Here is a 144,179-nt window from a genome sequence, read left to right as displayed (position 1 = left end):
ATTCAGAATACTCCGACTAATACAGGGACTTCGACTGAGTAGCCAAAATGATGGAAAAACACGATCCAGATCAGTCAGACGACATCAAAAAGAGGGCAGAGCCGCCGTATATAACAGAATGATGATCCATGAAAGAGGCATAAGTAGGTATGTCCAGCAGTGGACGTAAATATGCTGAGAAGAAGAAGATTTCGACTGAACATTCTTGTTTGATGTCTTGGTAAAATTCTACAACGCGATTGGTCGCACAATCATCAGGCGCGCGATTGGTCCCGTAGACAGGAATACCTAACCAACGTCAAAATCGATTACGTTAAGGGTATCGTAGCTAGCTCTCTCTTTCGCTTTCCTGTAGCGGCACGGCAGAGCCAGACTGCCAGCGTCCTCCGTTATAGCCACGGTGGCAAAGGTTACATTTTCTTGTATATGACACAATTACCGAAGGCCTATGGTGTGAAGAATGTGGTGGATTAAAATATTTTCTTTGAAGATAATTTAATTTGTTCTAAGAGAAGTGCGTCTAGTATCCTTTGAAATAGACCCTAAGGACCATGAGGCCCGTCCTTAAGAATTAATATATAAATGAATGGTGTTGAGAATGCAGGGTTTGCCTTTTAGGGGTAGTGGTCGAAGGGACGATAGGTTAACGCCTTTCGGGAATTCGCAGACGGATCTGTGACGGGCTATTGTGGAGACGAGACCTTTTGGTGAGTCAGTTTGGGTTGCTCATATGCAATAGGGATATATAGGCAATAACAAATTTCTGACGTGACTTGAGTCATCGTTTATTGTATGGGAAGCTTGATATCTCCGTCTACTCAGGGAATGAGAAAATCATTAAGTTCCATGATAGGCCAAAATATTTCGTACTTTTTTACGTGTGAATGAGCTTTAATTAATTGTCCAGGTTTTGTTAGTACCATAAAAAAACGGTGCGCCATCTTAGTCAGCGTTAAATCATATTCCTGTCAAGTCCTTACTGGGATTTGAATCCGGAACCTCCTGCTGAAGCAAACACCGCACCAAACCAAAAAGGCCACTTAAAACAATAACAATATTCGGTCGACCGCGGGGCTCTGTTAGCAGAACTTAAAACAAAATTGCCTTAAAACAATTACTTAATTATTACTCCCAGATTAATTATCAAATCCTAAAATCAGAAGCCGGTCGCACAAAGGCATGACTCCAAAAACATCTTCCAGGGTTTCCCTTTCATCTCCGTACAAGGAAGTCATGAAATTTACGTTGCATACCGTAGTACGAACCCACCAGAATCCTAAGACTTCCCAGTGTACCTTAATTTAGGTAATATGACCCTATTTGCCCTGACTTAAAGTTGAGATTTAAGTCGGTTTTGGAGGATGGGGGTCTATTGGTTTTGGTCATCGAAAGTACAAAGTTTTTAATCGGTTTTCTGTATTTATGAAGGACACAGGAGCCAGTGGCACTGAGTTTAGAATAAGTTAATTATTGATGTCCCGTGTGGTGACGGGTTAAGAATTTCACCACCCCCTTTCTTCCCGTGGGTGTCGTAGAAGTCGACTGTGGGATATGGGTTAAATTGTGGCGTAGGCGAGAGGCTGGCAACCTGTCACTGCAATGTCACAATTTGGATTTCTTTCAACCCCTTTTTGCCAAGAGTGGCACTGAATGAAACTTAGTAGTTCATGTGCTCTGCCTCCCCCTTTATGGGATACAGGCGTGATTATATGTATGTATGTATGTATGTATGTAATTATTGATATTTTTATTAAAATAATGAGAATAACCGTCACTCGCATTTTTAACCCTAGGCATACCCGGTGGGAAATAGTATTGTGAAAGAATTTATTATTGTAGAGAAATGGGTCGTTATTTTATAATTTTATATAAGAATCCCTGTTTTTGAAGATATCCCTTGTATAAAAACTATTTCTGATTTTATAAATAAATATTTTAAAAAATCATTGCCAGGGGACTGTTTGTTGAACATCCTTACAGAGAATCACCCATATGAATCCCTGTTTTTGAAGATATCCTTTGTATAAAGAAAACATTTTTTTTCTACGAGTACATATAGTAACATAAAAACATTTTTAAAACAGTGATCAAAATAGAGCCTGGGGTCTGTAACATTTTTTTTTTTAGTACAGACGGTGTTTTTTTACGCACTAGTGCGATAAATGGTTCATTTCTCAAAATGGTCAGGTCGAAACTTCGGAGGGTCATCTGTCGTACGATACACGTGCGAAAAGGAAATTCGTAACTCGTGACGATTTAAAACACTCCCTTCGGTCGTGTTTTAATTTATTACCACTATCGTTTCGAACTTCCTTTTTTACGCACTTGTATCGTGTACTATTTCAGTTGAAGTGATCACCGATCGCCCATCATAGAAAATTAAAACGAGGCTCGGTTTCGTCATTCAAATATCTGTGAAAAACGAAGAACTGCTGTGGAAGTCTAGTGACACCAACTGCCGACTCGTTTTAAATTCTATTAGTGGATTTCAAATGCTTATCACAAAATCCAGCACCCGAATTTCAAAAATTGATCCGTAGGCCATTCTGGGATAAAGAAATACTTAAACGATTGACTATCAACATCCAGACCGGTCAAGTCACACCCAAAACAATAATTTTTCCACCTTTGAGTCGTATATGAATTTGAACATTAAACGTTTATAAGCAGGTCAACGAAATAACTTTGTCACTTTTATTTTCCGACGTTTCGACACTTACAACAGATTTCACTAGTCATCAAGACGAACCTGACGCACAGTATAATAAAGAGTACTATCGTAACAGTATGGCCACTCCCGCTCCCCGCTGAAAGTGCCGCCCACCCCCTCTCGGTTACCTCACAGTTACCGCCTGTCAAAACGCGAACAGTCGACCTGTCATATCTCACTCATGCAAGCATAGTACGCGTTCACCTACACGAGCATAGACTGTGTGTTAGGAACGCGCCTCTTTCATATATTTGATCGCCAGTGTCCGAGGTGTGCCTGACGTCACAGCAAAATGTCAAAACAAAGAAACCAACACCAAACAAAAGCTAGGTAATATGTAAAATAGACCCTTGCATTGTACTAAAGATGCTGGCGACATTTCCTCGCTGTAGCAATGTTAGTACATTGGGCGAGGAAGTCGCCAGCTCTTCTTAAAGATTTGTAGCGAGAGGGTAGCTACCCAACAAATTGACTAAATGGAGCCCATAATTTTTCACCACACCCAAAATGTGCAACCAGCCCGTTTAGATCTAAAATGTTAATTAAATCAAGTTGGGAGCCCGATGACGCCGCGCATCGTAATAGGGCTCCGGAGACAGTCCTTTTAGGGAGCACCCTCCGCGGAGCCGACAAAGGCAGTGATTAGCACGTAAGACGCTCGTGTGGGACTGCCCGAATCTGGATAACAATTAAAAAGATACGATAGCCCAAGCCCCGGTAGACCAATTTGTCGGGAGAAAAAGTCGGATGAGAAATTAGTAGAATATAATATAAATAAGTAGATAATTAATACTTACTCTGACATCGGTTTAAAAAAATCATATTAGAGTCAAAGGTAGTAAAGGGCGGGATTCTAAGTTGTGTGTGAAGTTTTCGGAATATCCTAAAATCTTCTGTTAAACTGTCACTTTTTCTTTATAATGATTACAAATTATGTAATCCACCAGTTTGAAGACATCTGTTCGTAATCTAACGCTGCTTTAGATAAACGGTCTGATAAAATTGCAATTTTCCAACACAGCAACCACCGTGTATCCTCTTCCGTTATTAATTTATATCTCGTAATTAAGAAAAAAACTCAACAGATACCAGAACCTCCGAAAAAAAAACAATAAAATCTATTTTACCGCTCAAAATTAATGATACCGTTAAACAACTCTTTGGCCAACAAGCGAAATTTGACAGTCGATGCATAACCTATTGTTTACACATGTGTTTTTAACAAAACCCTTTTGGACATCTGCCGAAATTAAATTGCTAAAAAACGGGCGCAAAAAGGCTCGATGCGTTCCGATAGTTTTTGCAATGCAACCCTTTGAGTAAATATCGTGTAATCAGATTTCGGCATGTGCTATCTTGGCAAAAACGGAACCCTTTGGTTTCGTCATGTCCGTCTGTCCGTCTGTCCGTCTGTCCGTCTGTCAGAAAAACCCGATCGCTTCTTGAGTGGAGTGTGCCTATTCTGACAAAATGTATTTGCTTTCGCTTGTCTTCCGTAAGAAAAAATGGCACGAGCCCTCGACTATTGTGTTTGAAGATCGATCTCCGATTCCGATGTAAAGGGGTGACGATAAAAGCTGGAAGGAGCTATGATTGCAGAAATTCACTTTTTACTGGTGTCAAAACGTTTGCACCTTTATTTTTTAGAAGCACAGATGCTGAATAGATTGATAGAGAAATTGATTCGTTTTTGCTTTCTAGTGTAGCTTTTAGTAGTATTTTTTGGGCATGCATACTTCATCCTAAAATGTTTTACCTTTATCCAATTAAGTAAAAGAAAATGAGAAGAATAGTCCCTGAATTTTACTGTGCCAGATGAGATTTAAATATTTTTATTTTTTCGTTTATTTGTTAGAAACAAACAGATTTTTCGAAAAATCTGTGCTGTTGACAATTTAATAAGTGCGTAATAATTAAAGCCCCATGTTTTACTTCTCATTGAAACTCAAATCTTTAGAAGTGATGTGTAAAAGTTAACTTTGCGATATCTACAAGAACGACTGACTTATTCACGCAATAAAAAAAATTGTTATTTATATACTTATTGCATTCATGATGTTGATATAAACCTCTGTTGATGTAGTCAACGGCCACAATCGTTTTATCCGCTAAAGGGGTTTTCAGACCCTTGCTATTATTTGGCACGATGGATCAATACCACAATGCATTCGCTGCCAGTGCAAATATTTCACTAAACCCTTTCGCAAATAAACACTAAATTAACAAAACTACAATGGGTATACTTATTTATACTACTAAAAAGGAACAATGAAAAATGAAAGAGGTAATAGGGAACTACGTCTTAAAAAATTTATATGTACTTAGTTTAAAAACCCTAGAAAAACACGCTTTTATAAATGCTATAAAAGCCAAAAATAAATTATGGATCGTTCAAGTTGTCTCTATTTCTGGGATGAAGAGTAAACTATGTGCTTTTAATTATAATATTTGATTATAAAAGCGTGAGGCGCTGTAACAGGAATAACTTTTTGTATAACTTGCTGAGAAATTAAGTTAAGCTATGTTACGAGAAGCATTTTACACAGATTGGCGCGCTAACTGGACTTGCAGCACGACTACAGCGCCCCACGCTTTTACAATCAAATATTATAATTAAAAGCACATAGTTTACTCTTCATCCCAGAAATAGAGACAACTTGCACGATCCATAATTTATTTTTGGTTTTTACGTGCATTTATAAAAGCGTGTTTTTCTAGGGTTTTTTAAACTATAAATTTATTTCATTAATTTATTTAATTTTTATTTTTATTTCAATTTATATTTTATTGAGCCCACATTCTCACCATCTCCGCCAGTGTGTCTGTGTTGCATTGTGTTTTATTTGTCAGCTTAGAACAATCTAGCTCTTCTATCTGGAGAGCACTAAGTGATTTTACTCTACTCAGGGCCACATGCGCCTGTCCAACCGCAAAAGTACGGGACCCTAAGTACACCACTGCGTAGTGCCTTGCATCTTGTGCACGGTAGATGCCCAACTTGAAATCACTAGGAGCCAGTGCCGACTTGTGCAATCGATTAGGGTTGCGTGGGTTGGTTGAGCGAATTTAAGTTTCGGCAGGTTTGGGAAGAAAGTGCATGTAGGGAAAAAATCGCGAGCGTAGCGAGCGCGAAATTTTTTTCATAGTGGTGCGCTAATTTGAAGATTAATGCAATACAGAACTAAAGGATTTCATCTTACAGGGTAGGAAAGAGACAAAAGGTTGAATTTTCTCAGTCGCACTCTAGTATATTTACGTGGGGTTATTTGTTGGGAGACCTTGTGGAGAAGACAAGCTCTAGACAGAGAAACATGGAGAAATATGGGAGAGGCCTATGCCAAAGGCAACCAGACTAAACGTCTGCGGAGAAAGGCTAGCAGTAAGCAGTAAGTAATATTTACGTGGGGTTGAACCTGGAAATGGAACGTGGACGCGACATTTTGCTAAGCAACTAAAAGACTGATGGTGGCTCTAGGATTTGTAGACCTTCGCGACATGCTTAGCAGTGGAGTGGCGTGAAAACTTACAAATAGTGCGATAGGGACGGCCTGCTATTTTATCGTCTATCGCGCGACCATGCTTCCCGTGCAGGTCGCTTTATAATTAATAAGTATATTGCGAATATTGTTCAGCTCTTTAGACTTTTTAAAATATTTTCTTACCCCCTTATTCATAAACGTACTCTAAAGTTATCAAGCCGATAAAGTTCGTTTGTCCTTTTCTATCACACCAATACGTCAGAAAGGAACAAACGAATTTTGTGTTCTAACCCCTTAATGTTTATTTTGATCTGTCCTAAAAGTGGCTGCATATGTATTTTAGTGGTTTCTTTCCCTATTCTGAAAAAAAAACCAGTTCACTGTTATATTCTTGTCCTCGTTTTGCTTTCGAAAACTTATAGTTTTTTTTTTTTTTGTATTGCAATAGAAAACTGCATAGGTACCAATCAAGGTTATTTCGGGAAAATTTTTGATTGCATATTCATTCCGCATAATTTGTCCTCCAAACCAGCGAAACTATATGAAACACCTAACAGAGAAAGTCCATGTCCAAAACATAAATCTTCACATTAAATCTGATAATAATACATAATATACATATAAAGGACGAGTTAAGTGCCAAAAGCCTCATAATCTCAACAGCAAATATCCAACCCCGCTTTTTTTATTCAGCTGGCTAAATCCCCCTGTTCAAACAAGTTGACCACTGCCTTGACAATACTTCACCTGTCAAAACAAGTCCTCACAGGTGCCGGCGCACCTGAACACAGCGAAATAATTAACAATTATCCTGGCTAGTCAAAAATAAAAGATGGCCGCTCGCGTGCGAGCCGCGTGTTAAATGGTAGTTTTGATAAGTTGCATGGTTTAAGTTTTAGTTCGTCTATTTGGGAATCTTGAATGTGAAATTTTGTTTTGTTTGACATGAGGTGTTTGGTTGTTATGCTACTCGGTTTTCTTTCTAGGTACTACATGCAACCTTCTTAGCAATTTAACTTATGTGACTTCAAAATTATGCGACATGTTAGAAAATTCTTTAACTGTCGGCCCGATTCAGATGTCAAACTGTCATTTTTATTTAGAGAAACGTAATTCAAACTGACTTATCTCATCCATATCGTATCTAGATCTAATTATTTAGGTTCGAATCTCACAGTCAATATGTCACTGAAATCAGTGAAATCGTAATTGGGCATTTTCGCGAGAACAATCACCAAAAATATTTATTTTTTTTATGTTTTTCGAACTAGGACAAAAAACAAGAGACGAAAATATGGTCCCAAAATTTTCTATTATTTTGCATACTTTGTAACGGCTGTAGAAAATGTTTGAAAAATGATAACGAAGTGGAATAATTAAAGGGACGCATTTTTTACCTAGTAGGATCGAAAGGGCTCGTGATTCTAAGTACTGTGCGTGATACGTGATACTTAATATATACAACTCGTTTTGAACTTTGAGACGTGTGAAATAAGCCCTTCTTGAACCAATACGTCACGTTTTCCACTGGCATATTCGATACATATCTAATGCTTAAATTTAAATAATATCTTACCTATGTGTGAAGAGTACAGTCAGTACTAAAAGTGGCAGATCAAAATCAAATAACGCTTCAGAAATAACTACCGTAACTGTAACTACTAAACAAAAAGAGATGTGGGTCTAAACATAGAAAAAATAATTTAACTTTGCCATTTCTGGAGGGCGATTTTTGAATCTCGCACACGGAATTTTGTCACAAAAAAACCGGTTGAAAACGGTGACTTGCTTATTATTTTCAGTGACAATTTTCTGAATCCGAACGCGTGAGACTCAAAAATCGGCCCGCTGATCACGAACTTTACAGATTTATCTATATTTTTGAAAAGTTATTCAGGATGTCAGATTGATGCTGTCTGACTGACTGTACATACATACATACAATCACGCCTGTATCCCATAAAGGGGTAGGCAGAACACATGAAACTACTAAAGCTTCAGTGCCACTCTTACTTACTCTTTCTTACTTACTCTTTCTTACTTACTTTTTCTTTTTTTTTTACTGACTGTACCTATAGATGATACGATGATGTTATTTTTAGAAATGTAGAAAATTTAAAAATATAATGATCTTACTTTTTTTTAGTATTTAAAATTTGAGAACAATATTTATATTCAGTACTAAATAGTGTAAGTATTACATAATATTCAACTAAATAAATCTAAAGTTATACTAAAATTAAACTTAAAATAAAAATTAAACTAAATAAATCTAAAATTAAACTAAAATAAATTCGGTACGTATAGTCGTTTTAGCTCGCTGTATACGGCGCATACCTACAAAAATACGTCCCTTCGCCCTCCGCGGAATTCCTTCAAAATCTGGAGCTCTCATCAATATCCCGAAAAAAACGCTCGCAAAAAGGGTTCCACCGATTTTTATTTGATGGAATCCATCGGCAAGTATGAGAGCTGGCAAAGGGCCGCAAAGGCAAAAATGTGCATAATTGGCGGCGCAAGAAAAAACTGTTCAAAAAGTCGACCTCTAAAATGGTACGAAAAAGTGCGATACAGGATGAGCGGGGAATTTATATCAGTAATACCAACGAGGATCAAGTATTATAGAGAGTTATTGTCAAAGTAAAATATGTAATCACAGTGCATCTCTCGACACAAGACCATATTCTTAGATTGGTATGTGTTAAAATGTCAATCTAATAATATTAGCGGCATCTAGCGGAGCGCCTCCCAAAGGTGTAACGCCATCTAGGCGACCGTACCTATTTCTATGTGGTTCTGAGGTACGTTTTTTTCTTAGACTGGAGCTGTTTATACGGAGTTACATGTATGTAATGATTAAGATCCAGATTTCTTTAATTAATGATAAAAAATTACACTATGACAATATGCTACATACAAATAATGTTTATCTTCTCATCATGATCGTCTGAAATTAGGCGCATCATAAATTCTAAAATATTAAATGAATTGTCTCCCAATAAGGATCGTCATTTGGGTGAATCAACTTTTCTTTGTCAGCAAAATTTCGCATATGTACTTCGACTACATGTGGTCAGAAAATTTAATTGGGATTTAGTTTAATTAATGTATACTTATTATTTTAAAGACAAATATACTAGCTACGCAATACAACATGTAATTATAGGATTTCCTATTTTATAACTTTGTTTCGAGCAGTGACCCAGTGGACATAGCTGTCCCTCACTTTTGTATGAAAAAAGTGTCTCTTCCACTGGGTCACATATTATTTTAATTAAAAATAAATCGTTTTTAAATTTTTCCCTAATTGGTATACGTGAAATAAGGATCTTTATTCACGAAGGTAAGGTTAAAAATCACAAAAGTAGACCTAATAATAAGTAAGGGTAATTCTTGCAAAAAGCAAGAAAAAGTTGATTCACCCATTTACAAAGAAAAATAAATAGGTAAGTCAAGCAAAATATAATAAATAAATAAAAATATAGACGATGTCACTGTAACACGTCGAACAATATGTAGATAAAGATTTGTGTTTTGACTCATCCATACATAAATTTAACCGGTTGAGGTAACTGGTGACCGAAGAGCTGGCGACTTCCTCGCACAACGTATACATTGCGATACAGCAAGGAAATGTCGCCAGTATCCTTGGTACAATGCCTCAAGGGCCTATTTTAGACATTAGCTAGCTTTTAAGTTAGTTAGTTTCTTATATAATTATGTAAATAAAAATTTAACCCCTTTTTTTAATTAAATGTGTAATATTCAGTAAGATTGAAAAAAGGCCTGATTCGATAGTAGTCAAAAACCGTAGTATGTTAAACATATTCCGTCACTAGACAAAATAAAAAAAATTGGCGCGGATGTTTATCGTCCCATAGACAATTTAAATTTCGCGTCTTTTTGTAGTGAAAAACTTGTTTGAACGTCTATAAATGGCTATAAAAGGAATTTAAAAAATCGAGCGTTCGAAATTCGAAAATCGGTCTAAAAAGTCAGCGTGAAACTGACAGCTCCAAGACAGCCTGTATAAGGATGCATTTCTATAACGATTGATTTATTCAAATCGAAAAGCTTTTGATAGTGCCCTACGCCGCGGGGCCACGAATTATTTGTTTTTGAATGGCAATTATATTTTATTTTATTAAACGCATGAAGACTAAGTTTCCGAGAATGTCTGATTGGCTGGGATGATCGGGTTGCTAAATATCGTTTAGATGTGCGGGTGGTACGTTGGAGATAATTGACTATTAAGTAAAACGCGTGCCAAAGACTTTTGGTTTGATATGTTGAGCTACTAACAACTCTCAAACTTAAATACATTGAAATATACATATTTAACACAGTGAAATACATTAGCCCTTTCAGATGCTCAGCTTTTATAGACATCGCCGTTACGGACATAATTTTAGTAATTTACTTAAGTTTAAGAACTAACTTAAGAATAGGTTTTGGTAATTAGTTAAACCGTCATCAAGGGTAGGCAGACCAATTTAATTTATACTCAAATCCTAGTATGTAGTAGTAGTAGTAGTAGTAGTAAACTCTTTATTGTACAATTAATAATTTAACAAAAGCACAGTAATTACAGTAAAGAACAGTACAAAGGCGAACTTATCCCTTTGAGGGATTTCTTCCAGTTAACCTTTGAATGAATGAGAGGATAAAAAGAGATGAAGGTGACAAATGCAGCAACATGTACAACAAGGTACCAGAAAGACAAATAATTAAATAAATACACACATAATTTATGGGAATAAACAAATATTACCGCGACCGGTCTGGCGCAGTCGGTAGTGACCCTGTCTGCTACGCCGCGGTCCCGGGTTCGAATCCCGGTAAGGGCATTCATTTGTGTGATGAGCACAGATATATGTTCCTGAGTCATGGATGTTCTTCTATGTATATAAGTATATAAATACTTATATACATAGAAATATGTATATAAATATTATATATATCGTTGTCTGAGTACCCACAACACAAGCCTTCTTGAGCTTACCGTGGGCCTCAGTCAATCTGTGTAAGAAGAATGTCCTTATAATATTTATTTATTTATTTATTTATTTATTACATAAAAAAAGGAATGGAGAAATTACACTAAAAATTATATGAACTTAAATCGATGTGTCTAAAGCATAATAAAACTAAAGCTAAGTAATATGCTCTTAATATCATATGCAAAACATCTGTCACCAAAAAACTACAGATAAACTACTAAAAATCGCACTCGACAAAAAAAATGTCATATGCATACGCCATCTGGTCAGTATAAAAAGGTATATGCAGATCGCACAAAAAATCGCTAAAAAGCGCACAGACAAAAAATGTTTGAATAAAACTATGGTTTGCCATCGACAATTTTGATGGTTTTTTATTCGCGGCATGTGCCATGTTTCCGTCTGCCGCGCTCTTTCGGCATTAGTCAGTTTTTTTTTTAATTTTGCGAGTTTAATGTTTGGTTTTGTTTTAGACTGTTAGATTATGGTTTTGCCTATCTATCAGTCACCCGTTGACCACGAACGCTCTAAAGAGTTCGAAACGTCGGGATGAATTTTAAATTCGTTATACGCGATCCGTTTCCATAGTTTTATTTCATGAGTAACTATCGCGGTAATCGAAGACAATACTATCTATCACAATGCTGATGGGACAGACTGAAAATAAGCGATGAGAGATTATTTTGAAATTAAATGGCTGAAGCATCGCAGCGCATCCTCAGCCCGTTCGTGTTGTTATGATATATTTATAACTATGCAGATGATGTATTTTTTTATACTTTTATTCTAAACTTTAAAAGAATCATATATAAACAGGGCAACGTAACGTCAAACACTTCTGTAAAATCCTTAAATTAATAAGTTTCAGCCAAATGAGAACTCGGTCTAGTTTTAAGTACAAAAGTGAGAGCAAACTGCAGCGGAATAATGTAATACACGTATAGACATGTAGTTATGTTGTAGTTTGAAATTTTTTAGATAGGTTATGTAGTAAGTAATATTCTTTGCATGTGATATTAATTGTACGCTTTATTATTCGCCTGCTGCGCGCTTTGAGACTACTTACCATAAAGTTCCGGTGTTTTTTTTTTTTGCTTAGGCACTTTCGCTATGAGGCAAACATTCATCTGCCAGCACACCACTATTAACCACATGCTGCGAATCGCAAAATTAATTACACATCTAAAAAATAAACCTTTCTAATGGTTCGTTTCCGTAAAAAACGAGAGTTTGAGCACGTGTCGTGTTTTTTGAATTTTCCCTTTTGTGAGAGTAAGGCGTGGTCCCAACATCCAAACAATTGCTGATCAAATTAAGAAAAAAGTGCTTCGCCCTATGCCATTTCGAGAATATCATGGACATGTCATAGAATTACAAGCATTTTTTTTAAATATTGCATTTGATTTTTTAACTTATTATTTTATTCACAAATACATAGCCATTGCTCCAGTAAAAAGGGGCTGATGGTACCTTGGTACAAAATTTCGACGACAGCTACTTAACCTAAAAAAAGAAACAAATAGTATGGACAATAGACCTTTCTCAATAGAATCACAATATCTGCACTTTTGAAATTTAATTTCTATGCATACCTAAGAAAGAAGAAGGACACACTTATTTTTTATTTTATTTTATATAAATACTTACTTATCTTAGATTTTAAAAAACCTTACCTACTACTTAATTCGACGGAATAAATACTGATGCAATATAATGTAAATAATAATAACCTTGTGAGCATTTTGGGATCACGTGTAAGCCCGCAAGAGTTGATATTAAAATAATAAATCAATAATGATATTCAAACAACGCAAAAATAATGTTAATCTATAAAACGATATTTTGTTATAAGTACACAAATAAGTCTTCAAAAAGGCATGAGCTTCTTATTTAAAAGGCAACATCCACACTAAACTGCCGTCACAGAAACCGCGGAAGTGGCCACAGCTCTTCCTGTCTTTTTACCTTCCTTGCCAAATTCACTTTTTATCCCGCTTTTTTATTCTCTTTTTTCCGACATGCAACAATTAAGACGGATGCGTATGGCTCGTGCGCGCGCTCGTGCCAGTCAGCTGCGATGACGATTTTACTTTTTATTTAAAAAAAGCTGCAATTGCTTATGGGTTGCATGTTTTCTTGGTGGCCAGTAATCCGCTCGATTCGAACACGATAGCGACAGTAAATGTTTTTTTTAATGTTATATAACATTTATAACAGCCAGTGTGGGTGCTCTAAAAAAAACTTCACGTTTGACACTGACATTTTCGATGCACATCGTATTAAAAGCATATAATTGACCTAACAATAACTTAGAATCGGGCCAATAAAGATTACGCTCAGGGGGCCGATTTTTGAGTCTCACTGTCACTAAAATACCGGTTGAAAACGGTGAATTGCCTATTATTTTCAGTGACAATTTTCTGAATTCGAACGCGTGAGACTCAAAAATCGGCCCCCAGTTCATACATTTCTTATGACAAGTCTGTCAACCGTGTCGAAAGTATGGACTGGTGTTGCTTTTCACAAGAATTGTCTTGGGGCCGTAGACTCAGATATAAAAAGAAGAAAATGGAGATATGTCTTTTAGTTATTCCGGCATTACAACCTTAACGATGATGTTATTTTTAGAAATGTAGAAAATTTAAAAATATAATGATCTTTCTTTTTTTTTAGTATTTAAAATTTGAGAACAATATTTATATTCAGTACTAAATAGTGTAAGTATTACATAATATTCAACTAAATAAATCTAAAGTTATACTAAAATTAAACTTAAAATAAAAATTAAACTAAATAAATCTAAAATTAAACTAAAATAAATCTAAAAACGGCCCCTGTGGCATGGTACCGAAGACGCTGGCAGCATTTCCTCGCTGGATTGTCAAGCTAATGCGCTGAGCGAGGAAGCTGCCAGCTCTTCGGTCTCCGGTGGCGTCTCTCAGTCTCTTCGACAGGTCCTTGAAGAGACTTAGAGCGCCAGAGCCCTACGGGCCAAGGGTCTCGACGCCGAATGATCTTACTTAAATAAAATAAAATTTAATAAAATAACTGTTTAATACAATTTCTAGCCTATTTCTACTTGAAAGGCAAGATGTAATCAGTAACACGCAGTACCTATTTCTGTTGTCGTACTTGTAAAAACTCTATGAGTTACGGATACCATTTTTTTTGCGTGGCATTTTATAGATATTGGCCGGGGTCATCATCTTTAGCTAGCTCAATTTGTATTGTATCCTCTGTCCATCCAAATTAGAAAACAACCAATAAACTAGCCTTTTAATCCATTTCTTTAAAGATATTACATTATTTATAGTCAAAAGAAAACAGCCAAATGGCGCGGAAGGGCTCGCTGGCAAAAAAGCGCGATCTCGCGGCAGATAATTTAGGTGAAGATAAAAAAGTTTCGCTTACCTGAGCTAGAAGTGTGGATACAGGTGGATTAGCGTTGACTTTGCGGCACGAGAGTTGATAAGGTTTTTAGGAGTTTATTTTATAATTTAGGAAGTAGAACTTTTTTTGGTAAATTAAAATGTTTACATATTTTTAAATTAAAGAAAAATGGAAAAATTCACACCTACAAAACAAACAAATTTACCTCTAGTATGGGTTAATTAGCACATTGTTACTGGCAAATTCTCAAGGTAAATTGAGACTCCAGTGCCTGTTAAGATCTATTCTTACGGGTAGATGTTTGCTATAACGCCACCCTAAGGCGGTTGAGAATTGAGGGAAGGCATGGATAAATTCGCACACATCCAGCAGGCCTCCGTGGCGCAGTTGGAAGCTAAAATGATAGAAAACAAATTTTAAATGTTTGTTTAAAAATACGATGGTGTTCGAAGATTTTATCTGCAGTCAAGCTTTAAAACATGGTTTTTATAAATTCTGAATTAAATTTTCAACATAAAACACTTTCAGCGGCAGAAAAATGCGAGTCATCATCGATATTATTTCACAGGAGTGAATTTACTTAATACTTACACCTATAGGTATTATTAGTGAATTTATATTTACCTCTAAAAACTTATTTTTTTGAAAAAAAAATGGTTTTGTCAACATGTACCTACTGACCTATCGTCACTACTTTTAAAAAAACTTGTATCTTCGTCTGTCAATGAAAAGAAAATTGTAGTAAGTATGTATGGAATGCATATAGACTTATTGCGTTTTAACTTTGAGAAGCAGCGTGAGATACGAGATTTTTAAAAGTAGTGACGCTATGCATATGCTAAAAGTTAAGAATTTATAAACGCCTAAAATTTGGTCCCATAAGTAAACTTAACTAAGTACATTAACATTAAATTACATGTAAGCAGGCACTTGAACAGAGCTGCCTGCCGACATAGCGACAGAACTCTACCAGATAATATGATGCTACGAGTAATTACACTACAATAAAAAACCATAGAGTTATTGAACTCTACTTCTTGTGTTCCGAAGTGTCATGATAGGCTAAGGGCCTGTACACAATTCGATTAGGTACATAAGACTCCAAGCCATTTTAATACCTTAAAGCGATAATTTGAAAGTTTAGATTCATAACATTATTTTTGCTTCAGTTTTTGCATTGAACACTTAATTACATTACCAACCAGATTATGATTAGTAAAAATAAAATTCTGTCACAGATTAAGTATGTAATAATATTGCTAATTCCCTAGAGTTTATGACATACGACATTTTTCTAACAGCCGTAACGCACGTGCGTTTTTCTAGCGTTTTTTCTAGTACTTGACCTGTGATCTGCGCGAAGGTTGACCGTTTTTAGGGTTCCGTAGCCAAAATGGCAAAAACGGAACCCTTATAGTTTCGTCATGTCCGTCTGTCCGTCTGTCCGTCTGTCCGTCTGTCCGTCTGTCACAGCCGATTTACTCGGAAACTATAAGTACTACAGTGATGAAATTTGATGGGAATATGTGTTGTATGAACCGCTACAAAATTATGACACTAAATAGTAAAAAAAAGAATTGGGGGTGGGCCCCCCATACATGTAACTGAGGGATGAAAATTTTTTTTTCGATGTACATACCCGTGTGGGGTATCAATGGAAAGGTCTTTTAAAATGATATAAAGTTTTCTAAAAAACATTTTTCTTAAAGTGAACGGTTTTTGAGATATCAGCTCTCAAAGTCGTAAAAAGTATGTCCCCCCCCCTCTATTTTTATAACTACGGGGTATAAAATTCTAAAAAAAATAGAGGTGATGCATGCTAATTAACTCTTTCAACGATTTTTGGTTTGATCAAAGTATCTCTTATAGTTTTTGAGATAGGTTGATTTAACTGTAATTTTGGCAGGTGTATAAATTGACATAATAAGTTTATTATATTTGCTGCTACGGAACCCTTTGTGCGCGAGCCCGACTCGCACTTGGCCGGTTTTTTATACTACTTAGTTGATCAATGTTATTTTATTCGCAAGCCAAATAATTCAAACCAGTGTAATCAACGACCTCAAGACTTGTCATAAATATTAGTGGTGGCTGATTATTCTTAAACTGGTTGTTCTGAGAAAAGCTATCACTACGATAGCAATACTAATTTAACCATGATCTTGACTCCACCTAACTTCAATTTCCTCTCTACAATCCCTAGAGATTCGCAAATTTGTGTATTAGTGAGTTCCCGTGTGAATATTATCTCGTTGAATGTTGAATGTAGAAAATGTATAAGAAATAAATAAAAAATGCAAGTAGAAATATTGACGGTCGTTCGCTTGGGTCTGAATGAGAATTTACCAACCGAAGAATTTTTGAATTTTTCATTGTTCCAGCAGTGGTGTTTAAGTCTGATCAAATGGCAAAATTCAAAACACAGAACTTTGATGTTAAAATAGGTACTTAAAGCGAAATCTGCTGAAAGATCTATGAAAACTAAGAACTTTCACAATAAAATAAGAACTTAAGAAGATACCTATTTGCATATAGAAACAAAAATTAAGCCACATTTCAGACACTGGCGATCAAACATATGAAAGAGGCGCGTTCCTGGCACACATTCTAACCTCGTGTATGTGAACGTGTAGCATGCTTGTATGAGTGAGATATGACAGGTCGACTGTTGGCGTTTTTGACAGGCGGTAACTGTGAGGTAACCGAGAGGGGGTGGACGGCACTTTCAGCGGGGAACGGGAGTGGCCATACTGTACGATAGTACTCTTTATTATACTGTGATTAAGCATAGGAGTAGATCTGAGTACCAATTAAGCGAATAGAATTTCACAAAAAAACACCCGCTGTATCTAACGTCGCGTACCAAAATCATCCGATATGTGAATTGTAAAAAACGCAAGGGCCTCGTTTTTTACCAGCATATCAAAAGAAATTCTTATAAAAAGCACGATTTCGCAGATGTGGATTTTATAAATTTCTTGCACGTGTTATGGTGTTTTTTCTAACGTTTGGCTGTGTCTCAGTTTCTGCTCTGCCTTAATTAGATAAAAATTGCGGTTATAAATGATATAATAACTCAGCTGTTAAGGTCTTCCTTAGTGCCATTATTAAACTAGTGTTTTAATAAAATGCCTTGATCGATCGATTTTCTCAGACAGTTTTATAGTCCATTTTTTGTTTTTCCATATTCGTCTCTAATACCAATTTCAGTAGATTTGATTTCATTGCAACCTCTGATATTAGTCATTTTATATACAAGATTATTTATTTATTGGACTTTAATGTCAAACCGAGAACAGATTTTTAAAATCCGTGCCGCTTTAATATCTACCTACCCTTTATATTTTATAAATTACACTGAAACCATTATTCTTTTCAATATATTGTTACTTAGTTATTTTAAACAAATATGGTACAACATTATAAAATTTAAATCCAAAACCTAGATAAATTATGTCATTGCAAACATAGCGCCATCTAGCGATTAATCGCCGAACTAGGCACTTAAAATTATGCCGCGAAAACGGACTCCACACCGTCTTTGATTAGTTCGTATCGATCATGATAGATGGCGCTAATTTTTGTATAACAGTTTATGCTAGTGGTCGCTGAGTGATTGAGGTTTGCCATTATACAAGTAGAATGGTAGTTATGTTATGCATTGATAAGTAAGATTTTTCAGAATTGATCTTTTTGCTTTGCAATTGGGAACAACTAAATTAGGTTACCTACATAAGAGCCTAGCAGGCTTATGCACTTTTTTGAGAAAAGCTCTTATGTGGGTAACCTAATTTTGTTTTTAAATACAATACGTACGTTATTAAATTGTGTCCTAAATATGTACAATACATACATATGTACTTACATGTTCCGAGATTTTAAGTTATAAAGACTTTTAAAAAAATTGTCTTATTTTCTCTTTTTTTAGATCTTGAAATTATAATAACGTTATGGTGTGGGTAGATACCTACAGTTAGTAGATATACCTTTAACTATATTTTTGGATTAGGTTTAAAAGGCGGTTACCATCATGACTCACTTTAGGTTTAGTCATTGTTATTTTTTAAAACCAACTGTTATTTATGATAATTTGTATGAGATCATATTTTAAACTAAGGACCGGCTAATACTGGAACCTTATTCGACTAGCATTAACTATCAAAGTCGTATCATTTTTAAATCAGCAGTGGATATTATCGCATATCGATTCTATCAAGTCTTGATGATCATCTTGACGACCGGTCTGGCTCAGTCGGTAGTGACCCTGCCTGTTGAGCCGCGGTCCTGGGTTCGAATCCCGGTAAGGGCATTTATTTGTGTGATGAGCACAGATATTTGTTCCTGAGTCATGGATGTTTTCAAGTATGTATTTATCTATTTAAGTATGTATATCGTCGCTTAGCACCCATAGTACAAGCTTTGCTTAGTTTGGGGCTAAGTTGATCTGTGTAAGGTGTCCCCAATATTTATTTATTTATTTATTTATTTATCTGCACAACCAAAACGTATGTAACAAATCAACTTTGTTTAATTACTAATAATAGTAATAATACGGTTTATAATAGTTCATTTATTCCATTGTAAATCATGTTCATTTGTTCAGTTTGGTCTTATATTGGTATAAACGATGATTTTGTTTTATATAAGTAATAGTTTGGGTTATCACCTAACGTGACCTACATATAACTATGGATTGCAAGTGTCTAATTTTTGACAAATTGACAAGTGACTATTCGACAACTCGCGCTTTATCCACATCAACAGAGAATCAACACAAAACGTCAATTTTATAAGTCGACTAAAGCTCCTGCCGGTGTCGTCCTGTCCTATAGCCGAACTAATCATTGACGATACGTGCCCATCGGAACACTGTCTGGCTCTGTCGCACCACTACAGAAGAGTGAGAGGGAGAGCTAACTGCAAAACACTTACGAAGCGTAAACGATTGTGACGTTGACTAAGTACAGTCACCGACAAGAACATCGTGCAAAAAGAAGACCGCAATAACCTAACCACAAAATTAAAATTTTGAATAAACCCCCGACCGTGACATATAATAGAGGACCGATTTTCATGAAACATGGCTAAGAACACTCCCGACTAACTTTCAAACAAAAAAAATCTAAATCGGCGGCTTTGATGCCACAGACAGACACACACAGACAGAAGGACAGACAAACAGACAGACACGTCAAACTTACAACACCCCGTCGTCTTTGCGTCGGGGGTTAAAAATGACACAATCTTATTTCTAGGTCCATAACCTCCGGTCTGACCTAGCGGGTAGTGACCCTGCTCAGCTGCGATCCTGGGTTCGAATCCCGGTAAGGGCATTTATTTGTGTGATGAGCACAGATATTTGTTCCTGAATCATGGAGGCTTTCTAATACATATATGTATTTGTATATTATTACAAAAATTATATATATCGTTGTCTGAATACTCACAATACAAGCCTTCTTGAGCTTACCGTGGGGCTCAGTCAATCTGTGTAAAAAATGTCCTGTAATATTTATTTATTTATAACATTTTTGAGCGATGTTATTGCCGGCGACTGAACTAAACCTACTTTGATCGTGCAATGCTAATAGATTCGGTAGTAAATCCTACTACACCGCCTACACGCATTCTTTAGCAGGTGATTTACCTTGACTAATTGACTTGTTAACCTAATTCAGCCTTTTGTCTAGTATTAAGTGATTTATAAAACTATAAATATGTAAATACCGACCTAGTACCGGACCACACATGCTGGAGGGTTCTCAACTTACGAGCGACATAAAAAGCCATACTGAAGCGATACTTGCAAAATGTCTTTGAATAAAAGTTTTTTGAAAAGAAAAACATTAATCGATCTCTGATTACAACAAAAAAAAATACCACAAGCCAATAACCAAGGGTTCCAATACAAACGTTTATTCAATAAAAATTCTGTTTCCAAAAAAAATTATTTTCCTGTTTGTGTAGCATGATAATAGTTATTTGTTATACAAGGGGGCAAAGTTGTATTTTAACGCCGAGTGTGGAATTGAAAAACGAGCAAGTGGAAGGATTCTATAGTTGAACCACGAGCGAAGCGAGTGGTTCGAGAATAGAATCCTGAACTTGCGAGTTTTTTAACACGCGAGAAGTAAAATACATTTGCACCCGAGTGTAACACAAAACTTTTCCCCTCACTACAGCGAGGAAACTACAACGCAAAAAATGCGTTTATCACTGCTTCCAGTAGTTCCACAGGTGGTAAATCATCTTTATTACTAAATTCACCTGCTTTTATCAATTTTAAAGCAGTTAATTTGACTTTATTCAAGGTCAAATTACTTTACCCACTAGTGGATAAAATGCGTTTTTACCCGCTGGTATTAAACGACAAAACACGTGTTTCCGAGTTAGTGAGGGGAAAAATATTTTTGCCAATTTTTGTAAGTAGTCATATTAACGAGAACTAAGTTTAATTTTGATTCCCTTGAGAGTATAAAAATATATATTTTTTGCGTAATAAATGACCTCAAGTTTTGCAAGTCCTAGGTGAGCAAGTCAGACTCGAACTTGGTATAAGTTTTCTTGACAGTTTGTAGCATAACAAACATATTTGACAGACTGAACTTACTTTGACGCATCAACATCAACAGCAACAGCAAATGAGCATTTCTTTTTTTGCCATTTTATTTATTATGATTTTTTAGGGAATTTTAGGTCAATTGTACTCAGAATCGCGAGTACTTTCAATCTCACTGGGAGACAAAAAGTGTCCCAGAATTTCCATACATTTTTGTTACTTTCCTCTTTTGTTACCCCACATAACATGTATGGAAAATGGTACCAAAATAAAAAAAATCGTATGGGACAATTTTTAACTACCTAGTAGTTTTTGAAGAAGCTAGTGATTCTAAGTAGAAATACCATATTTTTTTTCAAAAATATCACATTGCACAAAAGTGGCGAAAAAAAAAGAAATGCACAAATTAGTATAAGTTCATACACAAGTTCATATATTATCACCCGCTTATAAGCATATACCGTAGCCTAGAGACGGATGATTCAAGAATATAAAAACCCCACTACCTGTATGCGAAAATCTACCTAGAAAAAAAAATCTATAAAACCTGCATACAACGCACGAAAAGATATATAACCAAAAATTGGGGAAACTATTAGCCAAATTAAACACAGCACCACAAAATCTATTTTATAATACAGTAATTTTACATACTTAGGTGGAATTATCACTCTTCACTTCCTTCTGATTTGCCATCCTCTATTTTAATGTCATCTTCTTCGCTTACCTGTGTTTTTGTTGTGAACTCCATTGATGTGTCATTTTCACTAACTTTATCCTCAACTTTTTGGGTAACATTTCTAGAAATATCAATCTCACTCTTCAATCTCTGAATTGCTTGAACAACTTCATTCTGGAAATTCATGTTTAGTTTATACAGCTGTTCTGAATGCTCTTTTTCTCTCCTAATTTCATTCTTCATATGCGTATCCTTGTACTTTTCAAGTTCCTGCATGATTCTCACTTTAGATTCAAATACATGCTGGACCATAGACACTAAAGTAAACAGTTTTTCGATCACCTTATCCTTTGTTTCTTTTGATATGTTTGTGTCAGCTTCAAGGTCAGATTTGGCATCAAGTGCTAAGTCATTAGCTGATGATGGGAAACCTAGAAGACTCTTAGATCCATTTCCATTTGGGATATTTTTGGGAGGTGATGCTCTTACATCATTTTTAACGTCTTTAGCTGTTGCAATTCTTAGATGTAAACGGCTCTGATGTAGTAACTTCAGTAAATACTCCAGAACTAGGTTTATTCGATTGGTATTCAGCAGTCTTCTTATTCACCTTCTGCAGCAGCTCACTCTGTTTCTCCTTCTGCTTCTCAAACGGAGATTTCTGAAAAACTTCCTCATGTTTCACTTCAATCGTCTCATTCTTGCTGAAGGGGCTTCCTGTCCGCTTCGTGAAATTCGTCACAGTTAATTTAGACATGTCCTTATCAAGAAAGGGGGATAACAGGTCACTGAGTTTTCTTCTGTACTGGTGTCCACTCGGAGCGGTGGCGGTGAGGTAACTAAGTAGCAGGTATTTAATATTAAATGGCCTCACACACCAAGTGTGGGCCGCTCCATAGTTTTGGTTTGGCGCTTCCTCGGCGTGGCAATGAATTAATGATTAAGTCAACGATGTGGGCCGGTGCAGTTTGCATTGACAGAGCCGTTAGTTTGATTTGACATGGATTTGTTTTGAGAGCTGAGTGGACAATGTGTTTGCGGTGATGTAATGTGTGCTCGAACGCCCAGCTTAGTGCGATGACGGTCACGATAAGCTTAGCTAAAAACGTCTGGTATAATGCGTAATTGATATCACAGACATAGCCCACTTTATTCATACTTACATACGAGTAGAATACTTGTATTAATAGTTAATATAAGTACTTTTACATCGTCTTACATAAAAGGGCTAGGGAATAAAATAAACAAAAAAGAATTTATTATTTTTTTAACCAAATCCATTGAAAAACACAGAATCACGTAAAGTTGATGTCAGTAAAGTTGGCACTTTGAATTATTTACGTCATTTATCTGTAATAAATTATAGATCTAATATTCACAGACACTTTGCAATATGTTGTAATTGCATACGGACAGCAATTTATTTGTAAATCAATTCATTTTTAATTTACAAATAATTAAATATGGTACGAGCGTTGAAAATATTTATTCCGTATAAGTTATACGAGAACTGAAAAGAGACAAATTTTATTTTTTTGTAAGAATTTTGTTTTGTTTTTGTTATTGTTTATTGCAAAAATTCACATTGTACGAAATTAAAAAATAAATGGATGAAAATGAAAGGTTTTGTTTTAAAAAAATATTATTTTCGGAATCGTCCGAGGAAAAAAATAAAAATGCGATTTACGCCAAATGTCTGGGTTTTTTGAATCTTTGTCCGGGTTTGGCGAAATTTGAGATGGCAGCCCTGCGTATAACAGATATTGTACTAGGCTATATTTTTTTTTATTCCGTGTCTTCAACCATATACAACTTGGCACTTGGCACAGGCATTGCCAGTCGGCGGACATTAAATACATAATTAATTTAATTGTCCAAGTGAAATAGGCATCACTTTCTCTGCCGGCGGATCCGGACGAAAATGGGCAATCATTTTGTATTCTGGCGACGCCTGATCGAATAGAATTTCCACCGTTACCTTACCGCATTGGTATTTCATTTCAACCCGAGGGTTAACCCACCATTTTATATGGAATTTGACAGATGACAGCCCACTAACCCTGAGTTAAGTGGTTGGTGCAAGTGGGCCTAAGAGTATTTGTTTATAACTTTGATTTTGTCAATATTCGATTTAGATTAATGGGAAATGAATATAGAGGTACACAATTACATATACATAGTATGATTGAAATCGATTGCTTGTGATTAATGACTTTATGCTTAAGTAGACAACAAAGTGGCTAAGTTTAACTGTAAACTACGAGATAGTATTCAGTTCTACATTGAATACAAATACCATGTATCATAAACACTAGGTATATAATACTTCGTTATGTTGGCGTAGTATTTGAAAATCGATCAGTTTTTTTTTTTTTACTTTTTATTTTCCACTCGTGTTTTTCCGCCATTTTATAGTTCGTTGCCAATGTTATTCAAGTCAAGTCACGATAATATGACAATGTGGAGAATCATGGAAAAGGAGACATTTAGCTTGAAAACCCTTTACGGGCGATGACGGTTCGGTTGGGTTACTTACGGGTGGATGAAGTGTGTAAACACTATAGGTACCCTGCTTCATATTATGTGTCCATGCAGCTTGCCTCGATTATATGTATACTACTGTTGATGATGCTTATCTATGTTGCTGATTAGCAAACAAAAAAAAATAAATAAATAAACAACTTATTAGCTATTAGCATGCTAAAGCCTTGTTAGGTGTTCTCCCGCAGTTTTCTTATCTGCCTTTGTACCATTAAACAAACAGATCTTGTCCTGGAAATTTGAACTTTCAGGAAAATGGAAAACCAACAGAGAAGGCAACAGAGGAGGAGGGGATGCTCGTGGCGTCTTTATTAACAATTTTCGGCTTCGCCTCAAATTGTTACCCACGCCACTCACCTTTTTTGACCTCTTTTAACCACCAGTTGTATAAAATACTATAATGAAGGAATCATTTTCGTTTTTTTTTACATAATTAGTACCTAATTAGAAACCTTATTATTAATTAGAAAGAAAGGGGTGGTGAAATTCTTAACCCGTCACCACACGGACGTCACCACGATACCTATGGGTTAAATTGTGGCGTAGGCGAGAGGCTGGCAACCTGTCACTGCAATGTCACAGTTTCGTTTTCTTTCAACCCCTTATTTGCCAAGAGTGGCACTGAAACGAGTAGTTTCATGTGCTTTGCCTACCCCTTCATGGGATACAGGCGTGATTGTATTTTTCTACATTTTCTGTCAAAAACACGTATACACTATATACACCCTCAGATAACACAAAATGATCATTAGTAGGTAAGTACTGAGTAAATATTACTACCTTAGGGTTGCACGGAAGAGATGTCGGTCTTCAGCGGTTAGATTGCCTGCTATCTAATATAGTTATAGGCTTTGGTACTATACTCTATCCACAATAACGAGCTAATATATATTAGGGGTCTCTCTTTCGCACTTTTGTATGCAGATGAAAAGGACGGAAAAGGGCAGTGAAATCCAGTCTTTATATCTATAGCTTATTGAAGCTATAATAATATGATAAGAATTGGACATAGGCATAAGATTATGAAATACCTATGAGAAACTTTTTTTATTTTTGATCTGACTTTCATTCACAATATGTGACTTGGCTAATCCTTGACCCTGCATCGCACCCAGAGTAATAAATCGGCTCTTTAGCGATGTTATCTCCACGATGACAAGTTCAATGATAGCCAACACCATTACGTATGCAAAGTGCGCGTGCTGCCTGCCCGTCTTCCATATCAAACACCTAGCCCTCGCTCTCACCTCTCGCTCACACTCATACAATCAGCCATAAGGCAGAATGCGACAGCTTAACTGGATCACAACTGCCCGAATCGGGGTACGGTGTCACAAACAACAGAAAAGGCACTCCAAACACTCCAAACCTAAACGACTGGAGAATAAACAACAGTCTTTAAGGATAAGACTTTTTGGATTTAGACAGTTGAGGAGGATTCATATCAAATAGCTTTCCCTTACACTTAGATCCTGTCCGCTTCAAAAGATCGTAACTCCCCACCTGGTTCATTGACGACAAGCCAATGCGTACCGGAACTACCAACAACGTGCTGAATTTGAAATGGCTGTATAAAAAGCGCGGAGTCCCTGACGAAATCATCACACACTCACCAGCCTTCCAACGGTACACACCAGGAGAACAGACAAGATGGTGTCTCACAGAGCGATGTTCGTCGTGGCCTTGGCGCTCTTCGGAGGTGCCTTAGCTCAGCCTGCCAAGCAAGGGTTCTGGAAGGGAACACCCATGGATGGGATGGTTGAGGAGATGAGGTCCGGCTGTGCTGAAGGATCTGATCCTACCGCTTGCATCAAATTCAAGGTTATGTCCTTGTTGGATACCATCTTCAAGAAAGACACTTTCCAGGTAAATATAACACTGAATATCATATATCTAACCTTCAATGTTTTTTCCACTTAAGTTGTCATCTAATGATTTTTTTGTCTAGATCTCCGAAGCCGTGGAAGTGACCAAGAACGATGCTGCCAATGACGTCACCGGCCGTTCCACCGGGGACTTCTTCGACAACGTTGAAAGCTTCATCCAGTCCCACGACGTGACCTTTCAACTGCCCATCGCCGACACCAAGATCACCGTGAGCCCGAGGAACCTGGACCAGGATGAGATGAGCGTGAACATCAAGTTCAACAAGGAAGGTGCTCGTTCCGTTGGAGAGGCCCGTAAAGCTAAGCTCAAGAAGATCATCGTGCCAATCCTGGTGTTCGTGCTCCTCAAGGCTATGACCCTCATCCCTCTGGCTATCGGAGTCCTCGGTCTGAAGGCCTGGAACGCCCTGCAGCTGTCTTTCTTCTCTTTCGTCGTCTCCGTTGCTCTCGCCATCTTCCAGCTTTGCAAAAAGGTGAGTTCAATTGTTTAATTTAGAATACTTTACGATTTGAAAAGGTAAACTAAAATCGCATCGTATTCGATATTCACTGCACCGATTCTATAAAGCACCACTTTCACTATATTCCCTATTCTGAATTTAAATGAGGCGATATTATGCAGGGCATCACTATTAATGCAGTTTTTCACCGTCTGCAAGATCATATGGCATATTATTTTGAACGGCCTAATTGTTTTTTATGCGATCTGTCTGGGAATACGAATGAAGTTTATTTTCACAAACACCTTCTTCTAAATCACGCACACATGTTCCATAATATCATATCACTGAAGTCACATATTTAAGTTTGTAGTATTTGCACCTTTCGTCTAACATTTCCTCACTTACCCTTGAGCCTAACCTTGTAGTTTACCCAGATCGCCGCGGACAACACCCACCCCCAGATCGCAGCCCATGGACCTTGGGACGCCGCCTACGCCGCTCGCCAAAGGAGGGACACAGCTGAACCTCAAGAAATCGCCCAGGAACTTGCTTACAACGCTTACCACTAAACGTCTACTCGAACCCGGACTGAATACGAACGACCCAAGCCTCAGAAAAAAACCGTTCAGACCAAATTCAAAAATCGAATCGATCGAACGGACATAGACCAAATAATAGTTTCAAGTGAAACTGATGCGTGTAAATACTATGTAGTGCAATTTATTTATTGAGTGATAGGCGCGTGATTGTGATGTGTGAATGTTTTTTTGTTTTATTTTTATTTATTTTTAAATAAAGTTTTAATGTAACATTGGTATTTTCTTTCAACCTCTGCTTTTGTTTATTTTTGAATGAAATAAAGAACAAGTAGTTTGAAGGAAAGTTGTGTTTTGTTTTATTAAATTATTTGAAAACCTTGGGATTAGCTAGAAAAAGCTAAGGAACAATTTTCTGCTTCTTCTATGGTCATTTTTGTGACTTCCATACAATAAAGCTCTGAGTCCAATATAGGTAATTTCCAAATAGGTATCTAAATACTTCCTAAAAATAATGGAATCCTAAACGCAGATACAATTAAAATTAATTATCTACTATACATAAAAATTTGTTATTCTATATTATATTTCAATCAAGAAAGATTAGTATAGATACTAACAGCCATGAAGAGCCGAAAAATGTTCAACATTTGCAAACTTGACAAAAATAATAATGTAATACTAATTAATAATACATATAAGACCAGACAGCTGATTGTTTTTTTTGAATCTGACAAACTGGCCCACAGACCTCACAGCCACCTTGAGCTAGTGACGGTTACTGTGGTATCAATATCCAATCACAATTTAAATGCTTCACTTTTCCCTCCAAGTTTTCGCGCCAAAACCTCATAGCTCTCATACGTGTTTCTAATACATTAAGAGTGATTCAGGATCTGACTTTCTAACGCCAATTGTCTTGCTGGTGAGACCGCATCCTTACTTTCCTTTGGCATACCAGAGCGTATGGTCTCGATATATGGACTTGTTAGTATTCGAAACGTGAGAGGTGAGTGTGAGATATTGGGACAGATATAATATATGTATTTGTAGTTTGTTATTTTAATGGGTGGGTAATTAAGTGAAACAAGTGACAGTCGATCAGCGCTGGTAGTGCGACTTTCGTTCCGGAGGTCGCGACCGTCGCCGTCGCGTCTCATACTTCCATATCGATAAGGTTTGATTTCGTATGCGTCGCATCGCCGTCGTGCGACCATCGCGCGACCGTCGCCCACGCAAGCCACGGCGCAAGCGTTTCGCTTCAACATTGTTTTTGCGAACCGCCAAGGAGTGGAATGCCCTGCCTGAGTCTGTGTTTCCGCACGAGTACAATCCAGGTCTCTTTAAGGCAAGAGTAAATAGGTATCTCATAGGTAAGCGCGCGTACTCCACCGTAGACTGCATCACCACTTACCATCAGGTATGATCGTGGTCAAACGTCTACCTATTCATACAAAAAAAAACCGGCCAAGAGCGTGTCGGGCCACGCTCAGTGTAGGGTTCCGTAGTTTTCCGTATTTTTCTCAAAAACTACTAATCCTATCAAGTTGAAAACAATTTTCCTAGAAAGTCTTTATAAAGTTCTATTTTTGTGATTTTTTTCATATTTTTTAAACATATGGTTCAAAAGTTAGAGGGGGGGGACACTTTTTTTTCCTTTAGGAGCGATTATTTCCGAAAATATTAATATTATCAAAAAACGATTTTAGTAAACCCTTATTCATTAAATACCTATCCAACAATATATCACACGTTGGGGTTAGAATGAAAAAAAAGCCTGCCTGCCTGCTAAGCCGCGGTCCCGGGTTCAAATCCCGGTAGGGGCGTTTATTTGTCTGATGACCACAGTTCCTGAGTCGTGGATGTTTTCTATGTATCTATATAAGTATTTGTATATTATATATATCGTTGTCTGAGTACCTGCAACACAAGCCTTCTTGAGCTTACCGTGGGACTCAGTCAATCTGTGTAAGAATATCCTATAATATTTATTTATTTTATATTAGGTGTACATTTTTGACAGTCGAGGGGGTTACCGCAACTCGACCTCATAAAATATGCGCTATCTGCTTATTATTTATTTATTCAAACAAAAACGGAGGTAAGAACAAACGTTAAGGTAACAAACAAATAATTAGACTAGATTCTCAAGAGATACTTAAAATAAGATAAGTAAAGACCGTCAACCAAACCTTGTCACAAAAAAAATGCGGCAAATTTGAAAAATCGCGGGCTAGCAACACTAGTTTTGAAAATCGGTGGAAATTCGCGTGTCATTTGTATCCTATCTGTGGAAACCTCCACCCTACCAAAAAGAGAAATAACTAGCATTATATCCGTCCCTTTTTAATACATTATCTAATTCGTAAGGAAGTAAAGGATGAGTATACGCGTTTCATATGCTTTTTTTATTAGGGAGGCATTCCAATGCTGCAGGCCCAACAAGCCCCTTGAAAAAAAAAATCTGTAGCTGTTCGACGTACATAGCTGGTTTTTGTTCGTTTCATAGGGATACCATACTTTAGTTTGATGTACATTGCTACTGCCAAAATTTGGTTGACAGGCTTTAATTATTATCATGATATTAAAATAAAGAAATATGTAATTTGTTCTTATAAAAATACAAACACGCAAAAATATTTGGGGAAAATATGATTTTTGCCACTTTCAGGCTGCGAAACAGCGCCATCTAGTTTTATCCCTAAAAGGCCTACACATTTTAGGGGTACAAGTTATTGCATGGGATTTTTGCGACTACGCTGCGTGCTAACCGCTCTGCTACTAATTAAGAGGTTATCCCGCGTATTCTAAATAGCAGAACACAACACAATTCAATGGTGCCAAGCCAATCCATGCCATGCCCACCGCCATCTAAATAAATAAATAAATATTGGGGACACCTTACACAGATCAACTTAGCCCCAAACTAAGCAAAGCTTGTATAGATGCTAAGCGACGATATACAGTCATATTTACTTAAATAGATAAATAAATACTTATATACATAGAAAACATCCATGACTACGGAGTCTACGGAACATCTGTGCTCATCACACAAATAAATGCCCTTACCGGGATTCGAACCAGCTCAGCAGGCAGGGTCACTACCGACTGAGCCAGACCGATCGTCAATAAAATGGAGGCAACTCAGAAAACCCGAACATGTCCAAATATTCGCGGGGCGCGAGCCTAAAACAATGTAGAACTCTGCTCACCTGCCTACCTATTATGGCACATTCCCAAATACCATCAAACTAATATTAATCCGTGCCATACATATACAATTATACACTCATTGCGATGCAAAGCGCTAAGGCATTCCGTTGACCCACTGGACACTATTATAGCAACGCTTATGGTAGGAAAGCGAGCCAACGCACTATACGCAGGCTATAATAACCTAGTTCTGTGAGGTCCCTAATATACCTTCGACTTAAAAGTACTTACCTAATATTGTCATAACCTTGCTGAATGATAATAAAATATTAAACATTACCGTTTTATTGCTAAAATTTGTTTCATTCCATATTATGTTGCCTGAAGACGAGATAAGTTCAGATATTTTGTAGAACCAAGCTTATAACTACACCGCATCGCTACCTGGCGTTGCGTAAAAAATAATTTGGAAACTGCTCCATAATTTCATCGCTAAGTTTATATCATTCCCTAATCTATAATTTGAAATAATGTACCTATACCTACGTTACACAGTAATACCTACTTCTAACCATTTCTTTTCTAGAAGTATCTAATGGTATTTACCTTGAGATAATATATGTAATAAAGTCTCAATTATTGTGCTTCCTAAATAGTATGTACATATTTAAATCGCGTGCGAGATCACAAGGTGTGCTATACCGCCTGGTATAATATCGCTATCAAATCGAATTAAATATTTAAATAAAATACAGTATTTTGGTAGCCATTTCCATCAAAGACGCCGAACGTAGAAAAAGGTTAACTAGACCATTTGTAAAGTAAAAGTGTCTACAAAGAGCGTCTGTAATGCAGGTATGACCATCGCACACGCGGTTCGAGTACCAAATAGGGTTACTTAACACGAAAATCAGAAAACAAAACAACAAAACAAAACTTAGGATTCCATGTTCATTTGTTCAACCAATAGCAAGTTAAAGATGTTTTAAACAAACTGTTTATGTACTATACTTAGGACATAATTATGAATTGGAACTTAAATGAAAATCTCCGTCAGGGCCGTTGGGAAAGTGTCACTTTCATGAAGTACTTAGGCAGGCAATTAGTGACCACCAAAAAATCACAGTACTTACCTACCTAAATAAGTACTTAGCTACCTAGTTAAGCCTAGCCTAGCCAAACAGTTACAGTGTCTTTTGAGGTCATAATGAACAACTTTTATCATGAGGCAATTCTGAAATCGGGAATAAAATTGGCTTATCGAATAAGGCAATCGGAGTTAGTGATTATAATTTTCTTAACAGCATCCTAAGGACCTGGTCCCTCACGGCGATCCAATCCAAATTCTCATACGTCCTCAACAGACCTAATTAAATGTAATCAACGAGCACATTGCTAAGTGTGACACCGGCCGTTCGGACGGAAGAGAAACAACCATTTCACAATCCGGACATGGCGGCCAATGCAAATGGCGGCACGAGGAGAATACAAAATGGCGGCGGCCCATATTGCATAATGGAGTGTAAGTATAGAGTAGATTGTTCCATTCACGAAAATGCGGGCTTTCATTCCTATTGTCATGTTGTTAAAGGCTAGCTTTGATAAATCTGTGCGTGAACTAGAATGACACTATGTTTGAGATAGCTTTTTGTTGAATAAGAGCAAATTTCACTTTCTAGATCTAGATGTTGATGTAACTTGTGGAAGACGTAATTTGGACGTGATTTGAAAAGAAAGGAGTTTTAAGACTTATACCTAAGTATTTAGCTTAAATTTAGACTTGGCTAGAATTCAAAATGAGATGATGATGAGATAATGTTGTCCACATTAAAAGTACATACAGATGCCTAATCACGACAAGAGTCCATAATCAAATGTAGTCAATTCATTTTATTTTATTTCTGCTTCAACCATTACAAGTGTTATTGTGACAAGAAAATATGAAAAATCAAAAGCATACATACCTACTAAATTTAAAGATTTCATGCAAAATCACTATGAATTCATTAGAAACTAAGTATAACTTAGGATCCTGTGTTGTTGGAACTTTAACACCACTGAGCTCATCAAAGCACCACACTCGACTTCAATACTAACTCCTAGTTAGACTAGCAATAGAAAAACTCCAGGTTAAATACTAATGTTATCAAGACTGTACACAGTTAAGTGCCTATTACCTACCTCTTTATTTTTAACCCTTGTTACAATGAAACAAAGTCTATCACTATGACATACATATATGTACCTACCACTGTGTGTCATTGACATGAAGTCGTACATCCCAAAGCACGAAGTCCTATTACTAACATCGAAAAATGTTATATGCATCTCTATCACTCTTGTCTATTCGAACGATAGAAAGACAGAGATATGTAAATACCTAATTCAAATTTTCACGGCTGAGACGTTGTGTCTAAGTCTGGTGTTAGCGGGCATTACAGCGATGATCGATTTGTATGAGCGCTAAAGCAATTAGCCCCGATAAAGCAATTAGCGGTATCTCAAAATCAAATGCATTTGAAAATGGAACTGTCATTTAGAAAACTTAAGGTATATGTTTGCATTAAAATGTTATTTGGGATACCGCCAATTGCCTTATGAGGGCACCCTGAAGTGGTGAGAGCCGCACTCTTGCGCATGACAATATTTTGACCGCCAAGTAAGGCATCCCAAATGCTTAGCGAGAATAGCGATCACTGACAAATCGACTGTTCTTGCCGTACTAGCCGAAATGACAATTGTTGACTAGACGCCGCCAATCGAAACGCAGTCTGGATCTGTCGCGCCAAAATACGGAAGAGCGATAGTTAGCTATTAATGATAACGTAAACGTTTGTGCATTTTGCTACGTATATGCATATGGCTATCGACAAAGGCCGTGGTTTTAAGTACCTATGCATATATGAATCTTACGGGTATCCATTGATTTGCACATGAAATTCGTCATCAGAACTTATCTTTGGCAAAATTTACTTAAAAACCTGAAAAGAAATTCACTAATAAGTATAATGGACTACGTGTCATTAAGGTGTCCAGATCGGATAGGTAATCATCTGGTCAAAAACTACAAAAAAAAACACTAAAGTTCATGCGAAGAATCGAGAAGTCCCGAAACTGTGTGAACTTTGCCACAATGATTACATCAATTTTAGGAACACAGGAACAGAGTACTAAACCAAACTGGAAACATTTTAGAATTGTAAATCGGATAAAAATCACGTTATAACCAAGTATTTTGCAATTAAATATTAGGTACATCGGGATCCTGTTCTGCAAGAGGCAATGCGCTCAATAGGCGTCGTGAACAATTTTCCCTGCAATTCTCAAAGATTAGCGACTGCTCTATTCGTGTCTATTTCGTTCCCAGTTAACAATGATCTGGCATTACGCAGAATTTATATGAACTGAAGATTAAATTTATGATAGAAACAGAAATGAGTTGATACCAGTATTGTTGTTAAACCTCTTTGTAGTTATCTATCAAATGTACTCTTTGGTGTATCTTTATAAAAATATAAAGATGTCAGTCATTAAAGTCATGTTTTAAATAAACACGCATTTCTTTCTACAAATCTAATTTATTCTTAATAATAGAATAAACATGGCCCAAAACGAACCGGATAGTTAAAATAAATGAACAATAAAGTGGTGACATAGTGCACGTTAAGTATATTTACGTAATTTAGATACAATTTTCAAAATTCACATTGCCGACGGCCGAGAAACTTATCAGTCTTATTACTCTTCAACAAGACAGCTTAGAAACAACAGAAAAGGCACACGCAAATTTTAAAAAGTCGCCCAAGGAACGAATTACTTTTGGTTATGTACAGGGGCGACTGGAAACGTTGGAAAATAATTATAAGGAGTTTAAAACCATACATCAAAAGCTAGTTACGGCCGTTTCAAAGGAAGACAAAACCAAGGTATCCTATTTTACCGAAGACATATATGGAAAGTTTGAAGAACGTTACTACATGTACAAAGGCGAGTTAAAGACAGTTTTGCTAAAGTTTAATGAAGAAACAAGAGAGAACAGAATTACTGAAACTAGCTCAGGCAATGTACAGGCATCGTCAAGCAATGATATTAAATTACCACGAATAACTATCCCGCCATTTAGCGGTGAGTACACGGAGTGGCAATCCTTCCACGATTTATTTACTACGTTAATACATAAAAATAACTCACTAGATGATGTACATCGTATGCATTACCTAAAGGTTAGTGTGCAGGGTGAAGCTGAAGTACTATTACGCCAATTTCCTATTACTAGTGACAACTACACACGAGCTTGGACTACTCTAAAGAAGCGTTTTGATAACAAGAGGTACATAGCAAACTGTCACTTCAAGAAGTTTTTTGGCCAAAAGGCGATCAGTCTAGAGTCAGCTACCGCTCTAAAACTTCTCTTAGATACATCTGTGGAATGCCTAAATGCACTTAAGAATCTTGGCTTCCCGACAACCCAATGGGATCCTATTGTCATACATGTCATTGTTTCGAAATTAGATCCTGAAACTCATAAGCGCTGGGAAATGTTGGTCAATGAAGACGCGTCAACAGTTTTTCCAACTTTAGATCAATTGAAGGCGTTCTTAGAAAATAGGTTTAGAACTTTGGAAATGGTAGACTCAGTCAACAAGAATTACAAACAAACAAATCCCAAGACATTTCACGTGACATCTGGCGGTAGTAGCGGAGACATTCTATGCGCGTTTTGCAATGAAGAGCATCATATTTGTAACTGTAAACAATTTGCAGATCAGCCGGTGGATAAAAGGTATGCTTTTATTAAAATTAACAAGTTATGTTTCAACTGCCTTAGAACAAATCATGCAGTAAGGCGATGTAAACAAAATAAGTCGTGTCATTTGTGTAAAGGGCGACATAATTCATTGATACATCAGGGTAGACAACAAATAAACAAGAAACGTAAACATGGAAACAAGAAGGTGTTCATGAATTTAAAGGAATCGAATGTCAGATCTAGTACAGATGATCGTGAACAAGATATTCTATTGCCCACAGCGCTCGTTGATGTAGTGACGGAGAGTGGGCAAACACTGGTCTGCAGAGCGCTGATTCACCAAGGGTCCGAAGCTTCATTTGTCACAGCTCGGGTAGCCGAGTTGTTAAAGTTAAAGAAAGGAACAAATAGTAAAGATGTTCCTACTGTAAGCAAAGGTAACCTTTGCAAAAAGGACAACGTGGATTTACAAATCTCGTCGAGGTATGTACATGATTTTACTGTGAAGGTAAACGCTTATGTTATAAAGTCATTCAATAGCAACTTACCAGCTAAGAAGATCAATAATTATGACATATTACTTCAACTGGATGGCTTTGAGTTAGCTGACCCCACCTTCAACATTCCAAGTGGTATTGATATTCTTCTCGGCGTTGATGTTTTAGGCAAAATAATTGATTTTGGTTTTAAGAAAGGACAAGGTAATCTTGTCGCTCAACGCACACAATTAGGATGGATTTTAACAGATGACATACATACAATTTCAAACATAGGAAGAATGAAAGAAAATTTAATTACTGAGATCTCAACATCAAGACTTAGACCATTTCGCGCTAAGGTGAAAAACAAAGACGATATTCGGTGTCTAATATCAAATGGAACGTACTCATGATGGGCAGTTAACTTTACAATATCACGGTGAGGTAGATATTCATTGTTATTATTTAACAGGTCGTTTGAATTGTTATTGTTAAGTATTTGTTTTTAGAAATCAATATTGGACAATTATATGAAATGTTATATTTTATTTCTTATTGTGCAAGAGATTTGTGGCATAAGTTGCTAACGTTGCTATTATGTTAATGTATTTATTTAGTTACTGTTTAGCCTATGTATTAAAATAAGTATTTTGGTGGGCGGTATGTTAAACCTCTTTGTAGTTATCTATCAAATGTACTCTTTGGTGTATCTTTATAAAAATATAAAGATGTCAGTCATTAAAGTCATGTTTTAAATAAACACGCATTTCTTTCTACAAATCTAATTTATTTTTAATAATAGAATAAACAATTGTAATAGGGTTTGACTGATTTAACCATATTAGTCATGTCCTGCAAAGGGTCCTCACGTTTTTACGGTATATGTCAATTGCAATTCAGCAATTCCTTCTTTCATATGTAAACTTGGACATCTATTTCATTTAATGGGATCAGAAATTGTAGGCAAAGCTTCTAGGGAAATATTTATACAAGAGGAACTGGTCTGCAGGATATCAGTTATAACATACGAGGGACTTCAGTCTTGGACCCAAAGAAATCACAAAGTCCAACCGTTTTTCATTAGTGCTGTCATGTTATAAAGTCATAGGGTACCTATGTATTATGTCACAGTTTAACAATCTATATGGAGTAGGAATATTGTAATACTGTGACTATGTAGACATTTAAGGTTATCGATGGGTAGGTCTAGAATACTTATATAGGTAGGTACTCGTAGTTATCAGGGTATAGTTATGAGTAGCCGAATAGCAATGGTGAGCTGTTTCCCATGCTTAAAGTTAAATAAATTACATAAAATGCTACTAATAAACAATTAAACAATATTTTTAAACCCATCGCACTCACTCTCACCAATCCTTACACGCTAAAACACAAAACGACGTATCTCTTTATAAGTTTCATAGCAACATAAGACTTTTTGGCATTCAATGTTCCGCCAGGACTTTCTTAAATACTTCGCCAACGAAAGCGCTCACCATTCAACTCACGCGCACCCAACGCGTGCCTTGCCGCCCTAAGGATCCCGTATAAAAACCAAGCCCATAGAAAAATTAAATCATTGTTGCTCCATTAACCGACCGGGCCGTACGTCCAATTAGAAAATTAATGATAGTGACCTTACGAAAATGAAGTGCGTTCTGTTTGTGGCTTGTGTGGTAGCTGTGAGGGGGTACAGTATAGGGGAGAACGTTATCACCCCCCGTTTGAGTACAAGTGAGGATCTGTTGGACAGTGTGATCAGTGATTGTTTTGATACGAGCGAACCTTCAGCATGTCTCAAAGTCAAAGTGCTTTCATACCTGGATACCCAGCTGGGAGTGAGTCAGGAGTCGGCCCGGTCTTTTGACGAGAAGAACATCGATAAAGTGATCTTCGATCGAGTTGGGAGGATCCTGAACGCAAACGAGTTCAGATTCAAGCTGCCGGAGTTCATCTTCCAGAGCGCTGAGGTTTCGTACAGAGCTGATCGGGGATTCGATGTGGAATTCCCTGAGGAGACTGAAAATGGCGAAGGTGAGTTAAGAGCATGTATTTTAAAACCAAGCAAACACTTAAGAACAACATATTTTTTCATAATATATATAGTTATAACAATTTCAGGAACTGACCTCCATCTCCTGAAGGTATCTTCAAATTTTTCCTAGAATGTTGTCTTTTTCCCAGAGTTTTTAAATCCATTTTTTTCTTGCAGCTCGTGGCCTCTTGAAGAAGAAGCTGCTGCTGCCCGTCCTACTTCTCCTGAAGCTGAAGATGAAGGCGATCATGCCGATTCTCGTCACCATCATCGGCATCAAGGCTGTGAAGGCCCTGATCCTTAGCAAGCTAGCCATCACTCTGGTGCTTGGATTCCTGATCTACAATCTGGTTATGAAGAAGGGAGGTACGTATGACACACGAATATTGAAAGGATGGTTTGACCTAGTTAACAAAAATATACAGTTTTGAGAATACAATCTGACCAGAAATTAAGAAGTGGCAGTAATTGTAATGTGGTTTATGTGGTCCCGTTTTCTTAGATATTATGAGTTGCTAAATAATTCCATGTAAAAATAGAGAGATGAACCACCTGAACTTGGTAAGCTAAAACCTAAAACAGTAAATACACATAAATAAATATGATAGCCCGCCACACACATCTAGCGTCTCGCGAGCGTAGCGTCGGACCAACTATAATGGCAAAGCCTGACGCCGCGTCGGCGCGACGTCGACGCTGCGTCTTTTTTCATACAGTTGGCCCGACGCGACACTACGCTCGTGTCAGTGGGTACTTAACGAAGATTTAGTGACGTGATGGTCTGTTTAAAACACACTAGATGACCTTCAAGCAAAGTATTACCTAACTTTTCAAATATATTAAACAGTTGTATTATGTAGTTAGGCTATACTTTCAGGTACGTGAGGGATAACATAATTTTTTTAACCACCTGCTTTTGTGTTCCCAGCGATGCCCATGATGATGGCCCCGACTGACGCCCCACCAGCGCCCCAATACGGCCCCCCCGCCTCCCAGTACGGCCCCCCCTCCACGCCCGCCGCCCCCGCCGACTCCTACGGCAGCCCCCAATGGGAACCCTCCAGCTCAGGCCCCTACTCACGCGTCTGGGACCCCAGCCAGCTAGCCTACAGCTCATACTTCCCTAGTGAGAACTCTGGCTCTCAATCCCCAAGCTATTCCAGCGTAGCTTCCATCTCCTCCGTCTCTTCTTCGTCGACCGCGTCCACCTACTAGCTACCTCTACATCATGTACATAGCACGGATAGTTTAGCTAATTTATTGTATTTAAATTATTTATTGACACAATAAAGAACTGATGTTTTACAAGTTTATTTGCGTTTGGACTGTTCCCAATTTTAATCTAATTCCAATACAATTTGAATTAATTTCCCTCCAATAAAACAATAATTATCAAAATACGCTCAATTTAGGAATATTCAGTTGATGCAAAATACGTAAAAATACCAATTGCAATGATGCTTACCTATCCAGCCGATGTAGCCGAAAGGTCGTTGACGCCAGACGCCGACAGAAATGTAGTTGCTCTGTCTCGCCATCTATGGTCACGCCAATACGCACAAGCGATAGAGATAGCTACGAAACGAAACAGATATTATCGTCAGCGTTTGTGCATTCGGCTACGCACACTGAAAAACAAACCGTAGCCGGTAGTAGAAAATGTATACGGACACAACGGTAAATGCAACAAGAGGGTTATAATTAGATTAGATGCTAGATGCTTTATTGTTTGGTAAATAGGAGCAACGAATTTATATTAAGATTGATCAAATAGAATCAGACCAAGTTGGCAAGGATTTTGATAGCCCCACCGGCTTAAGTGCATTCACATTATCCGATCCGATATCGGATGGAAGGATTTCAACAGCAAATCAAAGATGTCTGCTTAAATGTATGGGATATCGGTCCTACATCCCGTGAAAAGGGACCGACCACATCAGAGCGTCGCGTGTCTCGGGGCGCGCAACGGACGTCCGCGCCACGCCACCTGAGTGTAATTCAAAAAACGTCTCCTCAGTAAATTTTGTATAGGAAGGACGTAAGACGCGCCCCAGGTGGCGTGGCGGCGGCGGGGCGCGCGCCGCGCCGCTTGGCGGCGCGTCTTACGTCCTTCCTATACAAAATGTACTGAGGAGACGTTTTTTGAATTACACTGAGGCGGCGTGGCGCAGACGTCCGTTGCGCGCCCCGAGACACGCGACGCTTAAGTGGGAACGCTGCCTAAGGGTCATAATTTCACACGTCATAACGTCACAGGGTTGTCGAAATCGCTGCCAATGCTTTTGATATATGACTCTAGAGCCGACAAAATTGTGATACAGTAACTTGATCTACTTTTTCCCGCCCTTTTGTAGCCCCTGTCGGTGAAAATCAGTACAACTTCCGCCCTACATTGGCTACATTACAAACAGACACTATTGTCTAACACTACACAACTATGGTATCAAATGAAAATGCAATTAATTTTCAATTCACGTACTTATTTTATTGTATGACTGGTGTCGCATCTTTTATGAGTGAAAACGGCCGAGGTACCAAAGCTATCGGTTATACAATATGGAAAAGTGGAAAAATACAAACTGTAGGTACTAATAGAGTACGTATTGTCAACTTTTAAACAGTATAACAATGATATTCAGGACCCGTAACTTTCATGCCGATGACATAAATTTGACGTCACGCTGCATATAGGATGATTCAAGAGTTTTATTTAATAATTAATCATTTTAATCATGACTTCAAACCTAATCTATTCATGAGTGAAATAATTAATACCTACTTGATACGTGAAAAGTAAATTAAATTATTTGTTTATTTTTTTACATTCATTTTATTTTATATGTTTGTTACCATATTTCAATAAATTATTAAAACAAAACAAATTGATTCCTTTTCGTTTCACGTATCAAGTAGGTATTAATTATTCCACGTATGAATAGATTAGTTTTGAATAGATTAAAATGATTGATGAATAATGATTAATTATTAAATAAAACTCTTGAATCATCCTATATGCAGCGTGACGTCAAATTTATGTCATCAGCTTACTTTTGAAGTCATTTGTACATGAAAAAAATTGATTACTGAATAATGATTTAATTATCACAATAAAACTATTTGAATCCTATATGCAGCGTGACGTCAAATTGATGTCATCGGAATGAAAGTTACTGGCCCTTATGATATTTATTTAGTACGAGTAATTTTTCTTTTATTTGCAGTAGGTATACATGGTACTATTTATTTAGGTAAGTGGTACAGTCACCGGCATATGTGATGTTTTCTGTACCTTGTCACATTAACGTTTTGTTTGAAATGTCATACGAAAATCTCAAACGATTAAAGCAACAAGGTAAAGAAATTATGTGGCTATGTAGAAACTTTAAAGGGCCATTCGTACATACTGAAAATTTCCTTCGGTCGTGTTTTAATTTATCGCCACTCGTTTCGAACTTCCTCCTCTCCGCACTTATATCGTAATGCACTATCAGTAGGTACATATGGCTCTATATTACCGCACTGGTTAGTTACGTAATGAGCTCATAACGCAACTATGTCAAAAATTAAAATGGCCATATGTACTGTAAAACGTTGTACGATATATGTGCGAATAAGAAATTCGTGTCGTCGTGTGTGGATTTAAAAACCTCTCTACGTTCGTGTTTCGAATTTCTTATTTATCGCAATTGTATCGTAATGTGCTATTATTTAACTGTTTAATAAATTGGCAATACACCTCTTCGTTTAAATGGGTTTCTAATAATTATTGTCTCAGGTGTACGGATCTATATCTGATTGTCTTATGTCTCTATTTATATAAAAACTTCTTTATAAATACTTTTATATATATTTTAAAGCGAGATCTGAAAGATAACTTGTTTTACTATGTCGAATATTATTTAAATAAAATGTAGGTACATATGAATGTTGTCCATTTCAACATATTACCTACATAAGTGGGTAGGGTAAATTGCCAGTAGCTGGCCCCCTTCCAATAACTGGCCACCTTATACTTAAAATTAACTCTGTATAATGGTAATCTGAATTCATTTTAGTATTAGGGACTATCTACACACAGGCGACGCACGTCGTAAGACGCAGAACGCGCGCGCCTCAAGCGACGCGAGCGTGGCGCCGCGTCGCTTGGGGCGCGTCTTACGTCTTTCCTGTACAAAATATTTTAAAATTAAATTACAGTCAGCGGCGCGGCGCTGGAGTCCGTTCCGCGTTTTACGACGTGCGTCGCCTGAGTGTGGGTTGCCGCTTACATGTCCAGTTAGTGAGAGGTGGCCAGTAATAGAAATTTTATAAAAAAATTAACTCTGGTTATAACTAAAGAGAATTCAGTTTTAATATAGTGTGGCCAGTTATTGGGCTCTGGCCAGTAATTTATCGTACTTAAAGGTATTTCATAAATAAATAGATACATACCATTTACGTACACAGATGGTATTGAAATCAAAATAGAGCGAAGCGAGAGATGCAGTTTGTTCCGTGAAACCTTGAGCAGTGCGAGGGATTTGAATAGGTACTCTTTGCAAGTTAGACATGAAAAAAAAGATTTTTTTTTCTACCGACATAGTAAAAGAAGCTTACAGCCTTATTTCCAACTGTAATATAGTTAAGATACAATTTTCAATAGCAAATCGATTACATTTGAAGACGATTTAAAGTGTGAACATTAGGTGGTCGTGCAAAGTTTTACAAGTCTTACAAATGGGACCCCTTTCTTTCCCATAAACTTTTTGGTCAGAATTTCGTTAGTCATAAGTTGTTATTCATATATTTTGTGGTCATAAACATCACTAGTCATAATTTTTGTTACGAATAATGCTTAATGATACTAACATTAACAACCCGTAATATTGGATGCCATAACCTTAAAAGTCATAAAGTTGATGAGTATAAAATTGAAAGGCATAACAATAATTATCCAGAAATATTACTAGGCATATTTTTTGAAGCCCTACTGATTGTTCTGCATACAGTTTTAAGGCATAAACCTCATAAGTCATAATCTTTGTTACGAATAACGTTTAATAGTTCTAACGTTAACAACCCATATTATAGAATACTATAATCTTAGAATCAAGAAAGTTGATGAATATAACATTTAAAACGGATCCCTTTGTTAGCCAGATTATCATTAGTCATAATTCTGAAACGGTTTCATTAGGGTCACCTATAGATAGGTTAGGTTAGGTTTGTTTTATGGCAATCCTGAAAAGTTACGCGTTTTTGAGAAAAACCAAATTATGACTAACGAAAATGTGAACAATCGATACATTATACCTTATGACTTTATTGGTAATCCGCATTTACCTCGCGTCCATTAGAACGGAAATAGGACCCCTGCCCCCCTTCTACTCGTTGACGAAGCCGAATACTACAAAAATCAGCATGCAAAGGAAGAAATGGCGGGAAAATCAGTGAGCTCATTGAGTATTTTAATCCTCATTTCTCAGCTAGGTTCGCTAGTTACCTTGTGTCATTCAGAGCAAAAATATAGGAGCCCCGCATAGCGAGGCTCCGTCGAATCGCTGGCGGGGCCTAATACTTTTAAAAGCAACATGAAAAAATAAAACACATAACATGTAAAAGACGAAATGGCGGGAAAATCAGTGAGCCCAACGAGAAAATTTTCATTTCTCGGGTAGGTTCGTTAGTTACCTTGTGTCATTCAGAGCAGAAATAGGAGCCCCGCATGGCGGGGCTCCGTCGAATCGCTGGCCGGGCCTAATATTCTTAAAAGCAACATGAAAAAATTAAACACATAACATGTAAAAGACGAAATGGCGGGAAAATCAGTGAGCCCAACGAGAAAATTTTCAATTCTCGGGTAGGTTCGTTAGTTACCTTGTGTCATTCAGAGCAGAAATAGGAGCCCCGCATAGCGGGGCTCCGTCGAATCGCTGGCGGGGCCTAATATTCTTAAAAGCGACATGAAAAAATTAAACACATAACATGTAAAAGACGAAATGGCGGGAAAATCAGTAAGCCCAACGAGAAAATTTTCATTTCTCGGGTAGGTTCGTTAGTTACCTTGTGTCATTCAGAGCAGAAATAGGAGCCCCGCATAGCAGGGCTCCGTCGAATCGCTGGCGGGGCCTAATATTCTTAAAAGCGACATGAAAAAATTAAACACATAACATGTAAAAGACGAAATGGCGGGAAAATCAGACAGACAGACAGTTAACTACGGAACCCCAAAAAAGTATCTTCTGTGAAAAACTAAATTATGACTAACAATAGTGAACACGAACAAACATTATGACTTCAAACTTAATGAAAAATAATATAGATCCCATTGAATGTTATGATTAAAGTTAATGTGGACAGTAATCATTATTACTTGCGAAAATATACTTTACGACAATTATGACAAACATGTTTATTGCTTTCAACATTATGTCCATAATACAAAATGCAATTTGATTATTATGCCAAACAATGTTTATGACTAACAATAATGATGACTTGCAAAAATCTGACCTCCAATTTCTGACATTCAACTTTATGACTAATGATAATATGACTATTAAAAATTATGACTAACAACGTTATGGATTGTAAAAATCGGACTAAAAAAATTATGGGAACCAATAGAGACCCCCTACAAATACTTCACTAATACTGTACAGGGAAAGTACAAATGACTTAAACTAAGTGGGCGAGATGATATTTTGTACTTGTAAGGTGAAGCTTGCTTCTATCCATATGTAAGATCCAACAGTGTTACGCCGTGTCTTGCGTGGGCGACGGTCGCGCGACCGTCGCCGTCGCGTCTCATACTTCCATATCGATAAGGTTTGATTTCGTATGCGTCGCATCGCCGTCGCGCGACCATCGCGCGACCGTCGCCCAGGCAAACCACGGCGTTAGAGGTCTGTGCGTTTTCACATTATCCGATCCGATATCGGATGTCGGACCGATATCCCATACATTACAGGCGCCATCTTGGATTTTTCTATTGAAATCCTTCCGACATCCGATATCGGATCGGATAATGTGAAAACGGTCTAAGGGGGAAAACTAAGAAAATATCTCAACAAATACGAGTAACATCACCATCAGTTTTCAGCTTTGCAATACCTAGGTACTTAAGGTAAGGTGGGGGAAGTTTGAAGGGTATTTCTTGCGGGTTAAGATAGAAAGCCGTAGGCTTCACGATACGGAACATATTTCAACTTTACCCCTCAGGAAAATACCTTATTTCTTCGCCCACATTACCTATTCGAGTTTATTGAAGCCTGTAATGACCAGGTGCCGTAGCTGAATGGCATTTCTGCGACGCGAAACGAAAACGTAACGTCGCGAAAGGTAGTCTGGCTCTGTCGCGCCAATACGCAAGAGCGATAGAGATAGATATCTACGAGCGTTTCGTTTCATGAGCGTTTGTACGTGCCATTCGGCGGCCCAGTAAGTAGTCAAACTGCAGACTTTTGTTAGGCCATCACAGATCTAGATATCCAGGTCTATAGGTAGAGTACTAAAGCTCTGCTTGTAATGAGGAAGCAGACTGACATCACGCCAAGTGGCGAGAGTGTAACCACCTGCTGTCACTGTCAAAGATTATTTCGCAGAAATTCTGACTGGTGGCATCGTAGTTCCAATTCACTAAATGACTAGACCGGGGTAATCAGGGCATCTAACTGTTCTAGGAACTGAGTTGGTAAAACGTAGTTTCAAATTGAAATAGATATCATACACGAAAGAAAAAACGGCAAGGCCCACTGGTGGCCGAGCCGGGAATCGAACCCGGGTCTTCAGCTTACGCGGCTAACGTCTTTACCACTAGAAGGTGTGGGCGGGCGTGTGGTCTAGTGGTAAAGACGTTAGCCGCGTAAGCTTATAATTTATATACAGTATGTAAACCAACGAAAACCATTTACTGAAGCCTGTTAATATTTAAGTTACACAGAGCAACTTTTACTATGGGACCAACACCCAAAACGCGAAATAAAAACTTACTCTCCCATAGGAAATACTTACTATAAAATAAAACTACCTATGAAACTGTCAGAAGATATTTTCTTGATTTCGGGGTTGATCCCATAGTAAAAGTTTCTCAGTATCACCTGGACATTTACGGGTTACAGTAAATGGTTTTCGTTAGTTTACATACTGTATAGTAGTGTGACTACTTGAAAAAATAACAAAAAAAAAAAAATCAATAAAATAATTTGATTTGTTCCCTAGTTGTAAAACGTAGTTTCGTTCAATTTTAAAACGTAAGAAATATTTTATTAATATTTGAGCAATGGTTTTGAAGAGTGCCATTTTTTGTAGCATGTTCGGCCGCAAGATAATTTAGCTGGGATTTTAAAATCCAGCATACGTTTAAATTTTACATATGAATAGTCGCAAGCTAAAGGGAGCAGGGAATGGTATCTACAATGGAAGGTTAAAGCTATTATTTCACAGCCCTCGACACTAAGGAGTGCGTTCAAAAGGTACAAGTGTTAGCGATTATTTCTATGAGTGCGAAGCATAAGGATTCAATGGAAAATTACAGCTCCAAAAATGTGTGGCCCGATTTGAACTAAGTATAAGGAAAAAATTAGCTCCGCTTACCTACGATATGAATCTGATAGTTTCTGTTTGAAGAAACGAGAAACTTTGTACAAGATTTTATTCAACTTGCCTTGTTAGTAAGTATGTTAGTTTGGGTCAAAAAATAGAAGCTAAATTGGACCCACTTCCTGGTTTCCAATTGAGCTGAAATTTTGCACACATATGTAAATCACGTGACAATGCAATATTACTGGTATCATGGAGCTGATCTGATGATGCAGAAAGGTGGTCATAGGAACTATGTTATGAAACGTCGTATCCTCATCGAGTAAGGGGTTTTTGGAAACGCCTCGGAGAGCATGACTGTTGAAAGAAAGATACGGTCGGCAATAAAAGCTTGTGCCAAAAATGAAGTTTTTGCAAAATAACTTATTTATGACACTGACATTCATATCATTATCTAGTCTGTCAACCCATTTCCGACAGTAACAGAAAGGGGAAAAAATATATGGGGAAATGTTTATCGCCCCCATCGCCCCATACAAAATCAGAATTTCGCATCTTTTTTATTGACAAACTTGTCTATAGTAATAGTTTCTGTCGGTTTGCCAAGCGCGAGCAGCGTGGCGAGCCAATTACCTCGCGCGACAAATTACTAATAAGACTTGCCTCGGCCGAGGCAATATGCGTCTACGAGACACGGCTAGATTAGAAACTAGCCGCGCGAGAGAATGCCTCGACGCTGTTCGCTCTAAACCCGCCTAATAGAAATCTATTCATTGTGCACACATTTATGAAGCTGTTAATTAAATTACACTTTAAAAATAATATTAGCATAATCGAAGTTATTTAGGATGAATATGAAGGTAGATGAGTATATGACCGATTTAAGTGTGAGAAGGATAGCACAGTAAGTAATGTGAGGAGCATTTACAGATTTTCATTTCCATGTTACCTAAGATTCCTGAGTATATAAAATTCTCTTGGGTTTTCCGAGAAGTCTCTTAATGATTTCTTTGATATATGTAATGTAATAGGGAAAATTTAATACATACTTCATAAGTTATACTTTGATTTGATTACATATATTTTATGTATGCTAGTATATGGTAAATTCCAGATTAAATCCATTACCAAAACTCCCTTTATTGTCCTCGGTTATATTTTCATAATGTTGCATAAGTATATTTCCTTATTTTATAAATACTTCAGCAAAGATATTTTTATGTGTCGTCTAAGAAAAAGCGTACTCCTTAGTTTGATAGTAGTTGGCATTGTATTAGCCACAATCTGCATAGACTGTCAAATTCGAAGCGCGATTGCGCTTAGACTCAATCATACAATTAATTAATCTATACTTCGGAAATTTGAACTGAATTGTTTTTGCATCTGATTGTGTGAAACATACATCTTATGTCGGATCCTAGTAATATCCTCATTTATATCTATAAGTAACTTTTAATATTTAATACTCATATGGACTGTTCGATAATATGCCTTACTATAAACATTATAGTATGCCATGTATATAAAAAATTTAATACATACCTGTCAAAATTCGTCAATGTCAAGTGTTCTTGGATTTAATAATTTGGCATATTTATGCGCCAAATAAATAAAAATATATATTCAATTACTATCTAGTGTGAGTGTGTAAATGAATGGAAGATGGGTAAGGCACCAGGGTACAAACTAACACTATTAACCGGGTCCACAGAGAGCGAGGCACGATGCGAGGCAATGTACTCGCGCGGCAAACGTGCTACATAGACATGTCTCAGCCGAGGCAACACGTGCGTTATGCTCGGCCGGGCACCCTGCCATTGCCTCGCGACGTGCCTTGCTCTGTGTGGACCTGGCTGTTTAACTAAAAACAACTACTTCAAACTACCATGCAGAAGATAGCCTATGTATAATAATGGTAAATAGGGAGAATTAAAAAAATAAAATAAATAAAAAACATTTACTATCACATAAAAAACTCACAACTTAAATGCGCTAATGTTCAGGCAAACGTATTCGTTGCTAAAATAATTGAATACGAAAACACTCTGATCTTTGTTTGGCTTTAAGTCACAACAATAAAGGTTACAAATGATCAGTTAACTTAGTCGACGATGGTATAGTAAATTGACTGGAAATATAAAACAGTAATATGCGTTTCACCAATGAATTAACATTTGCAATGATACAAATAATTATTTTCACATTTCTAGTCAACAGGCCCAACACAACGAAATGCCTCGTGAGAGCCTCGTGAGAGGCAAATTTATAATCATAGTTCCTACCCGCGGCAAAATCTTCGCGAGACCTCCGTATGGGTAAAAAGAATATTTGGTCTCAAACATACTGAACACAACAATCAAAGGGCACCCTTCCTCATCGGACTAAACCTTAATCTAATCCATATTAATTATTTAACATAACATTAGTTCAGTCTATAAAACATACCCAATATATGTTATGAGGAATCCAGTCAGTGTTCAAAAAAGGCACTACAATTAAACAATTTTTTTTTAATTGTAATCAAAATAAAATAAAAATTGTGACTAATCTTGTACTTTGACAGTTTCTAGTTTAACTGGAGTACCTTTATTTAAACTACACTTAACTACTGTAATTGTAGTTATTTTTTTTATGAGGCAGTTGGCTATACTATATATAAGTGCCATTCACTCACCTGTTTCTTATATTATATTAGTATAATACAGTAAAATGAGTTACTTTAAAAGAAAATGTGCGTTTTAATGAGGCAAGGGTTCAGGTAAAATGAGCAAACGTCCATAAATCAAAATAATTGAACTAAAGCTGTGAGCTAGATACACAACAATATGGAATGAATTTAATTTTGGCAAGGCTCTCTCACTTTACCTATGACGCATTAGACAGAAATTAATATTTAATATACTTTTTATTTCTGGAAAATGCGCACTTACCCAAATAAACCTTATTTAGTATGTCCTTAACTAAACACTGCAAATAACATGCCAATTCAAAACAATCATGTCAAGAAATAAAACACTGGAATTTAATATAAATCTGGATAAATATCTATTTTAGTGAAGCAAATCAAATTGTAGTAATAATATTTTATAACTTTTTTATTGCAACATAGATGTTTTCGAACATATCTTGTTTTAACTGCTTTGTACTAACTATAATAAATTTTTCTATCGACTTACAAACTTAACATTATGTATAATATAGAACACTTGTCGTTATTCTATCCATAGTCATTATAATATAAGCACAAGCATAATTATAAAGTTATAATAATGGATACAATTACAGCAACTTTTAGTTTAAATTATTCAGCTCGCATGGCAAGGTACTTCGCAAAGCAATGTGTTCGCGCGGCAATTGTTCAACCTAGACTTGCCTCAACCGAGGCAGGTTAATTAGCCGTACAAAACGTGCCTGCTGCATCGGCCGAGGCAAGCCTACACTGAACGTTTGCCGCGCGAGCACATTGCCTCGCGATGTGCCTCGCTCTGTGTGGACCTATTGGCTAAAAGCGCATTACTGTGACGGACGATTCGAATCCTGTTCGAGACAATTATTTATAGACATATCTACGTTAGAAGTACCCACCTAGAATAACTTAAATATAATAATTAATCCTGTTCGAGACAATTATTTATAGACATATCTACGTTAGAAGTACCCACCTAGAATAACTTAAATATTAAATTATTTAAAGAATATAATTGTAGCCATTATTATTCCTTTTGTATAGTCTTAATATCGCCTGATGAGGCTGTTTACGAGCCTTGTTTATGATTAATATATACAATGTTTATATTTTATTCCCATACAATTTGCTTCTCAATATATACATATTTAATTTCGATTATGTGTTTAGGATATCAGATGAATATGTCATAATTTCGCTCTTATATGTATCAAATAATAGCAAACAACAAGAGAAGATTTTAAAAAGATATTTAAACATAATTTATTCAATTTTGTTATATTTTATTAGAGTAGTTTTTATTGGGTATCATTTTAAAATCGTTTCTTGTTCGTTTTTATACATTATACACTCTAGTTAAAGTCCTATATCTAATAGCATCTTTCAATCTCCTTGCAATACAACTGCTCCAAACAAGACAACAATAGACATAAAATATAAATAAGGACTAAATTTACACTTTTGTATGGGATTATGCTTATACAAAGTGTAACATTTCGTCTCATAGTGTATAGTTAGGCATAAGGGTAGCATTAAATGGTAAGAGTACTCATAGACACTAATAAATAACAAAAAGATGTTTATTTTCATATGTTACAATTAGGAAATAGGTGTCCATACAGAGCGAGCTGAGTCGCGAGGCAATTTCCTCGCGCGGCAAATTACTAATAAGAGTTGCCTCGGCAAAGGCAACATGCGAGTTCTCTCGGCAGAAGTCAATCTGTACGGACTTGTCTAATTATACTCAGTTAAACTCTTTTTATCATTTATTACTATATGATACAAATTTAAAAATACTTACGCACCATACATAATATCAACAATAAGTACCTTTAATAAGGCGACTCGTAATACTAAACATCGCTCAGTTGGAACGGGCGAGCGACCAAATAGCAATATTGAACACTTCACTCGGTTCATAGTCTCCGAGTATAATCAAAGTATTATAAAATTAGTCACGTAGGAACACCACTATTTAGTTTTCGCTTATCGATCATAAGACGTAAGTGTGACGGTAGATTTAAACGAAGCCTATTTTGTTGCGCCTAAACGCCTGAAAAAGGCATCGCATAAACACTTTCGACGTAGTTTAAGCTTCATCTAAATCTAATCAACCATGACGATTGTATAAATTCACTCATCACCACTGTCACTCGTAGCCCGGGTATCAGTGCAGCAGCCGCCGCGTCACAGTCCAGGCGCCGTGCAGGAAGTCGGCCCAGCGCTAGGCGGCGCGCCACAGCGGGGACGCGACGATGGGGACGGGCGCGAAGAACGCGAACAGCAGCCCCGACGTGATGCCCGTGATGAGCGTGGCGCCGCCGATCATGCCCGCCGTGGCCGCGTGCTCGGGAGCCACCGTACTGGAAATAAATACCGATGTGACCACTTTGTTGCTTGGCACAGGGATTAGAAAGGGATCAAGCCTTTACACAGAAGTGAAATGTAGGGTGTTACCGAAGTAATAACAATAACGACAAGAGTCTCACAGAATGACTGAACAATACTGAACTTTTATTGAGAGACACACGGGCTTTATATACTTACTAGGTTTGACATCATTATCGACTAATGCTTAATGGTGCGGGGGTGCGTTATCATGGTGCCTGGTCAATTAAGTTAGATAAGTTAGTAATAAATCTTTATAAGTCCGGGTGTTTTTTCATTCGCCAACAAAGAAGGCGAAGTTATTGTAAGATTTAAGAGTGTTTTGTCTAATTAACACAAAATAGGCTTCAGCAATAAATTAAAAAAAAAATAACTTACAAACTAAAACAGTTTTTTTTTTAAATAAAAATGATGTTATGATGATGGTTTGTTACTCATATTACAAATAATCTGTAAAACTATATAATTGTCCATTAAAATAGTTATTGTAGTCTATCTATGCGTGAGTGTATGACGTTGCTATGATTGTGACCTCACTACAGAAGGCTTAGAACACACACACACAGAAGGCTAAAAAAATTGTTTTATGCTAATGAGCAGTTTAGCGTAAAACGAAATAGATTAAATTTCATATTCAACTTGGAAATGGACTGCCTCGCAAGGAATAGCGCACAAAGCGGCTAGACAGATAGATAAAGTCATGCCTCGCCCGAGGCATTAGACCGATCCACACAGAACGAGGCACGTCGCGAGGCAATTTCCTCGCGCAGCAAACGCGCAATATAGACGTGCTTCGGTCGAGGCACTGCGCGAGTTTTACCTGGCCGAGGATCAAACAAAATTGTCGCAAAGCGATTCATTCCCCGATGTTTGGACCCACTAAATATTTGGACCAGTGAATTGCTTTTCGCGTTATGCCATCATCAAACATAAGTCATAACTTACCCGCTAACAAACATCATTCCCAGCGAGCTGCCATGTCCCGAACTCCAGCCCAACAGCATAGCACCGATCCAGTACACAATATCATTGTTGATCAGCACTGGTAGCGTTCGAGTCACGCCTCTGGTTGGTAGTTGCACAGCAGGAAGAATGGAATGAACAGTAAACGGAGTGTTGTGAAGATGGACAGCCAGCGCTTTGAGGGCTGAAAATAAAAATTGGAAAATTGAGATTATTCGATAAATATAAGTCTGACTCTGATAATCTTATCTTCTCTCTTTAATTTTTTTTTTATTATTATAAACTGGCCAGTGATTGACCTTAGTCGCACGTAATGGAAATTGACGACAAGGCCGAGGTTGTAGCTCACTGGTTCAGTAATAGCCTATTCACTCTTGACTTGAATTCACCCGGATTGTATTTGAGGCCGGGAATACAGATGAGGGGAGCATGTTCCATTCCTTAGCAGTTCGCATTAGGAAAGAAGAGGCAAACCTCTTCGTGCGAATGAAAGGTAGGTCGACAACGTAAGGGTGAAACCGCTCCCCGCGCCTAAATAGATAATAATAATCTTATAGACTTGTAACTATTCGATTATTCGTCGTCTTTAACACGTTCACCGCCAGATACAAAATGGCGCACTACTCCGATCGTTATTTTGCAGTCCGCCAGGCGGGTTGTCCGACACCTGATCAAAGTTCACGAGCACCCACCAAGCGGGTTCCTAGCAGTGATTTTGTTAAAGAACCAAAATTAGTGAGTGTGCACGAAAACGTCCCACTTTGTCAGTTTATTCATATAAAGATACTAGTAAATCATGCCTTAATGGTAACCGACAAAGTCGACCGTTTTACTAAACACACTCACATTAAAGGAAACTACAATGGTCATAAAACACAGCTAAACTATAAAAATGTAGCTAAACTTAGGTGCACACAAATTTATGAAAAAAATTCGTGATCAATAAGTAAAGCGTCTATTTGCCCACTTTAAAAACAGCAACAAAAATAAAACTACAATGAAACTGCATTGCGAAGTGGGCTAACTACGTTCTAATTACTATTTACAATTAATATATACTAGATTTAAATTGTATAAATTTAAATTAACTTTTTGCAATGGTATCGCCCGGCAAATGTCCACGCGGACTTGCCTCGACCGAGGCAAGTTACGCGACCAAGAAAAACGAGCGCGCCGCCTCGGACGATTCCCGCTCGCAGTATCTGTTTGTCACGCTAAGACAGTACCTCACGTCGGGAACCCGCCTAATGACTTTTCTTTTTGGCAGGTAGTTCCAATTTTGGTGACAGATTTCTGTAGATTGTATTTTTTACTCGTACCTAAAGTACATCCAATTCAATGTTTGAAAATGTCAAGAAAAACAACAAGCTAAGTACTTACATAGGGGAACAAACTGGCAGTGATGTTACCAATCATGGCAGTGAGATTGAATGTCAGGAAGCATGTGATCCTCATAAAGTTGTCTCCAAGGAAGCCTGGAGAGCTGGCTTTCACATCTGAAGAAAGAACAGTTTCATTAGAGAACTATTTTCTTCATACTATACTGTCACCGCATACATCAGAATAACAGCGCCCTCTTGACAATAGCCATATATTTCTGGTCAGACTTTATATTGAAATTGGATTTGCCCTAGAATCGAAAATTAAACTTTGTTAAATCCATTACCTTCTAAACATATGTCTAGAATCGCAAATAGCTGAGTTCTCACAGAGTGAGCATTGTTGCGAGGCAAATTACTCGCGTGGCAAATATACATAGCCGTTTGCCGCGTGAGGAAATTGCCTCGCAACTCGCGACGCTGCTCGCTTTGCTACCCGGCAAATTGTGACTTTTGAAACATAAATGTAATTACTTATTGACGATTTCGTTTAAGTGTAGCAAAGCTTAGGTGCACACAGATTTATAGGAAACCTGCGTGTGTTTTAGCAAGCGTTTCTGTGCCCACTGTGTAAAATGTGTCAACGCCATGTTTAAGCGAATCCACTGCGTTGGGAGTGGGCATTAGAATTGGTAATAACCTCAAAATAAGACATTGTATAGATAAATAATTATAATCATAAATAACATACAACTCTACAATAGGCTATGAAATGCGGTTCTGCCGAGGCAAGTGTACGTTGACGATTGCCGCCCGAACTCATTGCCTCGCGACATGTTGATCTGCCTTATAAATTAGGATTGCCTGAAGATGGTCATGTAGGGGACCCTCTTTGCGTCCTCTTGCCCCGTGGCGGCCATCGCGGGTCAACGTGCGCTGCTGCAGCGTGTCGTGGTGTTTGCTCGGCCGGGAGTGGCCTGAGCCGAGGCAAGTGTGATAACGCATTGCCTCGGCCGAGGCAACTGTGAGAGCTCATTGCCTCGCGACATGCTTAGCTCTTTGCGAACCTAATAAATACAATATTGACGTACCAGAGTGCACGCTAGGGAACACAGCCAGCGACACAAAGAACACCATCCATATGTTGTAGAGCTGAACCCAGGATTGTCTGAAGATGGTTCCGTACGGGATCTTCTTAGCGTCCTCCTGTCCCGTGGCTGCTAACGCGGGGTTCACACGCAACGTGCGCTGCTGTAGCGTGTCGTGGTAGCGGTAGAATCTCTGGAAATTATTCAAAATAGGATTAAAAAACATGAAATATTTTGTTTTCAAATATGTTAATTGATAAAAGACCAGTGTGCGTAGCCGAATGTCCCAAACGCTTCACGATTCGTTCACGATTCGTGAGCGTTTCGTTAAGCGGTTGTTCGTTCGGGTACGCACACAGCTCTAAAATCTTACGAAATTCTTCAAACAAATTATTTAAAGCAATTCAATTCAGGCACAGGTTATTAATAAGTTACTAACGTAACATCCTTCACTTGCCCGCAAAACGACAAATACCTACGCTTTATTTCACACTAATACTAATAATGAGTTCCTACGTAAAACTCAGAAGGATAGTAGGAACAGTCAAGCAATTGGAACCCTAGACCACTGTAGAACTATGTCATAGTGACGTTATAAATCAGATTGTAAAAATCTCTTACTGCTTCTCATTTTGACATGGTTGTAGAGTGGCCTGGGGTTCCAATTGGTTGACTGTACTTAACGCGTGATCGCGAGCGAGTGACGTAGGCCTGGTTCGGCTTTATCAAAAGACACACGTATACAATGTTCTTCTATATTTTTATAGAGATTAGAGTCTTTAACTTTAAAATTTCTTATTTCTAGCAATAAAAACCAGTACCAAAAATACATTTGATAGAAACATTTACTCCAAATTAACATATAATTTAACAATGTTTGAAATTCAAATGCCAGTATGTGAAAACTTAATTTGGTCGCATTAAGAAAAAATGTAGCTACACTTAAGTGCACACAAATGTATAAATAAACACGCGTGCAATAAATAAGTACAGCGTCTATTTGCCCACTTTAAAACAGCAACAAAAATAAAACTAGAATGAAACTGCATTGCGAAGTGGGCTATTACAAACACATACTAAAATAAAATATTGAACAAAATTACAAAAATATCGGGATCTCGACAAAAATCAAAAAGGTAATCACGGTCTATATCCCGGTCAATATAAGTCTAATGAAAATAACCGTGAATCATTCAAAACTCTTAAAATTACAAAAATGATTTCTAAAATATTGTAGTAAGAGTATAACTAAAGGATCGTATAACAAAATGTAATATTACTGATATAAGTACTACAATAATACAAAGACTAACAGGAGCTGTGACCCAATATGAAATGAATGCCTTAGTCTGCTTTTTTTTTATAACTACAATACCTCGTTTGAAAGTAAACGCAGCTTATAATAATAGATCTTTACTTAAGCTTAAATTAGTGGTAATGGAAAAATGTGTCAAAAAAGTTTAGTATGAACCACAACCAAGCATCGAAGTAGTACATATTATTCATTAGTGGAAAGTGTGGCTCGTGAACGTGTAATCTAATTTTTACTATAAGTATATGCCTGTTTGTTTCCCAAAGGATTAAATAAGTATTAATATACATTTCCACTTGCTCGAAGCTCAAGTAGTGCCCATCAAAATTATCAACCACATTTAAAACTAAACACCACTTGCATAAAGGCATACTCACATTTAAAGGCAGAGCGAAGTACGTATCGAAGCATATAAGTAGGACGAACATTCCAGCGATGAAATAATAGATGGCAGCAGTCCGCTTACTGCCACCGATGCTAGCAGAGGCCCATTCTACTAGCACGACTAAGGTTCCACAAACGTTGGAACCGAGGACGGTCGCGCCGGTGTATTGCGGCGGCAGGCGCGCCGCTACACCGTACACTGAGTTTTGGAAGATCGCGTTGCAACCTGGAATTAAAATACGAACATTGAAATACTGATAAAATGCGCTTTTTCCTAGGGCAGGTATATACCCGTCTTACATAAGTACGCAAGGCTATAAAGAAAAGTATTATTTAAAATTAGAATGTTGAATAAAAGGCAATTAGATTTTTTATTATAAAGTTAGACTAATCTCCTTCCAGCAATTTTGTCAGCATGAACTTTGACAGTGTCATAAGTTCATAGAACTGAAAATCGCAAGAGTTATCTTATTTTAACCTTTACATATTTAAAACAACCGGCCAAGAGCGTGTCGGGCCACGCTCAGTGTAGGGTTCCGTAGTTTTCCGTAATTTTCTCAAAAACTACAGAACCTATGAAGTTCAAAATAATTTTCCTAGAAAGTCTTTATAAAGTTCTACTTTTGTGATTTTTTTCATATTTTTTAACCATACGGTTCAAAAGTTAGAGGGGGGGAACGCACTTTTTTTTCCTTTAGGAGCGATTATTTCCGAAAATATTAATATTATCAAAAAACGATCTTAGTAAACCCTTATTCATTTTTAAATACCTATCCAATAATATATCACACGTTGGAGTTGGAATGAAAAAAAATATCAGCCCCCACTTTACATGTAGGGGGGGTACCCTAATAAAACATTTTTTTCCATTTTTTATTTTTGCACTTTATCGGCGTGATTGATATACATATTGGTACCAAATTTCAGCTTTCTAGTGCTAACGATTACTGAGATTATCCGCGGACGGACGGACGGACGGACGGACGGACGGACGGACAGACAGACATGGCGAAACTATAAGGGTTCCTAGTGACTACGGAACTCTAAAAAACGAATTATAAAAACTTTTTAATTTTTGTTAAAAAGTTTATTTATTTGTTGATTTTTAGTGGTTCTTAGTGATATTACATGTATCAGTCCGAATACATGTACAGTAGTGAAAGAATTATCCTTTAACTCCTAACCATTGAGGACTTGACCTTCCATCATCAGCTCAGTTGATTTTTAGTGGTTCCTAGTGATATTATATGTATCAGTCCGAATACATGTACAGTAGTGAAAGAATTATCCTTTAACTCCTAACCATTGAGGAGTTGACCTTCCATCATCAGCTCAGCCACATAAAATTATTACCATCTGACGTAAATACTGGTGTACCTTTGAAAAATAGACTAAAAACATTACATGTGCCTATAACATTTGAAGAGTTCCCTCGATTTCTCCAGGATCCCATCATCAGACCCTGACTTGGTGCCAATGGGACCATCTCGGGGTTATACCGGTTCGATCAAAAAAAAAATTTTGAAAATCGGTCCACGATTCTCGGAGATATCAAGTAACATACATACAAAAATACCATTGCTTTCTGTATTCCTAATATTTTTAAAAGGAGACTGTCTAAATATAATATTACTAGCTTTGCCCGCAGCTTCGCTCGCGTTAAATTTTAAAATTGCGGAATGCTCCATACAAACTTCCACCCCCCATTTTAGGGAAATGGGGGGTTGAAAAGAGACAAAAAGTAGCCTACGTCACTCTCCATCTCTTCAACTATATCCACTATAACCTAACCACAAAATTAAAATTTTGAAAAACCCCCGACCGCGACATAGTGGACCGATTTTCATGAAACATGGCTAAGAACACTCCCGACTAACTCAGCTTTCAAACAAAAAAAAACTAAATCGAAATCGGTTCACTCGTTCGGGAGCTACGGTGCCACAGACAGACACACACACAGACAAACAGACAGACAGACAGACAGACAGACAGACAGACAGACAGACAGACAGACACGTCAAACTTATAACACCCCGTCGTTTTTGCGTCGAGGGTTAAAAATCACGTCAATTCATCGCTCCGTTTTGCCGTGGAAGACGGACCAGACACACACACACTTTCCTATTTATAATATAAGTATGGATTTAGGGCCGGTTGCATCAAACCGTCTGTCACCGTTAAAGCGTTCGTTAAATTTTGATTGTATGGGAAGTTCCTTAGACGTCTGCTGCGTGACGATGATGTGTCTGTCAAATGTGGTTGGTGAAACTGGCCCTTAGTCACATTTTTTTTATATCACAAAGCGGCTTGCCTCACACAAATATTACTTTATCCTATCATATACCATCACTGAAATCTTCTCGAGGCTGAGGCGTAGGGTTAGAGCCGGCGTAGCTTTATTTGACGTTCATATGCGCATTGTAATATGCCTACTTGAAAAATAAATATTTCATTTTCATTTCATTTTCATTTTCATATTCTAAACACCACTTCATCTCAAGGACATTATCTCAAAATATTCTTTGTAAATTCGTAGTGCTCGATCAAACTGCAATCACAGCCAATTGAAGGAGTCGTGGAGGTCCGAAGTGATTGGATAATGGCCGTGCGAAGTGTTTTGTTAACTAAGATGACAGCTCGCTTGTCAAGACTGCTATTTGTCATGTGTGACAGGACATGACATTTACTTTACTATAATTTGGCACAAGAGTGTCGCATTTCGTACCTACTTTGATAAAACTACTATCTTCTGTGAATGAAAAGGCAAATTTTGTAAGTATGGGGGGGAATCCATAAAATGACCTGAGCTGGGCACACATTGACTTATGTATTGATTAAATGAATATGAATATGACCACGTGAATCCCCCTCCTAAATACGAAGCTGGATCCGCTGTTGGAAAGATCTAGCGTCTTTGCGAGTCCATACATCATGCACGACTTCAAGTATGCTCTCGCTCGCTCGCAAAATGTGCTACACCAGGGGTTTTTAAACTGTGGGGCGCGTCTTCCAGGGGGGGGGGGCGCAGCAACATTATACAGGGGCGCCGTGGGACAAGTGGACAACTAATAGTTCAATAATGTGTAAGGTGTCCACTTGTCACAGAGGTCGGAGGCGTGGACATTTCCTTTTAGGCAACAGGCGTCTATAAAAAAGTTTGGGAACCCCTGTGCGAGACATTCCAGGGGGGTTACCATGGAGTACTAAAGCCGTTTTAGTTACAGTTTACGTTGAGAGGGACGGGGCTAAACTGGTATAGGTGTCCCTTACTCTCGACCTCAACGGCTTTGGTACTTTATGGTAACCCCCCAGTATTGGTAATATTGACTTTGTGATTAACACATTTTAAATTACAGCTGTAGCTAAACTTAGGTGCACACAAATTTATGGAAGAAACCTGCGTGTGTTTTAGTAGAGCTTTACTTTGCCCACTGTAAAGTATGACACCGCCATGTTTCAGCGAAGCCACTGCGTTGGAAGTGGGCACATAATAGTCTGGCAAATACAAACTGTCAATAAGAAGGTCCAAGGAAAATAGGCGAGACAACTAAAAAAACTAATTAGTCCGTCAATCAAAGAATTTTATCAAAGAATTATCAAAGAATTTTAGACGTATTTTTTATTTTTTCTCGTAAACGGTACAGTGCGTTAAAGTTTCGCGTGACGTCACGCCTAGGTACAATTTTTACGAAGTGACGTCACAAGCCCCCACCCCAGAACTTTGATGCTTTATATCTTTGTATTTTTTCGTTAATTACAAAAAGCGAAAAATGTGTTCAGTATTTTTGGACGATCTAACTGACGGACTAAACAGAATGCCATTTTTTATGTAGTCGTCATCCCTATTATCGGAACCATACTGAGACACATGATATTGTCAAGTTTAAAGGACTTACAATTCAAGATGAATATGGAGACGAAAGTCGTCCAAAAGAAGACAATTTAGAGACACATGATACTTGAAAGGGCCACACTAAGAAACATTATACTGTCAAGTTTAAAGGACTCACCATTTAAGAAGAAAATGAATACTAAAGTCAACCAGAAGTAGATAATGATGTCAATAATGATCGGCACCATTTTGAGACACATGATACTTGAAAGGGCCACACTAAGAAACATTATACTGTCAAGTTTAAAGGACGCCATTTAAGAAGAAGATGGAGACAGTCAGCCAGAAGAAGACAATGATGTAAATAATGATCTGCACCATTTAGAGTCACATGATACTTAAAAGGGCCACACTAAGAAACATTATACTTATAAGTTTAAAGGACTTGAAATGGCTAAGCATTGGCACAAAAAAATAGTTTTACTTGATCCCTTTACACGAAGAAGAAGTAAAGTTTAAAGGACTAACCATTAAGGACGAAGATGGAGACGAGGGTCAGCCAGAAGAAGACCCCGGGCCACTGGCTGCTGTCCACCATGGCCATGACGATTGTGAACACGAATATCAGCACCTCCATGCTGAGAGACCACACGATGCGCGTCGTCAGGTTCCCACTGAAAAGCAAAAATAAGCATTTTATTGATAAGACTCCAAAAAGCAAATAGCGGCGCAGTATAAAGACGATTCAGTAGTTACTCTCAGCGGCGACGCGAAAGGTACCTATTGCGTTTCGAAAGCACGTGGTTGAACAAAATTACTATAAAAACTCGGCCACACATGCGCGTTTTGATAGCAAAGGCGGAGCGGTAGCGGAGCGTCAGCGAAGCGCAACGATAGCGGTGCGCCGAACGAACGCTGGCGTTCATCCGGCGCACCGCGTCGTATCGGCGCATTTAAGCCTCCAAATGTTGCTCTCGACGTCGTCCAAAGTAAGATGTTGTTATTTAATACTATTAACTATAAGTATAAGTATAATAATACCAAATAATATCAGTCAGAAAACACGAATAATATCATTATACATATTATTTTTATCCACGTTTATCCAAATCCGCTTGCATGTGTTGCGTACGTACACGACGCGCTTGTGTGCACCCCGCGCGGCGTACGTTTGTTAGCAGAGTTATTACTGTGATCGTAAATCGTAATATCAGAGTCCGAGGCATATTGTAAAACATGAGAATCATCACTCACTATCCATGAGTCAGTGCTGTTTAGCAAGAATATTATCGGGAAAGTTTGTCCTCCGGGCATGTTAACAAATCTATCCTACCTGGTTTAATGTGAAAAATCTTCACAGGATCTCAGTTCATTCCACTTATTCATTTGAACACATTCCGATTATCAAAACCTTTCAATTCGTTAGTCGTTAAGGGGACATTCTTGTTTAAAAAACGCCCTCATACATTACAATAAAGTTTAAAATTTGAATTGATTTCAACGAATGACAACAAAAGGGTTAATAAATAACAATTAGTTTGAACGTCTCAATCATTGCTCGAATGGTCAACTTTTATGACAATTGACAATATTTCATATTTTTGAGTATTGCTTTTTATTGTTTGGTTTGAAAGAACTCAATATTAAAAGATACACGTATTGAACTATTGACACAAATGACATTGACACAAAACTGACAACGAGATAATTTTTGTTAACAACTTACGCTAATTGACAACGTTTCAAAATTTTCAATGTCCCCAAATCGAAAACCATTTCGAGATATACGCTTGTAGATCACATAAATATTTTTTTTTATTTTTTTTTCCCGTATTTTTAGTATAAAAATCTTAAAAATAGTTTAAAGGGGAAGTGACGTCAAATAGCTGATGTAAGTAGAGCTGCCACTATAACAAAAAAATCTTCCACTTAGGATGTCACTTGAGTTTGACGGTGACACTGATCACAGTTCGTACTGTTCGTAGCAAAGATATTAAAAATTTCATGGCTTAGTCTATGGTTCGTAGCCATTCACTATAGGTTGACAGTGACACTTGAGTCACACATACCGGAATGTTTGAGCTGACTGTTAAAACTTTTTTTTTAGAAATGATTTTGTCGTTTTCTTAGCCAGCGTTCCCACTTAAACGTCGCGTGTCTCTGGGCGCGGGCCGCCAAGCGGCGCGGCGCGCGCCACGCCGCCGCCACGCCACCTGGGGCGCGTCTTACGTCCTTCCTATACAAAATGTACTGAGGAGACGTTTTTTGAATTACACTCAGGTCACGCGACGCTCTGATGTGGCCGGTCCCTTAGGTGTATGAAACAACACATGTGACGTCACGAAGCTGTGTCTTGACGTTTGTAACTTACGCTCTTTCTGCTCGAGGTAGTAATACTCGTAAGAAGGGATTTTCTCATTAAAATAGCAGTTTTTGGAAAAATAAAAATATACGTGTATCTTTTAGTCTTGAGTTCTTTCAAACCAAACCATAAAAAGTAGTACTCAAAAATATGAAATGTTGTCAATTGGGGTGTCCCAAATTGTGAAAATGCCCGGATAGATAACAGTAATTTCACTCACCCCATCCTAGCGAAGACGTTGAACCAACTGAACAAGAAGTTTGGTATTTGCGCAGCGAGCCCCGTGTAGTCCAAGTACTTGCCCTCGTACCATGTGTTCACCAGTTTGTATGTGGTGAAGTAGTCCTAGAAAACACGAAACAAATGTTATAAGTTCCTAGGTGAAATATACTAGTAATAGGTACAATCATACTGGATGTTCCAATTAAAGTTCGGCCAAACATGCGCATTTTTGAGAGCGCAGCGTTAGCGGAGCGCAATGATAGCGGTGCGCCGAACGCTGGCGTCGCGCCCAGCGGACGCCGGCGGGAACTAACGAGCGCACATTCCGCTACGCTATCAAAACGCTCTATGTTTGGCGGAGGCTTTAATGCGGCTTCTAAATCCAAGTAGACAGAGAGATGATTGCCAGTTATATTAAATTAAGACTTTATTTACATTGTGACGATACTTTGAGACTCAAATTCGGATTCGTTTGGTAGCCGCTAACGCCTCGATGCCACTATTATCATAATAAATAAAAAATCTATCTGTCTATGTGTCTATGTTCAATTAATTAAGTGAGAGATGGGCCCGTTTCTCGAAAGGTACAAGTCTTGTATTACAAGTGCGCGAACTGTCAAATCGTATGGGTTGTCATGGAAACACACTTGTAATAGAAGGCTTGTACCTTTCCAGAAACGGGCCACTGGGACAAATATTAGGAATTAGAAAAAACCGGCCAAGAGCGTGTCGGGCCACGCTCAGTGTAGGGTTCCGTAGTTTTCCGTATTTTTCTCAAAAACTACTGAACCTATCAAGTTCAAAACAATTTTCCTAGAAAGTATTCATAAAGTTCTACTTTTGTGATTTTTTTCATATTTTTTAAACATATGGTTCAAAAGTTAGAGGGGGGGGGACGCACTTTTTTTTCCTTTAGGAGCGATTATTTCCGAAACTATTAATATTATCAAAAAACGATATTAGTAAACCCTTATTAATTTTTTAATACCTATCCAACGATATATCACACGTTGGGGTTGGAATGGAAAAAAATATCAGCCCCCACTTTACATGTAGGGGGGGTGCCCTAACGAAACATTTTTTTCCACTTTTTATTTTTGCACTTTGTTGACGTGATTGATATACATATTGGTACCAAATTTCAGCTTTCTAGTGCTAACGGTTACTGAGATTATCCGCGGACGGACGGACGGACGGACGGACGGACGGACGGACGGACAGACAGACATGGCGAAACTATAAGGGTTCCTAGTTGACTACGGAACCCTAAAAAAGGTAACCTATTTTGTAATTCTTTATCGTTTAGCAAGTTTGGTAATGTGTAGGATAAGCAATGTTGAGCAAAGCCTTTACCATCTCGAATAGTTAACATCATTTTTGGTTCTACTAAGCAAGTGCTATTCTCCATCTCCATACAATGAAGACACTTTCTGGGACGAAAATTACCTTGGCAGTGATGAACATGTTCCATGCCGTCAGGGTACCGAGACCGTGTATCAGGAGCGTTATATAGATCAGGTTCCACCGGTCCTTCGGCGGAGTCAGGTCCATGGCTATACCTGGAGACAAAAACAAAAGTTTATTAATATACATTCATAAAGAAACTCACAGCTTGTATTCGGGAAAGGGGTAATTCGTTATCCATCGCATTTCGTGTTTCAAAGTCGGTTAAAAGAGATGACAGAAGAAAAATCAATGAACACATATTTACAATAATTGCCTAATGTAAATATGAACAAGACGAGCATAATCCATACTAACATTATAAATGGGGAAAGTGTGTGTTTCTGTTTGTTTGTCCGTCTTTCACGACCAAACGGAGCAACGACTTGACGTGATTTTTTAAGTGGAGATAGTTGAAGGGATGGAGAGTGACATAGGCTACATTTTGTCTCTTTATAACGTGTGCGAAGCCGCGAGCAAAAGCTAGTATAACATATTTGGTTTAGGCCGTCAGTCGTAGGGCAAAACCTCTCGTCTCGACAGGCAAAAAGCAAAGGCTTAATTTTTCTACGCAAAGGTGTGGTCTTCATAGCTTTGAGAGAATGAATCATAACCCTTCCTTTAATCAGGTAAAAACAAAAACACGAAATACTTAGGCACTATGCACCTGTTATTTATGACTTGAATTAAATTATTATTCATAGTCAGGAAAACTGACTATTCGTAGTCATTTGTCACATGATTCAGCAAAAAAAGAAGCTAAAAAATTTGTTACAGAAAAAAAATTAGCTTTTATTTTTAATAGTTTTCTTACGTTTTTATTTTACTTGTATTGTTGTGATAGTCAGTCCAAGCTGACTGTATGCTGATGTTGATAACCCCTGAAGTAAATATAATTTATAGAAGTTTGTCAATCTCAACATTCAATTTGTTTTGGTGAAAATATCCTTTCGTTTCTCAAGAACGTTTTTAAATTATGCATGACAACCATATTAGGCCGTATTTTATACAGAGTACAGATTTGCTGAAAAAACTTGCATGTGCAGGGTTAGGTATGATTTTTAAATTGAAGTCAAAACCTATAGGAAGTCACCGGTCCACGATTTTTGCCAACTGAGCGAATGAACTTCCAAGTACATTTTTTTTGGAAAGTTTAAGCAACTTGCTATAATTATTTTCAAAACAAAACAGGCGTGGAAGGATCTTGTTGAGGCTCTACGGACATCTGGGGACTCTTGGAGTGGGGTGCCCAAGAACAAGAGTAACATATTTATATTTTACAGTGTAGCAATACTTAGGTGCACACAGATTTATCGAGAAAACCTGCGTGTGTTTTAGTAAAGCCTTATTGTGCCCACTTTGAAGAAATGTGACTGAAATTATTGGAATTACAGCCACTGCGTTGGGTAGTGGGACGAACAAAGGACGAATGTGACGTTCTCGAATAAAAGGTTGTCGCTTCTGATAATCTCGCTTCAAAATGTTAATATGAGTCATCCTCTTTCCGTCTTCCCGGCCATGACCACGGCTCATAGGAGCCTGGGGTCCGCTTTGACAACTAATCCCAAGATTTGGCGTAGTCACTAGTTTTACGAAAGCGACTGCTATCTGGCCTTTCAATCCGAAGGGTAGGCTTGTTGGTATAAATCCGATTTCTTCATGTTTTTTTTTTTCACTGAAGTGTCAGGTTGAAGACATGAGTGTAATTTACATTTTCCTTTAAGACGGTCTTTTGACTCATTTGCACAAACTGTTTACATCAGAAACTACTTGTTTCGATTTGTAAGCAATTATCTAACCCGTCGCATATGCTTTTAACATTTTGAACTGTTATAATTGCCTCAATGATTGATCAATTATAAATTTGATCTCTGATCTGATTAAGTGATTACTCATACACCTCATGGCGTCATGGTATTGTTCTTGTAATGGCTAATAGACTCTACTTAATTCAAAATTCTAGAGTTTACGCGTACGAGAATCTTTGAAATTGCATTTTTCCGAAAGTGAGTCGAGTTTTTCTAAGACTACAATTTTTACTACAGTTATAGGGAGCAGATTTTTTTAATGCTATGGAGGTAAACAAACAGAAATCCGTGGAGTCACGGGACAGGCTCTGCCTAGTGTGATCCACTAAATATGTGACTAACTAAATGACTTATTTTGAAATAAATTTTACTTTACTTTACTTTACAGATCTACTATTGATTAAGTCCCACGGAAAAGTTCAATAACGCTTAGGATGTTGGTATTTGAACAAAAATAAATAAATACTGTATATATACCTACCTATAAAATACCCAAGACTTGAATATGATAGTATAAAATTTTATCTGAGTAATTAATTCGTTTTAATCCATAGGCAACCCTATCGCCGGAAGCCGCGCACGTGCGGCTAGTTTCTTTGTAAAAATTTTGTAGGCATTTAAAAAGGCGGCATTTCGTGAACATCAAAGCAGTGGGCCTTCTGTACTTGTACTATTATATATTCTGTGGTATAAGTAATTAAGTACACTGCTTCTGCAAATCTTATACTGGTCAGTCTTAGTGATTTGTAAGCAAAGAGAATAGAGACAGCTATAAATAAAGTTGTAGTGTTACAAACGTAGTGCGAACAATCACGCGCATTAGCCGATTGACTCTTGCACTTCTGTCACTTGAGTCACTTCAATTGCTCTTTATGGAGACTGATCGTGTGGGGTCGCGGAAAGTTTAACCAACATATAGAAGCTGTTAAAACTATTACGTCTTACTTTTTGACTGTATTGTTATTTATTCATATTTTTTTTCTACTCCCGAACTGTTATTCGTCATTTACAGGGTCGTGATATTTAAAACCCTACATAAAAAGTCTATTCCCCAAAGCCAGCCCCGCCGGTTAGATACCCGCGCATGCGCGCAGTAACTAAAAAATTATAAACGCATTGTTTGGCTCTGTAACCTTGGCAACGCATTTTTATAACGTAACTGCGCGTGTACGTGGGAAGCCGGCGGGAGATGATGGATAAGTGCAAATGCAAACCTTTTGAGTCAAAATACAGAAAACAGTGTGAATTTCACGAAAGTTATTCTAGATAACTATTAAAAACTAAGTGCATGGTCGTAGAAAAAGAATACTTTTACAATAGTATGCAACGATGTTTAACTGAGTCAAAAAATTTCGGCTTCGCCTCAAATTGTTACCCACGCCACTCGTCTTTTTTAGGGTTCCGTAGTCAACTAGAAACCCTTATAGTTTCGCCATGTCTGTCTGTCCGTCCGTCCGTCCGTCCGCGGATAATCTCAGTAACCGTTAGCACTAGAAAGCTGAAATTTGGTACCAATATGTATATCAATCACGCCAACAAAGTGCAAAAATAAAAAATGGAAAAAAATGTTTTATTAGGGTACCCCCCCTACATGTAAAGTGGGGGCTGATTTTTTTTTTCATTCCAACCCCAACGTGTGATATATTGTTGGATAGGTATTAAAAAATTAATAAGGGTTTACTAAGATCGTTTTTTGATAATATTAATATTTTCGGAAATAATCGCTCCTAAAGGAAAAAAAAGTGCGTCCCCCCCCCCCCTCTATCTTTTGAACCATATGTTTAAAAAATATGACAAAAATCACAAAAGTAGAACTTTATAAATACTTTCTAGGAAAATTGTTTTGAACTTGATAGGTTCAGTAGTTTTTGAGAAAAATACGGAAAACTACGGAACCCTACACTGAGCGTGGCCCGACACGCTCTTGGCCGGTTTTTTTTACCTCCTTATACACCGGTTGCATAATAGTACATTGTGCAAGAAGGGGAGGAAGTTGAATATTACTAACGAGAGTAAGTTAAATCGCGACGGCTTGCCGCAGCGATTTAAAGACTCGAGTTAGTAATATTCATACTCCCCGAGTTACACACAATGTTTTTCATCACACTCGCAATGTAAAAACTATGTAAATAGATGTATAAATAGTTAAGTACGGTACAAGAAATTTCATTATTCCCTTGGGAGAACGATTTTTCTATAACTCACGCTCCGCCTGCGTGCAATATCACATTTAAAGTGCGAGTGTGATGAAAATACTATATCGCGCAAGCATGGTCATGCTTGCCTGCCTGGATACAGAAAAGACATTACAATGAATACAGAATATTAAGAAGGGGTAAAACAATCGATAATAACCTAACCACAAAATTACAATTTTGAAAAAACCACCGACTGCGACATAGTGGACCGATTTTCATGAAACATGGCTAAGAACACTCCCGACAGTCCCGACTAACTCAGCTTTCAGACAAAAAAACGGTTCTACGATGCCACAGACAGTGTGTGTCTGTCTGTGGCATCGTTGCTCTCGAACGGATGAACCGATTTTGATTTAGTTTTTTTTGTCTGAAAGCTGAGTTAGTCGGGAGTGTTCTTAGCCATGTTTCATGAAAATCGGTTCACTAGGTCGCGGTCGGGGGTTTTTTCAAAATTTTAATTTTGTGGTTAGGTTATGCTGCTTGACGTACAATCGTAAGTTAATAACAAATATCATAAATAGCTAATTAGAACTTTAATGATATCGCAATTGATCTTTCCTGATATTTACCCCCTTATTCATAAAAATAAATAAGTCAATACAAATAGTATAAACGATTATTGGCTAATTCAGGTCTACAAAATACTAATAACGTCATTATCATTACTCTTTGACCGCTCGCTAATTACAAGTTACCGACATTTTATGAAAACTGAGAATACTGGCTACAGGCGGTACACTGCATAATAATATTGCAGTAACAAAAAGCATGTCGCACTCATGTTAGCGTGAGCACTCTACTCTAATTTTCATACCGTTCGACATCTAATTAAGCGTATTTAAAGTAAGTACCCTTAAAAGGTTGTTCATTAGCCGGGTCCACACAAAGCGTGTCGCGAGGCAATTTCCTCGCGCGGCAAATAGCTGTGGAGACGTGCCTCCACTGAGGCAGTGCGTTTTGGCGTCATGCGTAACGTAAGACCGAGAGCAAAGTATAATAAAGGTAGATAATATCGTACAGTATGGCTACTCCCGCTCCCCGCTGAAAGTGCCGCCCACCCCCTCGGTTACCTCACAGTTACCGCCTGTCAAAAACGCGAACAGTCGACCTGTCATATTTCACAAGCATAGTACGCATTCACCTACACGTGTGCTAGGAACGCGCCTCTTTCATATAATATATTTGATCGCCAGTGTCCGAGGTGTGCCGAGAGTGACCGAGACGTTCGCAACGAGAACATTGCCTCTGGACGTGCCTCACTCTGTGTGGACCGGGCTGTTTACACGCATGAACAAAAATAAATACGCTCAACTCGAAAACATAACATTGGAACATATACGCGGTACCAAGAATTTTAAATACATTACTCGATACTCTTCACGGAAAATGTATGTTAATGTAATTGTTGGTTCTAGCAAAGAGGATAGAGTATTATAGAGAGTTACTGTCAAAGTAAAATGTGTAATCACAGTGCATAGACTGCCATCTCTCGACACAAGTTTTAAAACTTTTGAACCTCAGTCACATCTCGGAAACAGGCGATCAAATATATGAAAGAGGCACGTTCCTGGCACACGTTCTAAGCTCGTGTAGGTGAACGCGTATACCATGCTTGTATGAGTGAGATATGACAGGTTGACTGTTCGCGTTTTTGACATGCGGTAACTGTGAGGTAACCGAGAGGGGGTGGGCGGCGCTTTCAGCGGGGAGCGGGAGTGGCCATACTGTACGATAGTACTCTTATACTTATACTGTGCCTCAGTTGTATTGTTAGCTTGATATGTGTTAAAATGTCGAATATTAATATTAGCGCCATCTAGTCGAGCGTTCCCCAAAGGTGTAAACACCATCTAGGCCACCATACCTTTTTCTCTATGGCTTTGAGGTTCGTTTTTTCTTAGACTTTATACGGAGGAGTATACGGAGTTACATATGTCTTTGGTTCTAATAACCGTTTGGGGGCGCCGTTGACTTTCTCCGCAAAATTAACGTCATTTAGGAGCATTCCATGGGCTGTCCCGTACAAACGCATTACAAAGTATGTTGCGATTTATTTTTCGACGTGCAAAATTTTAGTTTATTTTTATGAAAACAAGGAAAAAACATGTCCAGTTTCACAACAACCCCGAACAATAAATCAAACAAGCCTCCTCCAGCAATTTTCCTCCAAAAATCTCCATAACATCATCCTAAAGGGGAACACTCGTGCGTACTCTTGGCGAATGAATGGAACGCCCAATTTGGCCCAGTTGATTACCTTTCAAGTTGAGCGGATGCGTACCAGTGGACGAGCCCGCCTACGCTCTCATGTTGTTATACACCTACATAAGCCCTTCATCGTCAGATGTTGCAATGTTGTTTTCTAGTTTAGAAGATAAGCGTACACTACACGTATTAAAAATTACCATCACGGTCCGTTCCAGATCCAGACTACAATACAACAAAACGCGATACTACATCTCGGTCACACGGTTTGTAGATCCATTTGGTGACGGACCCCTATTCTAGGATGTATGAACAGGATGGACTCTGAAGCCTTGGTTGTTCTGACAAGTCGCTGACGACATACAGCAGCCGTCCGCGTTGAAAATGTTCATGAGGGGTCGTTCTCAATCGGCAGTCGTATTAGCCTAATATGGACACATCGAAGAGTTCTTTCCCGTCGAGTGAAGCTGTTATTTATACGAGTATCATATTCATATCAAATTCTCGTATGATAGGAGCTTACCTTTGAGGTTGAGGGTGTCATTGGGCAGGTTGGAGCCCTCCCACGCCGGCGTGAGCTTGACGGGCTCGTTGCGGAGGAACGGCGCCTTCTCCTCTGCCTCCCAACCTGCTGACAATAAATATTACTATTTAAATATACGGAGGAATAAATTATTAAAGTATTACCTAGTTTAAAAGTTCCAAAAAACGTTCTAGCGCGCGAGTCCATACATCTAGAGGTAGTACATAGATAGACTCGCGCGTAAGAGCCTAAGAGCGCTAGTTGTGCTTAACCGTCAGAACTGCTAAAATGAGTTGAGTCGTTACATTTGCTCGGTCAATAGCCTAAGTGCGTTTTCACATTATATCGCATCGGATAATGTGAAAACGCACTAAGAGCTTTACAACGATGAACACTTGGGTAAAACATCGACAATTCGACATAGGTTCGGACTAACAAGTAACATTGAGCCGAAACTTAGGTACGTGATATGTTTGGTTGGTGGTTGTGGTGGTGGTGGTAAGTAACCTTTTGGTGCGCTGTTCATGTTTGACGCTAGTCTGTGAGGAAAGTAAATAGTCACACAATCCATACATTCTACGATCTTCATATATACAGACTATCCATTAACGTATATATATTTATACTAAAACGTCAAAACTCACGGTACAGAATCTCGCTTTTAAATCATTCGAAAACAGAATATACCTACCCAAATCTGTGCATGACCTATCGTCTCGATTTGAAACATGAATGACACCACTGTCTCCTGTACGTGACTCATCGGCTGAAGTCCAGCCAAATTTTCGCACGCCATACGTCACGAGTGTCGTGTGATCGGCCGATATTCACTTACTATCCCCCAATCGACGGCATCGGCATGTCACTTTTCTCACTCTTGCTATCACCACGTAAGATTGAGTGAGAAGTTTTCGCTTGTTATCGTACAGTTTCTGACGCCCTGGTGTACTTAATTCAATTTCTGGATTCGAAGTGTGCGTGATCATGTGATAGAAGGTGAATTGTGAAATTGTAAATTGAATCACTTGATCTAGTGGTCACGAACGGTGACTGGTGATGTCAGGTCAGTCAGGTGACGAATTGCCGTCAAAGATCTTGTAGGCTGTTGTCGGATTTAATTTATTGCTGATGCTGACGTTTTACCGATGTCCTTTTAAAAGGACAAATTCTGATCGAATAAAAAGGTACGAACGGTATAAAAAGGTTACAAATGCAACACTGGAAAATTGAAAATAAAATTTAATTTTTAACCCCCGACGCAAAACGACGGGGTGTTATAAGTTTGACGTGTCTGTGTGTGTGTGTCTGTCTGTCTGTCTGTGTGTGTGTCTGTCTGTGGCATCGTAGCTCCCGAACGGATGAACCGATTTCGATTTAGTTTTTTTTTGTTTGAAAGCTGAGTTAGTCAGGAGTGTTCTTAGCCATGTTTTATGAAAATCGGTCCACTATGTCGCGGTTGGAAGGTTTTTCAAAATTTTAATTTTGTGGTTAGGTTATTTCTCTCTTTGGTGGACTAACATATGTACATATTACATTTGTGGCACTAAAATGTAGGTCAAGTAAAAACTATGGCTTTTAAATGCCGTGTAAACTATAGCTTATGGCGTTAAACGCTTGCTTGTAATAATAACTTGTTCTAACGTATAATTACTGGTCAGTTTCAGTTTGAATTGATTATTGCCTTTGTGACATGCGACATGTCTAAAATGAGTAGGATTTGGTATTTATTACGAAAGCATTTGTACGTAAAAAGTTATTTTTAATCTACAAATATACACCCTGTTTTTATTGAATTTCATTAACTTTAAGGGATGGTTCGTTAGATCAAATGCAATTAATTTCTCTAAGAAACTAGCTTCTTAAGTCAACAAATAAAAATAATTACCTACTGAACAAGTGTACGACAGCCTTTACCACTTCCCAATGTTATTTGTTTTGACATGTGCCGTCAATCACTTGACACTAACTTGAATATTATATAATTTTGAATATCACACCTTTTTTGCGCCAAAATCAATAAGGCCGTTTGGTTGGAATTAGTAGTAGTAGTAATACACTTTATTGTACAAAGATAAGAACACACACAGTAAAGAAAAAAGAACACACACATCATTTGTACAAAGGCGAACTTATCCCATTAAGGATTAAGGGAAGGAATTCTTTGATTGTAGCGTCTTTAAAAATAAAAATTTCAAAAAATTCTAAACGGTCCGACACAGATAAAAAAAAAGTAATCTGTCGTGAAAAAAATCATTGCTCTCTATCTTTCAAAAACCAGGGAGGAAATAGTCAAGAGCGTTTGTATGGAGAATTCACCCCTCCTGTTGCGTCTTAAAGGCTACTCTTGACAAATCTAAGTTTCCTCGCGATCCGAATGCCATGCAACTTCATTTCGCTTTGATAATTGAAGAATGAAATATTTCTCAAAGCTATTATAATGTGATTACTTACTTGGTTAAATTGGCTACGTTCTGTTTGTCGCAAATATGTTTAGCCACGCAATGAAGCCGTATAAGATTTCTCATCAGAATCCGTACAAATGAGTTGCGAGTAATCAACTGTGTTAGTCAACCAATCTGAATCCTAGGCCACTGTAGAACCCTTTCACAAATAATTCGACAGCGTTCTAGTGGCGTAGGATTCAGATCAAAGTACAGTCAACCAATTGGAACCCTAGGCTTGTTGTAGAACTATGTCATAGTGACGTAGAAATGGTTGACCGTACAGTTAACCAATTGGAACCCTAGGGCCTCTAGGCCACTCTACAACCATGTCAAAATGACAAGCAGTAAGAGATTTCTTACAATCTGCTGTATAACGTCACTATGACATAGTTCTACAGTGGCCTAGGGTTCCAATTGGTTGACTGTACGTATTGGCAAAGAGGATCGAGTAATATAGAGAGTTACTGTCGAAGTAAAATGTGTAATCACAGTGCATAGACTGCCATCTCTTGACACAGGCTTGAAACTTTTGAACCTCTGTTTTGACAATTTGGCCCATATCCTTAGCTTGATATGTTTTAAAATGTCAAAAATTAATATTAGCGCCATCTAGCTGAGCGTACCCCGAAGGTGTAATGCCATCTAGGCCACCGTACCTTTTTCTCTATGGTACCGAGGTACGTTTTTTTCTAAGACTTTATCTGTCATCTGTCTTTACGGAGTTATATATGTATTAAAAATATAATTTATTATATTAACAGCATGATAATCCACCCAATAAGTTTGAACTTTATATTTTAATACTTTAATTTAATATATGTATTTGGTATTGGTTAGACATTATATTGATGTGACGTAAGAATATTGCCGATTTTTTGTGTCCCTTATAAAGATCAACCTCACGCCAAACTAAGCACAGCTTGTTTTATAAATACTTAGGTACAGTCACCGGGCATAAATAAGTGATGATTCCTGTACCTTGCCGCTTTTAATCGTTTGACAATTTCGTATGACATTTCAAACAAGACGTTAATATGACAAGGTACAGAAATGATCACTTCTTTATGCCGGCAGGCACTTACAAATAGTGCGATAGGGACGGCCAGATGTTTTATCATTTATCGCGCGTCAGTACTTGTCTGCCAGGTACAGTCACATACAATAACGTGTAACGGTCACAAAAAGATGTGACACCCTTTTATGTCAGACCGTGTCAGATATTATTTCGGCCTTCGATTAGTAACATATTTAATTATTGCAGGTGACTGTATGACGAGTCGACGACGTCGACTTTCTTCAAATTACACCTTGTTAAAATAACTTTTTTAAACAATACAAAATTTAGTCTATGTTAGTCTAGCTTGTTAACATCCATACTAAATTAAAATCCATAATCCTACGCACCAAACTGACAAGTAAGTGTGAACGAATGTTGCCACAATTTGGCCAGTGTCGTTCCTATCGATATTAAAATTATTATTATATCGTAGATTTAAGGTGCACCCAGACGGTACAATGAAATTGGCAATTTGATCGGCTAAACAATATACCAACTTTTTCTGTGATTTCGACAGATCAAAAGTTCTGTAGACCGCTAATTAGAGATATTTTTTTTATTTCGAAGCAGCAATAATATGATTCGAAAATTATATAGATATCTATGATATACTTGCCATAGCGTGACAGATAATTTATTATCGTCGGACATGGTATTTTATTTTTTACCTACAGGCTCGGAAACCTTTTTATGTTTTAAAACTAGTGGGTAAAAATGCATGGTATCCATCCACTACCTCGAAGATACATAGAACGAACCAAAATGTGTACCTCTTATTTGAAACTCATATACAATACTTATTCTTGATTTTACTGACAGTAGTCTGCTACAAGACTAAAGGTCTATTCTTTCATTTAAACACTTTATTCTTTATTTAAACTTGTCTGTTGTTTGTACTTTACAACTTGTCGATATATTGTTATCGACATATACCCTTCGCTATTTTAATTTTGCTGTTCCTGGTATCATTTTACCTGTCAGTCATTTGTCAATTTAGTCCGTAGGATTATGAATTTTACTTTAATCCATAATTCCATACTAGTTAATATTATAAATGGGAAAGTGTGTGTGTGTCTGTTTGTTTGTCCGTCAACGCAAAACGGAACGATGAATTAACGTGATTTTTTAAGTGGAGATAGTTGAAGGGATGGAGAGTGACATAAGGTACTTTTTGTCTCTTTCTAACGCGAGAGAATCCTCGAGCAAAAGGTAGTTGTAACATATTTCATGACACACATGTATTCACTAGACATCCAGATTTTTTTTTTGAACCAATACAAACTGTAGTCTAGATTGTAAACATCAACAAATAGTCTACAAGTGATCGATATGTCCTTGAGCTAACCGCAATCTAACCTCACTGAAAACTATAAACATAGCTAATATTTATATCACTAAGTAGCAGTATAGCAACCTTGAATAGACAACTTTATCTACTATGATAACTTCAGTTAAATATTTATATGCAAACAATCATATCGTTACTCTTGTTTATTATTTAACCTCACTAATATTTTTAACAAATAAGAAATTAAGCAGCATTGAATATTTAACGTCTATTTTAATTTAAAATACAAATTTTGTTATACAGATTAAGTAGTTACATATCAGAGGCACGAAGTGCAAGGAACTTGATTTATAAGCTGTTAGTTATAAAGAAATGGCAAACAATGCCAAAGACTTCAAAATCAAAGATCATATGATTTCGTGATCATTGACTTCAAAATCAAAGATCATTTGATTTTGAAGTCTCTCTGACGGATTATTTTTGGTTTTTGGAACCTTGGAACGTTGTGTTAGGAGGTTGAGCCCACCAACGCATTTCCGCCTTCCGCCTATTATAGGTATCTATGGCTGTACAAGCCTATCGCTGCTCGGCACTTCTTGCCGCATAAGACTATTTTGAGTCTCAGAAGATGAAACGTAAACCGGCTCAATCTTTTATTTGAACCCCCTTTTTGCTTTATGGTGGCACTTAGGAGTTCCATGTGCTTTGCCTGTCCCCTTTTCATATGCGTTACCTATCCTATCCCTTTTTTACGTGGGTATGTGTCTGTAACTAATATGTATATTATGTTATGTTTATCACATACTATAAAAACATACCGGTCTCCTTGCCAAAGGTTCCATAATTATCACTCATTAAACACTAAACACTTAACTACGCAACGTGCGTACTTGACCGAGTCAGGTCACTGAATGAAAATGTTTCAATGCGTAAATAAACTGTTAACCTGTTTGAATGAGTAGATTAGGAAAACCGGTATTAAGATATTCGGTATTCGGGTATTTGGTCACTCTTGATTTATTATTGGTGTGTTCTTGAGTTCACAGGGGAAACCTGTACAGTCAACCAATTGGAACCCTAGGCCACTGTAGAACTATGTCACAGTGATGTTATAACTGAGATTGTAAGAAATCTCTTACTGCTTGTCATTTTGACATGGTTGTAGAGTGGCCTAGGGTTCCAATTGGTTGACTGTACCTTGACTTGAGTTGTTGACATCGTAAGTCCGTTTTCACATTATCCGATCCGATATCGGATGTCGGAAGTATTTCAATGGAAAAAATCCAATATGGCGCCTGTAATGTATGGGATATCGGTCCTACATCCGATATCGGATCGGATAATGTGAAAACGCATTAAGGTGGATCATGTAAATACCAGAAAATGAACTGAATATCAGTTGAAGAAAAACGGGATAAGAATCTAAAATAAGCCAAAACGTATGACGTGATTAATGGACGCTCGCTAAACTATGCCGATTCTGATGACCAGAGGTCGGCGGGGGTGAGCTTTTTTCCTACTAATTTGACATGTCTGACATCATATTAGTATGAAAATAGCTCACCCTCGCCGACCTCTGCTGATGACAGTCTGGTTAAGATGTCAATCGATTGTTTTTCAGATACAGATGGGTGAATCAACTTTTCTTTGCCAGCAAAATTACGCATACTTCGACAACATGTGGTCAGAAAATTTAATTTGTATTTAGTGTAATTAGTTTATACTTATTATATTAAAAACAGATATACAAGCTATGCAATACATCATGTTTTTATAGGATTTGCTATTTTATTACTTTATTTCGAGCAGTGACCCAGTGGACATAGCTGTCCCTCACTTTTGTATGAAAAAAGTGTCTTCCACTGGGTCACATATAGATTTAATTGTAAATGTTTTTTTTTAATTATTCCCTAAATGTAAAATAAAAATAAGGATCTTTATTCACGATGGCCAGGTTAAAACTCACAAAAGTAGAGCTAATAATAAGTATGGGCAATTCTTGCAAAAAGCAAGAAAAAGTTGATTCACCCAGATGCAATTTCTTCATATAAAAAAACTGTAGATAAGAGTAAAATCTTTAATTTTTGCTTGAAATGCTTAATAATGTAAATGTAATAATCTCACGAGATCGATCGCTGCCAAGCGAAGCTAAACGGTACAGTTATCAATCGCGTACCAATATGAACACCGTTATATCAATGATAAGGTTAAAAGAATACCGTAGGCCGTTGGATTGTTATTAGGGCTTCCAATACCGGGATCCCGGTATCTCGGGATCCCGGGATCCCGCCCTTTTTTGGGCACATTTCAATACCGGTATTTAATTTAGTAATACCGGGATCCCGGTATTTTTAGTAACTAACAAATTATGCCAAATGAATGTGAATTACTCATCAAAAACGTTAAATTTCTACATCATAATGGTCGCTACACGCGTAAATCTTGCTTCTTGGTCTCGTTTTTCAATTTGACACATTCTCTGTTTGGTGTCTTTACAATATTTGTATGAAAAGCATTCATTGAGGAAGGCCTGCCGCGAACCTTTTTTGACACATTTGTCTCATTTGTGAATTCGCACGTAGGTGTGACAAGAAAGCAACACGTCAAACGTAGTTGCAATAGGCCACAGACCTGTAAACAAATCGCCTTGATGCATCTATATAATTACTTTCCAAAAGATTGGTTAATGCATACGAACTAACGTATAACGTAGCTACACTGGCTATTCTATGGTTTACTGTGCGTGTGCGTTGAACTCTAGCGCAAAACTTTGCAGTAATATTCCCTATAGTAACGAAATTGGGAAATCTGAAGTATCAAAATCAAGAAAATTACTTTTCTAATCCGTAAATTAAGTGTTCCTATTCCGCGAAGTAATCTTCTTGATTTTGATTATCATGGATTTCCGCAAAGTAATGTGTGATTCCATATCATATTTCTTAATGTGATTTATAATCAAATAATCTATGTCGGACAATTTAACTCCTTTGGCTAATTGTTCAATGATTTGGCGGATTTATTTTATTAGTGCTTTAGCGCCCCTAGATTTGTTATCTTCATAACATTCTATACAGAGCATTTTACGATCTCTACATATTTTTTCTGTTTATCCCTGAATTGAATTGAACATTATTAACATTAAGGTACAGCGGGGCAAATCTCGACAGGGGGGGGGGGGGGGGGGCAATTGTAACTAATTAATTTTTTCCATTATTACACAATGATGTTGAGTTCTACATGTATCCACTGAACACGCCTACCATATATAACTAATATAACACACACTCTGTTTATGTGTGTGTGTGTGTGTGTGTGTGTGGACACTCTATTTAATAATGCTAACATTGTAAAACATGGAAAAAATGGACCGGTTACATTTGCCCCCCAGTCGAGATTTACCCCGCTGTGCCTTAGCAGAATGTCAGTTTAAGTTTGATCACGTTTCTTTTTCTGCGTACATTATTGTGTTAGCTTTTCCAGATTTTTAGGAGCGAAAGACTAAAAAAAATTCATGTTCCCATTTTCTTTTCCTTTTCTTTTACCCATTAAATGTAGAAGTTACAGAAGTTTAAACTTTAAAATTGATCAATGTAACCCCAGTTATTCTGTTTATCCCTTGAACTGAACATCAGTGGACCTAATCTTGTAGTAATACAAGTGGACAAAGGTCAGTCTGTGAGAATGGTACTTAACATAAGCGGAGTTAAAAGGCTCCAAGACTTCCAAGGGATTGCTATAACCATTAACCTCTATAACGGCTCAGCCACGACATTGGTCTAAGCGCGACAGCGGTGAGCGGCGGCCATACATTGGAGCGAGACACAGCGATGGGACTTTTCATTCGCACGTATGGCTGCCGCTCACCTAAGGCTAGAGCCTTTATCATCTTGAGCACTCTTGTGCACGCTCATATTTCACGCGGCGAGTGCGCAGTGCATGTCAAACAATTGAAGCTCATACATTTCATTTCATACAAGTGTCCTGTGTGCCAAATTGCCAATGAATGTCATTTCTTTAACCCCCGACGAAAAAACCTCTAAATAAGTTTGAAGTGTCTGTCTGTCTGTGGCATCGTAGCTCCCGAACGGATATACCGATTTAGATTTAGTTTTTTTTTTGTTAGCTTTCAAACAGACTTAGTCGGAAGTGTTCTTAGCCATCCATTGCCGCGGATTGACCCTTTGTTAAAATTTAAATATTTTGAACAGAGTAATAAAACAACATTCTTTGCAAGCAAACAGGCAAAGTTTCTTGGTCAGAACCGCGAAGCGAGAACAAACAATGGCATTGTAACTTCGCAGATTCCAGACGAGGGAAGAGAAAATTAGGACAGCGCGAGACGTGCTTATGTAAATCGCAGGTAAGGGATGCTTATGTAAGTTTAGGTATTGCATGTTTAGTTGTAGTTCACTGGTAAAAGACACCTATGTAAGTTGTGGTTACCTATAATTGGATAAGCATCAGTTTAGACTTTTGTAACTAGATTTAAGAGCATGTAAGATGTATTATATGTTGGTAATCCTAAATAAATAAAATTAAAAAATTAAATTAACGGAAGGTAAAACGTTTCTTCAATGCTCTGTTGTTAACGCCATGACTGGCAACACTGTCCAGGACAGCCAACCTCCGGTCACCCCGCTGATCCAATGAGCAGCGGCCAGCGCCCCGACATGCCGGACCAATAAGAATGAAGACTGAAGCGCCACAGTTTCCCCCTTTCGCGTCACTATAAAAGCAAGGTGCACGGCACCAGCGCCCCTTCTTTTTCTAACCAAAATTCTCTCTCCGTTACGTGTCCTAGACTAGAACCTCTCACTGTACTAAAAATCCATTAAAAATGGTAATATTTTTAAACCTGTTTCATTTAATGTCTGGGTTCCGGCTCAAACATCTGTATATGTATGCGCAAAGACTTATAGAACTCCCTAGTCTTGGATCAAGCAAACGTATCCACTTAACATGTCAAATGAACTCAGTAATAAAAATCCATTGAGTTGTCCGTCTTTATTCGCAGGTTGCAGCTTTCAAGGGTCAATTTTATAAAAAAATTATATAAAAAATGCCCCGTTTCGTGATATTTAATTGCAACAACACAATCATTATAAACACTCGAGGGCCTGAGACATATTTAAAATCCCAGGCAAGTATATAACAACTTCAGTACAAAATCTGACACGCCCCTATACAAATATATTAACTTGTTTCTTCTATCTAAATCTAGGTCGTACCTTGGAACCATCAAGAGCAATACTGGTTCAAACTTCCATGATTATTACACATAATAACTGTTAAATCGGAAAAAAGCGCTGGTGGCCTAGCGGTGAGAGCGTGCGGCTTTCGATCCGGTGGTCGCGGGTTCGAATTCGAACCCCGGCTCGTACCAATGAGTTTTTCGGAACTTATGTGCGAAATATCATTTGATATTTGCCAGTCGCTTTTCGGTGAAGGGAAACATCGTGACGAAACCGGACTAATTCCAATAAGGCCTAGTTACCCTTCGGGTTGGAACGTCAGATGGCAGTCGCTTTCGTAAAACTAGTGCCTACGCCAAATCTTGGAATTAGATGTCAGAGCGGGCTCCAGGCTCCCATGAGCCGTGGCAAATGCCGGGATAACGCAGGGAGGATGATGAATAACTGTCAAATCGGGGCTTTATCTTAGGAATGACTTTTCTTCGAGACCACGGGGGTAACGGAAACGTTGAAGGTCAGTTTGAAACTTTGAAATGTAAATATTTAGTACGCGAGTCCCGATTTAACAGTTACTATGCATCAAAAGAAATATACGGACGCCTAGGTGGCGCTAACATTAATAATCGACAATTTTAACACATCAAGTTAACACAATATGATAAGTTAATATGGGCGCAACTGTCAAAAATGTGCGCAGTTTCATTCCTATGTCGTCTATGCACTATAGACTAGTTGACTACACATTTCAGTTTGGCAGCAATTCTTCTTTGATTAAATTAACTAGAGTTTTGAATGATTCACGGTTATTTTCATTAGACTTATATTGACCGGGATATAGACCGTGATTACCTTTTTGATTTTTGTCGAGCTCCCGATATTTCGACGCAGTTGCATGCATCATGATCACGGAAAACTGACGAAGGCGGGTGGATGTTAAAGTTGCATAGACAGCGCGCGATCTACCCTCCTTCGCGCGCGTCGGCTGCGTTCACTTTCAGCGTTACCACTGGTCGCATTCACACTCGAAAAGGTAATCACGGTCTATATCCCGGTCAATATAAGTCTAATAAATTAACTAGGTCATGACTCAAGAGGAAGCATTTCTTATATATCAAATGACATTTATAAAAAAAATATAGATATTTCCGATATTTTATATATCAAATGACATTTCGCACATAAATTCCGAAAACTCATTGGTACGAGCCGGGGTTTGAACCCGCGACCTCCGGATTGAAAGTCGCACGCTCTTACCGGTAGGCCAACAGCGCTTCCTTGTTACGTTATTATTACTACGTATTGTATATTGTATCTTAAGCTATAAACTACGGGATTATGGCCGTAAAAATATATAAAGCTTATAAATGTATAAATAGAGTGTAACGGCAGCCACGTGCATGATGGAATTTCAATAAGATGTGTATTAATATGAACTGAATGCACTCTTTATATGTATAGTCAACCAATTGGAACCCTAGGCCACTGTAGAACTAGACGTGTGCGCCGACCAAAAAATGATCGGCGGCGGCGTTTGTCAAAAAATCGGCGGCGGCGGCGTATTTTCGGCGTGAATTCGGCGTGACCTTGATTTCATGTTTCTTATACACCGTGTTTCACTTAACACTAAAAACCTGAAAACCGTTTGTTCAGAATCGAGAGTAGAATCGATTGAGCTATATCTTGATGGGGGTAATATTTTTTGTTTTAATTTGTATAATTAGTTATTGTTTACGTGCCCATTCTACAAATTCGTAATACGACATTGTGCATATCATATTGCTAGAGGTTGTATACCTTTTTCAGTATTTAGGGGTATTAATACTGGCTGGTTACTTGGACGATTATTTTTTCCGCTACGAGTTTGACGTTGTGCGTCACTTTAATTTTAAAGTTTATCATAAGTCATAACAAATTGAACTCTTACCTAATTACAACCTTGTTATTTTGAATTTTAGGTTTAAATTTGCTTACTGCGTCACCTGTCCAATTTGAAGTTTAGGTACTGTGACACAGTTTAACGTGCTTTACAGTGACATAGCTGTCTATTGGTAAACCTTATGTTGTTGCAGTAACATACACAATTAATCAGTTTTAAGGTTTACGATGGTAGCTAGCAATTATTTTATTGAGTGTAGAGTTAAAAGTCGAGTAGAGCTGCACAGAAAATTAAATATTCAATTTAAAAAAATAATAATCATCAAATTAAAAAATGAATATTCTAGATACATTTAAAAAAATAAAAATCAGTTGGGGTGTCTGAGGTTTTGCGTGATACCGGAAACACGGTGTATAAAAATAATTTATTTGTTTTTATTCTTGAAAATTTGATCAATACAGCTGTACTACGTATACTTTTATATAAAATATGAGTTAAATAACACATATAAGTGAACACGGGAGAGGAAAAAACACTTTCGAGTATACCCAAATAGTTACCCTTTGCTGGCACAATACCTTTTTTGATCAATGTTGGCTTCCATCAAAGGATGCCTTCTCTAAGTGATCATGAATCTACAACCATCTCTTTCTTTATGATGAGCTTAGTGATGAAATTAAAGAAGAACTTTGTGCCAAACGCGATCGTCGGCTATAGCTGTATCAAACTCATTTGAAAATGCCTTTTACTTATTTGGCCATTCTTTGACTTGCCCGCCGGTGTTCAAAGTTGTGCCAAGTAAACTAATAAACTAGAAATCGTATTGTTGGTTACTTTATTTTCAATTCGTAGTCTTTTTGGTACAGTACAGAAGGAGTACTAAAAACGGACTTGAATTGATGAATGCCAACCTTCCGAGCAGGCCAAGGTGCAAGACGTGGGTTTCGTCATAAAACCAAACTAAAATGGAGTTGAGAGTAGGGCCCATGTTGTTAGACAAAGCGACGGCTTACAAATGTAGGAAACGCTTGACATCCGTTGGCTCGCTGGGTGGACGACATCCGGAAAATTGCGGGTCATAACTGGATAAGAGTAGCTCAGGATCGGGAGAAGTAGCGTAATAGAAGAGAGGCCTATGCTCAGCAGTGGGTGAAAAAAGGCTGACATGATGATGATGATGATGATAACGGACTTGTTTGTAGATCGGGTCACGCCAAAGCTGATTTTTAAGAGGTTGGGTCTACGCCATAAGGGTAAGAAAGCTGAATTTACATCGGTGACCTCTCAAAAGCATACAACTTCAGCAAATATTTCAATGATACCGTGTCGTTATCTGTGTCGAGGAAAAAAAGAGCTTTACACGCTGAACTATGCTGGAAACGAACGTCCGGTATATAGGTCTCGGCATTTTAAGTTGGACGCAGACAGTTTAGTAGAAACTGCGGTTCTGTTTTTTGCGTCTTGGAACCACTGAATAATTTTCCATGTGCTATACGATACGTGCAGGACATGTTTGCACCTGATCGGTGGGCTAAAGTAGCAACTGAATGGTTACCGCAGCTTCGCCGGGGCAAAGGCAGACCAAAAACAGAGATATCACTCGGACGGCGGGAGCAGGCATCAAACCGTGATGAGTGGACGAAGGAAGAGGAGGCATTTACCCAGCAGTGGGACACATATTAGGCTACTTAAAAAAACACGGTTCTATCAAATGAAGTTTGACACTTGCCAGTGATTGGAACCACAGAGAATGAAATGAAAAGCTTCATTTCCTGCAGAACCAGATCAGCAACGAAATTAGGATCATGCAAATTGAAGCAAACCTGGGTTACCTGGGGGCGTAAGGCGCAAAAAACAATCGCCTCCTATTCAGTCTGCTGATTTAGTCTTACACACAGCGGCTATAAACAATTTGCCGACGCGGTGGGCACGTGGGTATTTTGGAAGGGACAATATTTCGAGGAGCCATGAAATCTTGATGGATTACATGGTGATCTAGATGAAAAGATAGCAGAAGATCAGACAGGGAAAGTTCTTGGCCCTCCAGATGTGGTATTCTCGTAGTGCTGTAAACAATTGTGTCAAGTAGTATGCCAGATCAAAGTCGTCACGATCATATTGTAGATCTTCCCCCGTATCCGGTTTTTCGCATCTTTCTTAGTGCTTAATACAGAATATTTAAAAAAAAGTAAATTATATGTATTGGAAATTGCATAAAGAGTCCAAAAATGTAATCAAATACTAAGTTTGAGCAATTTATTAACCACCAAGGTCACGCCGATTTCACGCCGATTATTAATCGGCGGCGGCGGCGTGGCCAAAATTACCGGCGGCGGCGGCGCGCCGGCGCGGCGCACACGTCTATGTAGAACTATGTCATAGTGACGTTATAAATGAGATTGTAAGTATTTTTACGAAAACGTACGACCGTGTCGTGCTATTTCAGTCAGTCTCAGTACAAGACGTACTGACACTGTCTGGACTAGAGTGACAAACACGAACGTTTTAGTAAAATAACGAAGGAAAAGTTTTTCGCACTAGATCTGTAAATATATCACATAACATAATGCATAGTATAAAAACGGAGTCGATTCCCCGCTGTCTGTATGCCCTTATGTATGTGCGGTTCACGGTGTTTTCAGTCAAAGGAAATAGTAAATCCGATGTACTTAGGATATGTTTAGGAAACTTAAAGATAGAGGGCGTGAAAAACAATCATATGCCGTAGTGCAATGCAAGTTGTTCGCGAGATGTCACTGTTACCCCCGCAAACTGAGTAATGACTTGTTGTCGTAAAATGTATAAGTATTGTCCAAATTTTTCGCTAGATGTCGCTGTACTGCCTGCAAACTAGCCAACAACTTTCTATGGTTTATTACATATGTACATACATACATACATACAATCACTCCTGTATCCCATAAAGGGGTAGGCAGAACACATGAAACTACTAAAGCTTCAGTGCCAACCTTGGCAAATAAGGGGTTGAAAGAAAACGAAACTGTGACATTGCAGTGACAGGTTGCCAGCCTCTCGCCTACGCCACAATTTAACACATATCCCATAGTCGCCTTCTACGACACCCACGGGAAGAAAGGGGGTGGTGAAATTCTTAACCCGTCACCACACAGGATCAGGTTCAGGATCAGGAGGAGGTTATTACATGTATGTAATTAAATTGTAAATTTTATTATTATCATCTGTTTTGGCAAAAATAAGTCCGTGTAGAAATGGTTATTTATGTGACTGGTTGATGAATGATTACATCAAACTTAATTAACGATCCCGCCATAAATATGTGGCGTTCCATGTTTAAAGCGTCCACATCCTTTATGTGCTATAAGGAACCTTTAGGCATGGACATTCACATGAAAAGTTATCGTAACTTAATAATAGATGGCGCTGCATTCAAAAATCTTGACTGATAACTCTATACGTATATACTATTGAATACTATTGAATAATTATACTCTATGGTGCGGTTTTAAAGAAATGATAAAAGAACATTAATGGACAGTTCAACGTGTGTTGTCTTAAAACGATGGAAAAAGGACTTTTTCATTTGTCTCTTAAACTACGTGCATAATTATATGCATGCATGCATACTTGCATAGGTACTTGTACAATAGTGATAAAGATTAACCCCCTTATTCATAAACGTACTCTAAGTTATCAGGCCGATAAAGTTCGTTTGTCCCTTTCCAACGTATTGGTGTGATAGAAAAGGACAAACGAACTTTATCGGCCTGATAACTTTAGAGTACGTTTATGAATAAGGGGATAAGTATATTCAAACTAGACAGTTTGTCGTTGAGAACTGTGAGAGGTCAGTTAATGTTTTATAGTCCCAGATAACACTACGATAAGTTGAAATGCTCTAACAATTAAGATTGTAAAGTATACTTAACTATGTTAGTTAAAACTGGATACATCTTGATCTATCCTGGTTTATTAGGGTTCTGTAGTCAACTAGGAACCCTCATAGTTTCGCCACGTCTGTACGTCCGTCCGTCCGTCGACGAATGATCTCAGTGACCGTTATCACTAGAAAGCTGAAGTTTGGTGCCAATGTGTATATCACAAGGCCTTATTTAGACGGCGTGCGAACTCGCATGCGATTTTAGAGTTACATTGCGGGCTGTTGAGGATATAAGAGGAATGTCGGAATGAGTATATAAGAGGAAGCCTGAGAGTAGCGCCAGTGACAGAGAAGTTGAGAGGAAATAGATTAGCATGGTATGGGCATGTAATGCGGAGGGATGAAAGCAATGTTATAAAACGAGTGGTAAATATGAAGGTGGATGGATACAATGGTAGTGGAAGGCCTAAGAAAAGATGGATGGAATGTGTGAACAATGATATGAGAGTGAAAGGTATTAGTATGGAAATGACGGCTGATAGAGAGGAACGGAGGAAGATGATCTGCTGCGCCGACCCCAAATAATGGGAACAGGGCAAGGGAATGATGATGATGAGGGCTGTTGAGGTTACATACATTTTTACAGTCAGTCTCGTACCGTTTACATGAGCCGTAACACTTTTAATTATTTTGTAAATTGCTACAAACTTCCCCCCCTTCATTTTAAGTGGGGGTTAGAAAGAGACAAAAAGTAGCTTATGTCACTTCCCATCCCTTCAACTATTTCCACTGAAAAAATCACGTCAATTGATCACGCCGACAAAGTGTAAAAATAAAAAGTGGATTTTTTTATAGAAAAATGGGTTTACGAAAATCATTTTCTGATATTGTTTATATTTTCGGAAATAATCGCTCCAAAAGTAAAAAAAAGGGTCCCCCAAATATCGGATCGGATAATGTGAAAACGCACTAACGAGCTGATAACCTAACCACAAAATTAAAATTTTGAAAAAACCCCCGACCGCTACATAGTAGACCGATTTTCATGAAACATGGCTAAGAACACTGCCGACTAACTCACCTTTCAGACAAAAAAAAATCTAAATCGGTTCATCCGTTTGGGAGCTACGATGCCACAGACAGAGAAACAGGCAGACAGACACGTCAAACTTATAACACCCCGTCGTTTTTGCGTCGGTGGTTAAAAAAGAATCCATGCCAACTTTACGAACATATTTTGTTCATAAAATAAGGTGATGAATTGGTGATACACTTTTGCAGATGTGTGTACAATATTTACCTGAAATTGCTCATTCAAGGATGTAATTTTAAAAATAAAGTTATTCGGTACGTAAAAAGCTAAAACATTTTCGATTTCAAAGAGAAGCCATATTATAGGAGTAGGTACGTACAATCAACCAATTAATCTGAATCCTAGGTCATAGGCCAATCTAGACCCTTTCACAGTAAAAGTAAAACTAACTTCTGTAGCAAATAAAGGACGGTGTCAATACGACAGGGTTCTAGAGTGGCCTAGGATTCTACATAATTGGTTGACAGTATCTACCTACCAAAAATGTATGTAAATCTTATTCTTTTTTTTTGCACATGTTTGACAGAAGTGACAGCGTAGGAAAATTTAACTAGGTAACAATTTGGTACCTATTATACTTACCAGACACCGGATTATGTTCCAAGGTAATTAGAACTTTTTAGCAGAATTCTAACAAAAAATCTGCCAAACAAAATCTTATTGCATATGAAGCATAAGGACCTTTTTCAGATGGAAAGCTACATATGCATCTTATATTTCTAATTAGCGAATAAAATTGTTAGTGATTAATTGAAGGAGTAAACACACACACACACAGACACACACACACACACACACGCACGCACGCACGCACGCACACGCACGCACGCACGCACGCACGCACGCACGCACGCACGCACGCACGCACGCACGCACGCACGCACGCACGCACGCACGCACGCACGCACACACACACACACACACACACACACACACACACAAGCGCGCGCGCGCGCGCACGCACGCACTCACGCACATAAGTTTGTAATGCATACTATATAATATGTAGTTTTTAATATGTTCTTTTGTTAAAGCTGTTGGTCTTCTAATAAAATAAAATAAAAATAAAAATAAAAATAAAATTTCTAGGGTTGTGTATACATATTACCTACCTAGCATTAGAAATACAAGGCTTAGCACAGAACAAGACCAACCATAAAAATGCTTAACTAATTTGCCAGCTAAATTTAAACCTAGGTATCGGTACTTAAACGTATAGATACTTTTGATATTTTTATTATTTAAAACTTATTTATACTTACATATCAGCATTTCTGTTACCATAGAATTAAAACGTATATAACACTCACTTCATCTACCAACTAAGGGCATCTGTAATCTACATACAAATAAGGCCCGGTTAAAAGTCTCGAAATGTTATGTACATTTTATAATTAGATAAGTGTAAATGGGTCAAAAAATTGGGTCCATGTGCAATTGTGCATTAACTAGGTGCACTTTTCCCAAATTGCTGCATGTATGAAATAAGGCCCATCAGTAACTTAACAAAAAATAAGGTATTTCTTACATACCGAATTAAGCGTAATTGTGTCGCTTAACTTCAAACCTGGATAAATCCATTCTGCTACAAGGTTAATATATATTTTTTATATATTCAATCTTAAAGCAGAATGGATTTAAGTACCCAAGTTTGAAACTAAGCGACACAATTGATAGTATGTATCTAGGAGATAATTTCTTTACAAAATCGTATTATTCAAGAGCGCTATGATAAACGCACGTCGAAATAAAGTAAAATTGATAATATTTACCGATGAGATTGTGCTCTGTGTGTAATGGTAAACATTAATAATATGAAAAGTAATTGTTTCAGTCAGATCATCTTCACTCGTCAATTTCGTCTTACTCTTTAGTTGTGAAACATGGGTGACAAAGGACGGTCGCCGGAAGGAAAAGAATAAAAATATATGGATACCTATATATATTATAATATTTATCCCGTAGGACAGCAGGTTACTTCAAAGTACTTTAATTAACTACCTAATTTTAATGTTGTCTTCGGTTCCCGTAGTCGTTCGTCGTTCGTCGAATCCCAGTAAGGGTATTTATTTGTGTGATGAGCACAGATATTTGTTCCTGAGTCATGGATGTTTTCTATGTATATAAGTATGTATTTATCTATTTAACACAGAACACCCCACTAGAAGCCAAATGCAAGCGATATTGTTCGAGACGCAAATCACCAATCCTTGCGGGGTGAGGCGGGCGCGCACGGTGCTGCCATTGGTCGTTTCAAATAATGGCGCGCCTTTATGATTAGCAGTAGGGATGGGAATGGGACATGTCTATTATAGACAATGGTACCGGTACCAGTACTGTGGTGAATTTGTTTTGCAACAAATTATAATATTATAATTAAATTATAATAAGGCCTAGTTACCCTTCGGGTTGGAAGGTGAGATGGCAGTCGCTTTCATAAAACTAGTGCCTACGCCAAATCTTGGTAGTAGTTTCCAAAGCGGACCCCAGGCTCCCATGAGCCGTGGCGAATGCCGATGCCGGGATAACGCAAGGAGGATGATAATTGTGATAGCATCTCAATAAAAATCATTCTAGTAACTAATAACTAAACTGTGCATTTTTACTTACGTTTACTAAGTTAAATAACCAACTAAATATTCTAAACTAATCAATGAACTAAATACCACTACAGAAACTACAGATTCTAGATAATTATTCACTATTACAAATCTGCTTTCTTTTATATTTCATAAAATGGTAGCACATGGTACGAACGGCAGTACGAAGTTCCCGCAACAGACATATACTAACATGGCCCCATGCCTAGTCGTTTACGTGAAAGGGATAGCATATCACATTTTTAACTCGGTAAAGAGGGATGGACGCGCCTCGGCGCCGCTCAGCACAACCATATTGACCAGTATAAATGAACTCCGCGGACAATAAACAATATTCAACAAAATAATTAATTTGACTTAACTGTGGAATGTTGTTCCATCTTTTTTACATGTAGAAGTGTTAGAAGACTTGCCACACCACTTTACGCTGTAAGAGACCATTTTTTGCAACCAAAATTGATTATTTAAGATTTTTTCCCGAGCGGACACGGACACTGTTAGCGGGTCGTATACTTGGGCGCTACTGATGGGTGTCGCACGCGTTCAAACTTTTATAAACCTGATTTGTCGTATGCTTGGTGACCGCAAGTCGCCCTGTAAGGGCCATCTTGTTGTATTGATCTGTGCTATTTAAGTATGGTTTTGTATTTATCTATGGGATATGGGTTAAATTGTGGCGTAGGAGAGGCTGGCAACCTGTCACTGCAATGTCACAGTTTCGTTTTCTTTCAACCCCTTATTTGCCAAGAGTGGCACTGAAGCTTTAGTAGTTTCATGTGTTCTGCCTACCCCTTTATGGGATACAGGCGTGATTGTATGTATGTATGTTATCTATTTAAGTATGTATTATATATTTATTTATTAGTAAAAACATGTTTACATGACATTACAGTAAACCCAATGCGTCACGAAACTTAGATAACAAAAAAGGAAAAAAAAACAGTAAGTAAGAACATGAAAAAAAAAACAAACAATAAACTTTAAAACTAAACAATTTATTTGGGCGATGACGTAACAGCGTGGCTCCGTTGCGTCGTTTGCCCCGGTGTAGGATTCGGCAAGTTGCCCCGGAATCGCCGAAAAATCACACCTTTCGGCCAGAAGTCTGCGCTCGCGATGGTGTCCTACGCTATATCGTCGCCTAGCACCCATAGTACAAGCTTTGCTTAGTTTGGGGCTAAGTTGATCTGTGTAAGGTGTTCCCAATATTTATTTAATTATTTAATTACTTACCATAATCATAATGTAATAAAATGTGCATTTTTTCGTGGTTACCAACATGCATACCAACCATAAAAATGCTTAACTAATTTGCCAGCTAAATTTAAACCTAGGCTATTTAAACGTATAGATACTTTATATACTTTTATTATTTAGATCTTATTTATACTTTTCGGCAAAGCATTTTTGTTACCGCAGAATTAAAACGTTGGTAATACTCATTTCATCTACCTACTAAGGGCATATGTATTGTAATCTCAATGTAAACAAGGCCCGGCTATTAAGTTTCGAAATGTTATTTACATTTTTTAACTTGATAAGTGTAAATGGTTCAAAAATTTCGTGCAGTAAGTAAAAAAGTAAAAAGTAAGTATTATTAAACAGAAAAACTATGGGTCTTATTTGATGCAGGTATGAAATAAGGCCCATGCCGCCCATGTGTCCACCAGGGATGTAACGGAGTTCTGCTTCTGCTTCCGTTACTGCGGAACTTCCGTTTTGTTTTACACATCCGCTTCTGTTCCGGTTCTGTTATTTTTCAAACGGAAGTTATAACGGATGTCGGAACCTAGCGCGACGGTGGGACATGAGCGGCGTACATCAAAGACCAACAGGTCTATACCTATCATTCGCTCATCTCTCCGCTTGCCACGTGCTGCGATACTAAACATTAATCGCTTCATTCCATTGCGCGCCAATATTTGTCCTGTCCACCTAGTTAGTAGCGAGTGAACAACTATTCAGTGGTGCAGGGCTTATCTACGATCCCCTTAGAAGCTCCCCTTAGATTTGTTTATTAAATACAGTTTACTTCTTTTACAATCACTCCATTTAATTTAAAAATTTAATTGTGTGCTAACAATTACACATATAATTTTTACTGGTTAGTTTTGGATTGTATTATACTACCTACGAGTAAGTTTTCTTTTCGTTTCTAAAACCTTTTACGGCATAATAAAGGTTTAAAAGGATTCTTATGTGATTTTTAGTGATTACCTAAACAACAAACAATCTTAAAGTTCAAGGTGATTTAAATTTTTGGATTGTAATGAATGATATACTTAAGATAAAATATCAGGTAACTTTTCTTTTCGTTTTTAAAACCTAAGTGGGCCTAAAGGCTGATTACAAACTGCTGATTACAGGCTGAACAGTAAACACCTAAAAGTTCTAGGTAATTTAATTAGTTTTGGTTTATGTTATACCTATGTGGTATTTTTTCATTTCGTTTTTAACATCTATAACTTCCGCTTCTGGTTCCGGTTCCGCTTCTGCTTCCGTTAAACTAAATTCAAAACTTCCGCTTCCGCTTCCGGTTCCGTTAAAACCACATCCGTTACATCCCTGGTGTCCACATGTTCACAACCTTCGATGCCCAAGAAGTAGCGCTGCGGAAATAGAGATGGATCGGATATAATCTTCAAAGATGAGCTATCAACAGCGCCAGTATTTGAGTGGTGGCCTCAGAGTGGAAGGCGACCCCGCAAACGCCCAGTACTTATGATACACAATACACATAAACACAATACATTATAATATTTATTGCCCCGTAGGACAGCAGGCTACCGCACTCCACTTTAATTAAGTACCTAATTTTGTCCCTTTAAACTTAATATGAAATAGAGTCTGCCTATCTTGACCACATTGATCTTGACGCACTGCTTGTTAAGACTTGAACCCCTCTAATTTAGAGTACCATGTCCTAAATGCATAGTCCTGAATAAATGTGTTTTAGACGACAGACCGTAGTATAAATACTTATCACAAAAATTGATGATTGAATTCATGAACACAATGTTTACACAAAGTTATAAAACTTAAGAAGCGAGCGATGGGCCTTATTTAGAGAAGTAACTATTTAGGGCATTTTTTGATTCTATGTCTGCGAAGAAAATATACAAAACGGCATGATTGATAAAACTTAGAAGAAATATAAGCACTGGGCCTTATTAAGGGCAGGTACTGGGACCAACCTGAACAAACTATGTATTACTAAATAAGGCCCATCGTTTTTTTTAAATATTTTAAAACATGACTTAAATTATTAATATTATGTCTGTTTTTATTGTGTGTAAATAAGTACATATAATATGACTAATATAACTACTTACAGTACTTACCTAATTGGTGTTCGGCAGAATAGTAATAAATAAACAATGATGACCGAATACCAAATTTTCGGCAAAATGGCTGAAAAGACCGAATACCAAATAGTTGCCTAATATTCATGGAATCTATCGTAAAATACAGCATAACTTTATAATTGTTACTAGTAAACCAATGACGAGAAAAGTTATGCATGTATAAAATAAACCTATACCTGTATGCAATTGTTACGTACCTATACTTATAAAAATATGGACTTAGTATTTTCACAGAATATATAATACAGATTCAAACTTTCACGATTTTTACACATAATTATTTAAAATCGGGACTTAATCGCGTATTTACTATGTTTTAAACACTAACCTCCGACGTTTCAAGGACGGCATTGTCCCCGTGGTCTCGGAGCAGACTGGTCTTTTTGGACCACCAATTTTAAATATGAACATATAATAGTACGTATTTCTAACTAAAAAGTTCGTCAAACACGGTATGTCGATATTTCGACGTAGTATATCGATAACTTTTCACATCACTAGATTATCGACATTAGATGTCGAGTATTTCCCATCACTTTATTTCAGTGTACGTATATAAAAACTTAGCCCCGCCCCTAAATTTGGTGCGATAGGGACAACTGCAGCTCAGGCGCGAAATCCCGCGTAAAAACTGCAAAAATCGAGGTTCCGCTCTCGACTGTTTCCTCCTCCAAAACTTAACCAATCGTTACGAAATTTGGAAATCAGAATGACAAGGAAATTATCTGTGTCGGACCGTTTCGTTTTTTTGGATAATTGATCTCAGTTTTGAATACCACTTAATACAAAACTTCTCGAAGGTCAATAATGAATGGTTTCCCCTTGGCTTGGTCCCGTGAAACCGCTCGGAATTTTCAATGGAGCGGCATCGCATAAAGTATCTTCGGCGCCATTTGTTCCAAAAGGGTGGACATAATTTGGGGTGCCTACAATACATTATAGTGCACGTGTTATGGGTAAGATATACATACAAATACATACGCAAACTCACGCCTGTATTCCCAGAAGGGGTAGACAGAGCAGTTATTAACTATATTTATCGAAAAAAATTGTCCATTCAGAACAACTCATTTAAAAGATCTTTAAAATCGAGGTTCCGCTCTCGACTGTTTCCTCCTTCAAAACTTAATCAATCGAAAAGAAATTTGAGAATATGAATAACAATCAAATAATTTGTGTCGGACCGTTTAGTTTTTTCGGCTAATTGTTACCAATTTTAAATTTTTGATGGGCTCTGGGGTCTTTAAAAATGAGAATATAAAAAAAATGTAAACTGTCCGACACAGATAAAAATAATATTAATCTGTGTTGAAAAAATCATTGCTCTATCTTTGAAAACCAGGGAGGAAATTGTCGAGAGCGTTTGTATGGAGAATTGACCCCTCCTGTATCGTGTAACTTTAAATCAATTTTTTTAGTAAACAATTTACTTACGCGCTGTGGCTGTGAGTGCAGAACCTTTTAAGCACAGTTTCGTTTTACTTTTATATCACATTGAGTTCATGTTCCAAACTGCTTGGATCGTGTCACGAACATAATAAGACGATAAACCTTTAAAATCTCGTATTTTTATCTTTTAATTTACTTTTATAAATACAAAAATATCGTCACTTTATTAAATCTGAGTGACAGTGACAGTGACATCATGTCAATGTTAATGTCAAATGTTATCGGTCCAAACGGTAGAAATAAAGTTTATCAGGAAAATATCATTAATTTAAATGTATTGTTTTCATTGTATTGTTTAATCGAGTAGCGAGAGCGACACTGAATATTGATAATATTTATCAAGAAATTAAAAGCCAAAAACATCAAACACTGGTGTTTAAACAAACACGAGTTGAAAAGTCTGGCTTGTAGGAGGCATGTAAGGGGGGAGGTAAACTTTAGTTTTGCTTGTTTAATCATCACTTTTGCAAATTGTACTCGTATACAACCAATGACCGTACAACAAAAACTTTGCAAATACCGGTCTACAAAAGTTGTTAGCGTGTAAGTTGGCCATGTTTTAGTTTTTACAGCAAAAGCCTAATTTAACAATAACTATACTCTGGCTCAGTCACTGGGACAGTAGAAACAGGTGGCTTTGAAAATCCATACTTATCCAAACTTATCAGTTATTAATATTATAAATGGAAAAGTGAGTGTGTCTGTTTGTTTGTCCGTCTTTCACGGCAACTCCTCATGCTCCTCATGTTTTTATGAGTAAGGGCCAGTTGCACCAACGAAAATGGAGATATTTGACAGAGTGATTGATACAAGTGGGCCTAAGATATTACCGGTCGACTGGTCGTGTTCTTGACACTGTGAGGTAACCGAGAGCGGGTGGGTGTCACTTACAGCGGGGAGCGGGAGTAGCCTTACTGTACTAGTACTCTTTATTATGCCTGTACAGATATTTTTGAGGTCGGGCGTGCCGATATATCTAATAGCTACTGTACATCGCCCTATTTAAATCGACCTAGCAATCAAGGGACTATAAAAAGGATTGCCCAATACATTTTTACCATTAAAAACTTGAGAACTGTACACCATTCTCATAAAGTTTACTTTACATTGGACGCAGTTGGCTGAATAAACAAAGTTGCCTAGTCAAAGAGACAATCGTTAACGCCACGTGAGGTGACAGTCGAGCCACATGAACATTTCGCTAACGCTTAAACACAGGAGTGCAAAAGAGATCGATAACAAAACAAATGAGAAAATGTTAGAAAAACATCGAAAAGGCCGCTAGTGGCCGGCTTTTATTTTAATAATCGGAATTTTCAGTAAAAGTTGTATTTAGAGAATATTCCAATCCATGTTGAGGTGATTTCCATGTCGATAAACCTATTAGAATAGCATATAATTCATATAATCATGTAATTTAATATATGTATAATATGGTCCCATTTTGGTCTCACTTTTGATATTTATTTCTTCTTCATAAGACATCCTATTTCTATGGATTGAGCAGTTTAGCTCCGTCACGCCAGTACAGTGTGCGTACCTGGATGCACAAACGCTCACAAAACGCTCACGTTTCACGCTCACATAACCCTTTCGTAGCCCTCTATCTCTGTTGCTCTTACGCATTGGCGCGACAGAGCCAGACTATATTTCTGCGGCGTTCCGCGTCGCAGAAATGCCATTCGACTACGGCCCCAGAAGAGCAAGAGACTAAGATACGCTTTAACTTGTGCAGTTTCGTTCCTTGAACGGAGCGCTCCGATCCGATCTCGTTCAATCGCTCTCACGAACTAGTTCGCTCTTTTAGGTCTTTGCTCATTTAGTTCAGTCAGACCAGCGACCACTACGGTAGGAAAGATCAGAACGAATGGGACCGACTAGTGTCAAAATGATACGAATATTCCACAGATAACAACAATTCCGGGCCGAAAGGTTGTAAGTAACCGAAGCTTAATATGACAACTTGACGTTTTTGTGTCGCTTTGCTAAATAGCTCGCTCCCGGTCGGCGCAGTCAGACACTCTTTCTTGATCCAAACCGCTCGCGCTCGCCGATCCTATACTGAACTAAATGAGCAAAGACCGATTCACAGAGCACGGAAAAATTCAGTTCATTTCGGTCATTGATGGGATTTTATTCCTAACAGTTCATAGTTCGTGAACGACACAAGTCTAATACGCTTACGAAGCGTAAGCGACTGTGACGTTGGCTAGGTATCCTGATAATCATAATTGAGTTTAATAAATTGAACATTGTCGCCATGATTTGATTCTGAGCTTCGGAATGTATTGTGAGATGAGTCAGCTATGATTGTCGTATTGTTTGCTTCGTTATATACTTATTCTAGACTGAATCTTGTGATTCATTCACGCGCGACCGGCGGGTGGTCCAGTGGTCAGGACGTTAGCCGCGTAATCTGAAGACCTGCGGGCCGATTTTTGAGTCTCACGCGTTCGAATTCAGAAATTGTCACTGAAAATAATAAGTAAGACACCGTTTTCAACCGGTACTTTAGTGACAAATATTGGCATGCGAGTGCTCAAAAATCGCCCTCCTGTGTTCGAAACCCGGCTCAGCCTTGTACCTTGTCGTTTTTTCTTTCGTGTATGATATCTATATCAGTTTGTGATTCATTATCAATCGGGAGATCGGGACAATTGTTATTGAATCACAAATTGAGCCAGAACGAAGGTTGTCTGACGACCAGGGAAAAACCTATTATAATTATATATATATTATCTATTAAAGTTATAATTCCTATAAACTTTCAAACAAATCTCAATCGGACGCGAACATTATAAACTACAAACAGTCATCTGCTAGATATTTTTAAATTTAAAAATAAATTCTAATCAAATTTTATGCAGACAGATTCATTTGAATCCCTCTTTGCATTTTAAATATTTTTAGAACTCTTTGTTAATCATGTAACTCACAACTGCATGGGACAGGACAATTTTCTAGATAAAATCTACGGTTGCCGCTGTTAATAAAATAAAATAAGTCGTTCCATGCCTAAAGGATCCTTTATACTTCTATCCGCAATAAGAATTAATTTCTGTTAGAATGTCAGTGTCAGATACATTTTCTTACTGAACAGGACAGGAAGCATCTTCTTCCTCGTTCCCTCAATGCTGAGAATCACGACCACAAGTAGCGTGTCTCCACTGAATGCTTGCCTTATAGCAAGGACGATATCGTCACTACTTTTTAAAAAACTTGTATCTTCGTCTGTCAATGAAAAGAAAATTGTAGTAAGTATGTATGGAATGCATATAGACTTACTGCGTTTTAACTTTGAGGAGCAGCATGAGATACGAGATTTTTTCAAAGTAGTGACGATATATACCGGGACTGGCAAAGCCTATACAAAAAAGTGTACCCTTGAAATGTATGGAATGGACCATTAGGCATAAAACTAAATGGCGCTGTTTCGCAGCCTAGAAGTGTAAAAAATCATAATTATTTTCCCGAAAATGTATAGAAATCTGGTAACAAAAAAGGAAGGCTTCATACAAACTACTTAATAGGACATTTTGGGAAACCTAGTGGATACTCAGCATCATGGACTCAAATGACTCAATCAGCCCACCAATTTTTATCAAAATCAAAGACGTGATCCAAATGTACAAACTTTTCGGGAATTGCTCAATGTGATCATAATGTGCCCGAAAAAGGAAGCATAAATAAGTAATCCTTCTAAGATGGAAAGCCACATATGCATATTGTATACTGAAATATGAAACGCTGTCTCATTTACTTGATATCGTATTTAATGAGAATGAAAGAGACAGATATATGAGAGATAATGTCCTATTGTTTAAACACTAGTCGATCGACTGACTCCAGAGAAGACAAGTGTTCCTACGTAACATCACGAAAAATTATATTCATTGTTTATATGTAGAACACGAACAACTGCTTACTATTTACCAAAGAGGATCGAGTATTATAGAGTTACCGTCAAAGTAAAATGTGTAATCACAGTGCATAGACTGCCATCTCTCGACACAGGCTTAAAACTTTTGAACCTCAGTTTTGACAATTTGGCCCATATTCTTAGCTTGATATAGTATGAATTTTATGAAACGAACGTTTCTAAACAAAGGTATTGTTCCTTTTGTGTTGAGCGGGAGCTTCTGTATTTGCACGCGCTAAGACAACAAGAAGCAACTGTATCCTGATAATTGTAAGGTTCAAATCTGTACAGCAGCAAATTTGAGATAGATTATTTTGGAAATGTGAAGCGATAGACCACACCGCTATAGGTGCGAAAATACAGCGTTTCTAATACTTTGATACTTGGTGGTGGTGCTGTAAGTAATGAAACACGTATATTATCACTGTTATTTTTTATTAATGATTTTGTTAACAATCAACAATTGTATATAGCAATATATAAATAGTAATTACATAAATATTAGGTACAAGTCTTGATAAATAAAATAACATAAATAACTAAACAAACCGTAAACCGTATTTATAACAAAACATAACAATGGCGGTCAGATTGAAAAACCTTATCAGTGTTTATTGTCACTTTGCGATGACACCTTAAGGTGCCAGGTGCTTATCAACCTTTTAATCTGGCAGTTTCGCTGTTTAAACGTGTTATTTTTATTATACAGACTGACATATTACCGATGATTATTATAACTATATGTACTATACTTACACCATCAAGTATCAAAGTATTAGAAGCGCTGTATTTTCGCACCTATAGCGGTGTGGTCTATCGCTTCACATTTCCAAAATAATCTATCTCAAATTTGCTGCTGTACAGATTTGAACCTTACAATTATCAGGATACAGTTGCTTCTTGTTGTCTTAGCGCGTGCAAATACAGAAGCTCCCGCTCAACACAAAAGGAACAATACCTTTGTTTAGAAACGTTCGTTTCAAAAAATTCATACTATACACGGGCTTGATATGTGTTAAAATGTCAAATATTAATATTAGCGCTATCTAGCCGAGCGTCCCCCAAAGGTGTATCGCCATCTAATTAGGTCACCGTACCTTTTTCTGTATGGTTTTGAGGTACGTTTTTTTCTTAGACTTTATCTGTCTATAAGGAATTACATATGTCTTTGCTATTTACTAATAGGAAGCGCTGGTAGCCTAGCGGTAAGTACGTGCGACTTTCGTTCCGGAGGTCGCGTGTTCGAACCCCGGCTCGCACCAATGAGTTTTTCTGAATTATTGTGCGAAATGTCATTTGTTGTTTGCCAGTCGCTTTTCGGTGAAGGAAAACATCGTGAGGAAACCGGACTAATTCCGGAAGGTCAGATGGCAGTCGCTTTCGTAACTAACCACAAAATTAAAATTTTGAAAAAACCCCCGACCGCGACACAGTAGACCGATTTTCATGAAACATGGCTAAGAACACTACCGACTAACTCAGCTTTCAGACAAAAAAAAACTAAATCTAAATCGGTTCATCCGTTCGGGAGCTACGTGTGTGTGTGGATTGAGTGAGCACCTTCCGAAAATAAAAAAAAATATGCTGATCATTTAGTAAAAGTTCTAAAACAATTGTAAAACGAATCTCTGAATTTGTAAAAAGATAAATCAAAAGATACAGCCATTAACATGTGCTCACTCAGTTCTCACAAAATACCAACGAAAACAGTGAATATATTCATTTAACATATAATATTTATATACTAACATTTAATTAAAAATAGGCCAACCTACCTCTATAAATATTAGATCACCTAGTGCCGTATTAAATTTTTTACAAATATTTTCTTGTGCTCACTCAATCCACACACTTTTGAAAAGCCGAATTTTGATGAAAAACATAAGATTTAGACCGCTATTATATGTGTATAGTTTAGTAAAAGTGAAATGGGAATTTGTTAAATACAAAACGAACCACTAACGTGTCAGGTTTTTTTATAATAAATTTTTGTAAGTGCTCACTCAGTCCACACGTTTTGAGAAAGTTAAAAATGTAAATATCTTACGATTTGTAGCACCTAAGACACTCGAAAGTACTTCAACATTTAGTAAAAATTTTTACTAAATATCCACCATCTAATATTTTATATTCGTTGTCTGGTTTTAAAGATATTCAGACATAACTTTTCTCATACAAATGTATCAAGTAGGGTGACCACACTATGTCGGCTCCTGATTTTCCCCACCTTCCCATTGTCATATTGAGATTGGGGAGTTTCGTTCGTTCAATTTTGATAATATTAAACTAATACCATATTAATTCTCCATCTGCAAACTGTTTTTAGGTTATGTTCTTGGCCTAGTGATGATGTGTATTGTGTAATTTTTATCGACGTCAGGATAATAACCATATCGACATGCATGCATTAAAAAGGACATGAATGATAATTGGTAAGAAACAAAGAATATAATACTTCACTAGTAAGAAACCAGAACCTGGTAATCTAATCGCGCTAACAGATGAGCGTACCGGATTTGTAAGTGGGAGCGAGAAATAGTTATTCTTTTCTCGCTCCCACTTACAAATCCGGTAAACTATTATCAAAATTGAACGAAACTCCCAATCTCAATATGACAATGGGAAGGTCGGGAAAATCAGGAGCCGACATAGTATGGTCACCCTACTTGATACATTTGTATGAGAAAAGTTATGTATGAATATCTTTAAAACCAGACAACGAATATAAAATATTAGATGGTGGATATTTAGTAAAAATTTTTACTAAATGTTGAAGTACTTTCGAGTGTCTTAGGTGCTACAAATCGTAAGATATTTACATTTTTAACTTTCTCAAAACGTGTGGACTGAGTGAGCACTTACAAAAATTTATTATAAAAAAACCTGACACATTAGTGGTTCGTTTTGTATTTTACAAATTCCCATTTCACTTTTACTAAACTATACACATATAATAGCGGTCTAAATCTTATGTTTTTCATCAAAATTCGGCTTTTCAAAAGTGTGTGGATTGAGTGAGCATAAGAAATTATTTGTAAAAAATTTAATACGTCACTAGGTGATCTAATATTTATAGAGGTAGGTTGGCCTATTTTTTACTAAATGTTAGTATATAAATATTATATGTTAAACACAGAGAACCTCCTATAGAGTGGCAGTCTTGTATATTTGGTTCGCGATACGAGTCACCAGTGTTTGGGGTGCGAGGAGCGGGCGGGGAATGTGTTAAGCGCGCTGTGATTGGCCGTTTCAAGGACGGCGGGCAGTCGCGCCAGATGAAAAGGGACAGAAGTATGACTGTCCCTCTACTGACGCGTAAGTGGCCAATGTAAGTTGACCTATGCCGGCTCTGAATAAATTATAAATATGACTTATTTGTGGAATGTAATGCCGTCTGTTTTTAAATTTGAGCTTCTTGTTACCTTTCCACACCATTTCACACTACAGGTGGACATCTTTAAGGCATCAAAATACCCTTTTCCAATTTTTTTGTGCGAAAAACACGCGCTGCTTTCGGGTCTGTTACTTGGTCGATACTGATCGGGCACGGCGAGCGCCCGCGCTTATATCAGTGCAAATACTAGGAAGGCTGGCCACCGCGAGTCGTCTTGTAATAGATGTCTATAGGGGTTGGTCTGTGATGTTAAATGAATATATTCACTGTTTTCGTTGGTAGTTTGTGAGAACTGAGTGAGCACATGTTAATGGCTGTATCTTTTGATTTATCTTTTTACAAATTCAGAGATTCGTTTTACAATTGTTTTAGAACTTTTACTAAATGATCAGCATATTTTTTTTTATTTTCGGAAGGTGCTCACTCAATCCACACACACACGGAGCTACGATGCCACAGACAGACACACATACAGACAGACAGACACGTCAAACTTATAACACCCCGTCGTTTTTTCGTCGGGGGTTAAAAACTAGTGCCTACGCCAAATGTTGGGATTAGTTGTCAAAGCGGACCCCAGGCTCCCATGAGCCGTGACAAATGCCGGGATCACGCAAGGACGATGATGACTTAATATTTACTAATTGTATTCGAAGTTAAACTTGTGGTCTTCAATGTTTAAGTTAACTTACTGCCACTTACAAAACATTACGAAAACAGCAGAACTAATTGTAATTATTAATGTTAATTGCCTTTAATATTAATACCTATTGGCAAGGACCATTTAATACTAGACTGATATAGCCCATACAAAAAAGCGTACCCCTGAAAAAAGCTTAGTTTTTGCTTTAAAACTAGATGGCGTTGTTTCGTAACCCGGGAGTGGAAAAAAACATATTTTCACACATATTTTTACTTGTTTTTATATTATACTATGAATAACTATCAAAAAACTTTATTTTAATATCAAAATATTGGCTCAAAACACAATTTTTACAAATTATATTTTTTGGTCGGCCTCGACGTAGTTGTGATCGCTTCGCTGGCTAAGTTTGTTCGCATGTTGTCTAATTATTGCCAAATAAAATGACTAGATGACGTTGGTGGACTAGGAAAATGTCACATCCGTTTCGTTGTTCATTAATATAATATACTTAGTGATAATAAACCTATATGTTGAGCTCAAAGCTCAAATACGTTCAACAAAACGCAATCATTGTGCCAACAGATGTGACATCTGACATCCATGTCACATCACAATTTATTGAATATTCATAATATATGGATATTAAATATTTTAGAATCGCAGCAGCAATGCGAGTAGAGATACAGAATTAATAACTGTATAAATTAATAATTGTATGACCAATGACCTCATACATAAAATTACCAGTTTAGGTGACAGAAGGCGAATCCAATTTGTAAACATTAAATGTGCTAAGGAAAAGAATCTTTCCGATTTTCAACGGGACACGGCTGAAGGGGCGAGCTGGTTTCGACTGCGCCCATGCATCTCAATTGTCCAGAAAGTTCATTCGAAGATCATTTTGCTTATAATAATCTGAGTAATCACAGTGAATGGTTTGACAGTATTTCAGCTAACATGTAGAGAGACTTGCTAGCTTCGTCGGTCAGGCTTCGTCTTGGACACAACGCGGATAGTTAGGCCGCCAGGTGTGGCACTTAGGATTACGTTTTTATAATAAATTTATAATATTAGTATGGATTAATGATAGTTTGTATTGTTTTGGTAATATATTTTCTACTCGTATACTACTCGTTTGGTACTCGTATAAACCTAAACTGAGATAATAAATGAATAAAAGGAAATAATTAGTGAAACTCTGACATAAGTAATAATTAATGAGACTAAATGCGTTTTCACATTATCCGATCCGATATCGGATGTAGGACTGATACCCCATACATTACAGGCGCTATCTTGCATTTTTTCCATTTAAATCCTTCCGACATCCGATATCGGATCGGATAATGTGAAAACGGACTAAGACAATAGATACCTTGTTAGTGTTATATACCTATGCCTATGTATATCCCACCAAAAACATTCTGTAAAAAATAGCCGTCTCGATGGAGCTGCTTGTTTATCTCTAAAAAGTAATGAAATCTACATAAAGTTCCTTACTGCGATTTCTTTATTATTATAGTTAACTAGCCTTTGCCCGCGGCTTCGCTCGCGTTAAATTCGAAAATCTCTCCACAAACTTCCATCCTCCATTCTAAGGAAGTGGGGGATATAAAAAGAGACAAAAAGTAGCCTATGTCACTTTCCATCCCTTCAACTATCTCCACTTAAAAAATCACGTCAATACGTCGCTCCGTTTTGCCGTGAAAGATGGACAAACAAACAGACACACACACTTTCCCATTTATAATATTAGTATGGATGTTGTGTGACTTGGCCGTTGAAGTGTAGCGGTGCTGGCGACAGATTGGTGCAATGGTGTTATGGAGCACCTGGTTATAAACTTCTTTATACCCTTGAAAATGAAAATGAAAATGAAATATTTATTTTTCAAGTAGGCATATTACAATGCGCATATGAACGTCAAATAAAGCTACGCCGGCTCTAACCCTACGCCTCAGCCTCGAGAAGATTTCAGTCCCCCCTCAGTTGGGTGGGGGGTATCCACTATGGGACCGGCAAGAAACTCGGCGGGCAACTTCTTTTCAAAACATTACATCTTATAATTAACATGCATTAAATAACAAGATACAATTTAACATGCAAAAGTATTCATCAAAGAATATGAACAGACTAGGTACTCTATGGAAATTAATTTCAATAAATTATATTATTGCTTAATAATACGTCGTTCTTCTTCAGAGAAAACATATCAAATTGTCACAGAAGAAAAAGATAATATGAATCTCAATATCATTAAATATGTAATTTACCTACACAACATAAAATATAAAATATTTGATGTGCTTTCTTATCTGAACTGTGTCCTCTATACATAATACAATTATTTTAATTGCTATTCGTTTTTTGTAGTTTCTGGTTCGGGCCATGCATGTTTGTCTGTCAAATAGTCCTCGACTCTGTAATAAGCCTTTAACATCAATGTTTTTTTTAAGTAGTTCTTAAGAGCTGGGAGGGGTAATCTCAAAGCAGTGTCAGGTAACTTATTATAAAAATGAATGCATTGCCCAACAAATGACTTCTGTACTTTACGGACACGAAACTTCTTTATGGCAAGCTTATTTTTGTTTCTAGTGTTATAATTATGGATATCAGAATTCTTAGTGAAACAGTCTAAATTCTTAACAACATAAATTATTATGCCTGTGTGGTGACGGGTTAAGAATTTCACCACCCCCTTTCTTCCCGTGGGTGTCGTAGAAGGCGACTATGGGATATGGGTTAAATTGTGGCGTAGGCGAGAGGCTGGCAACCTGTCACTGCAATGCCACAGTTTCGTTTTCTTTCAACCCCTTATTTGCCAAGAGTGGCACTGAAGCTTTAGTAGTTTCATGTGTTCTGCTTACCCCTTTATGGGATACAGGCGTGATTGTATGTATGTATGTATGTATAAATTATACTATCATAAATGTATTGGGAAGCTACAGTTAAGATATTAATTTCTTTGAAGAGTTCTCTTACTGATTCACGTGTTCCTAAGTTGTAAATAGAACGAATGGCTCTCTTTTGTAATACAAAGATAGTCTGTATGTCAGCTGCTTTGCCCCAAACCAGAATACCGTATGACATTACACTGTGAAAATAACTATGATACAATAGGCGAGCTGTCTCAACATTAGTCAGTTGCCTGATTCTCCTAACGGCGTATGCGGCTGAACTTAATTTGCTTGCTAGTTTCTTTATATGAGGACTCCATTGTAGATTTTTGTCCAATGTTAAACCAAGGAACAGTGTTGTATCTACCATCTCTAAGCATTCATCATTCAAAAGTATTTTTGTATCGATTGGTTTAACATTCGGCAGAGAAAATCGAATCTTGTGTATAAAGAAGTTTATAAGTTTCATATTCGATGGTCCGAGCTAAGGTTCGTAAAGCCATGAAGCCGAGCTGATAATCATTGTCGCTAAACGCCGATCGAAACGCAGTCTGAAGTGGGTGATAAACGTACGATACGAGCGTACCGTACCTATGGTACCTATGCGTACTTATGGCTCGACGACCTTTTTAACCCCCGACGCAAAAACGACGGGGTGTTATAAGTTTGACGTGTCTGTCTGTCTGTCTGTCTGTCTGTTTGTCTGTCTGTGTGTGTGTCTGTCTGTGGCATCGTAGCTCCCGAACGGATGAACCGATTTCGATTTAGTTTTTTTCATTTGAAAGCTGTGTTAGTCGGGAGTGTTCTTAGCCATGTTTCATGAAAATCGGTCTACTAGGTCGCGGTCGGGGGTTTTTTCAAAATTTTAATTTTGTGGTTAGATTAGGTTATTCGATTGTGTGTCACCGTAAGTACGCGTAAAAACCGCTGCGCATAGTAGTCGACCATCCAACGCGTACTTGCTCGTACGCCTATCACCAGGGGCGGCTCACTCCGTGATTCTATCGCCGCGCTACAAGTACATCCTGGCGGCCGCGAGTTCGCGGCCTACTCAGGGGTGGCGCGCGTTCTCACGGAATGCACGTTCGCACTTTCTATTGTTACTTTACGTCGTCAGGTTTTTTAAGCGATGTCCGCGTGTGGAATGGCTAATAATACTTAAGTTAAATAGACATATTAAATAAAATAGACCATACCAAACCATAAGACATTCTTACACAGATCTACTTCCCACGGAAAAGTTCAATAAGGCTTATGATGTTGGAACTTGAACAAAAATATATAAATACAGTATAATTATATAACTAGAAAATACCCAAGACTTGAATATAATAGTATAACATTTTATGTGAGTAATTAATTCGTTTGGATCCATTGGTAACCCTATCACCGGACGCCGCGCACGTGCGGCTCGTTTCTTTGTAACAATTTTGTAGGTATTTAAATAGGCGGCATTTCGTGAACATCAAAGCAGTGGGCCTTCTGTACTTGTACTATTATATATTCTGTGCTATCACCCACTTGACGTCGCGCCAACACTTTATGGAAAAAGCGGGTTTTCGACAACTACCAATAAGATTTTAGACATTCTTCAATAATACTCAACTGTTTCGGTCGCACTCGTTCAAATATAGGATAGGATTGGTGTGAGCGAGACGGTCAGGAGATTGATTGTCAACATGATATCTATCATAAACACCGTTCGAAATGGCCTCATTAAAATCTAAATTTTAAATATATTGAAAGTAATATTACTAATCATGGCTTGCGTTGTAAACAGGGACTGAAACATGACACGGGCCCCTAGCGTCATCTATATACTTTTCAGTGAATCACTTGTAATGCCGTTGAACTACCGCGTGCGTATTTTAAAAAAAAAAACGACATTTTTATTCAAATGACACTCTTAGTGACATCTAGTGACATAGATTTACGGCTGCCAACGGGGTACGGTATTTAGTATGGACTCTGCTGGTCCTTTATAATCGTCCTTGCTATTGGTAAACAAGTATTTAAATACATAATCCTAGAGATTCCAATTGGCATTGGCACGTAGGTTCCTGATAAGGTGTAGAGGAGCACTGAGAAAGGATTTTTCCAAATTCACCTCCTAAGGGGGTGAAATCGGGGTCCAAAGTTTGTATGGGAAAACAAGATTAGATTAGTACACGGGCGAAGCATCGGGAAAAAGCTAGTATTCTATAAACATACAAAATTTTCATAAATGCAATGATTAAGTCCTTAGCAACGATAAGGATTATATTAAATAGTAACAAGCTTGAACCTAGTAGCTACTATCTATCATCAATATATACTATACTATCAAGGCCATCATATATTAGCATAGATAAGCACAATCGCCTCTGAGCGGTGTAGACAAGATGCCAATTGTTCTCGCTTCGCAACGTATATCATATATCTCTCTTCTCTCTCTATAACTCTCCTTTAATTAATGCGACACAGTTTTTGAAGTGAAACTTCTATAATGTGACTTCCAACTGACAGCACGTAACATTCTGTCAGCGTCGTTGCGCTGAACGCGACTCACTCATTACATTCATTCACTTATTCACTCAGTCAGTGACAGAACAGATATGAATTGGAATGTGTGTTTTATATAAAATTTAGATCGAGTGCAAAATGAGTTTGTTTGTTTTTTTTTTCCACTAATTTGAGCAAATAGCAAATGTAAAATATTTAAAACAGTAAAAATATGGACGTAACTAAACGCAAGAATGTGATGGTCACTTGACAAAATGTTTTTGAGGTTATGTTACGAAGTTTCACTTCTTCCGCGTTTAGGGAGTTATTTTTTACACTACGGCACGCCTAATTGTCAAGCACAGCAGTCTCCGTAGCGTAAGTGACCGGCTGACATTTAGAGCAATTACGTCAGGTCTACTGGGCGCGCAAGCGTCCGCGCCAAAATCAAACTTCTAAGTGCAATTCAAAAATACAGCCTCCTCAGTACATTTTCGTATAGGAAAGACGTCAAGACGCGCCCCAGGTGGCGTGGCGGCGGCAGGGCGCGGTACGCGCAACGCTTATAGCGGGAAAAATTACGCCATAAATTTTACGTTACATCACATAATATAAAAATGTTAACTGACTACCCATTTTTTTGCAATAAAAATACCATAGTTATGACTCGATTGTCGTAATGAACGAACGTTGTAAACGCGGACGGAACCCTCGGTGCGCGAGTCCGACTCGCAGACACGCGACGCATAAGTGGGAACGCTGCCTAGCAAGGAAGCCTGCAACTTCGGAGATTTGGCGCGCATTTCGATGGTTCCGGATTATTAAGGATTGGCACCTCGTCTACGCAGATATATCGCTGATATCATCGGATAACCATCATTGATTAAACAACCAAATTATCATAGGTAGATGTGAATTAATTACGTTGAAGGTTTTTTAATCTGCATACTTAATATTGCGTAACTTTATCAGAATCGATGAGAAAATTTATAAAACTTAGCGAAAGATGGCGAAAGTTAGTTAGTCAGTTTTGTGACGATAGTTAAGCATGAAATTTCAATAAAAATATTGTTTTTGTGTTAATTACATAAACTTTAAGCGATAATCCACATTCGGAATGTGAAAAAAGTAAATTTTAAAACAGCTTTTATGCTTAACTTTCGTCACAAAACTGACAGCGAGTAAATTTTTGTTAACAACTTTTGCTAATTGGGGGGACCCAAATTCTGAAAATGCCCATGGGCTTACTCTCGGCCTAACCTACCGTCTCTAGAATGTCGCGTAGACACTAGAGCGTCACTAGAATTTAAAATTTAAGCTTTACAAATATCTCAGGCGTCCAAGTTCTCTTGAAGAGATTTAAGTGGAGAAAACAATGGTCCTTCGAACCGGATCACTTGAATGCGGCTCAGAGGATCAAGTATTTATAGGTTGTGCTGTGGGCGATTTTTAATTTTGTGGTTAGGTTATTCTACGAGTAAACACATGATGTAATACTTCATGCATTCTGCTTCAACGGAGCTTTTTGCTTTTTCTTACAATTCTATAAAATGATCTAACTTGTGATATCACATTCCGGATGATTTTATTAGAATGATTAAATCATATACAACGTTTTTGTCCCATTATAAAAAATGTAGCTACACTTAAGTGCACACAAATGTATAAATAAACACGCGTGCAATAAATAAGTACAGCGTCTATTTGCCCACTTTAAAAACAGCAACAAAAATAAAACTGGAATGAAACTGCATTGCGAAGTGGGCTATTACAAATACATAAAAAAAATTGATAAAAAAACGACATAATGGACCGATTTTTAAGAAACATGGCTAAGCACACTCCCGACTAATTCAGCTTTCAAACAAAAAACAACTAAATGTAAATCGGTTCATCCGTTCAGGAGCTACGATGCCACAGACAGGCACACACACAGACAGACAGACACGTCAAACTTATAACACCTAGTCGTTTTTGCGTCGGGGGTTAATAAAATAGAATATTAAACAAAATTCCTAAAATAATATGAGTAAACAAAGAGGATCGAGTTACTGTCAAAGAGTTATTGTATACTTATAAGTTTTATTCCTATCGAGGCACGGAACCCTAAAAAAGAATAAAACAACAATGTTTAACATTAAGAGGATACGGTAGCGAAAATGCTAAAATGGAAAGGAGCCCTTTCAACTTGGGAATTTTAGTTAAATATACAAGTGTTATTAACTAGATTTATCGAAAAAAAATTGTCCATTAAGAACAACTCAGTCAAAAGATATTTCAAAAAAATCTTTAAAATCGAGGTTCCGGTCTCGACTCTTTCCTCCTTCAAAACTTAATCAATCGGAACGAAATTTGAGAATCTGAATAACAATGAAATAATCTATGTCGGACCGTTTAGCTTTTTTGGTTAATTGTTACCAATCTGGAGTATCACACCTTTTTTTGCGCCACAATGAAAAAGGCCATTTTTGGACATTTTTGATTGGCTCTAGAATCTTTAAAAAGCAGAATATCAAAAAAATCAAAACGGTCCGACACAGATAAAAATAATAACAATCTGTGTTGAAAAATCATTGCTCTATCTTCATAACCTAACCACAAAATTAAAATTTTGAAATAAAAACTCCCGACCGCGACATAGTAGACCGATTTTCATGAAACATGGCTAAGAACACTCCCAACTAGCTCAGCTTTCAGACAAAAGAAACTAAATCATTTCACGTTCATCCGTTCGGGAGCTACGATGCCACAGACAGACACACACACAGACAGACAGACAGACAGACAGACAAACAGACAGACAGACAGACAGATAGACAGACAGACAGACACGTCAAACTTATAACATCCCGTCGTTTTTGCGTCGGGGGTTAAAAAATCAGGGAGGAAATAGTCGAGAGCGTTTGTATGGAGAATTGACCCCTACCGTATCGTCTTAAGTGGTCTACAGCTCATAAACATACGCTACTAGCAGGAGGTATGCACAATATTAGATTACTGAGACCCGCACCCACGCTCTGAGCTTGTGGCTTTTAGTTTAGTATGTATATCATATGTGCTTGTGCACGGGAAAAAACTGAAAACGCATTGTTTGGCTCCGTAACTATGGTAACGCATTGTTATAACGATACTGCGCGAAGGCTTTGGGCAGCTGAACCAGCGATTTAACTAAGAAATGACTAACATTTTGGAAGTAATTTCTGCCTCGGCATTACAGCAATTTAGGTCACTTTGAGACGAGATACAGATTTACCTGAAAGTGACCCAGATTTTGATATCACTCTCAGTGTTCGCTACTGTGAAAGAGGATTAAGAGTAATTAAGAGGATCAAGTATTATAGAGAGTTACTGTCAAAGTAAAATATGTAATCACAGGGCGTAGATGCCATCTCTCGACACAGGCAAAACTTTTAAACCTCAGTTTTGACAATTTGGCCCATATTCTTAGCTTGATATGTGTTCAAATGTCAAATATTAATATTAGCGCCATCTAGCCGAGCGTCCCCTAAAGGTGTAACGCCATCTAAGCCACCGTACCTTTTTGGACAAGATTTGCTTGACCGTAATATTTCTAAAATGGCGGATATAGGGTTGCAAAAAAACGGTTTTTTTTCTGGCCTGAAATAAAACATGAAAATAACCGTGAAAAAAAAAAGTTTTTTTCTGGAGTATGTTTTTTTCTAAAGTACGAAATCTCAAAATTTGCAAAGTAGTTAATACTTTAATACAGTTTTTTAGACTTAATGTTAACTATTAAAGGAATTTAATCAAATAACTTTAATTTCTGGTCTTATAAAAGTAACATTTACGAAATTTGTAGTTGGTGGTTATCACTATTTACTGTTGGCAACACCACCACGCTACACGCAGCATCGGGGATTCCCCAATAAACGTTTGTATACTGAATGTTAATTGAATTAAAATGTACGTTATTGTTATTGAAACACGTTACAACTCACGACAAACCGTTATTGTCGTATTATTTGTTCATCTAAAAATAAACCATATTTAGAAAAAAAAAACCATGGTGCTCGGTTTTTTTCATGTTTTTTTTTACAATTCTGAAACAAAAAACTAAAACCCTAGGCGGACAACCTCACCTCTTGCTCCCGTCGGCATGACGACGGCGCTCCTCTGGTCCGGTCTCAGGAGGCTCTCGCCCTCCGCGCCTGCTTGGTACGACATCTCCATCGCTAGGCCACTATCATAACACGCACATCGGTAGTCTAATGATCTTGATAAGCGGGGTTATCTGAAACAAAGTGAGGTTGTTAATGATTTTCTGAGAATTGTAACTATGTAGTTTTACTGTTCACTTTACGTATCGACAGCGTAAGGCAGCGTCCCCACTTAGGCGTCGCGTGTCTCGCGGCGCGCAACGGACGTCTCCGCCGCGCCGCCTGGGGGCGCGTCTTACGTCCTTCCTATACAAAATGTACTGAGGAGACGTTTTTTTTTGAATTACATTCAGGTGGCGTGGCGAAGATCCGTTGCGCGCCGCAAGACATGCGTCTTATGAGTGTGGATGGTCCCTAAGGGTCACCTCACATGTGGCTCAAACTTATTTCTGAAGAAGTCATTCTGTGGGCAATATGTAACGTCGTCGAGAATTGCGGTCGACTGTACCGTCTCTACCTAAAACTAAACTTTTTCGAATACAGGACGTAATTTATCTATACTTTTATTTAATACTAGCTTTTGCCCGCGGCTTCGCTCGCGTTCAATTCGAAAATTGCCGAATGCTCCATACAGACTTCCACCCCCCATTTTAGGGAAGTGGGCGGTTAGAAAGAGACAAAAAGTAGCCTATGTCACTCTCCATCCCTTCAACTATCTCCACTTACAAAATCACGTCAATTCGTCACTCCGTTTTGGTATGAAAGACGGACAAACAAACAGACACACAGACTTTCCCATATGTAGGCTACTTTTTGTCTCTTTCTACCCTCCCCCCTCCCCAAATGAGGGGTCGAAGCTTTATGGAGCATTATTTCTGCAAATTTTGAATTTAATGCAAGCGTAGCCACAGGCAAAAGCTAGTATTTAATAAGTATAATATAGGCATATTAGAGTCTGGCTAATGAAAGTTGAACCCAGTATTTTTTTTAAACAGCAACTCTGGATGTCATATCATCGATTGTCATCTGTCAGTGTGACTGTCACTTTAACTAATTTCGGTAAAAGTTAACAGCGAAATCTATAAATAATAATGAATAACACCACAAAAATTATTAAAGTAAGTGCTCTAAATTAATTATAAATAATAAAAAAGAAATCATGTTATCAATGTGTTGCCAGCTCCAATTTTTTTGAAATTGCCACGTTTTTCGGGCTCAACTTTCATTAGCCAGACTCTAATATGCTCTTTTTTTTTTCTAGCCGGAATATAATATTCTAACGGCCTTGCATAATACGCAAGCTTCTGAGGACATTATCTGAATACCTATTCCACTTAGTTTATCTTATCTTAGGTACAATGATATGTTTTATTAGGAGGACAATAGTGTTGTTGCTAGTCACTTGGTTACATAATAACACTCGGCTCCGCGGTTAGCTTGATAGTAAATACATAATCTCTGTATTCCTATTTTATATGTATGTATACTAGACTAATCAACCTGTTTTATTAAAAACCAAACCCTTATAATTTCGGCATGTCTGTCTGTCTATATATAACCACTCAGTATTTATTTAAACTTTATTGCACAATACAAAAAAGTACAAATGGCGGACTTAATGCCGGACGGCATTCTCTACCAGTCAACCATAGGCTAAACCGAAAGATCAAGAAGGTGCAGGGTCCTAGTACAGTATGAACGTATATGAAATTTTTTACACCTACTACAGTATGTAATATATGTAGGTAGTTAGGTACCTATGTACCTACTAAATGTGTAATATTCAAAACAAACCTTCAATTATTAAAGTCACTGTTAGTCTGAATGTCAAGGTGACTTTGAATGAATACCTACATATTTATTTTATAGTACACTAATATACTATTATACTAGTATTTGATAAAACCCAACCCAAGAAGTATGAAATATGAAAAAATATTAATCTGACAAATAATAATATTATGTTTGAAATCATGAGAACTGGCAGGTAATTTCAACTTAATTTAAAGTTAAATATATTTCATAACTAACCCTATTTGTTCACTGGACATTACTAGACACCTAGATTAGAGTGTCATTAATAATGCAGAACTTGCAAAAAATCATTTAATTGAAATAACCACCAGTTGAGGGACCCCCTGTATCTTACGTTGGTAGGTACAAATAAGGATTTTCTGATCATCTCATTAAAATAATTTAAATGAAGATTCACTTAATACTTACAGATACTTTAAGTACCTACTTGACTTATCATCAGTAAATATTGGTATTATAATATAAGATACATAGTAAGCAAGTCTTCTTTAAATGTGTGTACCTCATAAACAGAATATGTCAAGGTTTGTGATATTGTAAACCGAAGATAAACAATACCTAGTTAGTATGTGTACCTATTAGAATATATGATGTGTGTTCGTATACATAATCAGCAGAATTCAATATGTTTTGCATTGTAAACAATATGCATATAAAATGGTGTCATTAGTTACATTGTATTAGTAAGCATTCATATTTTTATATTTAATGCTCAATCATTATTTCGAGAGTAAATAACACTATGTTTATTTTAATGTTCTTCCATCAAAACAGAACTTTTGAGAAGTAACTGGGCCATTTTTTTTTTTTTTCAAATTGTCCACCCCACTTTTTTGTAACATGGGTATTTTTTATGGGGATCCTGATAGGAAAAAAAATGACCCAAGATTTCCATACATTTTTCAAACCTACCATTCCTGCCTGAAACACAGGAACTATCCTAGCTCAGGCATTTGTATAAATCATTCCTTATAAAATTCTTAGTCTTTAAGAAAAACCACTGTACAAGTGTACACTTATGTTATTCATAATAAATTATTTCTATTTCTATTCCGTTACTGACATACAAAATGTTGGGACACTTTCATTCTCCTATTAGGATTGCAAGAGCTCACGATTTTGAGTGGAAACCACAACATAAAAATTTCCAAATCAAAAAAAAAGTGGGGTGGAAATTTGAAAAAAAATGACCCAACTAAGTGTGTTTTCACATTATCCAATCCGATATCGGATGTCAGACCAATATCCCATACATTACAGGTGCCATCTTGGATTTTTTCCATTGAAATCCTTCCAACATCCGATTCAGATTGGATAATGTGAAAACGGACTAAAGGATTCCGGATTCAAAGACACTACAGCTATTAGGTAAAAAAAAAAAACAATTTATGCATCAAGACTAATAAATTAGGTAAAGAGTATTTTATGAATAATATATTTAATTTATTTTCCTTAATGTCCTCTAATTTACTAATGACAGTACACAGTACAGACAGCTACATTATCATATTGATAATATCTATATCATAGAATCTTGTCTAAAATAAATAAAGTGTTATTGTTGAACATCAATTTCATTTAAATTTTACATTAAAGACAATCCACACTCATAGTGTATATACAATGCAGAGTTAACATGGTCCAAAGCCATTTACAACTGTACCTACAAAAGGGTACTCAATACTCTTATTTCAAACCAGTGTCATTTGCATACATAACAAAGGCAGCTAAAAATGCATATTACCCATTCAATGACTCATTCACTGTAGCTTTGAATAAAAAACAAAAGCCAGTCACTTAATGATAAGAATGGTTGAGCAAAGATTGAATTAAGTTTTAAAAAAGGAAGCAGACATTCTTTTGTTGTTCAAAAGAATGCTGGCAACATGATAGTTTTATAGTACTGTTTTTTTTTTAAATTATTAATGGCAGTTTTAATGTCAACTGATAATAATGAATACCTAATGTTAACTTATTAGTGTCTATTATTTTATTTTGGACTCATTTCGTCAGATCATTAGAATATCAAGTAGGTATTCAATTCAAAAGTATCAATTGTGTACTTATTTAGTCTGTTCTAGAATGTAAACCCTTGCCAAAAAAAATCTATTTAGAATATAAATTATAAATGCAATCGATCTCTCGTAAGCACAATAGGAAAGAAAAAACTAGTTAAGTTCGACATCCGATTTCTAATGCAAGAATAACGTTTTTGGTAAATAAGAAAAAGTAAACTTTCGTTGCAGTTCGTTGACCAGCTATCAACGGCCCTTCACTTCGAATAGTTAACTAATTCTACGGGTCGATAGGTACTTACAACATTCCCAAATCAACTCCTATTATGATAAGAGTCAATACCGACAGTGGGAAGTGACCCAAAGATTTCATCCGGAACCTAACCAAGTTCCATTTACAAATTTACATACTGGCCTAGCAACCGCTATAAACGGCCACTTTTTTTTAATAAATAGGTATTTTATACTCATAAAAAGATTCTAGATTTGACTTTATAATTCAAAGAATAAATGTAAAAATCCACTGCAGTGCAACTGGGGCAAATAAACGTGCTCGGCGGGCATTTGGCGCGTGGTCGTATCAATATACAAAAATATAGACAATTCCTAGTACTCACCAGATCATAGTCAAGATTCCACTACGCGTTCAAATGTTCCGTCACAAATAAAATGTTAAATTTTAATAAAAGTTAACTGTCCATAGTCAAATTATAATTCTAAAGAACTATATAGACACGTGCAGCGCAACACAACCGCATCGGCCCGACTCGTTCATTGCACTTAAATTCGAGTTGCCAGCCTTCAGTAATCAGTATGTTAAAGCATGGTTGAAGCATTGTCAACGTAAAATAAATTATTGAAGTGCTAACGATTTGCTAAAAACATTTTTATCAAAACACTTACAATTTCCTTTCTATACTTGTTTTGAAGTATAATTTACGGTATAGCGAAATTTATAAAGTAACTTTTTTATCAATTTTATTGTTCCATGTGTCCACCCAAGTTATTTTTTTACACTAGCAATTGTAGTGACAATTTCTTGCAATTACCGTGTTCTATTTTTAAAAATAAATCCTGTAAAAAAAACCTATTTTTAAAAAGCGAATTAAAATAAAAGGGGAATTACCTAGTGTAAATTAAATAGGAAGTGTTAAATTAAACAAAATAACATCGATACACTATGGTGAATCCTAGTTTAGCATATGAGATTCTTTTGTACATAAATTCATTTTATTTTGGACTCTTTTCTACATGTGAACTAGGTGCTCTTGTACTGAAGTCTTTCCTTATTAGTGGAAGCTATGAGATTGTTGACCACGGTTATAAATTGATTGGAAGAGATTATGGTGTGCTCATTGGGTTATTTATCGTGGAAGCAGCCAGATTGTTTCTTGGAAGGAAGGGCAGCCTTAGCGAAAAAGGTAAGAAATAGACGTATCATCTCCATAACAGCAGTAAAATACTTTCATTATCCATTGATTCCTTTAGTTTCAATTTCACTATGTAGCAATTTATTTTCTATTGACCAGTTCTTGAAGAAAAGTACTATAATGTAATAGTTTTGTTATTTATCGCATGGCTTACGGCTTACAGTTGTTCTCTTTAAATTTTAAAAATACTAGATTTAAGATATTCAACGGCATTTGTCGAAAGTGTATAAAGATCAGCCCTTTTTCTGCTAAATTTGGTCATGGGGCACTCGAAGACTATATGGTAAACTAGCTTTTACCCGCGGCTTCGCCCGCGCAATAAAAGTATTCATTAAGATTTTCATTTGGATCCTTAGGTTTCTCTGTAGGTATATTTATCTGCGATTATTTCGATTGCATATAATACTTTTGCTTGCAATGATTGTAGAAATATTACACATCGACCACAGCGTAGGTAATTCTATATACGCTGGGGAAACCTTTATAAACATCCCACATAGCCCGTATTTCGACACTATGATCGGTGGATAAAAAGTACTTTTTTCTATTATCCCTTACAATTTTTTACATTTTGCTTATACTTATCGCAAACGTAATCTTCAAGCAAGCAAACAACGATCGTCTTAGAGCACATTGATTGTAAGAGACCGCCGACCGATCGCTATCGCTAACGCTATCGCTATCACTATCCCTATCTCTATCCCTATCGCTATCCCTATCGCTATCCCTATCCCTATCCCTTATCAAGATAACACTTTAAGTTCTCGCGCTTTGTACACATATTTAAAGTCACATACAGCCCATATAGGTCGAACGCGATTAATTAACATTATTTTTACCTTTTTTCCCAACGTTTCGGCCAGGTTGCACTGGCCGTGGTCGCGGAAGACTGACGTCCCAGCAAAATGTCACCGGAGATGTAAACAACACAAAACTACCCGATATTAATTTATATAAATGTTCGGGGTAGACAAATAAATATAATCTACCCGCTTTTAGTTAATGTTTATTTCCCACCGCACGACACACAAAAAAAAAAAAGGAAAAAAGGTAAAAATAATGTTAATTAATCGCGTTCGACCTTATCAAGATGTTTAATGATTTCTTATCAAGTGCTAAAATATAAAGTTTCATGGTTTTATCTTTTAAAATTAAGAAATCCCATACAAACTTTCAACCTCTTTTTCAACCCCTTCATCCCTTTTTTTCGAAATAAAAAGTAGCCTATGTTCTGTCTCAGGGTCTAAAGATTGTCTGTTCCAAATTTCATCAAAATCGGTTGCGTGGTTTAAGCGGGAAAGCGTAACAGACAGACAGACAGACAGACAGACAGACAGAGTTACTTTCGCATTTATAATATTAGTATGGATAGGTACTGTGAGTAATTGAGTACATACAAATATAAAGTTTTCTTTCTACAGATCCACCAGTGATGTTTTCAGTGTTCTTGACACTTCCTTCTATTGGCGGTGTGATATTTCTCCTGCACTGGCAACAAGTTGTGCTCCGGATTGAGTACATATGGTGTACATTGCTGCTGTTATTGCAGTTGGCCGAGTTTGTATTTGCGTGTATGTTCATAGTCACCATGTGTCGGGGCCCATCCTATGACTGAGTAAGCATTTGAGCCACAAGCCACCACCAGTAAGATGCAATTGAGACATGTATTATAATATTTTTAACTAATTCATTATCAAAGATACCCTGTATGAAGTGTCTCGGTTTCTATACACAGAGTTTTAATGAGTCATTTTAATAAAGCATTTTTTTATTATGCAAATGTACTTCTTAAATATAAATTGTCTTTTCTATAGACTGTTAAGTATGTGCAATCAAAATAAAAAGCCAAGAAATTTTATTGATATATGAAGCTTGGCTGAGAACATATATATTTACACTATGTTTTATATTATTAAATGTTAAACTAAGTAATAGATATTTTCATATGTAAGGATGTTTTGTATACCTATCTTTATATAAAACATTTTAATTTTTTTATTGGTTAAGTTATAATATCATAGGAGCTTTCACCTATTATATTTACAAATCAAAATTTATATTTCAGTTTAAGTACGTTGTTTTCTATAAACATACCGGATTTATATTTAATCCTGAAGCCAATATACCTACAGAAGCCATTTATAAGATTTTTCCCTTTCAATATCACATAAGTGTGTTTTATGGTGTGTTATTTTAATGTAATGCATTTGATGTAAAAAATCATATTTATAGAAGTATATACAGTAAGTTCCTTAAGTGTGTTACCTACCTTTATGCTCTATCTTCGTGTTTTAAACTATTGTTAACTTTGTGCCACTAGATGTCGCCAATCATTTTATTGGAGGTTTAATGGGTACTTTATTTAACCCAGAGATAGGTAAATGTATGGGCTGGACTGAGGTCTGTAGTCACAGGCTAGATAAAAATTGGCTTAAACTAGAGATGTACCAACTATTGATTTGGCCGACTACCGACTAGTCGGCACTGGGGTGGCCTATTAGTCGGCCAACTAGTAACTGATCGGCCAAAATAGTTTTTTCAACTAAATTCACATTTTAAATGTCATTTCTGGTCCTTCGTTTGCGCTTTTCGTGATTTTTTATAACCAGTTTGGCATAGTAGGTTTCATAGGCATCCTGCCTATGAAATTGATAGTCCTAAGTAGGACATTAAATGTATTTTGTGATGACTGGTATTTGTTGTTTTGACTAAGAAAGGCATAACAAATAGGTACATAATACAACCACACCAGCTGTTGATTTATTTTTGTACTGTTTTTCTATCACCTATGAAGTGCCGACTAATCGGCCGTTTGTCGACTACAAAAGTGGCCGGATAGTCGGCGACTAGTCGGTACATCCCTAGCTTAAACCTTTGAGACTTGTAGAAAATGTGCATTCAGTAATAAATCACATAGATTATGGGTTTTAAGCCCTATTGTGGCTTCGCCACTGCCTGCAATGCTAATAGATTCTTAATCATCATCAGCAGTTTAGGCCTTCTGTGAGCCAGCCCAAGTAACGGAAGTGATATTGTGGCCTTTTGGTAGAAATTATACAACTATTCAAGGATTGTTATTAAAACCTTCCATTGTGTATTAGATTTTTATTATACCAAAGATGTACCAAAGAGATTGCCCTCTTATTTACTTAATATGTGTGTGTCTTAACATAATCTAGTCACTTAGCACTTATAAATATACTTACTGTTAGAAAATCTGAAGAATTTTTATATTTATTATATTACATCTGGTTGTGTTTTAGTTCCAGTATTATTCTTCCTTCAATGCAGTATTTATAATAAATTTATAAACATCTAATCCAATGATGTAAGATAAATTTTGTATTTTAATCAAAAATAGTGCAAACTATTTACATACTTCTAAAAGTTCAAAACTATATTATAATAATATAATCAATCATGCATTGTGAGAAATAAAACCATAGTGAAAGTTCATTTTATTTTATTAAACCACCCATTTTCAATACCTTTAGTCAGATTTTTTATAATAGTATAAATAATTTGAGAGACTAACTTGTGAAAAGATAGGGTACCAACTACCAACAAAACCCACAATATGATCTAGGCTATGAGAAACATTATCAGTGGATTATCAAATAACACAGTGTCATTCATGCAATGATAAGGACTACAGTTATATTTTTCATGTTCAGCTTTAAATTTACACACATTCGTCACTCTGTTTTCTGTATCCACTCTGCAAGTATAACGGCACTCTTCCTTTAGCCATTTTGTCCCTTTTATGAACCCTCAACTCATGTCTCATTAGTGCTTTTCTTGTGCCATACTTGCTTCCACACATCCTGCACCCAAAATCCTTAATACCCACATGGTCTGATTTAAAATGTACATCCATATCACACTTGGTGTAAAAGCCTCGACCACACTCTGTGCATTTGAACGGCCTCTCTTTCCTATGTGTGAGTAGATGTCTATTAAGGTTGCTCCGAGTCAAGAATCTAAGCTCGCATTTGTCGCAAGAAAATGGTTTGTCTCCAGTGTGTGTTCTCATGTGTATCCTGAGTGACTCAATAAATCTACCTCTGTATGGACATACCTGGCATTGGAATGGTAAATCAAAACTATGTAATTGTAAATGTCTTATTAAATTATCTTTTCTATACAACTTGCCACAAACTTCACATATCAAATGTGATGCTGTTTGGTGCCTAGCTAAGTGTTTCTTATACAGCTGAGCTGTTAACAGACGGTTACAAATAGAACATTGTATCCTTACATTCTTATGTTCCCTGGAACTCCTGTGTCTTGAATATTCTTCACTTGTTCTAAAACTCTTCTTACATAGCTTACAGGTGTATGATTTTACAGGTTGTAATTGAGTTTCATATTCATCATTATGAGGAACTTCATCTGAATTTATCTCATGATCATAATTATCTACATCAAAAGGTGCATCAGTCTTATTTTCTAAACCTTTCATAAGCAGTGTTTCACTTTCTTTAGCAGTTCTTCGAAAAAGGATAGCAGCATCAAGTAAGGCGTTACAAGCATCACACAAGTACTGAGGATGACTATCTTCCTTAGTGATTACTATGTCACCAAATAAACTTATATCTTCGGAAATATCTCTACAACTTTCATCGCCAAATATTGGTATCCTACCTTCCTTTAAACATACTCTACACCTGAATATATCACTTGAAGTGTTGTCTTTAATTGTTTGTGTACTATTTATTAAGTTTCTATTTGAATGATTACGAAGTTTGCGAGCCATACGTTTCTTTTGGAGTAACTTCAATATGTAGTAAGTAGATGCCATTATTGACTCACGTATTTGTAAGTCATTCACATTTTCTAAAACGCATTGTTTTATTATTTTTAATTAATTACTGCACAATCACAATAGTCGGAAATTTGAAAATCAATACAAATATTACAAATTTTAATGCATAAGCTTAACTACGTCAACTGTCAGTGTCAAAATGACAACCTACAGATGTATTTTCCTATTTTCTACGATATTTCATTACTTGGAAATGGATCAATCCTGTACCAAACTATAGTTCTTGCACATGGCACGCGTGACCTGTTGCAATACTGCGGGAATTTCTGTTTAATCTGTATTACAAACTATCTTTGTAAAAAAAACCGAATGTCATATGGTTATGGTTATTGCGTTTTTGCTTTATTGAGTGTGTAAAAAGTGTAAATAAATAATAAAAATTAAACCAGCTAAATTAATTACTCTAACATATCTCTTATTTATATGAAAGAGATCAGAGAACAATGGTAACCGCCTATTACATTTCGAAATTATCTAAGAAGTCCGATAGCCTCGCCATTGATGAATACTATCAATATTTACTAAAAAACTTTGTGTGCTTAAAAACAGGAGACAATGTCCATAATAGTTGCAGAGTATGTTTGAAACCTAGCAGTGTCTCTATATATGATAACTACAATTCATCAGATATATTGGAGGTGTTAAAAAGTTGGATTGGTATTACTATAGATGAAAACGATGATTATCCTCAAAGCTTATGCACGAAGTGTTACATGTTTGCTAAAACAGCTATTTTGTTCAAAAAGAAAGCGCTGCAGACTGAAGCAGCTCTAAAACAATATCAATACTTTAAAGTTGAAGATAATTGTGATGGTTCTGGGCCAAGTCAGAACTTTAATGATGATAGTATGAATGATGACGAAGATAACGATACTACAGGTCAGTTAGATGCTGATGGAGACAGCTGGCCAACTGAGGAACCGGCTTACAAACCAGTCAAACCAGAAAAGAATGAGGAAAAGGTCAAACTATCACCAAAAGTTACTTGCCGAATATGTGGTAAAATTGTGAACAGATCATACTACAGAGAGCATCTTACAATGCATGATCCAAATCCTCATCAATGGGTCTGTGAGGTCTGTGGGAAATCCTTCCGCTTAAGATGTGCATACCACAATCATAGCTTACGTCACAGGAATGATTTTCCTCACAAATGCCCTATATGCCCTTACCGGGGCCGCTACAAAGAACTACTGAAAACCCACATGCGAACTCATTCTGGAGACTACCGATATATGTGTACTGAATGTCCGGCAAGATTCCTTTTCAAAAGTAATCTAAACACACATATGTTAAAACATAAAGAGCCCCAATTCAAATGTGATTCTTGTAAAAGAGCTTTTCACTCTAAACTGTTTTTACAAAGACATTACGAGGCAGATCACTTGGGTATAAGAAATCATGTTTGCAACATTTGTGGAAAGGCTTTTGGTTACCGGAATGCTATGATGAAGCACCAACGGCATGTCCATAAGAGAGAGAAGTCAATGTTTGGGAGGATGCCATCTTATTTAGCTGAAAATAAGCAGCAGCAACATAATGATAATCAACCTAATATGTAACCTTTAAAAATTGATTCGTCATAATACTATGGTCTTTAAAAAATAAATCTTAACATAATTTATGCTGTTTTAACGCATCCAAACACTTACTGTATTCTTTGTCAATTTATAAGCTATGTACATAAACTAGAAGTGAGGCCTATGCTCAGTGGGTGATAAAGGGCTGATATGATGACTATTCTAGAACACCTAATTGTGATTTTTGTTGCCTAAGAGTGTGGGACTTGTGAGTAGTAGTAGTAGTCTAGTAGTAGGCATTGTGGCTAACCACTGAATCATTTGGCTAGTCTATTGCCAGTCTATTAGAACAGCGCAAATGATAATAATAATGGGGTCCAAAACTAGACCAGGTACTTCAGAGGAGGACCAGATTAAAAGCACAATTATTATGATGTTGCTAGCCATATGTACGTGTAAAATCCTTCCGCTGGCCGTACTTTGCCCTCCTCTGCACGCTGTTTTTATACTAGAGCAAGTACACACTCCTCGGTACACCCTGTAGTAATTGGTATTAGGTGAATGACCTTTTGACAACCAACTGAACCAACTGTGCGTTCAGTACAAAAATACCCCCATTAAAATTTCGCGTTAAGGCTGAAGATTAAAAACAATTAATCAGTCAGATACTAATAGAAAAGTATACTTTCTTGTAAATGTTAGTATATTTTTGACTATTTCGAAGTTAATTTTAATGTCCTATATTGTTATTCATTTGTTAGAATAATATATACACTATCATTGTATCCGAATTTCGGAACGGGTGTGTATTAACGTTGTCAAACATACCTACTTATTATCTGTCATATTCGTGTATACAAAAATCGATGTACATTTTTATTATTTATTTTCACGAACTAGTAAAAAATGCATAATTAACATCTTCAAGAATATTTACATAATTAAACCTTAACCTTGTGAATTAGTGACCATGGTGTCGACTTACTACTTGGTGAAACTCTTCCAAAAAGCCACTTACGAAAGACTTAAACGCAACCTTGATGGTTCTGGAGAGAGTTCAACTGCAGGTACTTCTAGCACTAATAATTCAGCTGGACACTCAAGGAATATCATCGTCACTAAAACATGCCGTGTGTGCTTGAAGGATGTTGGTACTCGACCTATTTTCGGTGACGACTCTCATTCGGACATCTCTGTAGCTATCCGTGTTTTCGGTGACATCGATGTTAAAGAAGAGGACGATTACCCAAAATATTTATGCGACGCATGCAACACTCTATTAGAAGCCGCTATCTTATTTAGAAAATCAGCAAAACAGTTGTCGCGCCGAGCGCGATGTAAATTGGTAAGTGGTATTGAATAGGTTACTACTTTGTCATGTGGCAACACGGACAGCTCGAATGACAGCTCCAATGGCGGGACGGAAGCACATTGGCGCCATTGGAAGAAACGCAAGGTACGTGCACGTGGCGTGAGACGGCGCGGGGTGTATGAAATGAGGAGTACATGTAGCGCCTCCACGCCGTTACAGGAGACTGCCCTGGTGAGTGTTTACACACATATTTATACTTGTATAATCGACAATACTAGCTACATGGGAGTGGAACAAAGGGTTAGCCAACGGCCTTTGGTTAACGTAGTTTCACTAAGTCGTAGTCCAATCCTGAGGTGTCTACCTAGACAAATAATACAAGGACATTGGACTGGGAGCGTAGGGCTCCCCGGAGTGTGTACCGGAAGCACACAGGCAAAGCATGTAGTACGGTCGGTTATGAGTTGGAGTAAGGGTCGGGTCTAGTGGGGGCAGGCTTATGGAGGACCCCGTGGGGGCAGCGCCCCCACGTCCAGGTGGTGTGTAGGACACCAGAGTACTATATGTTCAGCTAGTACTTAGTCTGGAGGCGAACCGATCGTACAGGGAGAGTCACTCTGGATAGGCCAGTAGACTTGACTCTCATTAACAGACGTGCGATGCCAACTCTGGAGTAAATATACATATAACAGTGTGGTCGAAAGCGACCCCTTCTCCTACTCTCATGTAGCATGGCGTTATATGTATTACTGATATGATGAACCCTTGTTGCCCACGCGGATCCATACCCAAGTCGGATTCAGGCATGTGTGTTACACAACGTCGGGTATAAAGGGGGCGACAAGAAGTGGTGAAGATGATCTGGGATTTGTGATGACGGGAAGCCAAATCAGTTTTGGCTATTCCATCTGTAGATCATTTTTAAGTCCTTGTTGCCAAGATAGTCAAATTAAATTTTGAATTGGTTGAGCTCAAGGTACTTGGGTGACGTATTTTTATTTCAAAAATATGTCCTATATTAATCATTGCTTATTTCACAGCTTGCGACGAGATCAATAAATAAATGGAAAAGGAGCAAGTTGTTTTAATTTAATAGCATGTTTATTTTAACCTATTTCATTTAGACGGTAAAAGGGTGCACCCTAGGCTAAGCTAGATTAAGTGTAGAATATAATAATTATTATGTAATTATTTTAACGAAACTTAATTATAAATTATTTTTTGTTATGTTGGCCATGTTGTATTTTATACAGTTGTTTGTGGTTTACTTACTTACTGTGATTTACTTATCTGTGATCTCAAGAGGACGTTCGGATTCGATCATTTATTTGCAGTGACAAATAAATCAACCAGGAAAATTATTTTTATAAGACAAACAACAATTAGTAATTCTTGTTAAGCAGATAATACACATAAATTGTAATAATACAGGTGTATTTCGCGTGTCGATTGGATTTACTATTTTGTGACAGTCAAGGAGTCTTGCGAACGCGATCAGGAATCGGAACGCACCATTGCACTGCTATGCTCTGTGGCGAGGAGTATCATACCAGCGAAGTAGAAAAGAAAAAATTTCAGAACTTTCGCGGTATTCGAAGTTGTCGTAAAGCGAGTTTAGTGAGTAAAAGGCGTCTTATTTAGTATATTAAGAGATATCTCAACGCCGTGAGACTTGCGATTCCAGTTTGGCAAAGGGAATTATTCTCAAAGCGAGTTGCAGCAACATTTCAGGTACGGATAAACATGTAAGGTGCTTGGTTCAGCCGCCATAACGCACCCGGCGACCAAGTTTGGCTTTATTTTCTACAATTATTAGAGTTTTAAGTGTAATGAAGTAATTATGGTATTCTATGTACATTGCAGCTGCACCAAAGTAGGGAATATACCCGGCCAAATTGGAAATACTTAGTTCACGATTCGTGGGCATTCTCGGTCCGCCGCCCGGGACAAGGGAGTAAAAAGTTTACTCGTACAACAAAACGACTGACCGGGTGAGTTTGTTGCCGATGATCTATGTATTTTATCGAAAACATTTGACATAAAAACATCAAAGGATTGCGTCGAAGAAAGCAAATGGATGTACGGCAGTGCCTCCGCCAAGAAGTATAACTACCTACTTTTAAAATTTTATTGAAAATATAAACTTGATATAGACTAATAATTATTTATAAATGAAACTGTAGTGTAGTGCAATTAGCCAATTGTTTTAATTATTTTCAGCCGTCACCATGGCAAGCTTATACAGCCGAGTAAAGTTGCGCCATGAGCGACTAACAAAAGTTACTGCGGACTCCGAAGCCCTCTTGCAACAACTTCAGGCTAATGGAGCCGTTAGTGAAGACCAGTTCACAGGACTCCATATAAAATTACGACAGTGCTTGGACAGCTTCGAAAGAGAGATCTTTCAGTACCTAAGGGTTGTACCGGAGGCGGACATAGTTGGCATGACCGAGGACCAGCTCAAGGCCGAAGACATATTGACAGACCTAGAAACGGCATGCCAACTCAACAAAAGGCGAAATGAGTCAGTCAACAAGTCGAAGTTGCCAGAACTGAGCCTGCCTTCCTTCTCCGGTGACCACTTAAAGTGGTGCGAATTTTGGGACCGATTTGTTGCTAACGTGGATCAGAGAAATTTACAGGAATCTGAAAAGCTTATGTACCTCCTGAGCTGCCTGAAAGATTCAGCGTTAGAGACCGTATCCGGATTAGCTGCAACCAACGCAAACTATTCTGTTGCCGTTGAAACCCTAAAGAAACGGTACGGCTCAACACACACCCTCATTGATGCTCATTATTCAGCCCTTAACAGCCTCCGGAAGGCAGATTCTACTAGCGCGAGTTGCCGGAGCGTGCTGGATAATATAGAGCACAACATCCGTGTGTTAGAAAAGCTCGGAGAGCCGATTGGAGGGAACCATCTGAGATCCCTGGTATTATCAAAGTTTCCAGAGAAGGTCATCCACGAACATCATCTGATAGGAGGAGGTACTGATTTGTCAGCCATACGAAGTAGCTTAGACAGGATTATAACAGCTATGGAGAAATCCGCCTCTTCTGTGGGTGACACTGAGTTCATTGCCGTACCAGGTACTACGACTGAAGCACTGCAAGTCCGTACTGAAGTCAGACCATCAAGTAGCCGTAAACGAAAACATCCAGGAAACACTGGTGCACAACCTCCGAAGAAGGCACTAAGATCATGCTTGTTCTGCCAGGGAAAGGACATGCAAGCAGGGACTGCCGTAAATACACCACAGTAGAAGCCAGGCAAAAACAAGTGAAGGGAAGGTGCTTGCACTGCCTCCGACGCAATCATGCAGCATCATCCTGCAAACGCAAGATTGCTTGTTTCCGCTGTAAAGGAGATCACCTGATCTTATTCTGTCCCAACCCAGCTCCCGTTGGTGAGAAAAGTGACATTTTAGATGATGATGCTATTAAATCCTTGTGTGCCACATCTCATAAAAATACCTTTTTACAGACCGCAGTGGCAACCCTTCAAAACCCGCTAACTAGGAAGGCCATCAGAGGAAGAGTCTTTTTGGATAGTGGAAGCCAACGTAGTTATATTACCCGAGCGACTGCAAAAAGGTTAAACCTGCCCACCAATGAAAAGGATCTTCTGCTCATTTTCACCTTTGGAGCCTCTGAACCTCAGCAGACGTCATCCCCTTCAACTACAGTCAGCATACAGACAAAACGTGATATCACCAAACAGTTTACTGTGAATGTAGTACCCAGAATAACAGACAGAGTACCAGTGACATCATTTGAGTATCCTGGTGTTGACATTGTTGCTGATGATGGTACGGTTGGAGAGGGGGTTGATGTACTCATCGGGAACGACTACTTTGGAGCGATCCTCACAGGAAGAAAAATACAGGTTTCAGAAGATTTTTGGTTATTGGATACTGATTTTGGGTGGGTGCCTTCAGGAAAACTTACTATCGAAGAGAAAAGCGAAGCCCTCTCGGTAGTCACATATTGTCAATGTCATACCCCTAACTGCCCGTATTTCAATGAGCCAGACTTGCCCCTAAGAAACATAGATGTCAGATTCTTGTGGTCGTTAGAGAACCTAGGGATTACGGACTCACCTAAAGCTACGAGGCAAGAAGAAGCAGTCCGTCACTTCAATGAGACTGTCCAATATCAAGAAGGCCGGTACTTAGTCAAGTGGCCCTGGATCGAATACCCACCAGATCTGCCATCAAACTTTGGTTTGGCCTTGGGTCGATTGAAAAGTATCCTGAAAAGGCTGGACTTGCCATTGGTCAATGAGTATGATTCTATACTGAAAGGACAACTTGACCTAGGGATCATTGAGGTTGTAGCGAGAGGACCAGACCTGGACAGAGACCACCCAGTCCACTACCTCGCTCATCATATGGTCAAACAAGATGGCAAGGGTAGAATAGTGTATGACGCTAGTGCCAAAGTTACTGGACAGAAAAGCCTAAATGAGTGCCTTTACAGTGGACCTTCTATGTTGGAAGACCTTACTGCATTACTACTGAAGTTCCGAACAAAGAGGTATGGCATACTGGCTGATGTTGAGAAGGCGTTCCTACAAGTGGCACTTCAAGAGGATGATCGTGATGTTACAAGGTTCCTCTGGTTAAAGGACACAACCAAGGAAGCTACCGAAGATAACCTGCTATATCTGAGGTTCTGCAGGGTACCCTTTGGAGTCGTCGCGAGTCCGTTTTTGCTGACAGCCACGATCCGTCACTACATAAGCACGACAAATAAGGCTTTGCTGGAAAAGGTTGCTGACAAATGCTATGTAGACAATCTAGTGACGGGAGCTGATGACCTGCAGGAGGCTAAGCAGATCTATGAGCAAACTAGAACAACGTTTGAACAACTGTCTATGAATATGAGAGACTGGATCTCAAATAACCGGAGTTTCATGGACATGATACCAGAACATCATAGATCGGTGAAACATGGGCAGGTCAAAGTGCTTGGACTAATGTGGAATGTCAAAGAAGACACACTGAAACTCAATGTAACTGAAGACCATTTCAGCACAGATCCTCCGATAAACACAAAGAGGAAAGTTCTTCGGGCTCTAGCACGTGTGTATGACCCATGCGGTTTTGTATGCCCGCTCATGTTGTCAATGAAGCTGATCTTCCAGAATATCTGTGAAAGGAAATGTAAATGGGACACAGAACTGCCTACAGAGCTGACACAATCAGTGGAGAATGTCATGGAAAGCTTGAAGTCTATAGTGGTTACAGAGATACCTAGGTATGTGGGGACAGATGTCTCGAGGAATGGACTTAAGTACCACCTACACTGCTTCACAGATGCTTCCAAGGACGCGTATGCTGCGGTCATCTACCTCAGAGTGGTTGGCGATGGACAAGGAAAATCAGTCTCCCTTTTGATGGCTAAATCACACGTGTCACAGACCAAAGACAAGGATGAGTTGAAGATTCCCAAATTGGAATTACTAGGATTTCTGATTGGAAGTAGACTCCTGAAATATGTAAGGAACCATCTTGATCTTGACATTGAGAAAGAATATTTGTGGTCAGACAGTTTGGTCGTACTCAGCTGGATGAGGTCGAATAAATTGCTTCCACCCTTTGTTGCTAACAGAGTGAATGAAATAAAGCGTGACCACCCCAACACAGAGATGTTCTACGTCCACACAAAGCAAAACCCTGCTGACATTGCGACACGACCCGAACTGTTTGAAGAGAAAAGACAACTTTGGTTTAACGGACCAGAGTTTCTTGTCAAAGAAGAATCCTGCTGGCCCCAGAATAGACTCTATGAGTCACATCAAAACCTTCTTTCCGTTGGGGAGGTCCTGGGTGACTACCCAGGTGAACCGACACAGGAAGTATCCACTGGTGATAACATTGACCAACGTGAAGCCCTGGAGCAAGAAAGTCCCAGTGATCCCGACGAACCTATGGAGACTCAGGATTTGAACACACACATAGAGAATGGTGAATATCCTACTGATGGAACCATGGAACTTGACAATCCTGAGAATCAGAGTGAAGAGGGTATCCAGCAGCAGACCACTGTTAACAAAAGAGTGTCTGAGATAAAAGATCTACAAAAACGTCACTTTCAAGAAGAACTAAATGGTAAAAGAACACATTTAGCACGAAACTTAGATCTTTTTGTCGATGTAGACGGCCTTCTGAGGTGCCGTGGACGTATGGCGAATACCACTTGGAGCTATGACATGAAGTATCCGATACTACTGCCAAAAAACTCTGAGTTCACCGACAGAGTCATCAAGGAGACCCATGAGAGTAACTACCACGTCGGTGCTCCACACACATTGAGTATCATCAGAGAACGCTATTGGATACCACAGGGGAAAGCCCAGGTGATGAAAGTGTTAAAACGCTGCACCCAGTGTGTCAAACACGGAGGTGGTCCATACCGTTTACCAGCTACGCCGGCACTACCTCCAGAACGAGTGAATTATAACACACCTTTCACTTATACTGGTGTTGACTATCTAGGACCGCTGTTTGTGAGTACCCAGACTGGCAAAGAGAAGCGATGGATAGCTTTATTCACGTGTTTGACGGTAAGAGCCATACATCTTGAGCTTGTAAAGGATCTTTCAGCTGAAGAATGTCTCCTAGCCTTGCGACGGTTTATAGCTGCGAGAAACAAGCCGCAACGGATATACTCAGACAATGCGACTTGCTTCAAGTTAGTTGCTGAAATGGTACAACAGCCATTCTGCGTTAAGAATGACATCCAGTGGAAATTCATATGTCAACTAGCACCGTGGCACGGTGGATTTTATGAGCGGCTGATAGGCATGGTAAAACATTGCCTCAAAAGAACACTGGAAAAACACCTTCTTAACGATACCAGGCTACTAACAGTGGTGAAAGAGGTGGAAAATGTGCTTAATTCGAGACCACTGACAAGAGTCGGCACTGAAGTGGAACATGTTCTCTGTCCAGCAGATTTTTTAAGCCTAGGACAATGTTTAACTATGAGACCGTCCACCGTGGATTCACCGACTTGTAACACGGCTACAAAGAGCGACCTTGTTGAAAGCTGGAAGAGAGGGTATAGCATTCTGGAGGAATTTAAAAGAATGTTCATCCAACAGTATCTGGCTAGTCTCAGAGAGAGATACAAAAACTCACCCAAGCAGCCTAGAGTGAAATCTCTTCGATCACCACAAGTAGGCGACCTCGTACAAGTGAAATCGGACCTCAAGAACAGGAACCTCTGGAAAGTGGGGAAGATCCACGAACTGATCAGAGGAAGCGATGGCGAATGTAGAGTAGCGAGGGTCAAGACTGACGATTCTACTTTAACACGTTCTGTTGGCCATCTGTACCCGCTGGAGGTGGAGGACGAGACACCTGACATAGAACCCATGGCGGCAGATTCTGTTGAGGTCGAGGAGGTCACTGGAGAGGTGGAGGTTCCAAGGAGTTTGAACCCTACACCTGCACTCGATGAACAACCCGACATCGAGATTGATTCTACGGGTGACTGTGGAGTATCCAGTCCTGATGAAGTCCCACCATCAGGGGAGCAGCCGGAGGAGAGAGGCGTTGGTCGGAGCAAGCGGAGCGCAGCGATTCGAGCCAGGGATAAGATCCTGGAGTGGACGCGGAGCTTGCTCGCCTTGCTGCAATAACCTTTTTTCGCTGTCGAGAGTGTCGCGCCGAGCGCGATGTAAATTGGTAAGTGGTATTGAATAGGTTACTACTTTGTCATGTGGCAACACGGACAGCTCGAATGACAGCTCCAATGGCGGGACGGAAGCACATTGGCGCCATTGGAAGAAACGCAAGGTACGTGCACGTGGCGTGAGACGGCGCGGGGTGTATGAAATGAGGAGTACATGTAGCGCCTCCACGCCGTTACAGGAGACTGCCCTGGTGAGTGTTTACACACATATTTATACTTGTATAATCGACAATACTAGCTACATGGGAGTGGAACAAAGGGTTAGCCAACGGCCTTTGGTTAACGTAGTTTCACTAAGTCGTAGTCCAATCCTGAGGTGTCTACCTAGACAAATAATACAAGGACATTGGACTGGGGAGCGTAGGGCTCCCCGGAGTGTGTACCGGAAGCACACAGGCAAAGCATGTAGTACGGTCGGTTATGAGTTGGAGTAAGGGTCGGGTCTAGTGGGGGCAGGCTTATGGAGGACCCCGTGGGGCAGCGCCCCCACGTCCAGGTGGTGTGTAGGACACCAGAGTACTATATGTTCAGCTAGTACTTAGTCTGGAGGCGAACCGATCGTACAGGGAGAGTCACTCTGGATAGGCCAGTAGACTTGACTCTCATTAACAGACGTGCGATGCCAACTCTGGAGTAAATATACATATAACAGTGTGGTCGAAAGCGACCCCTTCTCCTACTCTCATGTAGCATGGCGTTATATGTATTACTGATATGATGAACCCTTGTTGCCCACGCGGATCCATACCCAAGTCGGATTCAGGCATGTGTGTTACACAACGTCGGGTATAAAGGGGGCGACAACAGTCACATCAAATTCTAAGGAAACGGCATGTCAAACAAGAAATTCACCATGATACTCAAGACTGGGACTCTCAGGAAACCAAGGAACAGAAACCTAGACATATCCGGCCTTCAATACTTACGAATTTCTTCTCTCCTATAGATAGTTCTGAAAATTCAAAGGAACCTAATAAACGGAAGAAAACAAAAGTCCAATGCCGAATATGCAGTAAAATAATAACAAAGGCTTACTATAAGGAACATTTTGCTCTTCATGATGCTACAATAGTCAAATACATGTGTGATGTCTGTGGTAAATCGTTTCGTCAGCGCTGCGCATACAAGAATCACTATTTCACTCATAGCACAGAATTCCCATATAAATGTACGATGTGTCCTTACAGAGGACGTAACTCTGGCCTGCTAAACACGCATATGCGAACCCATACCGGAGACTACAGATACATGTGTTCAGAATGCCCTGCCAGATTTCTGACGAAGAGTAACTTGAATAAGCATATGTTCAGGCATAAGGAGCCATTGTTCAAATGTGACACGTGCAATCGAGCTTTCCATTCAAAACTAATACTGGAAAGACATTTTGAGGCTGAACACTTAGGAATAAAGAACCACATTTGTAATTTGTGTGGGAAGGCATTTGGTTATCGGAAAGCAATGATGCGGCATCAACTGGATGTACATAAAAGGGAGAAAAAGGTCAATGGGAGGACGCCCTCATATTTGGAAGCAGAGTTTAAGAAGCAGCAAGATGAAATCATGTAATTTCATAGATTTTTCAGCAAAAGCTATTATCATAAGCTAATATCTTTCAACAAACTCAACTCAATGCTCTGCTTTTGTATTGTACAATTTAACTTTCAAATAATGAGTTTTCTGTTTTAGTTAAGAAATGCAAATGCAATGCACACCGCCAAAACATGTTTTGAAAAATGTATGTAAAAATCAGTTAACAGTAATTTCACACAAATAAATATTGCATTTGCATTTCTTACTTTATGGTCATAATTATGGTGTTTTAAAACTGTTCAATGTAAAGAGCACCACCTATCATTGCACCTAGCATATCAAAGCCAAACGTAACTCTGTCCAGATTTAGTATAAGGTGCACCAGGGCAATTTTAAGTAATTGACATATTTTCTCACTTTTTAAACTATTAACTAGAGCGCCTTATATGTCAGGTATTGTGCGTGTTCAATGCACTCTAGTTAATATTGCAACATATAGAAATATTTTGAAATTGACCTTCAGTTGAAATTGATGTTCACCTTATACTACAAGATCTCTGTAGTTTTAAGATTATAATTATTGTACATAGTTATTTCTAATGGACATTGTATTATTTATTTATTTAAGCTTTTATTTATTTATTAAAGATTTTCTTTTCTTTTAATTTAGTTTTTATTATTGATTGTATTCTGTAGACCCATTGTATTATACTGTATTTATTAAAAAAAAAAGTATGTGGTGAGACCATTCAAAGAGACTACTTATTTACTAGCACTTGGTCCTGGGGGCCGATTTTTGAGTCTCACTTTTACTAAAATACGTTGAAAACGGTGAATTGCCTATTATTTTCAGTGACAATTTTCTGAATTCGAATGAGACTCAAAAATCGGCCCCCCTGACTTTGATTTAAAAAAATCCTGTCCTTACTACAAGGGGTGAAGCTAATGTTTAATTCAGTAGAAAGGATTCAGAAAGTAAATGAAAAACTTCAATGTTTTTAAATTTTTACTTAATATTACAACTATAATTATATTTTATTCATCAACATCATCAGTCTTCCTAAAAGCTTCTAAATACAAAGGCATTCTTCCTTTCCCGTTCGTCAACTTTTCTCTTTTATGCACCTTCAGCTGATGGCTCATCATAGCATTCCTGTATCCAAAAGCTTTCCCACAAATATTGCAGACATGGTTCTTCACTCCCAAATGATCAGCCTTGTAGTGCCTCTCAAGTTCCGGCTTTGAATAAAAACCTTTCTTGCAAGTATCACACTTAAAATCCACAGGGCCCTTGTGTCTTTGCACATGTTTGTTAAGGTTACTCTTCGTTAAGAAACGTGCCGGGCACTCCATGCAGCGATGCTGATAATCTCTCGTATGTGTTTGCATGTGCGTCTTCAGTAATCCCGGATGCCTCCCTTTGTAAGGGCAAAGAGAACATTTATATGCTAATTCGCTGCCATGAATCAAGCTGTGGCGTTTAAAAGCACTCTGCTGAATAAAAGATTTGCCACATGCATCGCAAACATATCTTGAGGAATCATTATTGTGAATAGCCAAATGGAATTTATAATAATGCTTTTCGTATGACTTATTGCAGACTGAACATTGAATACGCTCAGATTCTTTCTTGTCTCTATTATGTGTGTTTGTTATATGATAGTTGAAGTATGTTTTGTTGAATGTCTTATTACAAATAGGACAAGTTAGCTTGTCCTCCTTGCCATCAGCGGAGTGTGCTTCTACATGACGACTGTAGTATGCTCGGCTAACATTTTTTAAGCATATTTCACATTGAATCTTTTTGGAGTTCCTGTTTCTCTTATGCTCTGCAGATTTCTTATGTTTTAAATATGCTTTAGCTGTCTTAAAAGGAATATCACAAATTTTACAAGAATATTTTTGATCTGAACACATAACAGTGCTTTCTTGAATAACAGGCAAGGTTTCGTTGACATTATTGTCATCACTATCGTTTGAATTATCAAAAGCACCTATTGCTGCTAAATCCTCAAGGATATAAGAAGGTTCAACAACAATTTCTTCTTTAATATTATTTGAAGAATTTCCTGTCACCATGTCCACATTGATCTCTATTAATCCTCCTTCAGGTCTTACAGTATCTAAATTGTTATTTATAGTATTGGAATCTTCTTGATATTTTTGACTCTTCAGTTGTAAATCAGTTTGCTGTGCTGTCCTTCTGAAAAATACAGCAGCTTGTAGCAACTTTTCACAAGTCTCGCATATGTATTTGGGCAGATTATCGTCACTTCTTATCTCAATACTTCCGAAGGTTTCGATGTCGTTAGAGATATCCGGCGTGAGTTCGTCACCAAATATTGGGATATCGGCCGCATCTAAGCATATTCTGCATTTATTGTTCAAAACAAAGAGTTCATTATCCGTACTTTGTTTTATTTGGCTACACCCCACATATTCGCCCTTATGTGAGCCTTCGTTGGGTTTCATGGTTAAAGCTTCTAACATTTGATATGGAACACTTATTTTAGTAGCAATAATGTTACTTATCGTTAGTAAATCAACCGGCTTCTTAAATATTCTTCCCGACGAAAGTAGATCTCGAGTCTCAAGGGGGGAAATGTGACGTTTCTATTTTGACAGCAATGACAGCAAAACTGTGAAACGTTAGGATTGTTCAGGGTATATTAAAAAACTCTTCATTTATTTATTTAAACTTTATTGCACATTGCCAATTTACAAAAAAAGACTACAAATGGCGGACTTAACGCCTTGAGGCATTCTTTACCAGTCAACCATTGAGCTAAACAGAAACATTAGTTTGTGTTTTTAAGATTAAATGATATTTAATTTGGTTCAACGTTTTTTATGACCTACTTCCAAATGAGTTCAAAAGATAGTCTGATTTAGTCATTTTAGTCAGTAGAAAATAACTTTTACTATTATAGTAAACAATATTTGAAAAGTCTGGAAAGCAAATAACTTCAACTCAGTGCTAGACTATGCTCTTGTACAGTGAAGGTAGCAGTAGAAAAGGCGGCGAATTTAAAAGAACAAAACTAATAGTTGAATTCCCGCCGTCTTTTATTGACAAGTTGGGTGCAATCAGAATCAATTAGTAGATTAATTTGCTGTTAATACTTATGATAGATGCGTGTAGATTAAAATGTTGACGGATTGGCGGCCGCTTTCGGATGTAAGAATTGCCTGGCACCCGATATCCGTTGGCTTGTTGAGTGGACGACATCCGGAAAATTGCGGGTCACTTGGATGGAAGAAAGGCCTATTCTTAGCAGAGGGCGGTAAAGTGCTGATATGATGATATTTTAATTTTGGCGCAACTCAAAAAAATACTAATAGTAAACGGGGATATCAGCAGTTCTCGAAAAGTTTGTACATAGCCACGTTAGCAAATTTTAATTGATCCTATTTTGTTACCAACATTTCGCGATATAAGTCTACTTTCGTAAGATATATACAGGATAATTATTATAATTAAGAAAATATAGATACCTACTAGAGAACCTTAATGACCAAATAAAACTTACTAAAATCTCAATTCGTGAAATAAATCTTGGTAACAAAAAAGGAATAAAAAAAAACAAATTTAACTTTTTCCTTAATTTTTGTACAAACTTTTCGAGAACTGCTGAGATGATAAAAAAGCAGAGTTTGTCAAAGCAACTTTTATTTATATTTCATCATGATAAATAATTACAATAAATAATAAATTGTCATTACAAATCAATTGTACATAAATCACAGGCGAATCATTATTTGTGTTGTAATACAACGTGAATAAATTAAATATTTTAGATAATAAACAATTCAACTTAACATTAAGTTCAAAAATTAGAAGATATCTATCAAATTGTAATGTACAGTAATATAAATAAATCAATTTGGGAATTTAATAACACAATTGCTATTTGTCACAGTTTAAACAGGGCAAACCAAAATTTGATAAAAATGTAGAAAAAAAAACAGATCACAAGTATAATACTTTTTTTTTAATTTCTCGCCTTTTTGTCGTGGTGTTTAAGCCAGAAATCTTGAAATATAATATTTCTATTAGCCTATACGCGCGGTGAAAATACCTATGTCTTAGGGCCTCCTATTCGATTATGATGGTCTGCCAGGCAAGCATAATCGCGTGATAAACGATAAAACGTAAGGCCGTCACTATCGCACTTACTGATAGTGCGAAAAGGACAGCTTTAGGTTATATCGTTTATCACGCTATCATGCTATCGTTTCTGCTTTGAAGTGCTTTGTCTATAAGTGTAATACCTGTAGGCCTAGCACATGATGGCCGCGGGAGTATGTCGCCGCGAGATAGATGACACGTCTTCTTCTAACTGTATTAATGACATAAGGATGGGTAGTCTTTCTCGCGGCGACATACTCTCGCGGCCATCATGTGCTAGGCCTACTGAGTGGACGCTCGGTCGGCGCGGCGTACACTTCATAGCGTGACGCCCGCGAGCACGTTATGAAGTGTCCACTCAGGACACTTGTATGAACTCAATAATTTGAAATGGACGCCGCACGCCCCGCCGAATATCGAGCACTTAGCCTTTATACTAACAGTAAGTAACCACAAGCCCCAGACTCAATAAATAGTCTACACAGCGATCCAACCGCTAATTAATACAAAGCTATTAAAAATCTACGGCCCCTATAATACTTAGCTATTAGGTAGGTACGTTCTGACTTAAACTGACGCTATTGCGGTCTTGATAATTGTTAGGTATTTTTTCCGCAATATCCTTTTTATGCTTCATACATACTATCCATGGTTGTATTTAGAGAATTCGTCCTTTCAAAATAAGTTGTCATATTTTTGTCAGGGCGAACTCAACTTTAACCCATTACGCCTGTAAAATTAGCTGAAAATTGTATCTTTTCACTCATAATTTTTAAGTAACACGAAGCAAGAAAATGCTGATATAATTCCTCACCAATCTGCCTATGATAACGTAACGACACGTTCGAAACGTCAGGATAAATATAAACATATACGAGATTAAGTTTTAAAATTAGTCGTTTTGTCTATGAAAGTAGATTTTTTATGTTAGGAGGCAAAAAAGCAGACGGGTTAAATGATGGTAAGCAATCACTGCCGCCCAAGCACACCCGAAACACCAGAAGAGTTGGAAGTGCGTTGCCGGCATTTAAGATGGGATGGAGTCATAGACAATTCATCAAGTTTTTCCGCAAGAGCGTCAGTTAGTCTACCATCTATAATCTACAATTATAATACAACTTCAATTCGCTATAATAGGTACATTTGTTACATAGTTACACGCAAAATTTCAACATTATACACATTTAATATATTGGTTATTGAATTGATAACTAATTGTGATGTTCTCGAACAAAAGGTACCACGTGGCATAAGCATAGGTCGTTCAAACCCACAATCAAATTTTGTCGTTATGGTAAGTGACCATGTGGTACCTTTTATTGGAGAGTTCTTAAATAACATTATTATATTAAATCAGGTTATTTATAGAGATTTCTGTGACGTTTTAAATATTGCAAGAAAGAGTGTAATACTGTTAAAATACTATCGATAAAGCCTATCGACTGTTAATGGGTACATAATAGTAGAATACGTGTTTATTACCAAAGAGGATCGAGTATTAGAGTCACTGTCAAAGTAAAATGTGTAATCACAGTGCATAGACTGCCATCTCTCGAAGTCTCGACACAGGCTTAAAACTTTTGAACGTCAGATTTGACAATTTGGCCCATATTCTTAGCTTGATATGTGTTAAAACGTCAAATATGAATATTAACGCCATCTAGCCGAGCGTCCCCCAAAGGTGTCACGCCATCTAGGCCACGGTACCTTTTTCTCTATGGCTTTGATGTACTTATTTTTCTTAGACTTTATCCGTCTGCACGGAGTTACATATGTCTTTGTTGTTACATATAAATAACATAATAATAGGCATTAAAACACATGTATCTTATACTTTTAAACGAGCAATTCTTGTATATTTATTTATTTATTTATTTATATATACCGACGATCTCAGAAACCGCTCTAACGATTTCGCCGAAATTTGTTATGTGGGGGTTTTCGGGGGTGAAAAATCGATCTAGCGTAGCCTTAGATCCCGGAAAACGCGAATTTTCGAGTTTTCATGAGTTTTTCTTTCGCGGTAGTAAACGTAAAATATGGTCGTTAATTTCGCCGCGCGCGCATCGATTCCGCTTAGCTCAGTCGTACGAGGTCGGTCTAATGTACGCAGATAGATCGTAGGTGTCAGGGTTTCGAATCCCGGCCAGAAATTAAATTTTTGTTTTTTGTCTTTTGTTTTTGTTTTTGTATGTATAAGAGTTTTTTTTATCTAAAGACGTGATATATTAAAATAGACCCGAGCGAAGCTCGGTCGCCCAGATATTATTTTTATTAAACTAGCAAAGTAAGAACCAGATCGGTTGTACATTTATGTAGTGAGCTGCGAAATTGCATGAAGAAATTATGAATGAATTCATTGATAAATTCGCTATGTAGGTACTTTTGCAGTTGACTGTACCGTTTCACAGAAATCTCCAGCTATCATAAAAGAAAGCTAGCATAAATTCGTTTGCATGATTATTGCTTTAAAGTGACACTAGACGGAAACAATTATTAAGGAAGCATTCGTTATATATTACACTATATTTACTCTATGGCGGTCTTTTACATCGATGCAACTCCGGTGTGCGAGCGAGAGTGAATAGTGCTGTCTCGCTCGCACATAGAAGTGTCATCGCATGGAGTGTTATCCGCGTAAATGATTGGTGCATTGCTTTTAGTCTAAAAAGTTAGGCCGGCAACAGACGAGTCTTAATTTTCATATGTAATCTTAAAAAAAAATTGTATGCAAACTGATACTGACAGATCTGTCAGTGTCAGTTTGAACTGTCAGATTGCATACATTTTTTTTTAAGATTATGAATTTTTAAGACTGTCTGTGGGAAGCCTTAGTCTAAAAAAGTTAGGGTACGTTCGGTTGTTGGGTTTTTTGTCATTAAATCGCCATTTTCTCGGTAAGGGCACCTTTGGGTGTTAGATATACGGTCACCCGGACTGTAAGATCAGCCAAATAAATCCCCAAATGTATCGCGTATATTTGTCATATCATCCATACATCCATACTAATATTATAAATGGGAAAGTGTGTGTGTCTGTTTTTTTGTCCGTCTTTCACAGCAAAACGGAGCGACAAATTGACGTGCTTTGAAGGGTATGTCACTCATGGAGATTGACATGAGCTACTTTTTGTATCTTTCTAACGCGAGAGAAGCCGCGGGCAAAATCTAGTAATGGTATATTTCTCGCTTTAACTGTCACAATATACCTATTCGTTGCTGACTGTACAAATGTACAATTAACGACGCACATACTTATGTTTCAAGGATTGAACTTTTCATATTGTTTAAATCCGTGGTATATGAAATGATATCACAGAACTTAATTTATGGTATATATGACATCTGTGAATGATATAATTAGGAAAACCTGTAAAGATAGATTTAAGTTGTTATTTACCAATAAAAAAAAAAAAATTATTAAACTGTATTGCCGAACGCACCCGAGTCAGGAGTTAGAAATTTAATTCAAAAACGTATTTTTATTACAAAATGTACAAAAATGCATTGACCTCCTATGTTATCTAAGATTTTTAGTTGTTGCAAAGCAAGTGATATCATTTATTTTAATACTGATATTTTTTTTATAATTTCAAGTAGGTACAGTGGTTTTGCACACAGTTCCTATAAATCAGGTTTATAGTATGAAAAAAATGTAGAGGTCAAAGCACGATAGACATTAAGATAACATTTAGAGAGAAGGACGCGATTTTTGAAACACATAGAAAACTTGGAACAAGTTAGACATGTCTAAATATAACTAGCTTACATGGTATACTCAATTTTACAATTGACTTCGCAATATACTAAATTAGCTAAAGTAAATTTGTCAAACTAAAGTCGTTCAAGCAAATCTTGTCACCAAAAAAGGCGCGAAATTCCAATTCGGCGGATATATTTCCGAGCTCATATAACTCGGCAACCTTCAAATCAAGAGTGAACAGGCATCTTCTGGGCGAGCTCACTCCATCGTAGGCCACATCTTTGCCTTTGGCTAGTTTGTGGCCAAGAGTAAGCCCATTTATAAAATAAAATAAAAATATATGTATGAGTCGATAAACCTTAGACCTACTTTTTTATATTTGCCGCCTCATCTAGTGACAAGATCTGCTTTTTATTTTTATTTATCAACATTGTTATATTAACTGGGATAGTTAGAAATCGTAGTATTTTTTTTAGAAAATGAGCCTCTGAAATTGGCAAAAGTTTTTGTAAATTTCGAAATAATAATGGCTTAATTTAGTTTTGTGTCTTATTATATTTTCTATTAATTTAAGATAAAAAATCTTTTTTTCTAAAACTGGTAGGTGTATTCATGAGTATTAAAGTTTTTATACTGAGGAAATATAAATAGTCTGTGAAACTAAGAATAAGAAAGCATAGATAAAATAATAAGTCATCAAAGTTATGCAATTTGTAGTACATCAGGCAGGCAAGCATGGTCACGTGATAAACGATAAACCGTCAGGCCAAATAGTAAGGACAGCCTGACGTTTTATCGTTTATCACGCAACCATGCTTGCCTGCCTGATTAGGTATCTAAACCAGATGGTGTTGCGTATTTTTAGGTAACTACCAGGGATGTAACGGATGTGGTTTTAACGGAACCGGAAGCGGAAGCGGAAGTTTTGAATTTAGTTTAACGGAAGCAGAAGCGGAACCGGAACCAGAAGCGGAAGTTATAGATGTTAAAAACCGGCCAAGAGCGTGTCGGGCCACGCTCAGTGTAGGGTTCCGTAGTTTCCCGTATTTTTCTCAAAAACTACTGAACCTATCAAGTTCAAAACAATTTTCCTAGAAAGTTTTTATAAAGATCTACTATTGTGATTTTTTTCATATTTTTTGAACATAGGGTTCAAAAGTTAGAGGGGGGACGCACTTTTTTTCCTTTAGAATCGATTATTTCCGAAAATATTAATATTATCAAAAAACGATCTTAGTAAACCCTTCTTCATTTTTAAATACCTATCCAACAATATATCACACGTTGGGGTTGGAATGAAAAAAAATATCCGCCCCCACTTTACATGTAGGGGGTACCCTAATAAAACATTTTTTTCCATTTTTTATTTTTGCACTTTGTTGGCGTGATTGATATACATATTGGTACCAAATTTCAGCTTTCTTGTGCTTACGGTTACTGAGATTATCCGCGGACGGACGGACGGACGGACAGACAGACATGGCGAAACTATAAGGGTTCCTAGTTGACTACGGAACCCTAAAAACGAAATGAAAAAATACCACATAGGTATAACATAAACCAAAACTAATTAAGTTACCTAGAACTTTTAGGTTTTTACTGTTCAGCCTGTAATCAGCAGTTTGT

At 37.6% G+C, this 144,179-nt stretch overlaps 4 protein-coding genes across 5 annotated transcripts; 2 read left to right on the top strand and 2 right to left on the bottom strand.

The window, feature by feature from the left end:
• The first annotated feature begins 25,948 nt into the window (after positions 1-25,948).
• On the top strand, positions 25,949-27,496 carry LOC125238381. 2 transcript variants are annotated; one of them, XM_048145693.1, is made up of 3 exons: positions 25,949-26,224; positions 26,307-26,717; positions 27,122-27,496. In XM_048145693.1, exons 1-3 carry the CDS (start codon positions 26,009-26,011, stop codon positions 27,254-27,256), a joined length of 762 nt encoding a protein of 253 aa, XP_048001650.1. In that variant the 5' UTR covers positions 25,949-26,008; the 3' UTR covers positions 27,257-27,496. The 2 variants fall into 2 exon arrangements, with proteins under 2 accessions (XP_048001650.1, XP_048001649.1); XM_048145692.1 differs by having other exon boundaries at positions 27,113-27,496.
• A 9,687-nt stretch (positions 27,497-37,183) lies between these two features.
• Positions 37,184-38,954, top strand: LOC125238407. Its single transcript, XM_048145733.1, has 3 exons — positions 37,184-37,642; positions 37,821-38,009; positions 38,572-38,954. The coding sequence occupies exons 1-3, from the start codon at positions 37,255-37,257 to the stop codon at positions 38,856-38,858; spliced, it is 864 nt and encodes a 287-aa protein (XP_048001690.1). The 5' UTR covers positions 37,184-37,254; the 3' UTR covers positions 38,859-38,954.
• A 10,978-nt stretch (positions 38,955-49,932) lies between these two features.
• Positions 49,933-117,170, bottom strand: LOC125238200 (equilibrative nucleoside transporter 2). The gene is given in 12 exon segments (XM_048145473.1): positions 49,933-51,212; positions 52,183-52,306; positions 52,309-52,384; positions 53,581-53,696; positions 54,611-54,800; positions 56,297-56,529; positions 60,664-60,809; positions 62,718-62,842; positions 64,166-64,278; positions 70,897-71,004; positions 112,557-112,708; positions 117,022-117,170. Coding segments are annotated over 11 exon segments (1,461 nt in total). The 5' UTR covers positions 112,648-112,708; positions 117,022-117,170; the 3' UTR covers positions 49,933-51,073.
• Positions 117,171-121,280: 4,110 nt separating this feature from the next.
• Positions 121,281-122,763, bottom strand: LOC125238452 (gastrula zinc finger protein XlCGF17.1-like). The gene has a single exon (XM_048145805.1). The coding sequence runs from the start codon at positions 122,633-122,635 to the stop codon at positions 121,517-121,519; it is 1,119 nt and encodes a 372-aa protein (XP_048001762.1). The 5' UTR covers positions 122,636-122,763; the 3' UTR covers positions 121,281-121,516.
• Between the last annotated feature and the right edge of the window lie 21,416 nt (positions 122,764-144,179).

Source organism: Leguminivora glycinivorella, chromosome 23 (assembly GCF_023078275.1).
Source record: "Leguminivora glycinivorella isolate SPB_JAAS2020 chromosome 23, LegGlyc_1.1, whole genome shotgun sequence".
Classification (NCBI taxonomy): Eukaryota; Metazoa; Arthropoda; class Insecta; order Lepidoptera; family Tortricidae; genus Leguminivora; species Leguminivora glycinivorella.
Note: the sequence above shows the minus strand (reverse complement) of the source record. Positions and strands in the feature narration are given on the sequence as shown.

Bases quoted from the DNA above. Each gene is read 5' to 3' on its own strand.
- LOC125238381 (XM_048145692.1), top strand. From the start codon at position 26,009: ATGGTGTCTCACAGAGCGATGTTCGTCGTGGCCTTGGCGCTCTTCGGA. The intron at 26,225-26,306 runs GTAAATATAACA...TTTTTTGTCTAG, and splicing joins TCAAGAAAGACACTTTCCAG to ATCTCCGAAGCCGTGGAAGT. The intron at 26,718-27,112 runs GTGAGTTCAATT...CTAACCTTGTAG, and splicing joins TCTTCCAGCTTTGCAAAAAG to TTTACCCAGATCGCCGCGGA.
- LOC125238407 (XM_048145733.1), top strand. From the start codon at position 37,255: ATGAAGTGCGTTCTGTTTGTGGCTTGTGTGGTAGCTGTGAGGGGGTAC. The intron at 37,643-37,820 runs GTGAGTTAAGAG...TTTTTCTTGCAG, and splicing joins GGAGACTGAAAATGGCGAAG to CTCGTGGCCTCTTGAAGAAG. The intron at 38,010-38,571 runs GTACGTATGACA...TTGTGTTCCCAG, and splicing joins TCTGGTTATGAAGAAGGGAG to CGATGCCCATGATGATGGCC.
- LOC125238452 (XM_048145805.1), bottom strand. From the start codon at position 122,635: ATGGCATCTACTTACTACATATTGAAGTTACTCCAAAAGAAACGTATG.